This window comes from Glycine max, chromosome 13 (genome assembly GCF_000004515.6).
Source record: "Glycine max cultivar Williams 82 chromosome 13, Glycine_max_v4.0, whole genome shotgun sequence".
NCBI classification, from domain to species: Eukaryota; Viridiplantae; Streptophyta; class Magnoliopsida; order Fabales; family Fabaceae; genus Glycine; species Glycine max.
In genome coordinates, this window is record NC_038249.2 from 24,446,701 (window position 1) to 24,567,731 (window position 121,031).

The 121,031-nt window shown below is 31.4% G+C and overlaps 12 protein-coding genes and 1 non-coding gene across 17 annotated transcripts; 4 read left to right on the plus strand and 9 right to left on the minus strand.

Moving 5' to 3' along the window:
* Positions 1–16,720: 16,720 nt before the first annotated feature.
* LOC121173274 (uncharacterized) lies at positions 16,721–17,194 on the minus strand. Its single transcript, XM_041007930.1, has 2 exons — positions 17,075–17,194; positions 16,721–16,987 (listed from the first exon to the last, which is right to left on the minus strand). The coding sequence occupies exons 1-2, from the start codon at positions 17,192–17,194 to the stop codon at positions 16,721–16,723; spliced, it is 387 nt and encodes a 128-aa protein (XP_040863864.1).
* Positions 17,195–18,585: 1,391 nt separating this feature from the next.
* LOC100804375 (protein CNGC15a) lies at positions 18,586–27,071 on the minus strand. The gene is made up of 7 exons (XM_003541365.4): positions 26,962–27,071; positions 26,221–26,749; positions 25,212–25,424; positions 23,788–24,080; positions 20,948–21,059; positions 20,219–20,455; positions 18,586–19,648 (listed from the first exon to the last, which is right to left on the minus strand). The coding sequence occupies exons 1-7, from the start codon at positions 26,988–26,990 to the stop codon at positions 18,947–18,949; spliced, it is 2,115 nt and encodes a 704-aa protein (XP_003541413.1). The 5' UTR covers positions 26,991–27,071; the 3' UTR covers positions 18,586–18,946.
* A 3,923-nt stretch (positions 27,072–30,994) lies between these two features.
* On the minus strand, positions 30,995–34,157 carry LOC100527930 (uncharacterized). Of its 2 annotated transcripts, none has more exons than XM_014765526.3 (4): positions 34,012–34,157; positions 33,831–33,908; positions 33,415–33,501; positions 30,995–31,208 (listed from the first exon to the last, which is right to left on the minus strand). In XM_014765526.3, the coding sequence occupies exons 1-4, from the start codon at positions 34,012–34,014 to the stop codon at positions 31,137–31,139; spliced, it is 240 nt and encodes a 79-aa protein (XP_014621012.1). In that variant the 5' UTR covers positions 34,015–34,157; the 3' UTR covers positions 30,995–31,136. The 2 variants fall into 2 exon arrangements, with proteins under 2 accessions (XP_014621012.1, XP_003542520.1); XM_003542472.5 differs by having other exon boundaries at positions 33,406–33,501; positions 34,012–34,155.
* Positions 34,158–37,289: 3,132 nt separating this feature from the next.
* Positions 37,290–40,021, minus strand: LOC100792731 (probable xyloglucan endotransglucosylase/hydrolase protein 32). Its single transcript, XM_003542473.5, has 4 exons — positions 39,713–40,021; positions 39,514–39,614; positions 39,103–39,320; positions 37,290–38,306 (listed from the first exon to the last, which is right to left on the minus strand). Exons 1-4 carry the CDS (start codon positions 39,915–39,917, stop codon positions 37,940–37,942), a joined length of 891 nt encoding a protein of 296 aa, XP_003542521.1. The 5' UTR covers positions 39,918–40,021; the 3' UTR covers positions 37,290–37,939.
* Positions 40,022–47,513: 7,492 nt separating this feature from the next.
* On the plus strand, positions 47,514–50,106 carry LOC100804906 (pentatricopeptide repeat-containing protein At2g22410, mitochondrial). The gene has a single exon (XM_003541366.5). It carries the CDS (start codon positions 48,124–48,126, stop codon positions 50,032–50,034), a length of 1,911 nt encoding a protein of 636 aa, XP_003541414.2. The 5' UTR covers positions 47,514–48,123; the 3' UTR covers positions 50,035–50,106.
* A 1,319-nt stretch (positions 50,107–51,425) lies between these two features.
* On the plus strand, positions 51,426–53,308 carry LOC100793256 (transcription termination factor MTERF6, chloroplastic/mitochondrial). Its single transcript, XM_003542474.4, has 2 exons — positions 51,426–51,582; positions 51,846–53,308. Exon 2 carries the CDS (start codon positions 51,852–51,854, stop codon positions 52,857–52,859), a length of 1,008 nt encoding a protein of 335 aa, XP_003542522.1. The 5' UTR covers positions 51,426–51,582; positions 51,846–51,851; the 3' UTR covers positions 52,860–53,308.
* A 1,800-nt stretch (positions 53,309–55,108) lies between these two features.
* TRNAS-AGA (transfer RNA serine (anticodon AGA)) lies at positions 55,109–55,190 on the minus strand. The gene has a single exon. It is a non-coding gene; the product is annotated as a tRNA-Ser (tRNA).
* A 1,089-nt stretch (positions 55,191–56,279) lies between these two features.
* On the minus strand, positions 56,280–59,603 carry LOC100805448 (S-adenosylmethionine synthase 3). The gene is made up of 2 exons (XM_003541367.4): positions 59,290–59,603; positions 56,280–57,861 (listed from the first exon to the last, which is right to left on the minus strand). The coding sequence occupies exon 2, from the start codon at positions 57,859–57,861 to the stop codon at positions 56,689–56,691; it is 1,173 nt and encodes a 390-aa protein (XP_003541415.1). The 5' UTR covers positions 59,290–59,603; the 3' UTR covers positions 56,280–56,688.
* A 2,454-nt stretch (positions 59,604–62,057) lies between these two features.
* Positions 62,058–64,538, minus strand: LOC100793792 (uncharacterized). Its single transcript, XM_003542475.5, has 6 exons — positions 64,110–64,538; positions 63,617–63,714; positions 63,315–63,386; positions 63,109–63,233; positions 62,865–62,937; positions 62,058–62,316 (listed from the first exon to the last, which is right to left on the minus strand). Exons 1-6 carry the CDS (start codon positions 64,366–64,368, stop codon positions 62,212–62,214), a joined length of 732 nt encoding a protein of 243 aa, XP_003542523.1. The 5' UTR covers positions 64,369–64,538; the 3' UTR covers positions 62,058–62,211.
* Positions 64,539–65,460: 922 nt separating this feature from the next.
* Positions 65,461–72,135, minus strand: LOC100805984 (protein PTST homolog 3, chloroplastic). 3 transcript variants are annotated; one of them, XM_006594088.4, is made up of 13 exons: positions 71,874–72,135; positions 71,673–71,792; positions 70,932–71,089; positions 70,092–70,844; positions 69,318–69,420; positions 69,144–69,204; positions 69,001–69,051; positions 68,815–68,868; positions 67,582–67,701; positions 66,872–66,996; positions 66,607–66,658; positions 66,257–66,398; positions 65,461–65,868 (listed from the first exon to the last, which is right to left on the minus strand). In XM_006594088.4, the coding sequence occupies exons 1-12, from the start codon at positions 72,044–72,046 to the stop codon at positions 66,300–66,302; spliced, it is 1,869 nt and encodes a 622-aa protein (XP_006594151.1). In that variant the 5' UTR covers positions 72,047–72,135; the 3' UTR covers positions 65,461–65,868; positions 66,257–66,299. The 3 variants fall into 3 exon arrangements, with proteins under 3 accessions (XP_006594151.1, XP_006594150.1, XP_003541416.1); XM_006594087.4 differs by having other exon boundaries at positions 65,461–65,897; XM_003541368.5 differs by having other exon boundaries at positions 65,461–65,932.
* Positions 72,136–80,560: 8,425 nt separating this feature from the next.
* LOC100794828 (MYB/HD-like transcription factor) lies at positions 80,561–82,701 on the plus strand. The gene is made up of 3 exons (NM_001354921.1): positions 80,561–80,870; positions 81,251–81,380; positions 81,579–82,701. The coding sequence occupies exons 1-3, from the start codon at positions 80,735–80,737 to the stop codon at positions 82,228–82,230; spliced, it is 918 nt and encodes a 305-aa protein (NP_001341850.1). The 5' UTR covers positions 80,561–80,734; the 3' UTR covers positions 82,231–82,701.
* Positions 82,702–89,877: 7,176 nt separating this feature from the next.
* Positions 89,878–93,471, minus strand: LOC100795364 (uncharacterized). The gene is made up of 5 exons (XM_003542478.5): positions 92,956–93,471; positions 92,210–92,310; positions 91,419–91,535; positions 91,228–91,329; positions 89,878–90,241 (listed from the first exon to the last, which is right to left on the minus strand). Exons 1-5 carry the CDS (start codon positions 93,179–93,181, stop codon positions 90,071–90,073), a joined length of 717 nt encoding a protein of 238 aa, XP_003542526.1. The 5' UTR covers positions 93,182–93,471; the 3' UTR covers positions 89,878–90,070.
* A 16,037-nt stretch (positions 93,472–109,508) lies between these two features.
* LOC100806508 (ABC transporter B family member 1) lies at positions 109,509–116,839 on the plus strand. Of its 2 annotated transcripts, none has more exons than XM_014765528.3 (10): positions 109,509–110,314; positions 110,428–110,482; positions 110,598–110,701; positions 110,984–111,184; positions 111,410–111,669; positions 111,828–112,144; positions 112,259–112,482; positions 113,805–114,178; positions 114,260–114,974; positions 115,060–116,839. In XM_014765528.3, exons 1-10 carry the CDS (start codon positions 109,895–109,897, stop codon positions 116,341–116,343), a joined length of 3,954 nt encoding a protein of 1,317 aa, XP_014621014.1. In that variant the 5' UTR covers positions 109,509–109,894; the 3' UTR covers positions 116,344–116,839. The 2 variants fall into 2 exon arrangements, with proteins under 2 accessions (XP_014621014.1, XP_003541417.1); XM_003541369.5 differs by having other exon boundaries at positions 109,510–110,314; positions 110,598–110,773.
* The last annotated feature ends 4,192 nt before the right edge of the window (positions 116,840–121,031 follow it).

The window sequence follows — 121,031 nt, forward strand, 5'->3', positions numbered from 1 at the left end:
CATTTTTTATTCGGTAAAAAGCTTTTTTTTTTTTCTCTCCTTATCTCCTAGGTTCACAAGAAAACTTTATATATAGAGAGAGATACAAAGTGAGAGAGAACGTATTTAATAATGATAAAAAATTAATAACTATTTTTTAACATAAAAAATAATTTAATGATGATACAATGTAAAATAGTTTTATATGATCTAAATTTAAAAGTAATAAAATTTCACAAAAATTAAATGAATTGAATTTATTATTGTTTGGAAAAAGTTTTAAACAAAATCATGAAATTTTTTAATGAGTAAAATTTCATTTAAATAATTGAAAGATAAATTCCACTTGAAATTTTATACTTTTTAATAATTTGAAGCTTTTAATCTTAGTTTTAAAATTAAATAAATAAATATTTTACTATCCTAGCTTATGGTAATTACGTAATACCATTTATTTTTAACTTTCGAATATTTTATACAATATTATAAAAATATTTAAGTATAAGAGTTTAAATTACATGATATACTTTATCTTTCCCGCGAGATTCCTGTATGCATGGCGGGTTATTCACTAATTCATAATTCAAAAAAGTTGTAAAATAAAAATTCTGCACAAGGCACACATATGTAGGAATCTCGCCTGCAAAAGCTGCACCTCGCCTGCAAAGCCTGTTAGAACTCGTCAGTTTGACTGGCGATTTCCTATGCAGTATCAAATCGCCATTTCCGGTGGCGATTTTTTCAAGGCACAGCAAACTCGCCAGTTCCACTGACGGTTTACTTTATACCCCATGCATTTTACGTTTAAAAGAGCCTCATACAAAAAATACTTTCAAAACAACCCCATTTTAAAAAATTGTTTTGAAAAATATGGGAAAGGAAAAAATTTGCCCCTCAGATTCATCACAATAACTAATATCGGACCCATATAATATCGGTTAACTGGGAATTAACCCAATGCAGCTTTTGATTACACTTGCCAGCTACAGACATCGTACTCCTTCTCGTGGGATCTCAGTCCTTTTTATCATCATTAATTTACAAATGATTGCATTGGTAATCTGCTCAGTTCTCAGTTAACTTGCAGACATACAGACATATATACCACTTTGCTGCCACAAAAGTCACAGGTTTTATCAGGTAGGTAGACACAAGCACTCAATTATTAGTCTCGAGTTGTTTCAATCTCTTCATTCTCGACAGCAATTTGTTTACTATTTCCCACCGCGTTACATTAGTGATTTGCACCATATATAATTTGTATTTGTTTGGGTTTTACTAATTAAGTGCGTATTGGATTTTTATTTTGGTCAAAAGTTTTTGGAAGTGTTCAATCTACTTTGCTTTTTTTATTTCACCTTTCTCTTCTGTTCATTAATATTAATGTGGTTGAACCATAGTTTATAGAAATTCAATATTTGAGTAAATAAAATGAAATATCTTTAATATTTTATAAATAAAAATTGTTAACAAGCCACTTGTCATGTGATTTTTTAAAAATGTTACTGTACTAATGAGAATAAGTAATATATAATATAAATGTTTTTAACTGTTGTTTAATAACAAAATGTCATATATAATAAGTTTCTTGGCTTTTTAAGTATTTTTTTAATTCTTTTAAAGTTAGAAATATTTATAATATATAATCAGATTAACCTTCTCTTGAAGAATTTATTTTGAGTAAATAACACTTACCTCTCATCAGATTTTAAAAAATTTCATATGATTTTTTTTTTCTTTTTAAAACCTATACAAATTTCATATGCAGTTTAAGAAAATTACCCACATATTCCTCTATTTTCAAAATATATATAAATTTAATATTATTATTGCTGGTATGGAATTGGTTCATGTGATTTTGTGAATTGAATCATTGATGACTTGATTGGAATAATTTTATTTGATTTGTAAAATTCATAATTGTTCATTTGGCGTATGAGTTTGGTGGAATAGGGTTGATTCAATGGTTCAGTTGCTCACAGTGGTGTGCATTTAGTTAGTGCTGATCATTTAGCTTATAGGTTCATTGGTATGACAACTTGATTGGTTTTTTTTTTTTTTTTTTATCAAAATTGTGCAATACTTGAAGGAGGAAGATAAGTATAACTTTTGTTACTATCAAATGCTTGAACATCAATTAGGAAAATTTATGCAGATTTTTAAAAATAAGGGGAAACGTGTAATTTTCTTAAACTTTAAGAGAGATTTGTGTATGTTTTAAAAATACAGGAAAGATGTGTATAATTTTCTTATACCTAGGAGAAACATTTTGTAATTTCCTCAAAAATATATAAATGAATAAATACATATAAGGTTAATTTGATTCATTATCTTATTTTTTTGGTTTAGATTGATGTCATTAATTATTTAAAAAAAAACTTTTTTATTCAATTTTCTCCCCTTTTTCTTCACTTCATTTTTAACCAAAAAAAAATATTCTTAAATGATTAATGACGTCAATCTTAAATGGATGGAAGAACTAAACTGAACAAAAAAAGATAAATGACAAAAATAATTTTTTTAAAAGATATAATATTAAATTGAACCAAAAAATAAAATAAATGATCAAGTTAAACTTTTTAAAAGATAAAGAATGAAACTAAAAAAAAAAAAATAAAAGACCCAATTAATCATTTGACCTACATATAAATCTATTTTTATACTAATTAAAAAATTCCACTTCAAAAAACAATATTGTTTTACTCCATTATTTTTTTTCTTATCATAAAATTATTATTTATTTTTTTATGTGATAGACAATATAGTTATTTTTTAAGAAATTAAAACCGAAAATGAGAAAAGAGATAATTTTTCAACCTTTTCATGTCAATTTAGGGGAGGGGTGGGGGTTCTCCAGGAAAATAATTTTTTTCTTCTATTTTTCCTCTCAAAGAAACAATTAAAAAAAATAATGTTCCTATTCAATCTCTTTCTTTTATGTAAAAAAATATTAAAAAAAGATTTAATTCAAATGTTTTTTTCTCCCTTCCACTCTATTTCTATTCAATCAAACAATTTACATTTTCATCTCATTTCTCACTTTTTTTTTATTTCTCACCTACCTACTTTTTCTCTCTCTGTTTCTTGATCCCTTATCAAACACAAACTTAGAGTTTAGGCTTGGGAGTTGATTACGAGTGGAAAATATGTGGGTTTTTGACACAATTCCACTTCAATGGTGTTCTCCATAATTCAACTAAATTCAGATAAAAGCAAAGATCACAATTTTGAATAGAAGAGCTAGAGTTTAGGCAAAAGATAAAAATAATCAACAAACAAATAAATAAGGATTATGGATATTCGTTTATTAAAATGTCAAGACCATTAGTACGACTACGACCTCTCTTTTATCTTAATCCATGAGTTAACTGATAGATTTTTACATGTACTTAATCGAAACGCGGTTGTTTTGTTAGTTGTCAAATGTTTTGTAAATTATAATGATGCATACTCATGAGCATCGAATGAGACAGGAAGCACCAGCAGGTAAAAAGTTATTAATGCTCCGTCAGATTCAGATGCACTCATTGGTGTCTGTGACATTGCTGCTCTGGCCATCACATACATTATGTTATGTTTGTCCAATGATATGCTTACACGCATATTAACTTTCTTAGCTTCTGGGCTACTGACACATGGCCCTGCCTATGGGGATGGTAAAATCGTTTTATTTTGGTGCAATTCCAAGCTAAACAAACACACCGCAAACCTGTCCCAAAATGCAAATGCCTGATTTGCAAAATTGCTGCCACCAATTTGTTTTTGGTTGGATTGGATGTGTCTGTCTTTGTTACCCAACTCATCTTGTCTGCTCATGATTTTACTTTTTTCTTCTTTCTAATTTATTTATTATTCATTACTTGAAAGAATAATATAATACATAAGCTTTATCTTGCAGATATAATTTATATATTATATCTTGTCATTATATCTAATTATATCTAACTTAGGTATAACAGTTGAGTTTTTTCATATACTTTTTATAGGAAAAAAATCTAATTTTATCTTAGATTATGAGTTTAAATTTAATTAATCTTATAAAAATCAGTTTATAAGGTAAAAGTATATTTTACTTATATATTATCTTAATCTTATCTCTTATCAACATGGAACTTAATATTTACCAATAATCACTAATTTATTAAGGTTTTCTTGTTGTGAGATCTCAAAGTTAGAGTTGTCAAAAATTTCTTCTTCAAGAAATTCTTATATAAACACGCCCGCCTAATACGTCATGTTTATACACAACCGATTAAAAATTAACATGTCATTAAAATAAAATATAATAATTTTATTTTCTCTCTCCAATTCATCTTATTTCTCCGGATAAAAATATCATATTTTTCTCTCTCCCATTTTTTTTTTCATTTTCTCTATCTCACACCTTCATCTCTTTCTTCCTCTCTTAGTCTCTGTTTACAAATAAATGACAATTACCATTTTTCACCCTTTATGAAAGCCATGAACAACCTTATAAGCCACAACATTTTCCTTTTTTTTTTTTTGCCTCTAAACACCCAACACAAAACTTAGAAGTTAGAACTCTTATTCCCTCAAGCTGTCTCACCAAGACCAGATGTTCAAACTCATCTTGCCACTGACCTCGAGATGATCGTCGTGGCTACAGAAGGAAAAATATAATAATAATTGAACGTGTCTTGACCATTGAGCGGAGAAAAAGAATTTTGTGATAATTGAATAACTCTTGAAAGAATTTTGTGAGAGAGAAAAGTATGATAATTGGTTGTGCCTTGAACTTTCGAAACGAGTATTAACACATTGTCGTGGCTTTTGTTTCTCCAGCGTTTCGCTTTTGGATTGGAGTTTGAATTGAAAGCATGAGAGAGAGAAAGCCGAAGAAACAAGGTGAATTGGAAAGAAAAATAATAATAATAATAAATTATTATATTTTATTTTAATGACATGTATTTTTTAATTAGAGGTGCCTAAATATACGTTAGATTTATGTCTATGTAAGAATTTCTCCCCTCGTGTAATTGCATCTGTCCCATGATAGAGAACATTTAGGAGTAAAAGTCTTGATTGTGCCTAGTAATAAAAGTGATGGTCTTTGTTTAGTTCGGTCATTTGGAGCTTTTTGACCCTGTTCCTAACCAATAAACATGGCTTTTAAAACTGTAACTTTCAATAAAGTTTAAAAAGTAAACTAACTAGGAAAGTAATGTGGGATAAGTAAGGGTCAGTTTTCCCCCAAAAGTTCCTTTTGCTTTTATGTTCTCGCGCTCATTATCAAAGGGTAATTACTGAAGTTGTGCAAGTTGATTAAACTTTAAAAGGGGTTTCACATGTGGCTGTATGGGTAGATGAGGTTGTTATGATTATCAAGCTCTGTGTATATTCTACAACATCAACCGAAAGGATAATCCTTTTTTCCTTTTAAATCTCTCATTTTTTTTCTTTTTTGTTTTTCATTCTAATTCTCTTTTCTCTTGTTTTTTAGTTACTGCTTTAAATCGTGTCACTATAGCAGCTATTGAACTTTGGAAATGATTTGCATGCCTAGTTTGAAACAAAAGAATGCATTAGTCCCAAGTATGCTTAGTAGTAATCCATTTTAGGAATTAAATTTGTGACTACTTTGAAATAATATTTATGGTATTCACAAACTTATTAAATTTATGGTATAGTAATAAAATAAATATTATTTTACGGATTCCTACGGAATTTGTCACGTAGACTACAATCGAGTCTGATCATAAAAAAGATTCTCTTCCAGTAAAATAAGCCTACCCTCTTTGTAAGAGTCTATAAAAAATAACTTATTCTAAAACCATCAAAAATATTTTTGGTGATTTAAATATTATATATATATATATATATATATATATATATATATATATAATGTTATTCAAAGAAAATTAAATATTGATTACAAATGATAAAATGTCTAGCTTATTTCATATTGTCGTTTAATATTTTTAGAGTAATTTTTTTTTTTTACAATCAAACATTAAAAGACAAAGTAATAATTAAAGCGGTTTTGAAAACATGTTCAAGAAAGAATAGGGAACCACATTAGGAAAAAAATCTCCCAAAAAATAATGAATTATGAATATGCAACAAAATATAAGAGTGCAACAAAGCAATAACAAAATAGCATAAAACATACATCGGCATTCGAACGATATCCAACTTTAAAAAGCTTTGCATAAGCTCCTCAAAAGCTCCTCCTATTAGCTTACATATATATAAGCTCTTTTTTTTTTTTCACCTAAAAATATAAGCTCTTTTTTAAGAGCTTTTATATAAAGTGCATTTGTCCAACTTCTACTTTTATGGAGAGAAAAAAGGCAAAACTAAGTTGAACCAAACCTTGTGTTTTCTAGCACTCATCTTCAATATCAAGAGGGAAAGATATCTTCATATTCACATCTTTTGGGATAGAAGAGTGTTATTTAATACATGCTAAGAAATATATTTGGTCTCCTAACTTTTTCTTTTTTTTTTCTTTTCTAAATCAGTCCCTATATTTTAAAAGTTTAAAAATGATTTCCTAAAGAATTTTTTAGTAACACATTTGTCTTTCCATTAGTTTTAACCCAAACGACATTAAACTTGGGTCATTGGTGATTATAACTCCTCCGACTCCCATGACAGTGCAGTTTTTAACACCTGTTTTGCCTCGTGGTTCCACAATCATGGAAAGATTGTAATCGTCAACGAGGTTTATGTTGAAGAAATTCAGTTTATCAATAACATTCCGAATAAAATATGCCAACCTGACCAACAGGACAACGTTACCAATGTTGCATTCCACGATAGTGGAACCCTAGTTGACTCATGAGTGACACATATTTAATGTAATTTGAGTTAAAACAAACCAAAAGACAAACGTGCTACTAAGAAAATCTTTTAAGGGACCATTTTATAACTTTTAAAATATAAGGGATCAATTTAAAACCAAAAAATAAATTAGGAGATCAAATATATATTTTAGCCTTTAATCTATCACCTTAAGTTAAATAAACTAAATTATATATTTTAACCTAAAAGAGAGGAATAACATAATAGTTTCATCTCTTAAAGGATAATAGTGTAATTCGGTCTAATGTAAATGTTTAAAACCATGATCTAAATGATATGGAATTTTCAATTCAAAGTTAATTTTTGTAAAATAATTATTGAATGAAATTTATTAAATGATTTAAGAATGATTGACTCACATTTGTGTAAACCAAATTTTTATTTTATTTTATAACAATGTACATATTATGATTTTTTTTTTATATTTTCCAATTATAATTGCATAATATTTTAGTATCTTTTTTACTTCTTTTTGTATTTTTATAAATATTTTAATACAATTCTTATGACTCTATCATATTTAAGTATTTTAATAATATATTCATTGTTTCTAATTTTTTATGAATATTATAATTTTTAAAGTTTAATAATTTATTATAAAAGTCTAGTATTAGTATTTGTTTATTTTTGTATTATTTTAATATTATTTATGTTTCAAATTTTATTTTTAAAGTATATTAATAACATTATTTATGCTAAATCAAAAAGTAGAAGTATAATGGCGATCGTGTGTAAGGTGAAAAATAAGCTAGATCATTTGTCAAGAGCCTACAATCTAGCTTGTATATGTCTTGACCTACCTTCTTCATTAAAATGGCCGACCTCTTAAAAAATTTCTGTTTAGGTAAAAATGTAAAGCCTTAAACTTAAAAAAAAAATCTATTAATCGAACAGGCTATATGTGTAACATTATATATATATTATATATTATGTTATATCATATGCATATTATTCCTCCAAATAATGGCAAGACACTATCTCAAGTTTTGTCTCTTGTTTTTCTTTTACATGATCCAAATTGGGTGACTATGAAGAGATATATGTAAAAGATATTCTAACCTCTAAGTCATGATTTGAGTGTGAATAGAAAGTAAGACGGTAAAAATATACATGAATGAAGAATTATCATGTGGGAGTTTCCCCCTATTTATATAAATTGTTGTGGGCCTTAGATTGTAGGTCTGCTTCATGCTTGGATTACCATCTAGGTAATTCTTTCTAAATTGGGGTTATGTGGCTTAAACCTCCCTTTTTCTCTTAATCAAGGTATTTTGCTCTGGTACGAGTCTAGTCACTTGTTTGTGGAGTCGGTTGGGAGTAGCCTAAGACCAAATACATGTTTGATAAGGCTGATTATAAGGTTCTCGACCCACTTGAATACCTATATAATATACACATAATTATATTACAAATAATATTGTTGGAAAATGTGTAATTATTTATAGGCCTTTTTTGGTCTACACACCTATTTAATGAATCTATAAATCTTTTATAGATTTATAAGTTATTTTTTATAGAAAAGAAAAAAATGTTCATTTCTTTTCTTGTTTGTTTATGTAGAAAGTGAAAGAAGATAAACAAATATTCATTACGAAAAAAATATATGTAAAATTAAGGATATCTTAACCTTCTCATATACAACTAACTCTTTCTATCTTCGTTTCTTTCCAAGATGAAAGGATGGCATTTGATATGGTCCCACCTTTTTTTCTTTATTCCATTCTTTCACTTTTAAGACAATCCAAATTGTGGAAAGAAAAAAAAAGAATATTTTTTTTCGTCTATTGTCGTTTTGTCTATTTTCGTGCATTCCAAACTTATGCATAGTACAAGGTGAAATAGGTTTAAACAAGTTTATCAAAATTTTGTTGAATTGAAAATTTGAATAGAATTATTTATTTAAATTTACCGAATAAATACTTATGTTTTTTTACTCCGAATAAAAAATGATACGTAATATGAATAAAAATATTTGTTTTTTTTTTACTTCTATAACAATTATCACTTTTTCCTTTTCTTTTAATTTTGTAAAAGAAAAACTTTTTAATGTGTGATTGACGTAGATTTTTTTTCCTCTTTATATATTGGTGAATCAAGAGTATTTTTTAGTTTTGGCTTAGAGTCAAGATTAATCACTTGAGATACTAAGATTTATTTAAGCAGCGTTGGTTTCACTTAATAAATATTGTTTCATATGCACAACTTAGAGAATTCTTGATCATTTACTTAAAATTATCTATCAATCATATTACACAAAATTGTTTCTCATTATATTTTAACCTCACCAAAAAGATGAAAAGATTACAAAATATAATATTTTCTTTTCGTTTTCATTTATACCAAACAAACACTTTTTTTCATATCAACGGTTATATTTATATATTTTTTGATAAAATATATTTTTATCTCTGTAAAATGATTCGAAATTAGTGAAATGAAAATAGGACGACCATTTTTTAAAGAACTAGTTAAACGGAAATTTGAAAAATTTGAAAGGATAAATACATAATTACCATTCTTTTTTATTTTTATTTTTATTTATGGGCATTTTGTTAGCATGGTTCATGAAGGTATTCTTTACATCATTTTCCATGTCAGGACTTGCCTTATCCGATTGAAGACAATTTTGGGAACACATGGTTTTAGCTTTTCACTTGCTTCATCTTCAAAACTTATTCGACTAATTTGAGCTTGGTTGAAATTAAAACAATCATAGTCTTAGTAATATTTATGCCCCAGGTGATGACTCCTTTCTTATTTTGCTCTTCTTGTAGATTGGCTAAGAAGACCCTGATGATCTGATGCAGTATCAAATAAGAAACTTAAAGAGGTCTTTTCTATCTTTTCCGGAGAAGATTCTCAAATATATATAGGAGTGGTCGTTCCCCCCTCTGGGTTTAATGCTGAATTCGAGATTCTCATACTGTGGTTAATTATTGCACCCTGCTTGGCCGGCATCAATGTTGCACCACCATGAAAATCTTGGATCTCTTTTGTCCCTTGGAGAAATTTCAACTTGCACGCGCATTCAACTTACCTAACCTTAAAAAGTATGTTTAGTTTCAAGTTGTAAAATTATATTTGAAGTAAAAGATAATTTTGCCAATAGATTAGACTTTAGAGTCTTTATTTTTGTGCTTATTTTACTTTTTTCCGCTAAATTTATATTAGAACGTTATCATAACGTTTTTAATTGCAAATTAAACAAACACTAAGTAGTAGTAACACCGCAAGAACATCATTCATTGTGACAATATAAAGATTCCAATTTACAATTATTTGAATTTGAACACAAGATCAAAGCGAAATCCTTCTTGACACTCATGTTATATGCACTATGTATTAGTTTGTGTTTGGATAGCTTTCAAAATTATGAATGATGAGATAGATCAATCTTAATTTTATTAAATTTTTTATGTTTATATTATTTTTAAAATTATGATAGAATTAATTATGATTAAAAAATTATAATAAAATTAAAATAAGTAAAAATAACTTCTATTTCTATCAAAATTAATTTTATGATAATTAGTTTCATTTAAAATTATTTTTTTTCAAAATTAATCCAAACATGTGATTGTGATAATCAATTTAACAAAGGGTGGATGTGAATCATATAATATTGTTGATTATTGATGAAATGAAAAGTAGTGTATATATAGCATATGATGAATATGGCGATTATGTTCCCTAAGGACTATCACGAATCCCAAAAGTTTCCTGAAAAATATTTAGACAAAGATAAGGGGTGGGAAAGTTATTTGGCAAGGAGTGTTTGGCATTGTAGTAGTAGTAGTAGTAGAAGGGGGGTTGGTGGCTAGGGCAAGAGGCAAGAGAAGAAGACAAAAGGCTGCTACATGGGCATGGAGTGTTTTGACTTTGAGGTCCACTTAGCCCATGTCTATCTGTTCAGTATATGCCATTCCATTGGGAAGGGTAAGCATTAAACACACACACTACACTACACTACATTTGCCTTAGCCTCATCATGATCCATTCAATGTTGATACTACACGTGGCCTAATACTATGATACCCCTAGGCACCCCCTATCCCTGCCCACTATATTCTCATCAATTACAGCTGCTATGATATTATTCCTGTTTTTTTGCATGGAAGTCCAGACTACGACCATCTCTTTATTTGCATGGAAATTCATACCAAATGCTCTCCTTCGGTTCCATAACATTAATTGTAGTATTATTATTGGTTTAGAAAAGATGTGAATAAAAAATAGTAAAATAAATTACAAAAATCACTTAAATTACACATGTTTTTCTTACTTTTATTCATATAACTTCGGCTTCTTCTTTTCTAATATCGTTAACTAACGTTATGATTTTTCTTTTCAAACCCCAAAATGTCCCTCCCCTTTATTCCCAACACAAAGTTGCTGCCGTGGTGAACAAGCAAAGTGGGTCTGCCCCTCCCTCCGCCTCTGCTTTTTCCTCCGCAAGCGTCGTCGCTGTGATCTGTTATTAACGATAGGTCACATTTAATTCTTATGATTTTAGTATTCTAAAATTTTGATGTAGATTTATTCACTGTTGGACATGTACGAGGAATTATGATGGTCAGAAGGTGTTTGATAAAAGTTCTTTGAGTCAAATTGTTTCTTGTTTTTGATGATGAATTGTTTTGTCGTTCATCCTCAAATTGATTTGTTTTGTTGTCTAAGCATTATGGGTGCCTAAGCATGTTCAAATATACACAAAAATTTGCTTATGTGATCTGTTTAACTTTGATATTATGTTCTTTTGTTCATATTCTCTGCAAATAACAAATAAAAAAATTCCTTGAGATGTCTTGCAAAGAAGATGAGATGAGTGTGTTTTGGGGATAAACTTTTTTTTGTTTGTTTAAATCACATGCCACTCATGTGCTCATAAAACTAATTGAGTTAACATTGTTTGAAGGAGATGGGGTGCAACTGTAATGGAAATGCAAAAGTTGAGGATTTTGTATAGGGTGAAAAAAAAAAAATAGGGATGCAGGTGTAATTTAAACAAATTTTAGGAGAAGTTACCTTGATTCGCTCAAAATACTAAGATTAATTATTGATTGAGTACAAAGTGAGATCATTTTATAGATTATTATCTTCGTCTTTATATATTGATCATTTTCATTTTATTATTTTTTTATAAGATTTTATTTAAAAAAGTTTAGTACATTAATTATTTTTATCCTATAATATTCTTAATTAGTATTCTCACTTCAAATAATAATGATTCCTTGGTGAAAAAAATTAAGTAGAGAGAGAAATGAAAAATAATTTTGAAAGGATAATATAAATAATTGATAAATTTAATGTAATTAACTCTTTTCTTAAAAGATATAAATTAGTTGAAATTGCCTTATATATAGAAACAAATGTAGTATTTGATATAAAAAAGTCTTGGTATTAAATATTGGTATGGAGAATTTTACCTCCTATAACACTTTAAAAATATATATATCCCACTATCCATCAATAATAAATATATTTTAGGATCTTGTTAATTAGTGCACTAGTTAAAAAATTAAAATGAGAGAGTATTTATTGTAGAGATCATTAGAAAACATAAAAAAAAGTAATGAACAATGCAATTTTACTCATCACAATAAAAATATTTTTCCTTTGCATTCCTTAATAGTATTCTAAGAACATTAGTTAATATTTATCTACATTTTACTGTTTACCAACTTGTTTTTATGGCGAGTGTCTATTTTCAATGCAAGTATAATTGATCTTCTTAATTATGTCTATGAGTATTGTTGGAAAAAATAGCTTAAAATAGCTAAAAAAAGACTATTATTTTTTTAAAAAAATATAAAAATTAACTAAAAAATTACTCCCTTTGCCCCAAAAGAAGTGTCACATTAGAAAAAAATTATTTTAAAATAAGTGTTGCATTTGACTATTCAATGTAATATTAACCATTCTTTTCCACCAATACCTCTAATAAATGTCACCTTATTTTTTTAATCTAATATTAATATTATTTTTTCATTTATTTAATAAGGTTAGTTCTATAAAATTATTACTCCTTTCATTTATTTATTATTATTATTGTCTATAAAACAATATATGACTGACACTTATTTTTGAATTGAGGGAGTATTATATTAGTTTGGAACATAGAGAGTAATATAATTAATTAGAAAGATAAATAATATATAAGAAAGTTACATGTTACTTCCTCCGTTTTTGTTTATAAGACTCAAATTAAAAGTGATGTATGTTTCTTTTGTTAAGATTCAATCTATATTGTTTCTCATACTAATTTTTTTTAGATTAAAATACCCCTAACTTATTGTAGTGACAAACAATCAAGAGTCTTATTAACCGATTCTCTTAAGACATTGGTTAAAGAATTAAAAGAGAAAAATATTTATTTTGTAAATCATAAGAAAACACAAAAGATTATGGATAGTGCAATTTTTTGCCTCTCAAAAAAATATATTTTAGTTTTACCCACAATCAATTAGAAAAGAGATAATAGTCCATACCAAAAAAGAAGAGAGAAAACTATTAATAAGTGTTGAAAAGAATATATAAATTTAAGATAAAGTTATTGTTCTAAACTAAATTAATCACTTTTTAATGACCAAATAAGTAATTGAGTCTTAAAAATAACAAGCTGAAATATGTTAGAACCGTGAAATATCTTAAGACGCGATATAATATGGAATGATTAGAGTATAAAAAACTGAATTTGTTATGAAAGATAGGAGAAATCTCCTCGTGATGTCATTCAAGTTCAACCATTCAATTCCACAGATTCTTTGGTGTGACTCATGCGGAATGATCGGTGGAATTCCCTGTGTAATTTTGCAGCCACATTGGTCTATTTTGTCTTCATGTTAAAATTGATGGTGTTTAAATAACGAAAAGCAATAGAAAGTGAGTAGCAGATTAAGACAGTAAAAGGACATATATGCATGTATTCTAAAGTCTCTTTGTTTTTTTTTTTTAAAGATATTGCGATGACTTTAAGGGCAATTGCGTTCCCAATTCTTTTGTTTGTAATCTATTCTTCTTTGGAAAAGAGCAAAATTTAATGCCATCAATAGCTTCTCTTTTGAATGATATAGAACAATCACTTTTTTTTTTACTGTATCCGTTTTGTGAACTTAACACAATTACAATAAGAGAATTAAAAAGCAACTTTAAACTATGGAAAGTTTAGGTGGGGACAAATGCCTTTTCCCCCTATTCAACAAATTAATTAGAAAACGTGATTGTAAAAAGGATTCACTGATACATACTAGTAGATTGCATTTTCATCTTTTTGCTTTCATTTTAAATTTCCATATATGAAACTGCAAATTTTGAACCCTGGTCAACAAAATTAAGTGCTCCAATTCAAGGAACGATGATATGCAATCAATTGGGCAACATGTGCTTTGGATTGCTTTCTCAAGAGAACATTTGAACACATAGAATATTCCATGCACACTCACATTTTTGGATCGGACTATATATGACCCACGAAAACTAAGTTTAAGGCTACGGTTCCATATTCCATAACCAATTATATTGTGTCCTTCTCTTCTTTTATTTGTATTTTTCAATAACCATGCGACATTCGAAGTTTAGGACTAAATAACATCTTTTCTTAGAGCTTTGAACAATATATATATATATCATTAGGAGTTGCAATGGTTCTTTCAAAAGGAGGCATGTAGATTCATACAAGGCTAACCTGTGTGGGCAGAAGAAGTTGTAGACATTTGTTACAAAATAAATCAAATTAATAACTAATCACAACTAAAATCATTCGTGTGTTTTTGTAGGCAAACCACGCTGAAATTAACTATTTTATTCCGAGAACTATATTAGACAATAGGAAGTGAGTTATAATCATAAAGATTTATAATTTTGATTTTGCTTTTGATAATATCCAATAAGTTTGTTTTTAATTTGAATTTTCATAATTAAAATTATATAATTATTATATTTGATGAATTTTTATACATATTTAGATATGTATCTTATGGGAGAAGAACTTTATTATTTATAATAATTTTATCTGACTTGAATGAAATTGTCTTAGTAAAAAATATTTGTAGTATAAAAAAAATATGTATTTTTCACATATTGCATCTTATATATATTTTAGAATAATTGTATCGTTGTATAAGACATGTATCGTATTAAATATACAATTGTAGATCATATATCATTTATATTTTGATTTCGCCACATGAAAAAAAAAGGGTGTGAAGATCACGTATATATGCATGAGAAAAATATATCATTTCGGAGGAAAAGACAAAAAGCAAAGGGGTAATTAGCATTTAAACATGAAATGAAGCTGACATGGCTTCCTTGGAAACTATTTGTCACGTATTTTTGAAACAACCTGACGCATAGAACTGACACTCTCAGTCTGTTTTCCGGAACTTTCATTAATTTTTGTTTTCTCTAGCTTTCTTATATTAATATCAACACGTTTGATGTTTCTTGCAAATAATTTTTCTCTATTTCCAACTCTTAATTTAATCGCTTACTAATTGGCAAGCTTAATATAATACTACCAGGGCAGTACAATCGCGATGGTATCAATCATACTACATTAGTATTGATCGATAGAGATGCATGAGTTTTATTTTTAAAATGTTGAATGGATAAAGTCATTAAGGCAGGCATGCAAGCATTATGATATCAAAGCATGGCTTGACCATGCTAGACATAATAGTGAATGAATAATTTTGCTGCATCGATTGGCGAGAAGAAAGCTTAAACTTTGAGTTTTGGTTGTTTAGAATTTTTTCTTCTTCTTTTGTGTGTTTAATTTGGCTTGGCTTGCAAGACAAAATTCCAAGGGTATATGATGTTAGGAAGTTAGATAGGATGTACTTGTCTCTAACATGCACTCTCTAATCATTTACCTTTAATCTATTTATTCAAAACTTACGGCTGTGGCCACTTTGATATGCACAAATTTGCATGATAAGCACTCATAGGAACTCGGAATTAGGTATGCTTCAATTGAGTTAATATTTAAAGAAATAAGAATTGAATTTTCCCTCTATTGGGACACTTGTTAAAAGAAATGAAAATATTAAATAACAAATTTAAATTATTGATGTAGTCATTATTTTTTGTTTAGTACTATATACTTATTGTTTTTTCTTTAACTAGTACCTTTAAGCCTTCATTGACAAAATAAAAACTTTCCAGCTATAGCAATGAGTCAATGACATTAGTAAAATAGTTGAAAAGTATACTTAAAAAAAAAAGGAGTGGTGAACAGAAAAACAGCATGCCAAGTGGACTTGTTGACTGTTAAATGGGATATAAAGATGAAAAGGACTTTTGTTTTTATTTTTTTCTTTGAAAATATGTGTTTTATAACATGTTTGAGAATTACTTTATTTTCAAAGAAATTATAATCATTTTTTAAAAAAATTCTCTAGAGATGTTGACGAGAACTGACAAGATTATTTCTTCAAAAGAAACTGAACCAATAGTTTTTGATTTGGTAAATGAGATTGGAATATTCTGTGTCGTCCATTAAACGTTAAGTAATGTTGGTCAATAAATATGCTGATTTCCTTGAATTGGTGATTTCAGTGTTTGTGGCTTGTCGAACTTCTTGTCTCAATATTCTTTGGGACCCCCTTAACTCTTTCTGAAATTTTCATCATAGTGACATTTTTAGGAGCAAGTCACATGCTGTTGAATATGGCTAAACATTGGGCTTTTTACCCATGTACTACCCCTCTGCCACTTAAAATATGCCCAAGCACGAATAGAGAAGGGGATTATAAGAACTATTAAGAAATATCTCAGGAATGCTCCATGATCCTCTCATGTATATGATGATAAGTTATATTAAAAGTTTTCATTTTTTAATAAATACTAATTTTTTCTTATTTATTTAATTTATATAGAGAGATCAAATTTAAATATAACCTTGTCATGTTATAATTTAACATGAGATTGACAGCATCCATTTCCTTCTTAGGATATAGAGCAAATTAAATGGGCATCCACATTTTCTACTGTCAGTGCATGCTTTTACCAAATTATGTTTCTTAGGCCTATACTGCCCACTCCTTTCACAAACTATCAATAGAAATGAGGTTCTTCCTCGAACACCGGTATTGGTATCAGACCTCATTATAACAGCAACAAATCCAATGTCTTCAGCCAACGATCGAGCCCATTGTAAAACTTCATCACGGCTACCAAACAACTACAACACAATTCAAATCAGATTTGTCGTGAGTAAACATCTATGTAATATAATTACTGTACCAACAACAACAAATTGCACAAATACCTCAGAAGTATTAAAGGCATCAGAGCAATGAACTTTAACGCCACCATCTTCCTCATTTTCGACATTCATTTCAACTTCTTCAGACATGATACTATTATACATCCATTGGTCTTCATCCATCTTAATAAACCATTTAACAAATTCAATAACAACAAATTCAAATTCAATTCACACGAATATAACTGTGTACACAATAAATATTTTACAGGACTTTTTCATTAAAATGTCATATAAATCTAATATTACAAAAATTACTAAAAACATAAATAAACTAAATTATTAATAATTAATTTAACAATTAAAAACAAAAAGAATCCGTAAGTTTTTCGTGTACCTCTTCTTCTCCAGCAACGAAAACCGACCAAAATTCACCCTATACTCTTCACCAACGCACGTACACCATCGGAGAACAAATACACTCCCAAACGGCCCTTAACAGAAGCAACATACACTGACTTACAGAAAAAAAATGACGCTGCAGAAATAAAAAAATCCTACTATTATTTATAACCAAAAATACCATAAGGCATTTAGGAAATTTGCTGGGTACCCCAGCAAAAATGTTGGGTGCCCCAAGCAATTCCCAAACATGGATCATGCCACTAAGTTGGGCAACTACTATAATCTTGGGCCAGCCCCATTACACGATTAGATGTTGATATGCTCAAATTTCTTCGCCTGATATCATGTTTGTTAAAATTAATACATGATGTGAAAGACATGCAACTTATGTAGGAACTAATAATTAATAATTAAGGATTAATTTATAATTGGGTTAAATGAGAGAAATTTATAGAGATAACTGGTACTTGATGATAATGGTTATAAATGAGTTAATATCCATTAATGTGAAACAAGATTCTCTTCTTGACCGAAAGTGTTATCTCTAACCCCTAATTATCATGAACTTAGAGAGATAGAAAGAATAGTCAAAAGAAAGTAAAATTTTGTTTCTTTCCTCTTCTAAGAAATCAAAGTGCGTTGAAGAGAAGTCTTATTATGAGAAAGTTACACACTGTTTATTTATTATTTGTGAGAATTATATATTTCAAGATCCTATTGGTTTCATATAATTGTTAATCTAAGAAATCCTTAAGATTTACATTGTTCACAAAAAGCACTATTATGTGTTCAATCATTAGCAGCTAATGCAGTCCAAAACTCAAAATTATTTCACTAAACATAAACAAGTATAGACATAGCACTATAGCAGTGCAACAGTATGACATCTTTTCCACCCATAACAAGTAATTATTTTATCTCCATAAAGAATCTTCTATTCCATAAAATTGGAGGCTTATAGTATATCGAAGTAAAAGTTACAATCTTCATGTAACCTATTTAGCAAGGAGTAGTTATTTTAGGTTATATATTTTGATTTTTTTTAGCAAGCACTTGGGTCAAATGCATTGGAAAAAAAACCTTGACGTGAAAACTAACTCACCAGATTGTAAATATTCTTAGTTCGAACGGTCTTGTCTCAAATAATACTTGTCATACATAGACCAATATTCATAAACATATTTATTTATATAACAAAAAAGGCATATTACTCTTGTGAGAAGACAAAGAGTATTCCCAACTAAACTACAAAGAGAGCAGACTAGAATTATAGTCTGGAATCATGTACAAAGGAACCTGGTGCCACTTGAGTTAAGGACATTGTGGCAGCAGTCAAATCGTGTTATTCATACAAATTTTTTGCCTCATATCTACTTTATTTCTATCCTTTGTCCTAGTCTAAAAGATGAGGACTCCTTCACAGTTACAAAGTTTACTACAATTAACATGAACACCACATACTCATCTAATAGTCCTATCATACACACTGATTTGCATCCCCTCTCCAAATGAACCACTTTTTCAATGCTTTCAACTGTCATCATCATCAGTAAAGTCTGGTTCAAGGGGCTTCCTCAATGAACCAAGAATGTCTAGTTCAGGCCCATATCTCAAGCTCCTACCTTTCCTTGGGCTGGATGCTAGTTTTGCAGCATACATTGTGCCCTTTGGGGACTGCAGAGGTGCAGAGAAATGTTCACTGCCGGTTCCAAGAACAAAGGCCATCATCAGATTCTCCTTTTTCTTGAGCTCACTTGTCTCCTTTGTTCTCTTATACCTGAACCATGCTGCTTGTATGAAGCATGCAGCCCAAGTCCTCCACTGATGGGAGTGGAACCTAAAAGTGTGCCTTAGTTGTTTGCTGTGCAGCCTTCTGAATTGTGCAGCCACAAACTTCAAGTCCCCTGCAATGAGTGCAAAGGCTTCCACTTCAGTGATGGATTTCACCGTGCGAGTTGACGAAGGAAGGACAACCGTTGGACGAGGGTCCAAGGTCCATGGCAAGAGCTCTTCACCACAGAAGTCACCGGAGCCAAGTCTGCAGGTGTTGAAGAAACCTGTTCTGCCACCATTGGTGGTGCAAGAATCTAGGCGTCCTCGAACAATGAAAAGCATCTCATTCACAAGGTCACCTTCGCGAACCACACAAGCGCCTGGAGTGAAAAGAGAAGGTTTCAGCCTTTCACATATTGCATCTAGCATCCTTTCATCCATGTGATCAAATAGTGGTACCTGCCATGGGCCAATAAGTAGTTCATTCTTAGTTTCTTGTTTCCCAAGAAACATGTTAACAAGGTAAAACTCTTGTTGCCTTGAACCAACAATTGCTAAAACTTAAGTTATTAGATGAAGATACATGAATACTTTTTATGGTACATATCCATCGGGCCACTTCATGCAAGTGCCCTTTGGACTTGTAGCATGGATAATGTCCCACTAACATTGTGCTGAAATTCAACTTTTTATTAGATGAATAGGGGGCATGGGTCAAAATCTAGATCACTAAGCCATAGAAGCTTAGATATTATTTCATGAACCACCTATTTATAATTTTCATAATTCACGGAAGGAGGAAATTAGATGTAGCTTCTTAGTATGTTGTTCTTCAATCAGAATTAGAGTTTTACATTGTTAATTTGCATAATAAATGTTTGTATTAAAGATCAACATAGATTATCAAGGTAAAACTCCAATTCTGATTGGGGAACAATACTAACAGCATCTAAGAAATTACATCAAAGTTTTCTTCTTCACAAAACTGTGTCAATGAAAGCATGTGTAGAAAAGAAAACAAAGATTTACTTGTCGGACTAGATTGAGGCAAAGGTGGCGTTTGATGTCACGTCTTAGATCTATGGGAAGGTCTCTGAGAATAGTTTCCTCATCAACTCCCCTAGTAGCAACCCATCTGAATTGTTCATGACGTCGTACGTTTTGCTTCAGGTAACGGGGGAGCTGCCTGTGATGCATCCATCTTTCTGTATCTGTCCTTCGTATTCTCCATTCTTCTAGCCGTGTAGTGGTGGATTGCAGGTAGGTCTGTTAATTAGATAAGAACTTCAGTTATATGAAAATGATGAAAATACAAGATACGAGGATCAGAGTTATGATCTTATTTAGTTATCACCACATATTCATGGTGCATGCTTTATCCCCTACTTAAAGTGGGCTATCAAGCTTGGATCAAGGTCCTAGTTAGTACTTCAATAAGATTTTGGCAACAAAAAATCAACAATCTATGAAAAATTTAAACAAGATCATTATAAGCCGAATAGTTATTATATGGATGATCAATTCATTATAAATTATGACAATATGTACTACTCAGTGAACAGAAGGCCTGCCTTATAAGGTTCAGAAATTTTACATTAAACTCTAGATAATCCTTGTAAGACAAAAGGAAAATGCTATAAATAAACCTGATGTTTAAAGATTACTATCATACCAGCAGACAATGAGTTTACTTTTGCAAATAATTATCAAGTCCCGAGACTTGTAGCACATTAGAAGACTGGTAACAGCTAGACTTACTTGCATATTGCCTATAAGCAATGCAAAAAGCACCAATCCAAGAACTGCAATAATCATGGCAAAATTGATCTCCGCAACACGTGTACCTGTTAAGAGATTCTGTCCCACAGAGCTGCAAATTTGGCATAGTATTGGTTTGAATATCAAGATTCACAAACTCTAGTGTGGACTAAAAATAAGTTGAGGATTAAGAAGGAATGGAGTGTTAAGACGCAAAAAACATAATATTTTATTTAAACACATGAAGGTCTTGATTAAAGTAAACAAAACCAAAAAATAAAAAGAATTTTTCTGTTTAATTTTTTTTATAAAAAAATCAACTTATCATTCATTAAAATATGTTTTTTTAAAAGGCATTCACTAAAATATGGTTAAGTGAAGTTCTACAATAATTAATAGTATTTCTAATCTTCAATGAAGTGATGATTATGTTGAAGCTTGGAGTTAGTTAAAAATATCAATTCAGCCCTTGATAAGTTGTATCTAAAGTTAGTTAGTTTGTTGTTTATGTTATTTTTCAGTTAGAAGGACCAATCTGCAAGTTAGTTTTGTAGAACTAGTGCAGAGTCCCTATGTTGGCTGTATAAAAGGTGAAACAGTTGTCTCTATGGTCGGTGTGTGTGATCTTTCTGTTCAATTACATGATTAGATCTCTTATTCGCTCTTTTCCTCCTTTGTCTTCATCATTCAAGACTCAATTTTGGTTTCTAGTTTGAGGATGCTGTAAGCATCGGGTCTATTAGTGGTATCAAGAGCTTATGGTTCCAATAATCTTGGGAGAGTCTTGTTTGGTTCCTATGTGGGATCCTCAAAGCTTCATTGTTGTAGAGATGAATGGGAACGGGCTTCCAACGCATCTATCAATCCTTGATGAGAAGAACTATGATGCATGGTGCATTCAAATGAAAGTCATCTTTAGAATGCAGGATGCTCTTGAGTCTGTTATGATAGGACTTTAAGAATTGGAGAAAGATGCAGGGGAAGAACAAAAAATTATGTTCAGAGAATCCAAGAAAATGGATTGTAAGGCTCTCTTCCTTATTCACCAGTGTGTGGATCCTCAAAACTTTGCCAAGATTGCCTCAGCTACATCAACTAAGCAAGCTTGGGACATTCTTGCAAAGGTCTACGCTGGGTCAAATAGGTTGAAAAGAGTCAAGATGCAAACCTTGAAACGACAATTCGAGCTACTACAGATGAATGAGAAAGAAGGTATAGCTGAATACCTAAATTGTGTGCAGAGTCTGTCAAATCAGATGATGGCTTGTGGTGAAATCTTGAAGGATCAAGATCTTGTGGTAAAGGTTTTAAGAACCTTGAGTTCAAGATTTGATTATGTGGTCGCTGCAATAGAAGAATCTAAGGATTTTACAGAAATGAAATTGGATGAGCTTCAATGCTCTCTTAAAGCACACAAGAAAAGAATCAAAGAGAGGGAAATAGATAGGTCATCTGAACAGACCTTACTTACTCAGAGTGGAAGGAGATACAAAAATGGCTCAAGCAGTAGTAAAAGGAAGGTTAAACCAAAAAGCCATAAATCGAAAGGAACAAGAAAGGATGGCACTGAAGATTCAAGTGCTGATGAAACCAATCATGATGATAGTGGGTCACAAGTAAGGCAGAAGGGCTTTGAATATAGCGGTAAGAGTGGTAACTCCAGAAGAAAACATATTCAATGTTGGTATTGCAGAGAATGGGGTCATTTTGCAACTTAGTGCAAAGCCATGAAGACACAAAAGACAAGAGATGATCAAGCACAACTGGTTCAGGAGAGTGACTTAAAGGATGATCAAGTTCTTTTGATGGTGACAAATGATTCAGGCAAGGCTACCAACAATGAATGGTACCTAGATACAAGGCGCTCAAATCACATGACTGGGAGGAAAGACTGGCTGATTGATCTGGATGATTCTGTAAAAAAAAATGTCAGGTTTGCAGATAACAGCACAGTCAAGGCAGAATGTCTTGGGAGGGTGTTGATCCACAGAAAAAATGGTAAAAGGTCCTTGATCAATGAAGTCCTTTATGTACCTACCATGCACAACAACTTTTGAGTTTGGGACAGCTGCTCCAGAAGGGATACAAGACAACGCTTGAGGACCACTACATGAAGATTTTTTATCAAAAGGGTAGGATGATTATCAAGGCACCCGTATCAAGCAATAGGACCTTTAAGATTGAAATCCAGGTTCAGCAAGATCAAAAATGTCTCTCAATCATTGAAGACTCTAAAAGCTGGCTATGGCACAAGAGGTATGGTCACCTGAAATTTAAAAGGCTTCGAATGATGAGTAATAATAAAATTGTTACAGGAATGGCTAATATACAACAACCTAGTAAAGTGTGACAGCTGTTGTGAATCCAAACAACCAGGGAAGTCTTATAGTACTGAAATACCAACTAAGTCTTCAACATTTTTGAATTTGGTCTATATTGATGTGTGTGGCCCTTTTGAGAAAGTCTTTCTAGGGGGTAGCTCATATTTTGTGTCCTTTATAGATGATTACTCAAGAAAGGTATGGATCTACTTGCTGAACAGGAAGAGTGAAGTGTTTCTCACCTTCAAAATAAGTTGTACCTGTGTTGGCTATATAAAAGGTGAAACAGTTGTCTCTATGGTCGGTGTGTGTGATCTTTCTATTCAGTTACATGATTAGATCTCTTATTCACTCTCTTTCCCCTTTGTCTTCATCAATCAAGACTCAATTTTGGTTTCTAGTTTGAAGGTGCTGTAAGCATCGGGTCTATCAGATTATACTCTGAATTATGTTTATTGCCATGCAACTAAGTTGTTATTTGATAAATTATTCAATTTTTACATCAAAAAGTTAAGTTACCTTAGATTCCTTAGTCCCCACCATAGACAGTAGCAGTATTTGTTGAAGAATTGTGAAGCTGTAACTTCCAAATTGAGAGCATCAACAAAAATGCCAAATTGAAAGAAATCACTGTTCTGATCACATAGACGTGAGAGATTGCTTGATCTTAACCAAACAATCCTATCTGGGTCACCCATGCTTTGACAATCAAGATAACGATACTGGCAGTGTGGGTACTGCAGTGTACAAGCTTTCTTCCAACATTCATTTTGGCGTTCAATTGATAACAGGTACCAAGAGGATCCTAAAACCTTTTTTAAAATAGAGGGAAAGTTAATAACTGAATCAAAGCAACAAAAAAGATAAAATAAATGAAGAGAAAAAAGGTTATAGATTAATTATATAAAATGTTTTTCACAATCATGTATGATTAGGTTATTCACTTTTAAATAATTATTTTAAAGTAATTCAAACAATAATGTGTGATTGAATGACCTTATAAAACTGTTTTACATTTATATGCATTAAATTCATAAATGAAAAATACAAAAAAGATTGGAAAAACATATCATTCTAAAATGTAATTTTGGTGGTCGCTTGTCTTAATATTTGGTTTTCACTTAGTCAGTCAAGTTTTAAATGTTTTTATCTGATCAATAAAGTTTTAAAAGTTTCACTTTGATCTTTTAAAGTGATCATTTTAGCAATTTATCATATTAATTTGATCAACTTGATACTAATTATTAGACCAGAAGAGATGTCACACATCATATAAGTGTTTATCAACTTAACATGTTAATGTCAAAAATTGACGGAATGATATTTTAATCTAATATACACTTTAAGAGACTCCAAAATAAAAATCAAATAAGTAACCTAAATTATATTTTAGCCTCTTGATATATGTCGATTAAAAAAAATTAAATCAAACAGGAGGTTTTACAAGCTGCATATGTTGAAGATTGGAGAAGCTTTGAAATGTTGAATTCAAAGCTGCTCATAAAAAATTACTGCACCGCCTATGAAATCTGAATGGAGGCACCGTTTTCATTTTTTGCACCATCATTAGCATAGACTTTAAGAAGTACAGCTAGTGCCACCGACATTAGTTTATCTTAGACACCAAGTTTATGATGTTTTATTATTATAATCTACTTATAAAAGCACCTCCGTGTGCCACATTAGGAATATGAATGATCAATTAAGTAAATTATGAGTGAATGAAATTTAGTTTTATTTCTCTCTTCCTCCAGTGAGTGTGTGAGTTAGTGTGGTAAAAAATAAAAAGTTCTTCTCTCTCTTTTTATTTATTCCGCTGCGTGTGTTTGTGGGTTTAATTTATCCCACTGTTAACAATGTATAATATTCCAAATTTGAAAGGTATAGCACAAAGTTCATCATAAGTTCTTATGCACAGAATTACTTGGAGAAAAGTAACTTACATGACTAGCTAGCATATAAAGCATCAGATTGTATGCTGCCCCAGCCCATGCTTTTTCCATCATTACCCCATTTGCCTTGACGATTTCAGATGATAGAGGATAAATAAGATACAACCTCAAGAGGTACTGGAAAATGGAAACAAGGCGTAAAACATGCCTTGAAGCAATCATTTGAGACCCTTTTAGATATGGAATTACTGCCCAAATCAATACCTAACACGTATATGAATTACAAAAATTGTTATCCTACCGCAGAAGAAACAAAACAGGATGTACACAAGTGAGACACAATAGCATTTAGAGCTGTAACATCAATTTAGTTCAGCAAATGAACCTGAGAAATGCAGCCAATGGCACAACCAAGTAGATACTTTTAGTATATTAGTATATTTTTGTTTTATCATAGCACAAGTTGAGTGGGAGAAGTGAAAGTGTTTTATGAAAAAATATAACCTTAAGAAGCCTACAATTTGTCCAAATATGTTTTCACATCATTCAACCAAACAAATACTTTGTAGTCTTTATCCTTCTCTTTCAAGTTTCACCTATTTAGCAGAATGTGAGCAAAAGGCTGGTGTAAATGAACAATAAAAATGAAAGGAAAAACAATCACTGCATTAAGAAGTCTTCTTAGTCTCATTATCTACATTCAGAAGTATAAAATTGCAAATCAACTGTTAAGTAGACCCTGATTTCGCTGTATCAAATTGAGAAAAATTATCAAAATATAGGGGTAGCAATAATGCACGAGGTAATAATACTTTTATTGTGGTCAGTATTAATTTACACCTAGAGTTGACTAAGCCCATTTAGAACATTAAGATGTGCTAATAGTGTTCAATAGTTAAGCAATCCTATTGGATAATGCTAAAGCTTAAATTAGCTAAGTTTTGGAATTGTCATCAATTTTATAAGAATCAACTCATCTCCTTTGCTTCTTCACAAACAAATATTCGGAAATTTTCGGATCATAGAAGAAATGAATGCGAATTTTATGTCAGGAACATACCTGTGGAAGTGGTTGAGCAGCCATTACATCAAGCCAGAAATCTCTTCGCATGTACTTTGATGCAATTTTTGAAGAGTCTATGATAAGCTCTCCTCTACCAGAAACACGAGAGGAAGGAGCAATATAAGCAGTTTGAAACCGAAAATAAATCTGAATAATGTAAAATGCATCAATCAATGACCGGATTATGGTGAGGAACACTTCAAGACCAGTTGACATATCAATGCACTTGTCTTTCTTAGCCACTGGTAAGTAAAAGAATAGGGGATCCACAAATAACGAAAGCAAACAAGCTGCTAAGAAGATTTTGTTCCATGTATTTACTCTATGTCCCCTAGGATCCAATACCAAAATCTCTGCTGCATCATAATCCTCAGAAAAGACCCTTGAAAGTTCTCTTCCATCAGAGGACTTGCCTATTGCATCCTTCCCACCCTTCTGTTTATCGCTCACTTCATCAAAGGACACCATTGGCAAGTGACTTTCTTTGTTGTACATTAACTTATTTGTCTCAGCTTCATCTTGGAATCTGGATGCACATATACACAACTGAATTTCAACACCAAAACCAAATGAAAAAAAAAGGGTGATGAAAATAGCCAAGTCATACAAAATTTGAATCACATAAATTGGCACATGTCCTATAACATTACAAGTTAATGGATTCATTAGCATAAATTACACTAAATTCTAATTATGTACAAGTTTGCTACTCAATGTCAATGGGAAAAACTGGCAAACCTCACAGATTTTGATCTATCAGAAACCATAGTTTGCTAGTTCAACTTTTTAGCTTCTCTCTTCAAGCAGACGAAGAGAATATCTCTCTCTCTCTCTCTCTCTCTCTCTCTCTATATATATATATATATATATATATATATATATATATATATATATATATACATACATACATACACAGGCTATTAACCACAGGAAAAGATTTGATAACTACGTGCTTAACCACAAAATATTGTAGCTAGTTTTCAGTTCAATCTTTCCCAGAAATCATGTGACAGAAAAGTAGTCCTATATCGTACAGTAATCTTTTTGTTAGTTTTTTCATGAAAGTACAGGTAAAACCTGTGAATTTAACACTTGTAAAAGCTTGGGGAGGATTCAAAGTCGTCGCTCCTTGGACTTAATGGTCAACTTGACTTCATTTGTTCTGACATAAAAAGATGAAACTAATGAAGAAAGAATGTGAAATGAAATATATATGTGAGGTCCGTGTATGTAGAGCCACAAAAACTGCCTTCATCTACTTCGTCTGTTTTCATATCCATGCAAAATTTTAAGGTTCAGTTACGGGAAACGTATCAATGAAAAACATTACATTCAAGTTCAATTATGTGGATAAATAATAGAAGTAGAAAGATAAATACCATAAGCTAGAAAAAGGGGAGAGAAGAGAAGAAAAGAAATAGAGTAAGAGAAATTTAACCAGAAAATCCATGCTGTCAAGTCCCCCTTAAAAGCTACCTTGAATTCAGTATTTGACTTCTATACCATGAATTTTAATTCCAATCTCTTGATTTGTCCTAATCAGTGAACTAAACCGAAACATGGGTCATGGAACAGTCTCATTCTATTGTGAAACTACTTTGCTTAATTGTTCCCCCCACTTGAGTTACATGACTTAGACTGTAACCGTATCAGGTGTCAACAAAAGTAATCGGAAGATTACCTACTACACAAAATTCAGATAATGCCTTATTTGTTAATGAAGCATTCGAAAGCTTTCCAAATGAAACATGGATTTGTTTAATGGTTTTTATTCATGTCATGTGTGGAATAAAATCCTCCACTCAAAGGAGAGAATATATAGTGGCATCAAAGTTTACAATTGCATTGCATTGTAAGCATTTTTTTTTTCTCTCTTCTTTTTATGTCTCAAATTTTGATGACATTGAGAACCTTAACCAACATCACCAGAGACTGATCATTGATGATGTCAAGCTCAAAGCCAAGTCATACACCTTCCTCTCAACTGCATGCGTTGTCTGGGGACAGCTTTGCTTTAATATTTGGAACGTGTGTTGAATTATGCAAATATGGATATTATAGAGAAATAACATCAACACAATTTTCATAAAACGCAAGCTCTTACACTTTATTTTCATTCATTAATTTTTATTGAGTGAAGTTCACGTGCATCTCATTCTCACTCCGGGTCTCATTTTTTATTTAATATAGTCCCATATTCAAACTAGTGAGACTCATGTTAATCTCAAAATAGTATATTAGAAAATGGGTGTTAAAGTATGCTACTAGCACTATCATGATGATATAATTTGAAAATGATCCTTTTTTTTCTTTGAATGAAATTAATTTTATTGTGATTATTATTGTTATTTTTTTTCAATTAAAAAAATAACAATTTTTTTCTTAATCATGTTCCTCGTCTTTCGTTGACTGGACGTTTCTATTTTCCGCACACATTTATTATGTTTTTCCGAACCGTATTTTGCCATTTATTATTGTAAAAACTGCTAGAAAAGTTATTGAAGTTACCCTTAAATTAATTAAAAGGAATGATAACTGGTTAATGAGCCCCGTTATTTGACTTGATTTCTATCACAAATTCTCTGAAATTGATCATAACATTAGCTTGACTTTCAACTCGATCATTAACTACTTATGCAGCTGAGGAGTAGTTATAGGGCGAGGCAGAATAACCGTGACTCGGGAGTGAGACGAAATCAAGGGTGAATATAGAGATTAATGGACTCGGTGCATATTGCAATTGCAAAGGTGATAGCATTAAAGGCAAAGCTGGTTTGAATCAATAACAATCATATATTTCAACTGACCAAACCAAACATTCATACTGCAATGTGATGCAATAGCAGTTGCGGCTTTTAAAATAAATGCAAAAAAATAATCATTTTATTTGTTTACTAGTAGTGTATTTTTACTTTTGTTAACTGTTTATAAAATCCAATTAATTAAGATTAAGAAAAAATAATTAATTTAATTGATATTAATAAATTTGTCACAAATTTATATACTTTTTTAAAATATAATTATCGTTAATATTTTTCTCTTTTAAATACATCCCAATATAACTTCTCTCATATTTAATTAGAGGTGTGTTAGTCTAAAAATAATTAATGCATAAGAAAATATGGAGTAAGTTTTATAGAAAGGAAAAAACAACTTTTAAAAAGTTATATCTTATAAATAGAAACAAAGTAGTATTAGTATAACAACAGTGAGTTATACGATAAACTTAAATTAAAATAGTTAAAAATATGTAAAATAATATAAGTTTAAATTTAATAAAGAAAATATTATTTTAAAAATGTAATGAACCATTGTTCAAAAAAGATCCCATGTAACTTAGATTGTTACAAGATCAAACTAGTTATAAAAGAATTAACTCAAAAGGATAACAGTCGTAACTATAATCATGGCACTGGTAGCTTGCTATGTTTTGAATTTATATGGGAATTTATAGAAAGATGTTTATATGAACTAACCAACGGGATTTATAAAGAAAGGAAAAGAACATGACATACGAAGTTCAAATATCAATATAAAACTCAAATGAACAAGCTTCCCGACAATTGCATTTCAAGTTCAATAATACTATTGTGACCTTTGGGTTCAAGAAAAACACAAATCCATGTATCTGAAGGTTAATTAGAATAAGTTTATTTTTCTGGTTTTGGATACTATGCATTAGTCTTTTAAATGAGTTTATGACTACTTTCTTTTTTTGGATTATGAATATTTTGTTTACGAAGATATGCAATATTAAATAAACACTTGATGCTCCATTATATAAATCATTTATATGTGAAGCTCATGATTTTAATATCGTAATCCAGTTTCTTCATAGTTTAATTTTTAATTTCAGTGTGGTTAGGTTGAACACAGATCCGGATTCTCTGCACTCAATTTTTCTCGTACCCATTAGTAACTCAAAATTATGTACAAAAATCGGACAACTCGTACTGTGTATTGGTAGATTGAACTTTACGGAAGCTGCCTTATCAATTATAGGATCTTCCTCCAATTACTACAAATGTGTGAATACATAGAAAAGCAACTGCACCGAATCGATTTTCGTTGACATGGAGTTGATTTAAAGATAACAAGGGTTGCAAAATTCAACCCTATTATGCAACAATGTTCCAGTTTATGATTTTAATTTTATAGTTCTTTTTAAGGTAACCATGCTATTGGTGGCTCACCACTTTTATTGTAACTACATTTTTCCCATCTACAATCCTCAAATCCAAGGCATTAAGAGACCCCAGCTCAATTTCATTTAAGTCAACCACTTGTTGGTAATTTTATAATTTAACAAGAGAAAACACAGTAGATTTAATTAAAAAAATGGAAGTATTAATATATAATTAAAAAAAAGGTTTAAATTATAAAAACTTTAAAAATGAATAAAACTATAGAAATATACAAAATAATTCAACTAACAAGATTCACAAATCACTCTTAAATGCAATTTATTAGCATTTTTTTTAGATGTCCCTCCTTAGATTTGCCCCATATCAAATTGATAAAATAGTCGATTAAAGTCCAAGAAAAAAAGAAAGTGTATTTGAGTGTTCTTAGACATAATTTTAAATTATTTTAATTCAGTAAAATTACATTTTACAATAAGTTTAAAATAAAATGATTTATGTTTAAACTTTTTTATCTAAAAATTAAATTCGGAATAAAACTTATTACAAGATTCTTAATTTTATCCATAAACTATATTTTTTTTACTTTTCGTGAAATGTACACTTTTAAAAATAAAAGCAACTTCAAATTTAAACCAACCAAGCATCTTTTTTATTTTTTAATGGTCATGACAAGACAAGATATTTAATAAAAGTTAAAAACATACATCAACCATCAGATGTTATCATACATTTTACTCCCGTCAAACCTTATAGAATAGCTACCCCAGATTAATCCTGCTTGACATCTACACTTCCAGGCTTAACAGGATCTGCTGGAACAGGTTCAACATCTGCCTCAACCTGCAATAACATTGCCATTTTGTAAATTCAGTTCACATTTGAATTCATGGAAGATTCATACGTGAAATCATCAACACGATATTGTTAGCATTCACATACGTCAACACAAGCATTATAAACATGAATGATGCAAACGCTGACAAAAAACAGAATATATCATCATGTCATGTGGAACATCAACACTCAAGAAGGACAACTGAAGGGTCACTCCCTGGTAGTGGCTTGTCTAAAGGATCACTCGAAATTCATCTTTAAGAAAAACAAATAATTGACAGGCAGACAGATTCTTTCTCAATTGGGAGATGCATGTGATCATCGGTAGCACAAGTCCTTGTCAGCTAAACCAAACATCATACTGGACAACAGACATTTGAACAACGCTAAAATTGTTCCTGACAAAATACTGTCTTTGTAAATGACCAACCCCCAGCAATAATCTATCAAACAACATAGGATAAAAAGGTAGCAGAATAGGCATCACTTCTAACTCAAATTCTCATCAATTTCACCAATTATACTTCATCATCCATCAAATAAATTAAGTAGAATCAGTTATAATATAGTGAAAAATCAAAAGTTGAATATAAAACAACAAACTCCTTTTTTTTCATTCTAACTCATTAAAATATCCTCACAACAGGAGGCCTGGCCACAAAATCCTACAGGCTACAGATACATAGATACTCCAGGAATTCCACATTAATCACCCTATTCATTTGTTAGGATTAGGTTTTCCTCTTTTCTAACTCTTTAGACACAATGTTGAACTTCTTCCGATCTGATCCATCAATTAACAATTGGAACTGGCTCAGAATGATAAAGGCATCAACATGCAAATTTTGCAGAATTCAAGCTCTAAATCACATTGCTGGTGACAGCTTTTGGAACAAATCACCAAGAAAAAGAATATTTTTCCATTTCTTGTAAAAATAAACTTTAATGCTAGTGGGATCAGAATATTTGGAACCAGATCTCAGCATTATCTTATAGTGCAATAGCAAATTCCTATTGTGGAAATTGGTGCAAAATGATCATATATGCATCTGCAAGACTGCAGCTAAAAAAGCTAAAAGAGATGATCTTGATTGCAGAATACAAAAGATTGTCTCTCAAAAGCTATTCCACAATATTATGTCTCCAATGAAGACTTCTACAAAGAGCTAATAAAAGGATTAATAATTGTGTTCTGTTCGATACAGCCTGACACTCAAATACTGCTCCATAAGCCATATTTCTAGCATGGATCCACATATCTTGATTTAGAATTTTCCTATAGACATAAAATCTAAACTAACGAAAGCACCTTAAACTTGAAGTGCAATAAAATGACTATTCCAAATCATTTAGGAAGACATTAGTTGATCCAATGGATTTGTTATGTGCTTCTAGTTACTCTAATAACATCTCAAATCTCTGCACCTTCTCCTCCATGTCCTCACAAGGTTTAGCCATATCTTGACATCCACAATTCACCCAAAATATTCAGAAAGATCTACAAAGTGACACAGTTGTCAGCCATTGCAAAAGGCAGTGCTACAACAACATACTGTAAATAATCACAGGATGGCTGATGCCACTCCTGAAAGCAAGGTCATTAGTGGGGACAGCCTCCACTTCAAATGGAAGCTCCATGTCTCACATAGGCCATAGCTGACACCGGATTCACATTCCTCAATCCTGTAAAGTTGCAAAGTGCAGTCCAGTGTTGTTAAATAGCCGCCATGGCTGAATGATGTGGCAGATTTTTTGCCAACCGCCATAGGCAATTTGTGAAGGGAGGCTTACCATGGTGGCACCATAAGGCACAATGGCGTGTTTATATGGTGGAACTTTGGCCTTTTGCCATGTTCTGCCATCCATTGATAACACTGGTGTGGTCTCACTCACACACCGCCAACAACAAATTCACACCCCATTATCACATTGGTTATTTCCTACATACTAAAAGCAAATAATTGTCCATTATTGACCTGAATGAAATCACAGATTTATTATTCCACCCTACCAGAAAACAAAAGAAATTTCCTTCCAAACCACCAAATTGAGCACTAACAAAGTCTCTGCCATTCTTATCTGCTCGACCGAAGTTTTGTTAACTTCCACAATAAGGACTTTAAAAGTCACATACACCATGGTTGATAGTAGTACATAAAAATTAAACTTATATGTAAACAATTAAAATTAGGCATTCACTTACTTTACTAACCCTGTTGGTTGGAGGCTTGTATGGACATACAGGAGGAGCCCTCTCCGGTTTCCTGTACTCCCAACCAAAAACCCGATAGATTTTTCCCTGAAAACAGAATCACAGATCAACAATCACCGAAACATCTCTTACAACTATAAATTCTATTTTTTTTTTTTACTGATCATGGTATTGGTACGAAAATGTCCCAACTGAAGACAGTGACAAAATTTCATAGAAGACCATGAGCGCACGCAAGACATGTATTTCCCTCTCAACATGATCTATTCCACTCCCAAGGACCACCCTCAAAGGAATGGATTCTTGAACCACTTGGTTAAGGGATACAAGACACTACGTTATTGGTTTATGATTTCATTTATTATCATTATTAATTTGGGTAAAATAAATATAATATAATGGGGAATTGCGCTTACCATTATAAAATAGTATAGAAGAGGGAGGATGTTGACGATCGGAACCAGAAAAAGGGGCAGCAAACAAGCCAAGCAAACCTGTAATATCACATCATTCAATTTTTGTTTGAAAATTAAACGAAAACGAAGAATTGATAGCAGAAAAAGAACGAGAGAATTGTAGATAACAGTACTGCCATACCATTTTGGGATGAACGACTAGATTACGCGAAAACCGAGAACGATTGATTCAGCAGCGCTATTCACAACAGCGAGGTTAGCGAGACAATTTTGGTAATTTCCATACCATGCCAAAAATTAGATATAAGTATTGGAATTTAGACTGTTGGGCCCATTCATTATTTATAGCCTATGGACTGCAAGAGGGAAACCAAGAACAACTTGGGTATTCCGAAAATTGCTAATAACACTACCCACGTGAGTGCCTTTTAACATTATTCCGAAAATGCTCTTTTGACAAAACACAATTGAATCATAATTTCATTGTACAATTTTCACCCCTAAATAATACAATGAAATCATGATTGCACTGTGTAATTTTTTTCATCCCAAAAAAATAGACAACAAAATCATGATTCCGTTGTATTATTTTTTTCATCCCATATAACACAATGCAATCATGATTTCATTGTGCGATTTTTCCACCCCAAAAAATACACAATAGAAGCACGTTTTCATTGTGTTCTATGTTGAGAAACACAAAGGAATCATACTTTTATTGTGTATTTTTGTGTTGTTTTGTAAAAATAACACAACAAAAGTTAATTTCATTGTATTCCTCAACTCATAACACAATAAAAACATATTTCTATTTTGTAAAAAATTAAGAAAAAAAATAAAAAACACGCCACAACAGTTCGATAGAGAGATGATGGAGAAATGAAAGAGAGTTAAAGGGAAAAGGGATCAAGCATACAAGGAGGAGGGAGTTAGCATACAAGGAGGAGGGAGTTAGGCGGATGGGAAAGAAAAGGGGAAGGGGTGGGAAAACTACCTTAGAGACAGTTTTGTGTTTTTACCCCAAATTAAAAAGTGGTAGTACCAATAGTAAAATTGGTAGTGTCAATAATAGTGCCTACACAACTTTAAACACAATGAAATAATCAATGAATTCAGTTTACATGCACCCCTAAAAAAAAGAGTAAAAGATATTTTTAAACTTTATACTTTCATTGAATTTTGTTTTTAGTTCTAAATTTCATATTGTGTTATTTAATTTCTTAATTTTATAAAAACGTGGTTTTAGCCCCTAAGCTTACTCTTTATTATTATTATTATTATTATTATTATTATTATTATTTTGCATGTTCTTAAACTGTAGATTGTAAGGACAAGAAGAACTAAAAACACATCCTTTTATAGAGTTTTAGAGACTAAATTGAACAATATGAGGAACTAAAAATAAGATAAAGCAAAAGTATAGGATTAAAAATATATTTTTATAAAAAAATTATATGCACTTAATATGTAAAGAGATTTCACTAAAAAATATATAATTTTTTATATTATCATTAGAAATTATTGATTTTGTATGCATAAATGAATACATGCATACAAAAACCTGCTCAATCAATTATTTGTGTAGAATTTGAAATTCTGTAACACGTATCATCCTAAATACAAGAATGAAATATACAATATATATGATGTGTATATTATTAACCAGCAACTTAAGGATTATCTCTTGAATTTCTCAATCCAGATCTCCGCCCTACCAACCGAGCTAAGGTTAGGAGTTTAGCTTATTTAGTATTTGATCATTTTATGCTTATTGTTGTATCCGTTGCCTTTCCACATTCAACTATTTAATTCATTTCAAAACTTATCTAAAAAAGAAAAGAAATGTCTTAAGGGAATTAATAATAAGAATTAGCTTATCAATGTAATATATGGTTAATTATAATTGACAATTTAGATAATCTTATTAACTATTTTTTCAATCTTATTTTAGTTTCTGGAGATGTTTCAATTATGTCAATAATATAATAATTATTTTTATGAACAATGTCCTTTATATAGGAGTAAGAATTACTCCTTTTTCTTATATATTTTTATTGACATTTTTTATGTATGACAATATTTGGGGTATTGATATAGTTAATTTTTTAACCAATAGGAATTAAGATTTAATATCATATTGTTATTTTAAAATTTAATGATAATTAGAAAAAAGGAAAATTATTTTTTTTAAAATTGCTAACAAAAGATTAATTTAAATACAAAAGTAAGGGCATGTCAATTATCATAATAACCAGCAACACAATATGACATGCCCTTAAACAAAATAAGTTGCCATTTTAATGTTTGTAATAGCTAGCCATTTCATTTTGCCTTCTATAAATACTTCGTATATGATCTGCTTGCTAGGACCTATTTGATAAAGATAAATAGTGTACCTTATCTTCAACAGCCCATTATAAAGGTAAACAATATCAAGTTTTTTTTTTAATTTTTTATAAAAGTAAAAGTTTAGGTGAATTAGACTTAAGTGAATCATCATGTAAGAGCACCTCTCAAGGCTCAAATAATACTTACACAAATATTTATAGATTATTTACTAGCATGATACTCACATCGATAATGACGGATGAACAGGCACTGATTCTAGTCTCACCTCCACCCTCTCGGTATATATATATATATAGTTAATGTAAAATTAATATCATGTAAAATAATGATGATTGATGTTAGATAACAGAAAATTATGGGAAAAAATTAGTTGTATTTGTTGTAATTATCACAATACTTAATGTAAAATTATATAAAATCAATTATATGTTTATTGTTATTATGATAATTGTTAAGATTATTATCATTTAAAATAAAAAATTATTTTTATTTTATGTGTAACTATAAAGTTACATGTATTTAAAATTTTACAATGGATGAAAAATAAAATTCAACCTCTTTCTAATAGATTTTTGAATCTATACTTACACATTGGAAACGAGAATTGAACTCATATCATTCTTATAAAATTTAAGTTTATAGCTTATCTATTAGATTAACCTTTATTCACTAGTACAAGTTCTTAACTGAAGAGGAGAAAGTTACTCTTCCATAACTTTACGTTTATTAACAAAAAAATTGTTATAGAAACATATGAATTTTGTAATTAATTCTTTTTGTAATATGCAGAAATTATAAAGAATGATAAAAATAATTTGCTATACATTTATTGTCTAGTCATTAAGTTTGGAGTAAGTTCAGAGTGCCAATGATATGCTTGATAATTAGATTATGCACCAATCTGAAACTAGAGTACTATCGTTAATAGATTCAACTTTCATGCAAATCATGACAGACCCGTGAAGAGAATCTGCTGAAACGCTGAAGAAGTAGTTTCCTTGTAATAAATTAAAGGGACCCTGTGGACTTTCAGAACTACTGACATTTTAATTTCTCTGATTAAATGACATTGTTGTTAGTTTCAAACGACTCTAATACACAAGAACACACTTAACACAAAAAAGAAAATTATCATTTTCATCATTAAAAATGACAATAACATTATTATAAAATGAAGAGCGTGCTTATAATATTCGCACTCACCATGGCTCAATCCCTGTCGGCCTAATCTGTCTTCATTACACATTGATGTTATTATTTTCTCTTTCTTCCCTTTTCCTTGTTCTAACCCGAAAGAGAAATGTAACAAAGCAGAAAAATCCACACAATCTTACCAAATTTCTTCTGTCAAGGAGGACCCTTGGACTCTCAATCCGTACACTTGCATCAATGTTGTTGTCAAGGAAGGGCCCCATCTCATGTCATCCCCATATAAAAAAAAAAAAAATTAACTTTCTAAAAGATCACACAACATATGTAACAAATCACACAGAGTAGTGATTAGAGAGAGCTTGGTTCTTCTACACTCAAATTATGCAACATGATAAATCACTTATAGTTCCATATGGGTATAAAAAAATCATGCACCTTGTTACACCAAATCCGATCTGACTTTCAAATTTACTTTACCACATCAAACACATTAGAATTACTCGGATTTAGTGCAACAAAATACATAATTATTCTATTCATATGAACCGATATACCAAATATTGCACAACTTTATAGTAGAAGAATCAATTTATTCACTTTTGAAAGTGTTACCCCCAGCACTCAGGTGTTAGTTTGTGGTCTCTTTTGTGGTCTTGGCAATAGTTATAGACCATGTGGTATTTTTGCACCCATCTCATGGCCCAATATTGGCGTCTGGTCAAGCCACCGGAGCGATATGGCGAGGCTGAGACTGGGCGGCACCGACGAGAGGTATAGGCTGAGCAACCACCAGCCCTGAAGTTTGTGTACTTTGCAACAAAAGGTTGGTATCTGTAATCAGCCTTGTACTTCCCATCTTCTGTTGCCCATGATGAGGCATCCCATATTGAACCATAAAGCCACATTGGCCTCAGTGGAAATGTTTCAGCACTCTTCCTTGGGTATCTCCTTATGGGAATATCATCCACAAGGAATCTGATATATTAATTCATAATGTCAGTAAAAGCAGTCAATGTAAATCACTTTTAATGTGGCTGTGATTGTATAATGCCATGCACTTTGATTGGTTGACCGTGTGAGGGATAGAAATTAAACTCAATGTTAGTTATGAGGAAATAGTCCATGCCCTTATAATATAAAGGATTTTTACTCTGCCATCTAATACGGTCATATATTATAAATTTCTTGATTATTATAATATTTATTTTAAAAATCATATCAACTTTTAATAGGTTCACAAGTTCACAAACCATAGTGGATGAAAATTAATCTCTAATATTATAATGAAAGTGTGAAACTAATTTTATATCCGTGGCCAAAAAGTATATCACTAAATTAATGTCACTTTATTTGTTAGAGTGACCAGATTTTTACTTTACCCCACACTTCTAACAGTTCTGTTTTCATACTTTGTGTGCTGTTCAGGTGATCTTGATTTTATATGATTAACCCTGTCACCAAGTGCCTCTTTTCCTTTATCCTCAATTTCAGGAAAAACGGAATTCTTTCCTTTTCATCATCCAAAATATCACTCTCATTCAATTGTGCCTACACTGTGCTGCCTTTTGTAAGAGCTGGTCAAATCAATGACACAAGCATGGATCCCAAGTTTAATACTATTGATTCCCTTTTACCTCTCTTCTATCTGCTTCAGTGGAAAATGAAATGTTGCCTACCCTATCTTCTCTGCTTTTTCTCTAACTAGGACTAACAAATCTAGCCATTTCAAACACTACCACACAGATACATAGTAAAATGTACAGGGACTTACATTATTTCCTTAGGACTCCAAAGTATAGCATAGTGATGAAAGTTTTGGGTAGGATCAAACCAAAGGTGGAACTTCATTTCTCTGCCAATAATTGTTCCATCCCCACTCCCTCTTATATAAACATTGGTCTGTAAAGTATAAGGCTTTCCAAATGTTGTCCCAAGAAACTCAATGTCCACTTCATCATGGAAGCCCGGATGTGCCTCATTGTTAGAAAGCTGCCATTACTCAAATCATTAGTAAACTTAAACCAAACTTCAATCAATCAACTTATGTAAAAATCATTTGACCACATCTTACATAGAAAGCTGTTATTAACCAAATCATTAAGTGGACTTAAACTAAAAATCAATGTGTAAACTTCCATCAATCAACTTGTAATTTTGTACAAATCAATTGATTATAACTTACATAGAAAGCTGTTATAACTCCTGCAGTATAGCCAGGATGGAGCTTAATGGAAGCACCAAAGTACCCGGATCGAAATGGTCGATTTGACTTGAAGCCACTTCCTGTTAACAAAAGATGTGTCACACTTCAATAACAATGAAATAAAATACGTAGTAGATAATAATGCATTGAAAGTGAATTTAAACATCAAGACTCATACCTGAGGAGCTATCAAGCCATATTGTTAATGCATTTTGGTCTATGCTTTGGTGCTGAGGGCCCCAAAGATTTCTAAACCCTCTATAGAAGTTCACAGGCCTGAATTTGGAACTTGGCCTGTAACCAGGTGAAGGTGGCCAGTAGGCATTGCTTGAAGAGGCCATAAGCATAAAGAATAAAATAGCAAAGGGAGTTATCAAAGCCATGAAGAAAAAATGAGTAAGCTAAAGTGTAAGCAGGAAGCAGAATGATGCTGCTATTATAAATGCAGGGTGAGCGTGAAAGGGAGAGGGGACTGTTCAAAGAAAGGAGCATATGAAATAAGAGTATGGCAGTACAGTTTGATAAAAATAAGAAAATTTGTGGTCCCTCCATGAAGAATTAACGGTGAAACTGAGGAGAATTAAAGAGGAATTAGAAAACTAAGCATACCATTAATTAATTGTTGATCATTACAGACAAAATGGATGGTCTTTAATTGTTGGATTACATTCAATTTTTACACTTTGCAGGGCCACTTAAATTATGCCATTCTCTTTTTCCCAATGCTACTACTTTACTTCTTACTAATAATGTCAGATAACTTTTCTGGTGTGGTAGGAGAGCTTAGAAAAGCTGATGGCATGCAGAAGAGGGTAGATGGGGTGCCTTAAATGTTGTGTTTGCATGGCTCTCTAAATAAATAATTCTTAATACAATACAATGACGTTAATTACACACAATATTCCCTGCACTATTTTAATATCACTTCCTTTTTTAGTAATAACTAATAAAATAAGAAAAATACATGTCTCAATGCATACACTTTATCTTTATTTTTTGAATGAAAATACTAACTAGTCTCTTTAAGACATTAGTTAAATAGTTAAATAAAAAATTATTAAAATACATAAAATTACGTTGTTGTTCGTGATTACTTTTTTATTTTTTTATTTTTATAATAATTTTTTTAATTAACTAGTATTCTAACGACACTAGTTAATAAAACCCTTATTACAAATAGTAATATTTTGAAAATGAGGTGTGAAATTTGGTGCGCAACTAACACAACCCTTTCTGATAGATGTGTCAGAACTCTGAAAGCACTTGCTGGATTAACCCCATTTTTTGCATTTTTCACCATGCCACCCTCTTCATTGTGTCTGCTACTATTCAGTGAAGCATAACTGTAAGTGGGATTAAACAAATAAATGAATGCATAAATAATGAGTTAAAGTGAAAGAGGTGTGGGCCAGATTCTGATATAGTCAATTCTTATGAACCCCAAGTGAGTAATGATGCATTTTAACCTATGAAAATTTCATGAATGAGGTGGGTCAAAAACTATCCCTTAATGGTCCCCAAAGCTTGATATCAGGGGGCACACGGCCACACGCATAATTGATTGACTCGTAGAAATAACCCTCTGATGGATGATTCACAATCTTAAGACATATGATGAATAATTAAGAAAAGGAGTCCATAAAAATTGCAACCAATCACATTATATATTTGTACAACCATCAGATGTTTTACCAAAGATCAGTTTGTCAAAATCCATTTTTAAGGTTAAATATGAGTAGGCACAAGTTGCTGCATGGAAATTACTGCTCCAAAATTCTGTACTTATTTAGTTTATTTTTTGGTTGCAGCAAACTAAATGATTACTTGTTTTGTTTATTTTTTTTATTGACAAATGTTAATTTTTTAGTTTTTATTAGATATGTTAGTTAGAGGATTTGTACCTGTAATTTTTCTCTCTTTTTCTTCTCCCTTTATCATTTTCTAACCTTTTGACCAATCTTATATTTTCTCTTTAGTTGATTGATTCCTTGATATAGACAAATTCTTGAGTACAATCTTCTGAAGTGAATCATTTGAATAAGATGTTTATAATGTTATTCATTCTTTAGGTGATATGGGAATTAGGGAGATGAGGACCCGCATTCTTTAACACATTGAACTCATTAGATGAAGGTTAGACAATTTATATTTCATTTCAATAGATCATATTTAAACTATGTACTCGAGAATTAAACAGGTCAATCTTCATATAATGGTACCAATTCATTACAATATATATGCGTGACTGTAGTAAATCAGTTTCCGAACAATTATAGTAGACTGGTAAGTGCACTGAGTTTGACTTTCTCTCTAGAAAATGTGTGCTTACCATATTTGGCCACATTTAATGATACAAACTATCCAAATCAAATTATATAACCCCAAACAAGCAATTAAGTAGATTTTGTGAAAGATTGCGAGCAATTTTCGAGACTAAAAATACAAAAAAAAAAAAAAAACAGATAGGTTAGTGCCTACGTCAGATATTTGGTACGTGGACCCCTGACCAATGTCCCACAAATCCTACAAAATTTAGAGTCTTGGGTGCCAACTAGTACAAGAAATTAAGGCATGGTTTCCCATAAGCAAACCACAAAATCGCAAGACATAGATCTATAAGACTCGAAGCAACTACCAAGTTTCCGGCCACAACCACCGCTACAAGATGTTTAAAGATAATAACCACAAAAATAGAGTCTCAAAGAATTCATATACAATAATAAAACCTCAAATTATGCAAACAATAAATGTGACATGAAGAAAAAAAAATATATAAAATGATGGGGATTTTGTGTGCTCTGGATTTTCATGTACAACTTGCAAGAGCTTCTTTTCTTGACCTATAATGAAGACAAATTCACACGATTGGAAACACGCACTACTCTGTCGGTAACATGGAGGAAGTGAGAGATTAAGGGTGTATGATATGGGGATGGGAGTAGGGCCACACCTTGTCTTAGCCGACACAAATCACAAAACTCCTATCATATGACACTTGATTTCAACAATTTTGTTTTACGTTATTGTGAATAATATTGTGATTTCTTGGGAATTGAACGTGTTGTTCATAAAATGGAGATTATGATTATGATCCCATTTGTTATGCTGTATTTCCTATTTTTTACATCGGTTGATAACTTGTAATGAAAGATACACCCTGTTCTTTTTGTTGAAAATATACTCTAAATGGTTGATGTAACTTGTCTTTTGAGATTGCATTTTACTACCAGATTTGGATAAATTTATTCCACCGTCCCTTGACTTTGTCACCTCCAAAGATGGTGTAGTGATTGTGACTGTAGCATTTACGGATTAATTACCTCGCTATCTTCATGTAGTAGGGATTGGGAAAGGTTGTTTCGTGTGGGAGGGTGGCAATGGTAGCAATGGCAAAGCAAATAAAGATGGAATAATGTTCGTGTTATATGTTATTGGTAAGTTGTAAACAAGAAACGTAGCTTTACTTCCGAAAAAAAAATCATATTCGGTTGTTTAATACTATCAAACATGGTTATGTCTTTAAAATTAAGTTTGATTAAAGCAAAAAGCCAAAAATTAAGAACGTAACTTTTGCAATTTGTGAAGAATTTTATATTAAATTTTATTATAAAATTGGTTTTGAAATAAAATATTTTTAAACATAAATCATTTTACTTTAGTTTCAATTTTTATTCACACTAATTTTGTAAAATCAAGATAATCAATAATCAAGTTTATAAATATTCTGAGATATAATCTTAATAAACCAACATTTTTTTTAAAAAATTGATTAATTAAAATAACTAAAATTCAGTTCGCTTAAAAAATTAAGTTTAACAAACAATTGTATTTAAGTAAATAATAATAATAGTGTTACTGTTGTCATAATTTATTATAAAGTTTAATGGTTATGTACATATAATATAAAATATTTACATTCTAATTTAATTAAAAATTATTGTTAGTGTGACTTGTAAGGTAAATTATGTTTATCATAAAGTTTAATGTTTATGATAATATAAAATATTATCATTTAATTATAAATAATTATTGATATGACATTTAACATAATCATTTATAATGTATAGTATTTTTTTTTATCTCTATTACTAATACACCATTTCTTTAATAATACACTTTTTGTTGTTGAGTATAATTCACATATATTCTACTAAATAATATGATATTGTTTCTTATTTGATTAATAAATCTTATTTCTTATTTATCAAGTTCTACATAGATTTTATTCGAAAATATATTAAAAATAATATGTTTGCGTAAAAAAAGAATATGTTAAATATCATATCTCCAAATTTTCTTCCTATTTTCTATATATACCATTTAGTACTCGACTACTCTTAAAAGAGTCCACGTACTACCTTATTACTCTGGGTTTTAGTATTCATGGCCTTTGCATGTGTAATTGGCTGTCTGGGAAGGTTTTATAAAAAAAAAAACATTTGTATTATACAGACTATAATGCTTTCTTTTGAGGTTGCAGGACTCATTCATTGTAGATTCGGATTTGGTCTCTCTTGGACACACCTTGTGTTCCAACTGAGCTAATTAATAAAACTTAGCTTCTTTGCTGTAAAAAAAAAAAAAAAAAATTATTGCTTTCTTTTTAACGTAAATATAATAGCTTATCTCTCTGACATTGATAAAAACTTATGGAAAAGAAAAGGAATATTCATTTAGCAACTCACCTCAATAATTTATTGACTCTGTTAATTTGAAAGTTTTTTTTTTCTCTTTCCGTCCGTGAACCTATTACAAAGGTGTCACGTGGTTTCGTAGTGGCTGGAGTTTAGACTTATGGTGCTCTATATTATATAAAACAATAAATAATGCTTTTGACAGTATTTTTTAAGTAGGGCAATTATTTATGAAAGTGATAAAACACAAACATTTATTTTTCCAAGAAAAAAATCAACTTGTGTATGGATTGGATACTCTAGTCTTACGAAGAAATAGGACATTGTACTATTCACTACTTTCCAAGCTGTTATATTATTTGTTTATACAATAACACATACGACAATTTGTATGCTCCACTTTCTATTCATAAATGAAAAATAATAATTTTATAAAATTAATCTAATTATTATTAATTTATTAATTTATTTATTTTTTATCATTAATATTGTAAGAGATATAAATAAAAAAATAATTAATATTATATTAATAATTTAAAATGATATTTATTTTAAAATTTATTTTTCCTTTTTATACAATGATTATTATGAGACAAAGAAAATAATATGATTTTTTCTCTTTATCTCTCTTTATTATATCATTAATTCATTTCATTTTTTCTCTTTATCGTAAATTTTTTTATACAAACAAAATTTCTCATATTTTTATTTTTTTCTAATCATTATAATTAAGGTCTTTGATTAATTTTATAACTTTTAATAAATTTTAACCAATTAGAGAGTGGGTTAAAAATTATCTTTCTAACATTTTTCTAATTGCATTTATCGATTTTGATTATTTAAAAATGATTTTACAAAAAATAGAAAATAATTTTGTTTATGATGTTTTTCTAAAAATATAAAATAAATTCGGTAATTTTTTTAAAAAAATTAAGATAATTTGTAAATTTTGAAACTAAAATAAAAAGCACAATTTTTTTTATGAAGTTTACGTATGCTAAGAATTAGGAATTAAATTGTGGTCAATGACCAAATTGATACTCGAAACAATTGGCCTGAAAGATCAAAATTACCCACTTAATCCACGATTAGTCAAATGTTGTAATAATTTAGTATGATTGTCAACTTTTCACCATTAACATTAACGCCAATTCTATGTGGCCAAAACACAACCGTTTTGCTCATCCACGTGGCAAGCTAACTTGCCAAATTCAAAACAATGTGTTGGACTAAATTGTTAGAAAATCATTTCCCCTTTAAAAAATTCAACTTTGGACTAAATTGTGAACAAATTTAACAATGTGCTTCAAACTAAATTGCCAACAAACTTTTTTCCATCTTCTTTCCCAAATTTGAAACAGCTAGGCAACAATAATGGATGAAACCATAAATGCGATAGATATTTAACATGGGTTGGTGTTTCAATTTAAGTATTGGTTAGTCCAGTATATGTGTAACAACTCGATCGAATCACATCGAAATGAGAGGGATTCAAAGGCTGTACAACTATGAGACTATACAACTGAGGATAACTTAAAGGAATTAATTGATATTACCAATACTAACAAATATATTTATTTTTCGGTAGCCCATCACTTAAGAACTTCATAGTTAAGCGTGCTTAGCTTGGAGTAGTTATGGAATGAGTGACCTTCTAGAAAGTTTCTCGGAAAACATGTGAGTGAGGACAAAACACGCTGAAAAGTCTTGTGTTGGTTTGTGGGGTCAGCATCGGAAAGGGTTACTTATAGAGGGTTCTGACTAATAAGGATGTTGAGTGAAGTGTCACCGCGTGAAGTGTCGTAGTGTGAGAACCACCAAGAATTCGAAAATTAGGGATGTTACAAATGGTAGCAAAGCAAACATCTCTCCCAGTACAGTGGTGTGGTTCAAGGACGAACCAGGTGGAAGCTGGTGGGCATATAACACCTCGATCGAATCACACCAAAAATGAGAGTGATCTATGGAGATATGAGACTGTATAACTAAGGATGACTTAAAGAAATTAATTGGTACTGCCTATATCAACAAGATGCATCTACTTTTCGGTAATTCATCACTTAAAAACTTTATAGTTAAACATATTTGGCGTGGAGTAGTTATGGGATGAATGACCTTCTCGAAAGTTTTTCGAAAAACGTTTGAGTAAGGATAAAATACGCTAAAAAGTCTTTTGTTGGTTTGTAGGGTTAGTCATTGATCTGAAAGCAAACAAAACTTATTTTCAAGGTCTTGAAAAGTGTTACCTACAGAGAATTTTAATCGGTGGAAGATTCTGACCAATAAAGATGTTGAGTAAAATATATAAGGTGAAGTAAGATAATATGAGAGCTGTGAAGAAGTTGAAAATAAAAAATGTTATGAAGTGATGGTTTTGTAGGGACAAAAGGAGATGGGAGTGTTGCCCTTTGTTTTCTAGTTGAAGAAGACTCGAAAAGATAGTGTTTTAGCTTTGTGGGATTCACCTCTTTAAGTTACCTACATTGTTTTCTCATGTTTCAGCATTAGACCAAGCATCAAAGAAACTCCCTTAAGAAAAAGAACATTCTTTTCACAATCCACCTCCAACCCACTTCAATTCTTTCTCAAAACACCATAACCAGTACCTTAAGAGGTGAATCCCGCAAGGCCAACCAAGGGTTTGTACCGAAAACAAGAACTTCAAGATCAAACTAAAAGAATAAAAGCAAACCCCAAAAAAACCTTTCCCTTCTCCCAAACTTCCACCTTGATGTTTATTGTTTTGTTCTATGATGCAATGGAGGAGATCTGTTGTGCCTGAAAAATTTTGCAGTTTGCCTTTAATTGACAAAATGGTCCCTCATTCACACTTAATGCCAAAATGATCCCTCATTTTCTATAGTTAATGTCAAAATGGTCCACGACGTGATTAAAGGAAATGAAATAATTAGTTGCAGAATAAATTCATATTTTGGTACCTGAACCAAACATTAACAACCAGAACATCTTAAAAAAAACCATATGTATTTAAGATTAAAGAGAAATGGTCACGTACTGTTTAAAAGGGTTTGTGGCACTCTGATGTGGTAGATTCTTTCAGCTCTAGGATTAGGGAATTTATGAGATTTTGAGCATAAGTTGTTACTTTTGGGTGAATCTATTGGATTATATATTTCATGTTCTTCAAGAATTCGTTTTGTAATTACTGGGTGGATCCAATGTTTCACCACATCTCAAAACGAAGGAAAACACACCATTGTCAGTGTTCATGGTATTGATTGATGCAACTTGTAAAGAAAGTGGAGTTGGTCAGGCAATGAAGCTGTTCAATGAGATGAGGAGAAAAGGATGCAAACCTGATGTGGTTTCATCCATTGCTAGCTGTTTCAGATTTGGGGAAGGAAATGGAAAAAAAAGCTTTGCTGAAAATTTAGTCTGGAGTGCATTTTTCCTTCGTTTTTAAAGGGGAAATGATTTGCTGAAAATTTAGTCCAACCCAGCGCTATGGATTTGGCCCGTTAGCGTGCCACATGGAAGAGCGAAACTGTTCATTGAGGCCACGTAGGATTGGCGTTAACATAAATTGATAGAGTGACTAAATTGGAATAAAAATAAGATAAACGGACTAAATAATTTTTTTAAAAAATAAAGAATTTGAAAAAAAAACAAATTAAATTTTTTTAAAAATAAAAATTTAAATTGAATAAAAAAATAAAATAAAGAATCAAATAAGTTATTTATTTATCCGGGAAAAAAATAGTTCGAAGCAATTAAAAATAGGAAAAATATTATGCAATTCCTTACCCCATGTTGGGCATCGAAACAATGAAACCAAAACTTGGACCAATCCGTGTTTGTGTTGGTTGAGCGCACTTTGCACCATTTTCCTGCAACTAATATTGATCTGTTTCGGTAACAAAGTCACGAACTTGCAGTTATGGTTAGACGAAAATGCATGCATGCATATTATTAGCACCATTAGAAAGAGCAAGGAATGAATGGTTTGAAAACACTGTTATCATCATGCAGAACCATTCACCAAGCGCTTCAAATCCACGCCCAAATGGTGGTCACAGGGCGCCACCACGACCCATTCCTCATGACACCACTCATCTCTTTCTTCGCCGCCGCCAACAGCAACGCTCTTCACCACTCCCATCTTCTCTTCACCCAAATCCCAAACCCTGATCTCTTCCTCTTCAACCTCATCATCAGAGCCTTCTCTCTCTCCCAAACCCCCCACAACGCTCTCTCTCTATATAAAAAAATGCTATCTTCTTCCCCACCCATATTCCCTGACACCTTCACCTTTCCCTTCCTCCTCAAGTCCTGCGCCAAGCTTTCGCTTCCCAGACTCGGCCTTCAGGTCCATACCCACGTTTTCAAAAGTGGGTTTGAGTCCAATGTTTTTGTTGTCAACGCGCTTTTGCAGGTGTACTTTGTTTTCGGGGATGCCCGTAATGCCTGCAGGGTGTTTGATGAAAGTCCTGTGAGGGATTCTGTTTCGTATAACACGGTGATTAATGGGCTTGTGCGTGCGGGTCGCGCTGGTTGTTCTATGAGGATTTTTGCGGAGATGAGAGGGGGTTTTGTTGAGCCTGATGAGTATACCTTCGTTGCGTTGTTGTCGGCTTGTTCTTTGTTGGAGGATCGTGGGATTGGGAGGGTGGTGCATGGGTTGGTGTATAGGAAATTGGGTTGTTTTGGCGAGAATGAGTTGTTGGTGAATGCGCTTGTTGATATGTACGCGAAATGTGGGTGTTTGGAGGTGGCCGAGAGAGTTGTGAGAAATGGGAATGGGAAGAGTGGTGTTGCGGCTTGGACTTCTTTGGTGAGTGCATATGCTTTGCGTGGGGAGGTTGAGGTTGCAAGAAGGTTGTTTGATCAAATGGGGGAGAGAGATGTGGTTTCTTGGACGGCTATGATCAGTGGCTACTGCCATGCCGGGTGTTTTCAGGAAGCACTGGAACTGTTTGTGGAGTTGGAGGATTTGGGGATGGAACCGGACGAGGTTGTGGTGGTTGCTGCTCTTTCGGCATGCGCACGGCTTGGTGCCCTTGAGTTGGGAAGAAGGATCCACCACAAGTATGATCGTGATAGTTGGCAGTGTGGTCACAACAGGGGATTCACTTGTGCTGTTGTGGATATGTATGCCAAGTGTGGAAGCATAGAGGCTGCTTTGGATGTGTTCCTCAAAACAAGCGATGATATGAAAACTACTTTTCTCTATAACTCCATTATGTCTGGCCTTGCTCATCATGGCCGTGGTGAACATGCCATGGCTTTGTTTGAAGAAATGAGGTTGGTGGGTTTAGAGCCAGATGAGGTCACATATGTAGCACTTTTATGTGCCTGTGGGCATAGTGGTCTGGTTGATCATGGCAAGAGGCTGTTTGAGTCCATGTTGAGTGAGTATGGTGTTAATCCTCAGATGGAGCACTATGGCTGTATGGTTGATCTTCTTGGTAGGGCTGGTCATTTGAATGAAGCATATCTTTTGATTCAGAATATGCCGTTCAAGGCCAATGCTGTGATATGGAGAGCATTGTTGAGTGCTTGCAAAGTAGATGGAGATGTGGAATTGGCTAGACTTGCCAGTCAAGAGCTTCTTGCAATGGAGAATGATCATGGGGCCCGTTATGTGATGCTATCTAATATGTTAACTCTCATGGATAAGCATGATGAAGCTGCAAGTGTGAGAAGGGCAATTGATAATGTTGGCATCCAGAAGCCACCTGGTTGGAGCCATGTGGAAATGAATGGAACTCTTCACAAATTTCTGGCTGGTGATAAATCTCACCCGGAGGCCAAAGCAACTGAGTTCATGCTCAGGGACATTGATATGGGACTGAAATCTATTGGGCATAGTATTAGTGTATCAAAAATGGTGTTTGATGTAGATTAAGAACGTTTTTAGGTAAAGAGTTTAATTAATTCTTTATTTAATAAATTTATCAAATGAGAGCTTATTAATTAATTCTTTATCATAAGCTTAATTGTGAAATAAGTTTTATAAAAAGTTCATTTTGACAAGTTCCTGATAAGCTTGATAATAAGTTAAATAAACTTATTCAAACGTCAAATGTCACCACCTTCAAATCCCTAATAAGTCTTGAACAATTTTTTCTAAACGTCCTGATTTGAAAGATTAGGGTTGAAAGCTCCTCGGATCACCTAGACCACAATCAGTTTTTAATGTATTGACTAAATCAAGCTCTCATCAACCTATGACAAACTAACAAAGGGAAGATCATGACAAGGAACTACTTATGATCTTTGATGATTAATCCAAAATAAAATAGATATTGATAAGAACTTTTATATAGTAACTTTGAAGTTTTTTTTTTTAAGGAAAGTAACTTCGAAGCTTATTTCTTAAAAATATGCAATTTTTTATCTTTTCTATTTTGTGACACGTTTCATGAATTATGAGCTTTTCTTTTACACAAATGAATTATGAGCTTCTATTAAGTTGATGATTTTCTTCTTCTTTAATCAATTATCTAATCAAACGAGACTTATAATTTTCTTAATCATTTTAATTAATATTTTTAAAATAAAAATTAAAAGTTAAAACAATGTTTAAGGAAACATTATAAGCTATTGTAACAAGATTTAATTATAGTAAAATTGACGTTTTGTTTAAGCCTTAGAAGCCGTTATGAGCCACAGTGCTACTATCCTATGAAGTACCGATACTGATACGGACACCAGACACGGACATGCGGACACCTGTAATGTCTAAAATATAGAATATAGTACGGATGTCGTGTCGGTGCCGGACACTGATACGGACGCGTGTCGGACACCGAAGACGGCAAGGGACTGGAGTGTCCGTGCTTAATAGCTACTATCAGCCACAATGCTGTAAGAAATAAGAAATGTCAAAGCAAAGTGTAAAGATTATAAGAAAAGATTTGAGTTTAATCTCACAAAATGCATTATCACAAAGAAAGAAAAATAGTTATAAGTGTAACTAGGCTACACAGAAAAATTAATCTTATAGTCAACTTAAAAGACGAAAATTTGTGAAAATACTTGTGATCTCAAAGAAAAGTCAAAAAGTTTAGTTAAGGTGATTAAAAAAAAGTGTGGAAGTGGGTGAAGTTGAAGCAATACTTCTTCTCCATCTCCTCCCCTGAAGTCACTTGTTCTTTAGGGAAAGTGAAAGTTCTTAAACAGTGGAAGAACTACGGAAATTAAGTCAAGAAACTACAACACGTGTCAAAATCTGGAGCATTGTATTAATCCAACGGTCCAAAAGTCAGCAAAGGAAGGGTAACATTACACACCTTATCTTTCATTCAATCACAACAACAGAAGGCACACTCACTCACTCACTCACCGGGTCATTTTATTTTATTTTATTTTCTCAATTTTGTTCAACAATCTCAGAGCGCTCTTCTGCTCCCAACGCATATGCATACTGCACAATCACCACCACCACCCTTCGGTAACACTTCCTAACATCCATTTCCCACATATGTTCAAAACTGTTTATTTACCATTATGTTTTGTCCCTCGCAAAATTGTTACTTGTTAGTGTTGAACTGTTAATCAAAGGTTTTGCATATCTATTTGTAATTTGTATTGAACAAAACCTGTTATTTTTAACCTTTCAATTGCACTAAGCTTCATGTTGTTATTCTTCTAGTTCTCTTGGGTGTTTGCATATGTAAAGCTCATTTTTTTATCCTTAAAATTTATGGTTTTTAGAGTAATATGGAGATCACGAGCAGCCATAGCAGCGGCAGCATGATGTGGTTTTTCAAAGATAAGGGCTTTGATGACAACAGTGTGCAAGGAATGTTCCGAAAGTGCCGGCGCCTCGAGGGTGTGCATCAGGAAAGAGCAAGTGAGAATTGGGACTATTTGAGAAGCATTGGCATTGAGGAAAGGAAACTGCCCTCAATTGTTTCGAAATGCCCCAAAATTCTTGCACTAGATCTTTATGGGAAGATTGTGCCCACTGTTGAGTGTCTCAGGACATTAGGAACAAAACCTAATGAGGTTGCTTCTGCCATAGCAAAGTTCCCTCACATACTCTCAAACAGTGTGGAAGAGAAGCTTTGTCCCCTTTTGGCATTCTTTCAGACTCTAGGTATCCCTGAAAAGCAAATTGGGAAAATGATACTGCTCAACCCTAGGCTTATTAGTTACAGCATTGAAACAAAGCTGACGGAAATTGTGAACTTCCTTGTGAACCTTGGTCTCAGTAAGGATGGAATGATCGGAAAAGTTATAGTCAGGGACCCGTATATTATGGGTTATAGTGTCGATAAGAGGCTTCGCCCTACTTCAGATTTTCTGAAGTCAATAGGGCTGAGTGAGGCAGATCTTCAAGCGGTGGCTGTGAACTTCCCAGGAATCTTGAGTAGAGATGTGAACAAGCTTTTGGTACCCAATTATGCGTATCTAAAGAAACGTGGATTTGAAGAGAGACAGATAGTTGCTTTGGTGGTTGGTTTTCCTCCTATTCTGATCAAGAGCATTCAGAATTCGTTAGAACCGAGGATCAAGTTTTTAGTAGATGTAATGGGGAGACAAGTTGATGAAGTCATTGATTATCCTTGCTTCTTTCGGCATGGCCTGAAGAGAAGAATAGAGCCACGATACAAACTTCTAAAGGAGAGGAGTTTAAATTGTAGCTTGAGTGAAATGTTGGATTGTAATAGGAAGAAGTTCTTCATGAAGTTTGGCTTGTTAGAAGGCCATGCCTTGAGTAACTAGATCTCATCTCTTTTTTTTGTTATTGATTTTCATAATTAGTTAAATAGTTTATTAATATTGCTGTCCTCTGATGTTGGAGTCAGTAACTTCCAAGGATTTTTGTTATTCCATGTATGTCTGATCTTTTGTTCAAATTCATAATGTTGTCATCTGTTGTAACTAAGATGATAGGTTATCCTTTGGATCTATGATAGAGATATGTTTGCCTGGAATCTGTACCAACGGTTGCCCTGCCATCATATGAAGCCGAGTCACCAGATGAAGCAGCTTTTGTCATAGCTGCAAGGGAGCATATCATTGCATGAATTGAATTATGAAATTGAAAAAAAGGTTGACAGGTTGGCTAGCTAGCTCCTTTTACCATGTTTTTGTTGTAGTTATACATATCTGCCCTATTTATTGATGCACTCCAAAATTCTCACCTTAGATGTGAGATTATCTAATTTTTATTTAATAGAGTTTCAGCTTCTATTGCCAACAAAGTTTGGTCTGGCTTCTCACTAAAACAAAATTACAATAGGAATTTCAAAGTTATGATTTACTTTTCCTTTCACATCTTTTATTGTAATTTCATGGATGATATAAATTATTGTTATGAGGAAATTTTCCTTTTGTAGAATAATCTGTTAAGGGAAAGATATTCAGAAAGTGTCTTTGTTCTTAAATCTGGTTTTAGGATGAAAAATTGAGGGAAAGAAAATTATTTGCTTAAAGCCTTTCACTTTGTCAAGAATTAATACCTTAAGAAAGAGAAGCAAAAAAATGTTAAAAAAATTACCAGCTATAAGAAAATCATCTTTCACTCTCAATAAGAGAAAATTCAACTTGAAACTTGATAAATTATTTGGTTCATATACCGCAATTGAGTGGTATATTTCTAGTTTGTTTTCTTTGTCTTTATTTCTGATTAATTCTGTCAATAGGTTTGAACCTGATTGATATCTTTGGTCCATAGTGAGAGAAAGTGATTTAAAATTCTTTGAACAGAACAAGTCTTTATATATCGACTTCTCAGTAGGATGTAACTAACTACACTAAACTTGGTAGAAAACATGATTCAACTGGTATTGACATTGGTTAGCTCTCTAACACAAATGTCACTATTAATTATGGTTGTTGACATTCTCATTCAAATCCAATGACCAAGCAAGTACTAAAGTGAATGGGAGAATTGATGCATTTTCTACTTGTTATTACTCCCACTTGGAGTACGAAGTGATGAGGTCAAACACACAAGACCTGCATCACATGTATCTATTCCCCTGTTGTTACTCTCTCCGAGTCATAACATTATTATACTTGAATGTTGAAGTTTCTTTTACAAATAACCAACCTTGCACTTTGTTGCTCGTAGTCTTCAACCAGGAACAACAGTACCATTCATGGAAAGTCTGCCTAACACTTGAAATTCAAATTCATCAATGTTTATACTTGTATTTGAGTAAAAATACTATGTATATTTCACACTCATACGAAGACGCGAATGCATTGCCAACATTTTAGTTAAATAGACTATCTTTTTAATGAGTTTTTTTTATTATTTATTTTTATTACAAACTAGTAAAATAAAAATGCTATTTAATACTATAATTATAATATACCTTTATTCAAATAGTTACTAAAAACTATATTTTTTAATGAAATATATTTTTCATAATAATTGAGGTTACATGATAAATTTTCAAATAAATAAAAAATGATATAAATATGAGTAATATTAAAAATTTATAATTTAATTGATATATAATGTTAATTAGCCTAAAAATTTTTACACTATCAATCAATTATAATTTAAGATATGGTGACTTTTAAGGTAATTAGGATTTAGACTCTTTTTTTAAAGATGTGACATTTTTTTTATTGATTGGCAATATAAATTTTTTTACACCGTTAACTACATGTAAGTTAAATTCAAATTTGTATAAGTATTCACAAATTCTATTTGATTGGTTTTTAAAATTCAATTGAATCAAGTTGGATATTTGTTAAGTGCATGTTTAGTTTCACATTCAATTTTTCAAAATCACGTTATAATACCAATTAACATAATTTTACAACCAACTTATTTTTATACGTGCCACATTCGGTTCTGAAATGAGCTAATTTTATGTGGCAAATTTGAAATGAGTTATTATAAAAAAAAAAAAAAAACAAGTTATTTAAATCTAAATAACTTATTTTTATAATAAAAAAATCTAAACATACATACATTATGAATTTTGCCAATACTCATACTAAAAGTTAAAATACGTGAGCGGCAGGATTCGAACCTGCGCGGGCAGAGCCCACATGATTTCTAGTCATGCCCGATAACCACTCCGGCACGCCCACTTTTTATCTGTTTAAGATAGCACTATTTTTAATCACATCTTTTTTATGTTACGAAAATTAGGTAAATCAAAATGCAACAGAGCTACAATAACACGTTAAAAGTATATCGCATGGCAATATATCCACCCAGACTAACAACAACCTACAATTTCAATTATGCATGCAGCTGTTCCTGATTGGCTTAAAAAGAATGTCTTGTTCAAAGTGGTGTATTCTCCCGATGTACACTAGTTTTTGTAACTGTGCATGTTGTCGTACTTATTAGGGTCATAGAAATTGAAGATTCAGTTTAAAAAGATTGCAAGTTTTGTACTAAGAAAGATTGATCGAGTTGATAAGGAAAAAACTCTATCTCAAAAGAATGTATATTAGATTCTTGTTATCGATATAAAAATTTTATTGGTGAATAATTTATAAGTATTCTACCAGTGTTATTTGAGTCTTAAGATATGTTTGAGCCTTGATGAGTCTTGAAACTCAATTCACCTGAATTTTTTCATTTAAAAAAATTGCAAATTCTGTATAAAGTGGTGTATTCTCCCATGGCCTTTTGCAAAAGCCAGCTGCCATTGTGCTTCATATTTCAGATTATACGCTGTTTTGCTAGTATACTTACATTTTTCTATGTACTGGCCAAGAGAATTCATGAAATACGAAATTAACTTAGAAAGGGATTTAAGATTAACCTCTGTAAATGCTAGCAACAGAGCTGAGCTAAAAAAAAATAGAGCTGAGCTCGTAAAGCAAGAAGATATTGATGGATTTCTTGTAGGTGGTGCTTCATTAAAAGTACGCGATTTATTCAAAATTTACTTGACCAGTGTGCTTTATTCCTATAGTTTGTAAAATGAACTCGGATACTATCAGTTTAGGATTATATTATCTTAAGCTATGAGTAAGGGAACACCACGTCACCACCTATGCTGGCTAATGGGCAATCTTGTCTTGTTTCACTTGAGCCGAATATTATGCTTGCAAATTCTCTCTGTATCTGACATTTTTAACCATCCAACAATTTCTATGAATGTCTGATTAAAAACCTAACCATTGCACCCAGTAGAAATTAAAAAACAATTTCTGAAGTCATTGCGATGGCGAAACATATATAATTAAACAGTGTCAAAAGAAAGAATCAAACAAATGGCATTCTAAGTTTACCCCAACCACGCAAGATTGGTTGCAAAATAATCAAATATCAGAAAGGCGAGGGATAAAAAAAGGTGAACAACAAAGAAAATTTCAAGAGAAAAGGCAAAAACCAAAAGAGGTAGCTAGCCAGCTAATGCTGCTTGCATGCTCCTATTGTGCAAACGCCTCCACTTAGGACACAGCACATTTCCGCTCCCATTCCTCATCCAAGCCGAGAAACACAATCTTAAATGAAGTATGTACTCACCGAAGCTCCTTTATTATTATTTTCCTAACCCAAAATCAGAAAGATGGTTACCAATTACGATGATAACCACCTTAAGAAACAACACCAATGCCAATGAATCAGTCAAGCACTGGGCTTGAGTATCTTCACTGTCTCCCATGTGAAATCAGGATCATCTCTTCCAAAATGGCCATAAGCAGCAGTCTTCTGGTACCTGAAGTTTCCCCCTCTCATGAGGTCAAGATTGATGGAAATCATTCCAGGCCTGAAGTCAAAATGCTCCTTAATCAAAGCCAGAATATCACTGTCTGGAATCTTCCCAGTTTTGTAGGTATCCACAAACACAGACAGTGGATCAGGCACCCCAATTGCATAGGAAACCTGCACAATGCAACGGCGCGCGAGCCCTGAAGCCACCACACTCTTTGCTGCTTGCCTAACAATGTATGCACCACTCCTATCAACCTTGGTAGGATCCTTGCCAGAGAAGGCACCTCCACCATGAGCACCCCACCCACCATAGGTATCAATGATGATCTTCCTCCCAGTGAGTCCTGCATCTCCATGAGGTCCTCCAATCACAAACCTACCAGAAGGGTTGAGGTGGAAGATGGTATTGTCATCAAGGTACTCAGCTGGGATCACAGGCTTTATCACATGTTCTTTCAAATCTTTCGCAATTTGATCATTTGTCACAGTTTCATCATGTTGGGTTGAGATGAGGACTGTGTGCACACGGATAGGGACCATTGCCCCACCATCATTCCTGTACTCAACAGTCACTTGGGTTTTGCCATCAGGCCTCAACCAAGGACATGTCTTGTTCTTTCTCACTTCAGTGAGCTTGGCACCAAGCTTGGTAGCAAGCACATGAGTGAGTGGCATTAGTTCGGGTGTTTCGTCTGTGGCATAACCAAACATGTGGCCTTGGTCACCGGCTCCGATTTCCTCGGGCTTCTTGGTCAAGTGGCCGTGAACTCCCTGTGCAATGTCAGGGCTCTGTTGCTCAATGTTGACAAGAACATTGCACTTGTCAGCATCGAGACCAACATCAGCAGACACAAACCCAATACCTCTGCAAGTGTCGCGGACTATTTTCTCGTAGTTCACCTTGGCCTTGGTTGTGATCTCCCCAAAGACCATGACCATGTTGGTTTTTGTACAGGTCTCGCAGGCAACCTTGCTCTCTGGGTCTTGCTCCAAGCAAGCATCGAGGATGGCATCAGAAACCTGGTCACAGATCTTGTCGGGGTGGCCCTCGTTTACAGATTCTGAGGTGAAGAGGAAGGTTTCCATCTTTGCCGTTCAAAGTTAGAAAAAAAGCGTGGATCATATGTACATGTTAATTGACTTATATATAGAAGCAATTGAGTTGAAATTGTAAAGGCAACTTCTAGTGCATACATATCTACGAAATGATCAAAGTTCCTAAAACGTCCTGCAAGGAGGACGGCTCTACCACCAAGGAAAGAAAATAATTCACACTTCAAATATATACTGCTAAACCGCTTTATAATCATGCATAATTAACAGAATGATTCAGAAGTCCTTTAGTTGCTTTTAAAATATTCATCGTTACATGATACTATCAATAAAGTCTTTAAATAACCTACATTTATAAGTAAAAATAATTATAACTATGCTATTTTTAGATTAAAGGTTGAAAATTACTTTTACACATTCCAATATATGATAGCGAATTCTAATACACAAAATGGAAGAAAAAAAAATCAATCTTTTAAAAAGTACTTTTAATCTTTTCTAATTAAAATCCAAACATGTACCGATAATGTAAAGTTTTCCAATGATAATGATAATTTATACATGATAATGATAATTTATAATTTGATGATAACTTAAAAATCTTTTAAAATTATTTATTTTTAATATTAAAATAATTGTTTAGTCTAGGGATGTAGAAAAATTAGTTATAAAAAAATTGAATCGAACTGGTTTCAAACTGTTTTAATTGGTTCAATTTTATATTCAAATAATTGAACTGATTTAAAAATCGGTTCAAAATTAAATTGATTTTTAACCTGTTTTAAAATGATTCTAAGAGTTTAATCAATTTTAATTTAGTTTTTCAATTATTTTTTTTGAACTAGTTCGAGAAAAAAATCAATTCAATTTAAGTTCGATTATAATCCAATTCACTAAAAATCAGTTTTTTTGCATACTCCTTGTTTAGTGTGTTATGTAAGCTAATTATTTGTGATTATATGATAATGTTAAATCTAATAATAGTGTTTTCATAATACCAAAACTTGTCATTGGCTTTTATGTGAATTCTGTACAGTATTGTTGATTGCTAACAAAACTTAGCATTGATCTAGATTCGAATCTAATAGTAGAAAAAGGCGTGGGATCTTGTTTCTTAAATTCGTCGTGTTCGTGAATAGAGATCAAATCTTGTAATATTCATTTCAATATCTCAAACAGAAACGGCATTGTCACTTATTCAAACGTGACCTACAATCGCAATTCACCAATAAAAAAGCCAATCGAGGCGAGCGTCCGATCCAGTAAGGAATCAAACGCGGCACAGAGCATGTTCATATTCGCAACTTCAATTTTGCATGGAATGAAATAACAAGAAACAGGAAAATTTATACGGTTATCACAGAAATGAAATCAAATGGTAGATCGTAAATGCAAATTAAAATGGCAAAAGAGAAGAAACAGGCATATGCATTGTGAAATGGGAGAGGGATACGAACGTACCGTGTGTGTGTATTTTGGAGTTGGAATGAGAAGGAGAAGATGCGAAATTGAAGAGGAAGAGATGAGATGAATAGTGTTATGTGTACATATATTGCCAGTGAGATAGAGAGATTACGTAGCGGAAGACTCGTTCCATCTCCCCCCTCTCTCTCTCCTTCTCTCTTATTTTCTGTCTATTTTCTTATTTTTCTTTTCATTTACTACCATGTTTTAGTTTTACACTATTTTTTTCATGTTTGTAAAAAAAGAAACACTATTTTTCTTTTCAATTGTGCAACAATTGTTTATATATGACACATAGCTTTAATTTCTTGGGTCACTCTAGAGAATCTTCAAATATAAAAATAAAAAAAGTGCAACATACTAACCCTTGTCCAATATTTGAATTGATAAAAAAAATTAAAATAAAGGGAAGTAAAATTAATGTTACTAAGTTACATTGCTTCGATTGTTTAAAATAAAATTTGATAAAATGTATTCTTACATTCCATTCTTGTTGCACTACGAGACAATTTTAACTTCGATTCTTGCATAATGTTTACAAATAATTTTTTTATGTGGAAATAAACGTTCTTTCTTCGAATCTCATAAAAGTCAAGTTAGTTAAATGATTGTCTTGTCTCTTTAAAATAAGTTAAACTAACTTAGTTTAACGTGTCTCGCACGTTATTAAATTTATATGAAAAAAATTTAATATTTTATTAATTATTTGGTTTAAATTTTAATAAATATATGTGAGTAGATATATCAATAAATATCTACATATATTTTTATATACACATGCTTCAAATCATTGTTAAATCATTGTTATTATTGAGATTGTTGCCTTAGATAAGATTTCTTTCACTTGAGTGATTTCTACCTCTTTCGACTTTCTTTTAAAAAAGTTAAATTTGTTTTTTTATTTTTATTTTTTCATTTGCATGCTTGATATGGGATAGTAAAAATTGAGATAAGTTGTTTAATTATAATAGAATTCCATGTCTTGTTAATTAAATAATTTATTATGATTTGCATGTATGCTTTCATATTTTACACTTATAGTTGATTGCATAATTTGAACATTTTAAATATATCACAATTAATAAATAAAATATTTTATTTATTATTTTGATCACATGATAATTAATTATTGTAATTATAAAAATTATTTCAGAGAAACTAATAAATTAATTAAGGTCTGATATAAAATAAAAATTCATATGATTTGATGATTTAGTTAAACTAAATATATACTCATGATAATTTTCTGAATTATTTATACAATACTGGCAAATTTACTATAGATAATTTTTTTGTCGGAAAGTAAATAAAACTGAAAAAAAATCAAAAGTAGAATGATAAAAAAATTTGTTTGATTCAAATATTCTCATGATAATTTGTTTACTAAATAAATTTTGAAACCAGATATACTTAATAAATCAATTAATTAGCAACCAAACATTATTAACACAAGCATGTCTAACTAAGACAATCAAATATTCAATATATCAACCAAATTTTAATAAAATATAATTAGAATGAAAATTAGTATTTAATGGTATATTTATATTTGGTATTAATATTTTATTCTAACAACACACATTCAAATAATTTTTATTATATATTACTATACAAATAACTATTTTTGAAACTTAAAATTTTCAATTAAACCAAATTTATTTTTGTGTGTGTGTGTGTGGTTTGGAAACATGTTGAGTTAAATGTAACGTCAATTCAATCTAGATTTTATGCATCGGAACACAACCTTTTTGGTATGAATGGATATCAAAACACTTTAAAAATCCAGACTCGTGACAATGGAACATATTTTAAAATTAACGATAATAATGCTCATAGATAATACTACAAAAAATAAATCCTACCCAGAATGTAGCACACTAATACTGATATGGTCTCGCCAGTTCAAAGAATGTAACCAGTGATGCGGTGGACCAAGTTATTACTATGTACGAGCAGTATTGCCAGGTAACATTTAAGTTCGAAGATCTTTGTGAAGAACCACTACCTGCATTTGCAAATTGCGTAGAAAATTATTGGGATCAAAGTGTTGGAACGGGTAATCAAAGTTTGAAGATCTTTGATGCGAGTGGAACACATTCTCAATTGTGATGTTTCATATTTGCCTTGCTAGCTGCCAATAACCATACTATATACGACAGATAGTAATAGCCAGCATAAATTACAACAGAGGAACAACAACAAATTAGGGTACACGCTTCGCCATTTGTGTCATGTATAAAGTACTTTATTTTATCTTCTATTCCTTCACATTTTATAGACCTATTTCTTAGTTTACATTCTCCTTTTTTTTATTTATCAAATTTGCCATCTACTTTTTCTGTTAATTTCAGTATCATTCAATTTTTTATTTCATTACTAAATTGGTGGTTGTGTATAAATGGTGACTAATTATTTATCATGAATTTCTATAATGTTAGTTTTTTTTAAAAATATTTATATCTACAGTATAGATTATTTAACTTGTATTATAATATTCGAGACTCATAACTATTATGCTCATAGTATTACTATTTGATCACTTAGTAGTTAGTAACTATCAAATATCCTTTTTTATTTTATCAGCACACAAATAATAGTTCAAAATTTGCAATTGGAACCACACACCGATCAGTAATTCTACAATTAGTTGACTAAAATCTCAAGTTGTAACTCCCGTTCCCATTGGCCATCGTGAGATTTGAGGTAGCTTGTAGCAAGATTATACTCATTTTTTCCCATAATAGTGTGTGGATAAGTAACCAATCTGAACTACTTTTAAAAACAAAATGATAGAGGAGAACATAACATCATGGTAATCAGAGTTGAGAATTGGAGCTAAGAACCAGTGCAGGAAAGAATGTACACCATGACTAAAATACAATAACCTCAACATAACAAGAGTTCAAATGGAAGCTGTAATTAGTAACTGAAGCCTAGTTGAAGTCCAAGGGCAAAATGAACAAGAAAAAGTGTCATGATACCACTACCCAGGATACCATGAACATTCCTTAGTCCAGGATTTCCCTGCATATCATTCAAGTAACCAAGAGAGTAAGGACAAACAAATGGAGAATGCAAAGTTTCTAATTCCATTTATGAATTACTTTGGTTTACTTGCTTCATGACATATTTCATAACAAGACTGTGACTGAGTACTTAATTTTAATTTCATGAATAAACCACCAATTTTATGCCCAAAGTATTACCTTTCTCTAAGTGATCTCTAAAGTAATAAAACTATTTAAGTAATCCCAAAAATATAGAATATCCATTACTTCAATCCAAAAGTCAATGTATTTTAGTAAAGATCAAAGATCAATTTGAAGGATTTTTTTAATATTCAGGAGACTACTTAATATGGTTTCTTACATTTCTAAAAAGTACGTTATTTTTTTATTTTTACTTCAGAGACCACTTAATTGTCCAAGGATGAAATGGGATCAATTGATGTACTCTATTTTCATTTTATAAACTCATTTAAAATTCATAAACAAATTTCAGTGTTTATTGTGGCATAAATGTGTGTGAGGGAAATGGATACACTGGTGAAAGAAAAGAGGAAAGGAAATTACCTCAAAGAGTGTAGGCAGTATAGTTTGTATTGTCAACAAAGCAAGACCAATGACTCCTGTAACAGCGTGAGGACTGCGTGCAAACAACAGAACACAAAAACAGCCACATGATTTTTTAATTTTTTACAATTGAAATTTGAAAATGAATAAACAAGACTAATAATAAAAAAGTTAAGATCGGGTTCGATCCTGATACAAAAACATTATAAATAAAAAAATAACAATAATAAGTTAAGTGAATTACCTCTCAAAAATGGGTTTATCCGAAGTGAGTAGAGCTGTAATTCCACCAGTAGCTCCAAGAGCAAAGAAGAAAAACATACCAGCTAAAAGCTTGGGATGCAAATCCTTGGCCTTAGCCTTTTCCTCCTGCAAAAAATTAAAATCAAAATCTATAATACCAACCTAACTAAGTAGTGAAATTAATGGTAAAGGGATTAAACAGCATACCAGATTATCAGAATAACGAATGCGAAAACCCAGATAGGTACCGTAGCCACCCATGGCAAAGAGCACAACGGCCTGAAAGGGTCAAAAGAGCAATTCATTCATTTGACAAGTCCTTTCTTTCTTTGTTTCTATAATGGATTTGGTTACTAAGTGTGCGTTGGTTTGCAGAGAAAGAGACCAATCAACGGTAACGGTAAAGATGATGTGAGACCCACTTTTTTACATTCTACTTTAATTCAAAACCTTCGTTTTCATCTCAATTCACTTTCTTTCCGCTCTACTGAACGGACATTGTTACTTACCATGTTGCCAGGGTGGCCCCAATGGACGAGCCAGTCTGGGAGATTCCACGACTTGACGAGCTCAACGAAAGGCCCAAACACAGATGTTACCGCTTCACCTGTTAAGTGTTAAAAATGGCAACCATTGATTGTTCTAAATATTAGAATTTTTTATTCATAAAGATCGTGCTGAAGACAATTATATTAGTATTTTTCATCTCCCATCTAAAGAATTAGATTAGAAAGGTACTGAGGGGTTGAAAAGAATCATGAAGTCACCAATGATGTTTTTAAATGATTATCCGCTTTGTCTACAATATTAAGTCACCAATTACGCTTTTAAAGGATTATTTGCTGTGTCTACAACATTCCTTAACAGATTCTAAGGACATATATAAAAAATCACCTCCAGATCTATCCGCATAAACAATAAATATTGACTAATAACTAAGGAAAAATTCCAACACATATAATAATAAGAAGAAGAAGAAGAAAAGTGTTTGAAAGTGCATACTTCCGGGTAAGAGAGCAGCGGCGCAGAGCAATGGGAATGGAGAGAAAGAGTGTAAGATGATTTGGGTGTTCTGTGTTGATTTCACTAGTTCCAGTTCCAGGGGTGAGTCTTGTTTTGGTGCGAGGCAGCACTTGGGTGTTGTGGTTGTTATAGTGAAGGAGTGGCGGGACTGGAACAGTGCTGAGGAGGGAGAAGACAGAGAAAGAGGACGGAGACCCACGCCGAGAGAAGAAGCAATTGCTGCCATTGCCATTGCCATTTTGTTAATGCGGCAAAACAGAACCAAAGAAAAGACAAAAAAAGCGCTGCAACTGTGCTCTGGAAGTGTGAGTGGAGTCACAGAATGATGAAAAGAAAAAGAAAAAAAAAGGATATAGAGAGGGAGAGTGGAAAGGTGAGGAAACAGACACGCCTATCACTCTATCACCCTCTCCACGTGGCCTCCACACGCTTCTTTCTTTCTTCTCTTTCCTTTCCTGGGCCTATCATCTCCATGGGCTTTGCAACATTCACCCGTTTACAATGGATTTATCTTTTCTTATATAACGTCTTAATATTTTTTTGTGAATTCACTTCACAAAAATCATGAAAATATATCATTTCGAAGGGATAATATAAAAACAACTTGAAAAGAGATAGCAAAAAAGTCAAATCCGTTTACAATGGGGTCTGCACTTTCGGAATTACTTCCTTGCACTATTCATATTATTTTCAATTACCTTTACAATGACATGAGATTGTTACATTGATGCTATTACAATAAAAAGAAGTAATTTTTCTTTCTTTTATGCAAGTTTTGAAAAACGAATCGCTCATTAACTCGATCGATGTACTATGTCATTAATTGAATCAAAGAATTGATAGTTAACCCGTATAAACCAATGTAAATTACAAAAAATTATAATAAATGCATAAATATTATTTTTCGCATCTATATACTAGTTGAGTGCAATAGGTTAGTGGTTAACCATTGTGTAGTTGAGTGCAATAGCTCGGACCGAGTTTCATACGTTAAATCCGACCTGAAGTCAATTATGTCACAAACGAGTCAAATGCATATTTGGTCCAAAGTTAAATATATATGTAGACGAGACTAGTCAATTATGATCTCGGAAGCCTTCATTGACCTTTTTGTAGCTAATAATGTTTGCATTTCCCTTGTCATCAATAAGAGTTCACCTTGTCCCTAATTCATTGTAAAACACTAAAACTCCTAATTGAAGTTGGTGTCCAACTTATGAAATGACTGTCAAAGAACAAAGTTCAGAACAAAAATTAAACAAATACGGCTATCCCTCCATAACTCTTTTCTGATAATAACTTCGCTTGAATTTCTCGCTTCTTTCGTGCCAAACATGAAAACGCAGTCATCAAATATCACTCGTTGAATTTACAAAGCTCGGCAAAACGAACTTTTATCCTGGTTCTAACCACCAAAAGAATAACAGAAACAAGAAATGAGGAATACAAAAACGAAGGAGGCTACATTTCTCCCGATTGATACAATGATAGCATGGTCTGAAGCTACAACCTCTTACGGACTACCCAAATCCCCCTGCACTGTCCCACCCTAAATTCCTAATTTCTAATTAACTCTTGCACAGTCCTAGATAATGTCATGGTCTCTAATTTCAGACCCAAATGTACTTGGACCAAAAAAAAAGACCCAAATGTACAAACAGGACGGTAGCAAAAGAATCTCATTTAGATTCTGCTCATTCTTGCATGCTTGCTTGCGTCTCCCCTCCTTTCCATATTGCTGTCAAACGTGGTGATTTTATTAGAAATCTGCAGTAAACCATTTTCTTCAATTTTTATGTACCCTACAGTAGTTCATAATAATATTAGGGCACTCAAATACAAATCAAACACAACTTGAGTATCAAACAAATTTTAAGAAGTTATCAAGAGAATGCTGAAATTAACTTTAAGCGCAAGTAAGACCTGAAAAGGGGTGAATTAATGATTAAGAACAAGGCAATAACTAAATATCGAAATGCAACAACTATCTAATCTTAGAATGTTGCACATCAACGATTTCCAATTATCACTTGAAACCTGTAGTTTGATTCTGTCACTTTCAGTGTATCTCTGGCAACATTAAAATTGATGATTAAAAACAGTCAGGAAGAAAACCATCATCTTACCATTTTATATACATCTAGCAATAGTGACCTGAACCAGAATGCATCATCTATCTACTCTTAGAATGTTGTTACATATGTGACCCCTTGTTACTGACTCCCGTTGAGGATCTGTTATCCATTTGCCATCAACGACAAATTTTATCTACAAGAAACAAATATAGTTATTAAATCATCTTGAAGTATTTATGCTTTACAAGTCAAAAGGTTAATAGAAACAAACAAGTAATAAACTATCCAACCTATTCCAACTGCTACACTACGAAACAAAAAATATAAATCCCATAATTAGAGAGAGAACCAGAAAACTAGAAAATTAATGACCGAAGGGGTATCGTTGAAGATGCACACACCTCATATACACCAGGATAAAGCCACAGCATTGTTGACCAACATCTGGAACTCCTGGATATTATTACATTGAACAACATATATCAAGATTATGATTAAGACAGGTTAACTTTCCTAATACTAATACGACATTATTATGTTGTTATTTTATCAAAGGACACAAAATGTTTATCAATAAACAATAAGTAATCAACAAGAACAGAATGATGACTTATGAATACATAATCAGTTAACAGTAACTAGTTGAACATGTTCAATCTATATAACCTTGATCCATCAAGGTCTATAGCACTTGTTGACTGTTGAAGATCCATTTCTATTCGGTGATGCCAACCATTGAAGCTACCAGCCACCTCCACAACATCACCATCACCACAGAACTCAATCTGAACCTGGAATATAATAAGGGCAAACAGAACTCTCAGCATATATGTACATTTTAATAAATAAATAAATAAAAAATCTATTTTTCATCTTTTTGGATAGAAAAGTTATGATTTCACATATTGATTACCAAACACACCATATACAGGAACAAATAGAACCAACATCTCTTCCATGTGAAAAAACACACTCCTGTCACCATGCATTCATTGAAGCTAACGACCAACATGGTGTTTGAAGTTTTTTCTTTCAGATGAAACTCAGTTTAGTAAATGGCACCAGCTTTGATTTTTTGCAAAAGTAAAACACAACTCTCTAAAGGAAGGGATCAAGTGCGCTTATGGTGCATTCATCAAGACTTGTTTCACAATAATAAGTTTAGGGAATGTTGATTTTTTTTTTTTTTTTGAGGTAGGGAATGTTGAATGTTTCTAATCCAATGTATGAATAATTTTAAACAATTACTCTTCAATTTCATAAACAATATTCCTATCTGAAACTGCTTAAAATTTACAAAAAAACAAAAAAAAAACACTAGGCCAAGAACGAATACATTACTGGATTAAAAGTCCACAAGAACACAGATGCAATACCTCCTTGAGTCCTGAAAGACTTTCTTCAGCAACATGTAACTCTGCATCTTTTTCAGATATAAGTTTTCTGGCTTTGCTGATTTCTGCCTCTGCCTTGGTTTGCAAGACAGACAAAGCAAGCTGAAAGCAATAATAATATGCAACTGAGTTGTATGGATTATGGAATAAGTCTCATACATTGAAGAGAGGGATGAGAGAAAGGCTACACATTCAGTTGCTTCTAGTATGCAATTACCATGTTTTGTTAACACTTCCACACTAACAAAAATATGCTGAATTTTGTCAGATTTGGGACACAAATTCGGATTGAACTACACTTAACTTTGAAGCCATTAAACTATAATAGTTTAATGTGATAGTATATTATTTCCTGATATTAAGACCAGACAGCAAGCTTTAAACAATATCAAAAAACCACCTGCAATTTCTTACAATTGAAGTGTCAAAAAATTGAGAGTCTAGGATCATTTAGAAGATCAAGCATTTTCCCATTCTGTTTCAAGTTTTAATTGCAAGAACCTTTCACACATGTTTTGACTTTAGATGATCATCATCCCTAAAAATGAGTTGCAATTAACATAAATTTCAGGAGATTCAATTGCTTTCATAACAGAAGAAAGGTTAAAGAACCTTTACAAAGTTATCTCGTGAAGGAGAACATCATATATAATTATATACAGATTAAGCAAACAGGACTTCATGGCATCATAGAATTTATTTTTGACACTTTTTCTCTCAACTGAAATAGAGTAAAATCAAATAGGAAGAGTGGGAGACATCCAAAGAGGTAATTCCTAAAAAAGAGAAAATGAACTGTACAAAACAAGTTACAGTCATATATCTTCTCCCTGATACATTTGATGTCACCTCTCAATCTTTTTGTCTCTCTCTATCACGCATTCAGCCATTCATGCACTCATATTCCTGTCTTTCTATCATCTTTACTCTTCGGTCCATCATAATGAATTTAAAAATGTTTTTTTACCTGGTGAATTAAAGGTGCCAAAGCCCAGAGAAATGTCACTTTGATGCTAACAATTAACATGGCTGAGCCCAGAAAATATATACAGGAATTGAGAATGGATTGGGTCAAACTCAACCATAAAAGCTAAAAGCTAGTTCAACAAAGGACAATTGCCCAAATAACAAGTACTTTGGCACCTAGCCAATGTAGGATCTTAGCAATATACACACACATCTTGTAGTGCCAGTTTTCAGATATTTCTCATATACCTTTTCTTTCTCAATCTGTTCCTTCAGCCGAGACAGTTCCAACTCCTTCTGATACTAAACAAAACAAAATTTGCAAATGCAAGAGGAAAAAGCATGATAAAGGTTATATTCATAAATATTTTAAACAAAAAATTAGTTAGCTTTAGCAAAATCTAAACCACAAAAGAAACTTCAAATAATTACTACCAGCATGAACTTGAGATGATTTATCTCACTTTCATTTTGCACTTTTGGAGCCTGGATAGTGAGAATAAGTAAAAAGCAAATAATTAAGGTCACAAGAAGCTGTCAATTGAGATAGAATTTCAGGATATTTACACAAAAATGACCTCAGTATCCAAGTCCTTGTTGAAATCAGTAGTTAGATCCTCATGTGGCAAGTGATCATCCCTATATATGATTTGAATGCAGAAAAAAAGGGGGGTTCAGTTCAAATGAAAACATCAATGAACTTCCCAAAGTCACAGTTGGTTACTAGCATCCATATAATACAAAATACTGACCAAAGAGACTGATCCAAATCCAATGCTCCGGATGGAACAACTTGGTTGGATGTCAATGAGTTCCCATGAGCCATGACATTATTATCTTCAGGAAGATGGGTACCTGGTGGCATATACACAACAAGTTTTTACTCAATATACTCTTTGCTTTCCTGAGGACCATCCCCATTTGAAATGCAAGAGACATGATCTAAGAATCAAACAATTAGGGGCATTATCGAAAAGGAACAAAAGAAAGTGTTCATCAGAAGGGCTTTGACTAAAGCATAGGCACTTGTTGCCAAAGTTTCTTCTAATAATTTTTGAAGTGAAGGCAATGTAGCCCAACATGAAAGTGAAAATTTGAGCTGAGGCAATGTAGATCATCTATTTTTTTGGTCATTGTCTTCTCTTTACTCAATATGTTGAAACTCAAATCAAAAGCTACTGTTGTCAAAGGCATAGCTGTAGCCATTCATGATGATAGTTAGAATATATGAAAATATTTTCTCATATCTTAGAATGTCTTAGATTATTTTATCAGATTAGTTTTCCTATTTCTTCATTATCTCTTAGGACGGGTTAACCATATTTCATTATCTTACAATGATTAGCATAAATATGGGTTAGTGCTCTATGTTTTGTGAATATATCAAATACATCAATAGTTCAATAAATTGTAACACATCTTAGTTAATATCAATTTCGGGTTTCATTTTCTTTCATCTCTCTTCCTCCCTCTATATTTAAAACCCCATAATTTCAAAACAATACAACACTACACATTACAATTACCTTCAACTGGATCCAAATCTCCATTCTGAATAAAATTTGCAACCTTTTCCCTCAAAGACAAGTTGGCCAAAGTGTCAAGATTTGTAGAACTGCTGTCAGCTGAATGAACAATTGAATTAAGTCTGTTGTCATCAGATAAATTTTCCCTAACAGAAACTTCAGAGGTTGTGGCAACATCCTCAGCAATATCATCTTTGCTGTCATCTAGACCTTCTAATGCACCCAAGTCCTTTTGCTCCAAAGGTAAACCAACTAATGGTTCCAAATGACTAAACTCTTTGTCTTCAGTGTCAATATTGGAATCATTGAATGAAGTGTTGGAATGGCTTTCCGTCAATGACAAGGTTATCTCTCCATCCATTTTGCCTACTAAACTATCCTCAGACTCAGAATTTCCAGAAGACACTGTCTGAATAGGTAATTCACCAGAAATTTCTGTAGGCATGATGGAACTTTGGCTACCGAAGTTGGGATGAAGACCTTCCCTTGAACTATCATAATCATTATCAACAATAATCAATTCAGTTGGGTAGAAATTCCCCTCCGTTACATCGTTGAGCACTTCAGCATGATCTTCTACTTTACTAAGTCCATCCTCTACAAACAAATTAGCTGAGGCTTCTTCAGCGATGTTAGTACCTTCACCTAAACTTGAACTAGAGTCAACATACAAACTACCAGAACTACTTCCTAGAAGAAACTCTGTCGAAGATTTGACATCATTGACCAAACAGTCCACTGTCTCATTCTGACCTTTAAATTGCATTATATTATGTCATCAGTGATTATTACGAGCAACACAAAATAAGTATCTATTCATAAAGAAGAAATTTAAATGACCTGTTAAAGGATCTTCAAAACCATTTGCCGCATCCAACCTCTCATCTAAGCTAGTTTCAGCACTTAAAATATCAACGTCAGCATTCAATGAGCTTCTTGTGAGAAGCTCCTGAATTTGTTTATGCCCTCTCCTTCTGACAATGTTTGCCAAGTCATTCCTATAAGCAGAGAAACGAGTCAAAAATAAAAAGGCTATAATAAAAATAAACATAACCCCCTCCAACTACAGATAAAAATAAAATAAGAAAGGGGAAACCCTCATTTTAATCCTTGAATTTGTGAAGCATTGTCACAATAGTCCTAAAATTAGAAAAATTTCAAATAAATCCCAGAAATTGATATTTCTTTCATTTTAGTCCCTGAAATGTACAACTTATTTTTCAATATAATCGCTAATTTTATTTTATTTTTATGAAAATATAATCGCTAAAACTTACTATCCTTATAGTCCCTAATCAAGCTATCGATAAGGACTAATGTGACTAACGAATTTCAATTTCAAGGATTTATTTGACATTTTTTCTAATTCCAAGGACTACTGTTACATTGCAGTATACATGCAGGAAAAATTCATAGCATTTCAGCTAAATAAAAAAATCATATTACATCAAATTTCATGATATTGGGAAATTTAGAAGGAAAGAATTAAGCGATTGATTATTGACAATGAATTATGTTTATCCATAAGAGAGAGAATGGTTCGTAAAGAAAACGCCGAATTTGGAGGGAAAGTGAAAGGACCATCCGTGGAGCAGAAGCTCTTTGGTGGAGGGAATGTGGTCCTCCGGGAGGCCAACCGAATCGAGGAATTGGCGGATATCATTGCAGATCTCGGAGTCGCTCTTGAGCCTTCGACTTTTCCTGAATCGCGAAATGGCTGAATTAGGAAACATAGAAATTCAGTCAAATCAAGGAGAGAGAGAAAAAGTTGAGAGGGAAAACCTTGTTCTGGTTCTTGTGGTGGAGGTGGTGGTGGTGGTTTGAGAAGCCCGTACGCGGAGAAGAGAGATTTGGAAAGAGGCAGAAGGTTGAAGAAGGTGCGTTGGGGAGAGCTTGCACTGGCGACAGGGAAAGATGGTGCAGCTCGGGAAGTAGCACACCCACACACTGCCCATTTACACTTCCTTCCAGAGTAACTCTATGCCTCACCCTCACATCAACAACACATGACACTCCTTTCTTTCTTTTTTAGTACTTCATCCCTCACATAATAACAATTCTCTTATTATGTTGTTCATGTGTAATAATCTTAATTAGGATTTTTTTCTCTGTAACCATTTAGGATATTAATTTTTTAATTTGACGCTTTGTCACACTTAGAGTTTTTATTTTCTTTCCAAAAATGTAATTTAGATTTTTTTTCCCCACAAATTCATACAAGCGTTGTTAATTGAACTACACATTAGGGGGATTTAGTAAAAGGATTTTTTTCATGCATGCAGAATCATGTTTCTTAATAATAATTAAACTCTATTTGATTGGTCATTGGAAATATTTAAATGTTTTTTTGAGAATCAAAGAATTATATGATATATTTAATATTTAACTTTTCGTGAAAATTTGTTTAAAAAATATTCCTAAAAAACTTCTTGTTAATTTTTTAAGATAAATACCAAACATGAAAAATTAAACTCTTAAGATTTTTAGGAAATTAAAAGTTTCTTTCCCACCAAATGTCTCCCACTATAATCTTATGTTGTTTTATGCATATCAATATAAATTAATAAATAGATGGAAAAAATAATTTTATAAAATTAATCTTATTATTATTAATTTATTTTATAGTTTTTTTAAAAAAATATTAATCACGTAATAGATATAAGTAAAAAAAAAGTAATTAGGGTCATATTAAAAATTTAAATTCACAATTATTTTAGAACGTATTTTTTAATGTGATAATAGGATGATTGTTCTGGGATGGGGAGTAAACTATTAACTAGCGCTTCATAATGCTTCATCATTTGATCCTTGAAAGGTGATGATTTCGCGTTCAATCAGGACCGTCAGCTTCTTTCTCAATGTGAGATGCGTGTCACCTGCTTTTTAATCTATTGATTGAACGTGTGTCTCATGTTAAATTTATTTTAAAATATTTTATATTTTTATCAGAAAAAATAAATACTAATTTTTTTTAGAAATATTTATTTTGATTTAAATTAAACCAAATATCTTTGTCTGCCCATAAAGAATCCCTGTGATTTATACTTAAATTAAGATTGTATTGTTAAAATATTTTTTATAAATTAGTATTAGTTAATAATTATTATACTATCTTTTAGTATCATTGGTCGACAATTTGAGATAATATAATTATTATATTTATATTAGGAATATTTTGAATGAAATTAAGACAAGATTGATCCAGATGGGTTGAGTAATCAATCATTTAATAAATAGATCATATAGATCATTTGATAGATTTCTGCTTATATGTTAAAAGTTGTATTTATATGTGTTGTTTTATAATTGTTAATTGTGTGAACCCCATTATTTTGATTCCTTTATTCCTATTCATGAAATTAAAATTAATGGCTCTAATATCTAATATGTGCTAGAACAATTCCCAGTGCCCTTTCTTTTTCTTTGAATTTCGTTGAACAAAGAATGTTGATATTTTATGTATGAAATTTGAAATTGTTTGGGATATTTTGTTCGTTGTAGTAATTGGAATAACACATCAAAATTTTGCATAATTTTGTGAACAAATTTTAGAAAATTAAAAGATTTTATTTTCTCGTGAAATTTATAGAGCTCGAAACTTTTGAATCCAATTACTCTCATATGCATAATCTTTTTCCAAAATTGATTGAGGGCTTTTTGTAGAACAATGGATTTCAATAAAACCTATCGAAGAACACAAATTCTTGTTCACTAATTTGAGAGAATTTTGCGGAAAAAAAATAGTTCTAGGATTGTCCGCAAAAATGTGTTTCAATTTTTCTTCGACTTCTCTTCCATTTGTAAATGATTTATAAAATTGATTGAGAGTGTGTTTGGAGATAGAATTTTAATTGAGGAAAGTAATTTATTAGAGAATTTGAATTTCTGTAATTTAGAATTCATTGTTTGGATGTTTTTTATGAAGAATTTAAAATTTTGGAATTTTAAAACAGAATTTTAAACCACTAAAAATCTAGAATTTCAATTTCCTTTTAAAATGTGAGAAATTGAAATTCTCTTCTTAACACACCAATGATATTTTTTCTTTTTTCATTCATTTTTTTCATCCTCATAATTTTAATTTTCTTTATCCAAATACAAAATTTTAAAAATAAAAGAATTTCAATTGAAGTATTTGAAATTCTTAAAATTTAAAATTTCGCAGAATTTTTAATTTCTACATCCAAACACACTCTGAAAGAATTTGTAGTTCGAAGGATTTCAAACAAAAATCATGCTTAAACATAGATTATCTTTCAAAATCAAAAAAGTAATTGTAAAATTATGATTTGTGAATCTGTTGTGCTAAACATGACGTGTTCTTCTATGTCTCCCTCTTCTCTCATCGATTTGAAAAGTTGATTGTGTGCTTTTCTTCCTCGGCTTAAGGCAAACAAAACACATCCTTACTTTTTTACTTTCATTGCCAAAACAAGGAGATCGAGTTGGATCTCTTTCGCGGGTCAAAACAACTCGTTTCAAGTATTTTCAAGCAAGGAACATGAATTTCACTTGCCTACTCACGAGTCCAATGCGTGGGCCCATATTTCAAGCCCATCTTTTGTTTCATTTGGTTGCATATATTATGTATTTAATATTTTGAGATTGTTGGTGTTTTTATCTAGAACTTATGGGCATTAGAAAATAATCATTTGATTAATCTGAAACTTAATTTGAGATTTTGAATATCGTACTTTTAGATTTTTGGACCTCAACTTTTGTGTGACAATTTCCTATTATTTTAGTAATTTTCTAGTATAGGATACCCTCTCTAGCATTGCATCACTTTTAAGAAATTAATTAGAGATCATTTTATTATTATATGGTATGCATGATAATAAAAAAATTATCATTCTCTTTTGTGCATAATTTTTCTCCCTTAATTTGCACTACTATAATTCGCATATCATGGGTATAGTGATATGAATTTGTGTTAGTTATACAATTAAGCATGGTATAAATTACCAATTTTGTGATAAGCCTAATTTTCTCTTAATTTACATAATTGTAGTCTCACCTAGTGTGGGTACATTTATGTAAATTTTGTGTTGATTCGATCACATTAATAGTAATTATATCCTATCGGTATATTGTTGTTAGTGTGATTTATTGTTTCACAATGTACTTTCCTTTGCTTATGTTAATTTCTCGCTACCCTATTAGTATTAGGATCTTGGTAATATGAGTTACGGTACATTATATTGTTGTCTCTCATTTGCTTATGGACTCTTTTTTTATTGAACTTTCCTTTGAAATCATTTGCTTATGGAATAACCATATAATGTTTTACATAGGTAGTTCCTCTTAAGTTGTGGGAGAGCGAAGCCCCTTCCAAGGTGTTGGTTATTGCATGGAGATTGCTCTTTGATAGACTCCGAACATGTGATCAATTATTTGAGCAAAGTGTCCATATTCACAATTTGGAGAATTCTTGCTAGTTTTGTAAAACACAAAAGGAAACAGTCCTCCACCTTTTTTTGGATTGCCCGAAAACATCGAGCATTTGGTATGGTATTTTTAATTGGATGGGGATACATATGGTTATTCCCCAATCAATTTTACAACTATACGATCAATTTAGGTTATTTGTTAGAGGAAGGAGAAATCGTAGATGGAAACATTCGATGTGGCATGCATCATGCTAGTGTTTGTGGAATGTTAAGAACAACAGTATTTCTGGGTTGTCAATTTGAAGGATCTCATATCCTAGAAAAAATTAAAAATATTTCTTGGCAATGGTTTTTGTACAAAAGAAAGAAAAAAAAAACTCTCTGATTTTCTTTTTCACTTGGTGTAACAACCCTTTGCTTTATCTTAATACATAGTAAAAGTATTGGGCTCTTAGTACATAATACCTAACATCTCACTTATGAGTTAGGTATTTTTTTATGTAACTATACAGATGATAGTTACATAGAAGTCTTCCTAACATAGTGGAAAATTAGGATCTATTTTGCATTAAAAAATATACAACAATAATAAATAGAGAAAAATAGGTTTGTGTACCTAGGTGTGCAATCTTGAAGCAACAATTTTTTTTTTCAATAGTGTGAAAATTCTACATGTTTAACACTGAGACCACCAATCTCTATTATTAACTCTTTGACGAGTAGAACTCTAAAGAACAAACCTTCTTTCTACTTTTTAGGTCTAAAACTAGACTTGAATTTTTATAGTTTGTGTCTAATACACTTTGCTACCAGGTAGATGTTTTTATCTATAATATTAAAGAATATATGGATTTGGGTCTTTTTCAAGAAAGAGATATTTTATTTAAAATAATTTCATATCTCTTTATCTTTATATTTAAAAATAAAAACTATCTCATATCTTTTTATTTTAAAAAGCTTCTTGATATAAGGTAAAAATAATTCCCAAACAATCACACGCCTAATTACGATAACTAATCAAATGATTTGATCTTGATATATAGCAATAGAATTTTATTCTTATTTTATGAACAAATTCCACATTTATAAAATAATACTCTTTGTTTATATTAATTATATTCTTGGTACTAGCAAAGAATATAATAATATTTATTCAATTAAATTAAATTCTCTAATTTATTTATCAAATAAATCATTTTCTTTTACAAAGATTGGAACACTCGGTTGTGTTTGATCACATAGGTTCAATACTAAATCGGTAGTAAATTAATCATGATTAATTTACTAATCAAAGTAGACGGCTAACAACCCTTAACATGCAGGTAGATAGCATAAAGTAACATTTTTACCTTCAAAAACCAATAGAAGAATAATGCAACATTTCATTCGATCATTTACAACTCAAAGTTAACTCTAGAGCATAGTATTATTGTCAAAATTTAATAAGTTAATACATTATATTTAATCAATGAATGACTTAAGAAACTTTTTTCTTCTTTCAGTCAATTGGCATGACCAAGATCTTAATTCTATCATAAAACTCAAACTCATTACCTAGAGTTAATGGATTTCTTATTGATTAATCATTAATTCTACAAGTATTTGATGATATCTAATATAACAAATAACTTGTTAATTACTATGATAATCTCAGGTTAAAGGAAACTATTATATTTCTTCCAAATAACTTTCTATTGATTATTAACTATTAGGAATTCTTAATTAATTCAGTTCAATGATGACATTCACATATACATCACTTGTATAGACACTTTAATAAATGAGATCTATTAATTTTTATCCAATAAAAATCATTACATATATATTGATCTATCCAAATTATTGATGTCTTATTCACAATATTCATACGATAAAAAACAATTTAGACTAAAATTATAAATGACTTGTTTCTCATTATCATAATATCTATCATGATAACAAGTCTCTAATTTTAATCAAGGACTTGTCAAATTAACAATTTAGTAAAAAAAACAAATATGTAATAAAACAAAGAATAATTCTTTATTAAAATTGTTAACACGATGGATTGGATCGGATCTTAGACATACACATTTATCCCCGACAGCAAGTGTACTGCTTGTACTAATCTACTTTCTTTTTATATATAAAATTACACCTTTGCCTTTAAAAAAAATGTTGAGTAATGTTTAGTTTTCCTCCCTAATTTTATCAAAACTTTGAATGAGACATAAAATTTTCCTTAGGCACTCTTTGTTGGAGTTGGTCACAATTTTTTTTTTCTTTGTTATTACTTGGATAAAAGATTATCTATTATCTATTTTAAATTTTAAATTAAATAAGTGTATGTAGTGAATTGTATATTATTTTGTCATTTGTCTACATCAAATAAATCTAACATTAACACAATTTAATATTTTGATATACATTGCATTTTTTTATTACTACATTGTTAAAATCTAGACCCATTTATTATTTTCTTAAGTTGTGACAAATATGTGTCAAGTATATTTTCTCTAATCATGTCTTGGTCAAAGAAATTTTATAAGTGAACTTTCAGGTGAAAGAGACGATGAAGGTTATAAAGAAAATACGTGAACGTTTTAGAATATTCTTATATCAAGAAGAGAATTTCAATTTCTCACATTTTAGGAGGAAATTGAAATTCCACATTTTTAATTGTTTAAAATTCAGTTTTAAAATTTCAAAAATTTAAATTCTTCATAAAAAGCATTCAAATAATGAATTTTAGATTACAGAAATTTAAATTTTCTATTAAATTACTTTCCTAAGTTAAAATTTTCTATTCAAACGCACTTTGAGCTATTATAAAGAAAAGATTATGGGGCATAAAAGAGGAAAGAGTTTCTTAAGGGTTTGGAGGGCGGGAAGGAGTGTAGAGGAGTTGTTGCAATGGAGTTGCAGAGGTGGCGGCGGCAACAATTTGGTGAAGGGAGTGTCAGATTTAGGTCTAAAGTTTGATAGTCTTTTTGTTTTGTTTTTCTTTCTTTTTACCATTGTGTTCTTGGGGTTGAATTCTCATATTTTCTTGTTTATTTTGCTAGATCTGTTTGTTTTGTTATTGTATTATTTAAATCGTTTATAGATCTGTAATAACCTAAGCATATATATATATATATATATATAAAATAGAACGTAAGAAAAAGGAGCATGTTGATCATATAGAAAGTAAAGGGTAACAATCATTTTTGTTTATTATGGATAAGGACACCATCGCTAACATAATAATCTATATAAGAAATGATGACATGAATAAAAAAGAAATGGTTCAAATACCATTTACTAATATAACAGAAACCATTGTAAAAATACTTTTATGAGAGGGTTTTGTTGAAAACGTAGCTTGCAATAATGATGAGTTTTGCTAGTTGGTAGTGTCTTCGCGGTGGAGGTGGTACCATTGGAGGCACCACGGGATGATCCATTGAGTGCGGTGGTGGAAGTGCCATCGGGGGTGCATAATAGAGAGAAGCGACGACGAGGGTTAGAGAAGGTGAGATATGTGAGAGTGTGGATCATATATGGGTCAATCTACCATAAGCCTTGTGCACGGTGGTCCACCTTAGACGTGGTCTTTATCTATTGCAGCAAAAATATCTGTATCTCGAAAAGTTTCCTTAAATCCAAAGTAAAAAAAATTATAAGTGATACTTTATTATTATTATTATATGAATAAAAATACCAATATTTGGTCTGAGTCATTGAGTGTGTATGAGTGAAGGTTGAAAGCCGAAAAAATAATGGCCCAGTTACAGAAAGTTCTAGCCCGTGTGGCCCAAGTGTATTCATTGAGCATTTGAGTTGCAGAAGTTCCTCGAGGTCGAGGTGCATTTTCCCTCTCTGGCTCAAGTGGATACACCCGATATACGTGGCATCAGCCTTCATGACTAACCCTTCGATAAAAGACGATATGAATACGTATCTTCCTGATACTTCTATATAAGTCACTTTTAGTCATCATAACATATCTACTAGTTTATTAATCATTAATTTTTATTAATAAATTTAATTAATCATCTTTAGTTATTTTTAATAACATTTTCTTTATTTATAAGATATGAATTCAAATTAATTTTACTTAAAAAGAATAAAACTCAATACCAATCCGACCAACCATCCAGTTTAGTGATAATTCATTTAGAATATCTTATATTTTATTTTAATATTTTAGAAGATAGAATAGAATTTAAAATACTTCTAATGTTGACTTTGGAATTTTATCTAATTTGTTTATTTAATCTTTTAAAATCACAATATTGATAGTAAATATTCAAAATTAATTGTCAATTATGTCAACTGTGTTAAAATTAATTTGTTAGTAGAAACGATTGAAACTTATTATCTCTCTCCTCCTTTTCTCTTAACTCCTAAGCTAACCTTATATAACTTCATATGGAAAAAATATCTTACAAGTTAATTTGTATTAAAGCAAACTCAAATATAATACATGCTTTTTTTTGGTTATATGTTATTGGTACGAACTATTTAATAGTTTTGTTGATGATTAATCAATATAATACATATTTATCTACTAGAAGAATAAAAATTCATATTTTAAAATAAGAGGAGAAGAAAATATAAGTTAAGTATATTTTAAGAGAGAAAAATGCAATTTAGTTTTATTTTTATTATACAAATCAGAGGACGATTTTAAGTTTTATATAGTTTGTTTAGACTTATTGTATTATATGCACTCTTAAAACATGTATTTGATTAGGTTTATAACTTATAAGCATGGCTAATATATAACTCTTTTGTAAGTTTTATTTTTAATTTAATTCAATAAAATAGACGATAAATTTTATTAAGCCAACGCTTGATTAAACATATGATTATATGATTTGAGTCGGAAGCACCACGAGTCTGGTATAAGGTAATGAGAACAAAGAGCACATAATTGGACTTCCAAGTTGACATTTGTTTTCGAAGACTTGGCCGACTCCTTGAAAAAATGTGTAGCAAACTAGCAATACATAATTGTTTTCTTAGAATTATTATTCTATATACAATTCGGGAAGCAGACTTTCTATACTTTATATACAAATTGTGAATGCAGTGACCAATTTAAACTTTGCAAGAGGGACCTATAATATAGTAGTGATGGAAACTTCTGTTATTCAATTATGAGTTTAGTAGTGAAAATTTTGATCTATAAAGGCTGTTCCCTCGTTGACTTAAGCTAATATAAATTTCTTCAAGTGAAGAAAGAGCCTTATTCAAGTGTGTGTGAGGAAATAAAAAAAAAAAGAAGAGATGGGAAGAGCTCCTTGTTGTGACAAGGCCAATGTAAAGAAAGGGCCATGGAGTCCTGAAGAAGATGAAAAGCTAAGAGAGTACATAGAGAAAAATGGAACTGGAGGGAACTGGATTGCTCTCCCACAAAAAGCTGGTAACTTTTTCTTTCTACCCTTTTTCTCAAGTTGATTGTTTTAGTCTTTGAACTGTGAAGTTATGAAGAAATGAAGCATAAGGTTTTAAAACGGTCAGCGACTGCGATTTCGGCCAAACATTAAGATTTTTGGTGTGTTCACAAGATCACAACTGCAAACTGCAATTGTAGTTCGTATCAGTCACATTTGTCCACAGTTTCAAGTAGTGATATCATCGAACGCAATGAAATCGCAGCTGTGATTGCAATTTAAAACCTTTAATTACTCTTTTTAAGCTAATGAGAGTAATTATAATATGTTGACATGCAGGGCTCTTACCTGTTAAGCTTTTTCTTCTATCTTGTGTTCCTGATGGCTTCTGTTAATTTGTCTCAAACAGGTTTGAAAAGATGTGGGAAGAGTTGTAGACTCAGATGGCTTAATTATCTCAGACCAAACCTTAAGCATGGGGAGTTTTCTGAAGATGAAGACAGAATAATCTGCACTCTCTATGCTAGCATTGGAAGCAGGTATTCTTCATTTCACTTAATTTCCACTGTTTTCTCTAACCAATATACTTTAGATACTAAATGATGAAAGATCATGTATCTAAGAATTTGTTTTCACATCTTGGGAATTAAATTGTCAAAGTAGATATGATATTTGATACATGTACTTTTAGATCTGCTACATGTTTCTTATTTGGGAACTCATTGTGACAAGTGTAGGTGGTCAATAATAGCATCTCAGTTGCCAGGAAGGACAGACAATGATATCAAGAACTATTGGAACACCAAGCTCAAGAAAAAAATGATGGGAATGAACCCTTCAGCACTGAAGAAACCACACCAAGTTAACCTTTCACCCATGCTTCAAAACTCAACACCATCATCATCTTTCAAAAACAACCACAACTCTTATTTCCAGCCCCATTTGCCCTTCACAGGCTCTGAGTCCATTTCATATTCAAGTCTTCCGAGTGACAATTATTCCACTTTTGAGAGCCTTCAGAATTACCAAGTTAGTAGTGTCTTTATGGAAACAAGTTGCAGCTCTTCTTCAGATGGAAGCTGCAACAACAATCAGATCAATCATGTCAAGGAAGCAGAACTTGGATATGTTGGTGATGGAACTTTTGGTGACCAGATAATAGGTCGTCTAAGTTACCTCAATAGTGGGGTGGAAGATCAAGATACCCTAAAGTTGGTGCCCTCCAATGCTGGTAGGGTTAGTGGGGTGACAGATGAAGAAACTAGATTATGGGGAGAAAGTCCATTAGAGTATGGTCTAGAAGAAATTAAACAGCTAATAAGCAATAGTAGTTGCAACAACTTTATGCTTGATGACAGCAAGACTGGGGAAATGGTCATGTACTACTGATGCTGATGCTGACTTGTTAAAATCAAGAACATTTGAAGGGCATGGGTTGAAGTTAGAACAGTTTCAGATTTGATTTGGTGGACTTGGAGTGTTGTGGGGGGAAAGGTAGTGTTTTAATTGGTCCACTTACTTTTTTTACAGTACATGTTGGAAGTTTCAGTTGTATTGTATCATTTACTTGGTGCAGGTATTATTAACCCCACCATAATAACATAACCATGGTGGATGTGTCCAAAAACAAATGAATCAGAAAGGAAATGAGGAAGCCTTGTAAAGTAGAGCACCTCTGAATCCTTCTTCCACCAGGTTTAGAAAGAGGATTGCAGCAGCAATCCACTACTATTATTTAAATACTTTATTATGTAACAGTTTTGCTTCCAATCATGCACCTAAAAGCACCTTTAATTTTGCTTAACGATTATGGTTTTATTATTGTTTCCCCAATGTAGATCGTACACGTATCTATTTCCTCCATACAAATTTTATTTCACTTAGTTAATTTGTCAAACTATAATTGTTGAGTTATTTGTTAGTTAATGTCATGCAATTTGAGTGATTTACATGTGATTTTATATTTTTGTACAATAAATTAAAAGACTAATAACACTTATCATATATGATTGTTGTTAATCTAAGAAAATTTTGTATATAGAAAAAATGGAATACAAATTATTCTGATAAATAAATTATTTTTCCACAAATAAACGTAAAAAGATGATTAGTTTTAAATTGAAATCTCATTTTTATCATTGTACTTTAATTTTATTTTTTGTTTTTCCAAATTATATTTTAACTTTTGTTTAACTTTTATACATGAACAAAAAAAATTAAAATTTTCAAATTAAGGTTAAACCAAAATTTAAATGATGATTAGTTTTAAATTGAAAGGGTCTCTGGATAATATGTGGTCTCATCAAAAGAAGAAATTTACATACAACTCAATAATTTTTTTTCAACTCAATTTATCAAATAATTGGATGCACCATTCCGCTATTGTCGATATAAAAGACAGAATAAAAATTGTGCACCTTCGTTTTCCATTATTGTTTATTGAGATATATTTTATATTAAAAAAATAAGTTCAATATGAAATGCTTCGTATGAGCAGTGTAGGAAGAAGCACATACATGCAACACAAAAGAAAGGGAAGCAGAAAGCATTCAAGATGATTGCAAATAATTTTAAATTTACATTATTAAAGAATTTTATTGATATGATATTTTTTTCATAAAGTAATTAAGTTTATAACATTGTATAGAATTTACAAATGAATTAATGTTTTGTCTCAATCTTTGATATAATATATTTAAAAAAAAAGTGAATTTTGATTATAAATAAAACTATATATTACCATCAAGCGCATGGGTCAACTACTATAAAATTGTTCCTGCTTAATCAAAGATTCAAGTTTAAGTCCAGGGTATACAATTGTGCTAATTAATACATGAAAGAAGAATTTATCACCTATAGTAATTCTATAAGGTTTGATCAAAATTGTCTTTATAGGAAGATACATATATATGGTCTAAAAAAAATTCATTGTGATATTAATGAGTCGAGTATGATTTTCTTTCATGAAAGAAAATCAAATAAAGCTCAATTTTAGTGTTGAATTTGTGAGACCCTATCGCAATAGTCTCTGAAATTAAAAAAAATATTAAATAAATTATTGGAATTTGTTAGTCACATTAATCCTTGTTGCTAGTTTTGTTCGGAATTATTTTTAATTTCATGAATATATTTGATATTTTTTCTAATTTCAGTGGCTATTATGATAATGTCTTATAAATTTAAGGACTAAAATGAGTGTTAATAACATATTCTTTATAATATATATATATATATATATATATATATATATATATATATATATATATATATATTAAAATTCATTAAAAGTTATAAAATAAAGAAATAAATTCTTAAATGAAAAGTTTGACCTACCAAATCATGTAATTTTTAATAAATCTTGATCAATAGTATATTGAAAAGTGTATTGGTAACATTTTTTCAGCAAGTAAAATTGGGTTTACTAATAAAAAAATTCATTCAACGGTTATTAAATGAGGCGAGTCCTTATCTAAATCTTTTTTAGTAGTCCTATCTAAATCAAATCTTTTGGATTGGTTTTTGAAATTAATTTATAACTGGCCCTGCAAAACAATATAATAAGAAAATCACTGGGTCGTAGCCATGCAAAACTTGCTTATAAAATGATCAATGATGGAAGAATTCAAAATTAAACTAATTCAGACAAAACAAAAGGGTCAAGTAAAGTAATCTATAGTAGACTAATTGGAAAAGGAAAAAGATTGGATTGATTTTAAATTTAAATGCAAAACTAATCTAATTTATATCAAATTGCAATCTAATATATTAAAAATCACATATACTTCAGAATTTTTATATTATTTGTATTTATTTAAGATTTTTTCCATTATATGTCAAGCTATTTTTTCTATTGATTGTGATATATATTGTAAAATTGACATAATTGAAACTATCGTTGATTAACTGACTTAAAATTACTTTAATTTAATAAAGTCTCATGTTTAATTTTTGAATAAGTAACTGTATTTTTAAAAGAATTTTCCTATTTATATAAATCTAATTCGTGCATGATTATCTCTCTCTCATAAAAGTATAATTTATATAAAAAAAATTGACATAATTAAAGCATGACCATTATAGAATTTCGAATTAAGACATATTTACGAGGAAATTAAAACATGCTCTTTGTCTTGACAGAACTTCTCAACTTCATAATAATTAAGTTAGGTTGCAAGTATGCAGCATAATCCTTTGTTTGATATATTCCTCAATTATTTACGGTTAGATTATCAGTTTAAGACACACACATTATCCTCATTTAAATATTTTTAAAAGACCCTCGGGTTAGGAAACGCAAACAATATAGTCCATAAATATTTAATTGAAAGTGAGACAATAATAAACAAATCCAACGAGGAGGACAAAGATATAAAAGATAGTATTTAATTAAAGCATGCATTACGTGATGCATCTAAGAAAGAATCATTATATGGTAGATTAGCCAAGAGGCTCCAGAAATATATGACCATAAGATAATGGTGCCTTGATTAAGTCATTGGTTGGTGGCTTCTATATACTCATTTGTTTAGAATAAAATATACTATTATCTATTAGTTTAATTTTCCAAGGAAATAACTGATGGAAAAGTTGAAGCCAAAAACATGCATTGACCTCTTTACCATTTTGTTTGCATTCCCACGAGATTAGACCAACAACATTTGCCAGCAACTTGTATCATATATAATAGACATGAAAAATACAGCCAAATGCCGTAAGTCTCTTAACTCATAAAGGTGAAACGTGTTCATTATTCTACAAACAAATAATGCAAGTGAATGCACAAATGTCAAAAAAACACTGTTTACTCCCTAGAAAATCCCGTTTGACTGAGATCTTTTATGAAATTAGTTTTAACAGTTTCAGCTCTCTTAAAAAATATATAATAATTATTATCATCTTCCTTATTACAATTATATTTATTCTCATAATTATTTTCATCATTATCATTTTTATTATTATCAACATTATAATTATTATTGTCATTCTCACTACCATAATCATTATTATTATTACAATCACTTCACATACTTCAATTACAATTATCTTATTATCGTTTCACTATTATCAAAGTCAATTATTTCTATTACCACCATGATGATCTCATCATCATTGTTTTGATCATCAAAACACTATTTTTACTATACTTCTCTCTCTTATTATCATAATCTTTTCTTTTTGTTATAAATCACAAAAAATAATTTGTTTAAGTCAAATCTGATTCTATTATGATTAACGAAATTCTTATTTCAATTATTTAATATAATTATATATTCAAGATTAATAGTTAAATTAAAATAATTTCACATCCGTTATATTCACACTTTATAAAACTTAAATTAATAATAAAAAATAAAAACCACAAAAATTTGAAACTAATAAACTTTATAAAACTAAAAGATAATTTTACTTTTCAAATAGGGCCTATAGTCAAAGGAGATAGCATTTTCTTTTGCCGACAGAATGAAAGGCGAGAAGAAGGACAACAATGCTACGGCCTGCATGAGCATAAAGAGATATAAAAATAAACAATGAATAATGTTTTATGAAACACTAAATATGTCCAGCATTTGTTAAATGTAAGAATTTTTTTTAAGTGCATGATCCATCAGATGTAAATCCAATTGTCAAGATCAGAGGTAGAGGCAGCACCTTTGCAGAGGATCCAAATACAAATCACATAAGGATAACCATGATAACTATAAGGCGTCCAAAAGGTAAGTCATGAAAGTCTTTTATGTGATTATTTGAGCCATTCCCCCCTCCCCTGTTTTTTAGATTAAACAAATAATTGTAAGAAAATTAATTTTAAAATTCAATGACAAATAAATTTTAAATACAATTTAAATAATTGATATTTTTGAATAAAAACTAAATTACAGAAATAATTTTGTCCGAAAGCTAATTCATGAAATTGTTGATATCAACTTGACCAAGTATTAGAATAAATTTCATCTTGAGTGCCTGAGTGGATTATAATTGAAAATAAGATTTAAAGATAAAAACCTAGACAGTACATTAATAGTGAAGAATTGAGATTATAAAGTTATCATCGTAATGACCGGTAGAAGTTATTAGGAATACTTACCAAAAGTTACTTGTTTGCCTATAAATATTACTGATATCATTTTGTGTAATGTAATAAAATTAAAAATTCATCCGTTAACACTATAAATGAAGTTTGTATCAAGTTCCTTAGAAATGTGTCACTGATATTTTCCATAAAATATTGTAAAGATAATATTACATGTTAGTACGTAATAAATATCACTATAAGGATTTAGGTTTACTATTTTTTTAGTTCATAACATTTTTTATTTCTGTTTTTATTTTTAATCTAAATTTTGACATGTTAATTTTTTTTCCATCATTTTTAATTTTTGTCATCAAGTAATATCATTAATTAATTATGTAACAACCACATTAGCAACCCAATGATTTACAACATCATCAAGAAATTTGACAAAATAATCACATGTAATGTTTTGAATAAATTATTTTATTAATTCTTAATTAGCTAGTATGATATAATCAATTGTTCTGAATAGATAATAAATTAAAAATATAAATTTATCTAAACAAATTCACATAATTATCACGTCAAATTTTTTGATGATAAGACAAGTCATTAGACTGTAATATATCGTTGTTACATCACAAGTCAATGAAGATATAAGTTTGATTCAATAATTGAATAAATAATGAAGAAAAAAAAAAGAAGAGAGATGTCGTGAATTTAAATCCTTTCAACTAATTTTTTTTAAAAATTAATAAACTAATATTTCTTGGTAACAAAATCATCCCTTAACATTATCACGTGAATATAGAAACTAAAATGGGTAACAAAGGAAAAAGAAAAAATTGAAGGACTTTGATCAAAGAAATAGTAAATCCTATGAATTTAATTACAGTACTTTACTACTTTAGTCCTCGTATAATGTTATAACACTAGTCACTAAAACTAAGAAAATTCCATACAAAGTATTTGAAAGTATAAATTGTACTAGGACCAAAATATGTGATTTAAGTAATAATAGATCAAAATTACACTAAGTAATCGGGTTTTAGAACTTAAGTAAAAATACTAAAAATTTCATAAATATATTTTTTAAAAATAATTTTAAAGACTGATGTGACAATCCATTATACCTTCAGGACCAAGACAGTGCTTTACTTGATTTATTCATTAAGAAACCACCGGCCATATGGAAAGTCAAACTTGAATCCTATTGTGGCATTATCAAAATTGAAAAATCAGTTAGGCACGGCCCGTCAGACCTTAAAAAAAAGTCCCATCCAAACACTCTTGCCAATGAAGGTTATCTCAATGGGTAATAACGAATGCTATCGAGAAAAATGTTTATGTACGATTTGCATAAATAAATAGTTTACTTGCTTGCTGGGGTAGATTTTTTTTGAGAAAATAATTACTGTCATTTGCGAATCTTTTAAGAGTATATTTTAAGATTTTTTTTTTTTTAAAAGAACTGAACTAAGTATGGTACTTCATAACAATACTATATTTGGTTTTTTACTTGAAAATTTAAAACTGTAATTTATACAGTATAAAATATTACAAGAAATATTTTTTTTCAAGCTTTTCATGCATAAGTCATAAACATATCAATATAAGTTGGCTATAGTCTTAAAATAGACAAAATCCTCTCCCTGAAGACCTACACCGTCTTTTACATTACAAAATGTGACAGAATTAATTTTTGAAATGTAGGTAGAAATTTAATTAATCAACTTAATTTGATTCGAATAGACAATCATTAATTCTAATTATAATAGAATGATGAAAGGTTAATGCGGATCAATATTGGTTTTATAATCTTCAATATGTAAAAGAGTTTTATTTTCTTATTTGAATTTCCTCTTCTCTACTTGTGGACCCCTCATCAAGTTATAATATCGCTAATGATGTTTACACACAATTAACCTTTCATGAACATGACATATACGTCCTTATCCATAATTTTATATTGGTTAGATCATTTCAATATTTTGATTAATAAAATAATGACCCTAATTCATATATATATATATATATATATATATGACCCAAAATTACTAACCATATAAAGATGAATGAAGTAAATCTTATATCTCTCAACAAAATCTTTTACATATGCACAATTTCTATAAGAAAGTCGTTTTCTTGCATGCAAATCTTCTGTAATAATTAAAGGCCAACGGAGTTTATGGGTTGAATAAAAGAGGCGAAAATGAACCCTCCTAAGCAATAGTATAATCACATTCTAGCAGTTGCTTCCTGCTCCTCCAATGTTCCTGCACCACTTTTAAGCTTCTGGAATATAAAATTACATTCTGAAAAGATTTATTTGAAATGTAAAAAATTACCTTAGGGAAAGACCTTTTTGGAATGGAACTTTACATTCCAAAATAGGTGCAAGCAGTGGGAAAAGAATCTGTTTGTCTACGGTCCATTAAGTCTATCTGAAAAATTTAATCTAATTTATCCTATTGTTAAAAAAAAAAGACTCATGAATTAGATTGGATTAAAGGATAACAACACATCTTGTCTTATTTTCAAATTCAATAGACCACTTAATTAACACTTTATAAATTATTAGTATTTTGGTTGGTTCAAATAATGGATTTAGTCAAACTTAACTCAAGCTGATTTAAAAATAAGTTTGGGAATGGATGGAAATTTTTTGAAGTGATCATAAAAAGTATTGATAGATGGATTAGATGATTTTTATTAAATGAATCATAGACAGATTGATTTTTTGTACTGTAACTTTAATGAATCATAAATAGATTAATGGATTATTTTAAAACTATTTATTATAATTAAAAAAATTATTCAATTCATCCATTTGACAGGCCTAACAGAAGAAAGAAAACGAAAATCTCACATTATTAAGAGAAGAATTAAAGCGCTTCTCTCCTTTCCAACAGCTTAAGCATTTAGTTCTATAATTCCATTTGAATTGGTTGTTGATTGCCATGGTTTTCGTACTCTTCAAACCCATTGGACTTTTCACTTATGGGAAAATTCCAAGTTCAATGTTGAGAATGCAAGAACTAACTGTTCATTGTGCCTCAATGAACGGACAATTGGATACAGTCATGACATTAGTTTATTGTACAAGTATAGAGATACAATGACATTAATTTTTTTATGTGCATATACAGAGAGATACAATTTTATGTACAGAGTGCAGAAAGAATGGTTAGGGGAGGGGAGACCTAAAATATGTATTTACAGAAAGTCCCATTGCCAATAAACCTTCTCTACAATCCCTCCACCACTTTTAACAGCCAGGTGAAGCGTCTCAGAAGCTGGAGGAACCCCCCATAACAATGGCACTGCAACAGTCATGGTTAGCTTTTCATGTAAATCACCTTTGCTTGCCTTCTCCGCGGCAATGATCTGACATATAAGATTGGTTCTAGTATTCAGAAAATTTGGGTCGACACATGATATTAGAAGAAAAAATCTGGATAATGTGACACATCAATGGGAAAGTTTCCAAGTAAATGTTTCCACGTCTATGCATTTCAGATCACCATACATGACCCCTCAATAGGTGGTATCAACCAACCTAACTAACTTCTGGCATTTTCCAGGCATGAATTACCCATAAAAATTCTAGTTACCCATTAATATCTAAGTAAATAGAACCAAGGGAAAATGGGCAGAACACAATTTTCAATGACAAGCCCCAAGTCTAAATCCTGTTAATGATTGTTATTGGTAGGAGAATGGTCTTCCAATTCAAGATTCTATATTTGTGTAATTTATTCTTTCACTTCAACAAGATGCTAAGGATTGAAAGTTGATCTGAAAAGAATTGGTATATTTAAAGACAAAATATGCTAGGTAGAAATTTGTCAGAAAACAGAAAAGGACAATAAGTATGCAGAGCCGTTGGCTAGCTTGTGTATATGAGCAAAAATGTATTAATGTGGCACTGCAAAGATCTAGGGTGCATTTGAGTAAACAACTTAATTAAGCTATTATTCAGTAAGTCCTTATCACCCAAGTTAGTCATAATTTTGTCCATAAAAAATATTAAAATAAGTTGGAAAGAATTTATTTTGATTAGTTTACTAAGAAGGTTACTGAGTTAAGTTAAAAAGTGTAAGCTATTTTTGTAGGCTCAAATAACTAAGTTCAAAAGCTCTACCAAATACCTCCATAGAGGTAAATCAAATGGTGCAGACCAGTGAGGGTTTTTTATCCTTAATTTTAGTATAGCATTATTCTTTAGAGATTATCCTCTGACAAAGCAGTTTCATAAGCAGAACATCTCATGAAATTTTAACATTGGCTTTTGCAATTTTGACTAAACTTTCTTCAACATATAGTAAGAACCAGAGCACAATAGCTTTATTGAAAGAAAAAGTATAGCCTACCTCCCCACCGTGCTCTAAAACAGTGTCTTCCACCACATCACTAAGCATCTCAATTGAACGGCAGAAACCAAAAATACAAAGTCTCCTGCCCATATCAAGTCCCTAGAAAGAGGGCAATTCATATTTATGAGATGGCAAATGATAAGTAATACTCTCATGTAGGAGGTTTAGTTAAAAGACTGAGTACTTACATTAGTAGCAGCAATATCAAAGAGTGCACCCAGACAAAGGCCTTGATTGGGATTCATGTAATTACTCTCCTGAAACCGTTGAAATTTTTTAGCAGTTTTGGATTTCCCGTGCTTCTTCTGTAAAGCATAACAATATGATTAGCCAATCCCAGAAAAAATCACATCAGACATTAAAATGGATTATAAACCAGAGGAAGCATGGATCAAAGATAAAAAGGATACAAAAAGTGCACGGTGTATTTGCTGTCTTGGGCTTAAAAGCCGATTCTATGATGCCAAGTATTCCACATGAGAGACCAAGATACTTTTTAACATGAGGAGTAAAAGGGCAAAGAGTCTAAGTCTGTTACAATATGCAACATACCACAAGTAGCATGCACCAAATGAAAACCTTATAATCATGATAAGAAGCATGTTAGAGTTTCACTTTCACCTACAGCAGTTTAAACTTTTAAGGTTAGTTGATTTCTTGACATGGTATCAAAGCCCCTTCAATAATAAGGTCCTCCCCCTCTTCTAATGGAACTAAATTGTCAACATAAGTTTTGGGTGGACAGGTGCTTTGTTTGTTTAAACTCCAAAGAGCTTTTGTGTGAAATTTGAAAAGACGAGTTATAGTTATCACTTATCAATAAAAATCACTGTTGAACCTTCTTCAAATAAATCAACATTTTGGAGCCAAATACACATGAACTAAACATAACCGGCAGAACATTTAAATTCCATCTACATTTTAAATGTTAACTTGTAAACTGAAAGCAATATGAAAAAAATTCATGATAAAATCATACATCTGAAGAGCTGACACGGCGAGGAACCATGGAGCCTCCAATCTGGATCAATCCATCAGCAGTGAACAACGTAATTCTCTCCTCAGGAATCCATTGAATTTCTGAGAAGTCACAAACATAAAGGGAAGCAACTCAGAATATAAACAAGTGAAAACACGATGGATTAAATAATTTCCGAGCCTTGACATGAATCAAGTCCAAATTTGCCTTAAAATCATCTCAACTAACGATCAAATAAGAAAGAATAAGCTTCAAATCATAAAAGTATCTAATCCACACTCTCAAAAAAATCCTAATCTAAACAACAAGAAAGGCAACGGTTTATTACTTTAAATAATACGTGTGTGTTAGGACGAGCATTTGCAACAATTAATTTTGAATGAAACTGATTTTGGTTACAAAATTGTTTCAATGTTTTATCCTAAAAAAAGTTAGTAGCAAAATTCAATATAGAAATTTTAATCCAACTCAAAAGCTCTCAAAATTGCCTCAACCTGGAAGCAAACACGCGAACATTTTCCTAAAATCACGTTAACTAGTATTTCAACATAATTTGTGGATCATTTAACGTGAACCCAAACACGCAAGTCTATTTGAACACAATAAACACAGAAACAATCCCAATCGCGATGGTTAAACTCGAAGCATTGAAAAGGAACTCCAATTTTTTTTAATTCCACGTGGTGCACAACCAGAAGCGTTGGAAAATCGGAAAAAAAAAAGAAGAAGAAAAAGGAAGAGCGTACCGTTGTTGTCGGAATCGGACCAAGGGAAAAAACCGAAAGAATCGTCGCCGGAGAAGTTGCCGGAGGGGGAGGCTTTGGGAGCGAAATGGAGAAGACACGTGTGAGAACTAGAAGGAGGAGGGAAATGGAAGGAGCTGTTGTTGAAGAAGGTCTTGGAAGGAGAACGGGACGGAGCGAAAGAGAATCTGAATGTGGAGAAGCATAGTGCAGCAGAGGTTTCCGCCATTGTAACGGAACAGAACAGAACGGAACGGAACGGAGTTAGTTAACCACAACACGCTACGTGAGCGACTTTTTTTTTTTTATTATCAAAATCGGTTTTGATTATTCATTCATTCATTGAACTACTCACCGCGCGTTCGTTCGGACACCCTCCCTCTTTGTCGCGCATTTGCTAGCGCTGAGGATTCTTTATTTATTTATTATTGCTTAGAGTGTGGTGCTTTTTTTTTTTTTTTTTTTTTCTGGCTGAGAACTTCACATGGATATCCCACACACGTTCCTATTTTTATTATTTTTTTTATAAAAAGAGATCAAATGAGACAAAAGACTTCCATTAAAATTGATTCTAAAACCAGTCTTAGTTACCAGACCTCCTCGGTTTTCCTCAGGAGTCAACATAATAGTAAACTTCAAAATTGGGTGAATTGAAGTAGATAAATAAAAGACATGTAAAAAAAGTAATAAATATAATAAATAATTGAAATGCTTTTAAATTTTTTTGACAAGATTAAGTTATTGCTAAAAAATTGAAAATTATTTTTCCCTCGTCACTTTAATTTTTTTTTTTTGCCACCTTGAATCATGGGATTCAGTGCCATTGCGCCTCCCTACTCTCTATTTGGATCCTGCTCCTAATACCTGTAAACTATATGAGGGACAAATTTAATCATTTAATCCTGATCGATTATGAAAAATTCACTATATTACATGTTGTCATAGTTAACCATCATGTGATTCTCGTAAGTATAAACTTAAATATGAATCTTGTGTCTACTCCACAATTTACAATATACCATCACAAATGTAATTCGCAACAAAAAAACATACTGCTATATCATATATAACATGGTAAAGATAAACTTTTTTAATGTTATAAAGCAATAATAAGTGTGAATCATATTAGTAATATAATGCCTAATATTTCAATGCCATATACCCTAAAAAATGTGAAATACTACTACTTTGTGGTCAATATTCTAACTAATAGTGAGCCATAATAAAAACATTTATATTGTTACCGTCTCAAACAGACGGCTAAACGATCAGGTGGAATTTTTTTTCTAACTTAATAAATAAGGATAAAATTTAAGTTAATACTAAAAAAAGTCATAAATATCTTATGACTTCTCAAAACAAAAACAAAATCGTAAACTTTTTTATGATTTTTTTTCTACTAAAGTCATAAAAAAAATTTATAGCATCTATTTTTTTAAAAATATAACTTTGAAGTATTTTAATTTTTTATATTTTTATTCTAAAAGTGGTAAATAATTTTTTTAATTAATTATTAATGAATTTAGTTTGTTTTCATTTTTAGTTTTATTTAATATTTTTTATATTTTTATATATTATTTTATTTAATATTTTCTATCACAATCATGGGTGATTGGACCGTTCAGAATCATGGGCTTTAAATAATTATAAGGATAGTAATTTGGTGATCCATTGTCCCTAAACTTTTGAAACTTGGATCGTTTAAGTGTTAGAATTAACTCCTGACCCCAAAAGAAACGTTTTAGAATTAATTACAATATTTAAAATAAAATGTCATATATAAAATAATTCTTGAATTTTTTTCATTAAAATAAATTTTATTAAAAATTATATATACCAAAATTCAAGTTTTTCTTTTAATTAAATGGAAGACTCATCATTAAAATGAACTTAAGCCCACTAGAAAGAAAGAGGAGATGAATAGTTTGAATTCACCCAAAAAAAAAATGATAAAAAGCTTACCTCATGTCATATATATATATATATATATATATATATATATATATATATATATATATATATATGTCAACTGAGCTATATCCAACGATAGTAAACTTTTGTACCAAAAATAAAAAGACACTAAATTCAATAGCCAATTCCTTTATTTGAAAGATTCCAACCATGGGACTTAACTTATTTCCTCCGCTTCATATACAAACGCCTTAGACAAAAAGGAAAAAGAGCACAAATTCTATGCGTTAAGGTGGTGGTGGTGGCTTCATGGTCTATGAGCTGGTTTCATGAACCAAAAGGAAATAATATTCCATCATGCAAGACAGATTGAGAGGAAAAAAAAAAAAAAAAAAGGGAATTGTACGTTCTGATGTGTAGTGAGGCGAATAATTATGATCCCCAAAACAAAAAAGGCTGGTGCAATGTCGGAGAACCATATATGCATTGAAAGCAAAAGTGATAGAGAAGGCACATATAACATGCTCTTTGCAATTCTGACTTGCGTTTGGAAGCACCCTCTTCTTTAGCAAGCACGCTATCATTCCCTAACAATATGCTGATCATGAACTCTCTCACCATTATGTTGCATTCAGGATTTTTTTTTATCCACCACATGTATCTTTCAAGAAATACAGTGCTTGAGTTAGATAGAATCATTATGATGATTGGATGATAAAATTCTCCCTCTAAGTATTTAATGCAGGTGTATATCAGAATTTGAACTCAAAATTACTTATTAAGTTGAAATAGCCTATGTCAGTTGATTACATTCAACAACATGTATATATGAACACCTGTGCATGGCAGAATAAGAACACCAAAATAACAACATACGAGAACATACAGATATGTCTTGGTAGCCATCTGGGAAAAATGCTGAATAACCCTTGTCTTTTAGCTGGCTATCTCTTTGTTTACGCTGCCTGTCCAATACATGCATGTAGACAAGACCACAAGCTTCTACATTTGTTTCCCCTTTTTCTTTCTTTTTGGTCCTTTTTTCTCTCCATTGCTTCGGCAAGTTCAGGAATATATATCATCATATCTTCTCAGTCAGCCTATAGAGACACATTAAGAAGCTATGTTGTAACTCTAGACTTCTATGCATGACTGCATGTTAATTTGTAAAGTACATATATTGGTATGAGATGAAAAAAAGTGAAAATGTCTTTCTTTTATATCCAAGTCTCCATTTGCATTATTTGTCTAACAGTGTGTTTGAAACAACTTCATAATGAAAAAAATCAATTTAACTTTTCATGCTTGAGTCAAAGCAACAAATAATTGTTTATGTTTTTTCATAGTATTACCATAATTTTGTTGACGTAAAATTGATTTTGTGTTATCTAAACGTAATATAAAAATGATATAATAATTAATTTTTGTTAAGAATTGAATTTATATACTATTTAAATAATTTAACCTTAACTTTAATATATTAATTCAATGTGTCTAATCACTTGATTCGTTTATAAATTTAGTCCTTTCTATCGAAAAAATAGAAATTTTGGGCCCGGAAGATTTTGTTCATGAAGCAATGATTTTGAATCTTATGATCATATAATTTAATTGCAGTATTTTCTCTTAAGCTTGATTAATTCAAGTTTTGGGCTGTCAACGAATTGTGCTTAAGTGAAATCCTTTTCTTTGTCATAGCCCGCCGTATCAGAGATATCTGTAGTGCTTACCCACCCATAATCACGGGTGTCCATTAACCTAGAGGATCAACCCTTTGAGTTAATTATATTTTTTAATTTTACAAAATATAATTAATTTTATTTTTTTAATTTAAGAAAAATACATTAGTTAAAAAAATGAAAACAAAAAGGGTCAGAATTCAGGCTTTGAACACCCAAATTCTTACATGTAATATATAAAAGTTTTAGAGGGGTGGTGTGAATTCGGGTATGGGGATCTGAATTCACACCCCGCACAATAAATGTTGCTAGTTGGGTAAACTATTTCCAAATGTGGCTATATGGAAAATTTTATTTTGTATTTTTTCTAAATAGGTAAAAACATTTACATATCCAATACTACTATCATTTATGCCTTCTGCGCGCAAAACCAACTACATATTCTTTTCTTCTTTTGATAGCCCTCCTTTTATGGGTAACAAGACCCGTGAAATCATATTCCTTTGTCTAGTGTGATTCGTGCATTTTATGCCTCGGAAACATTTTATTGGCTACCTGTAGGTATCTTGTTTATACTTAGGAAAAAGGTGATTAAGGTAAAGAACTAAAGATTAACATAGGATTTGCACAAGTAAAAAAGATTACGGAAATATCATGCTAAAAAAAAGAACTAAATTAAAATAAAAGCATCTGCATATGCATATGTACATGCAACTGAATCGCACAATAACTTTGTTTCAGGCACCCAGCTGAGCAACCTGATCCACTTTGAGAAGTGGGCTCCATGTAGTGATCCCGCAATCAAATTTAGTTAGTTTGCGTGTGATTCTTTAATAAAAATAAAATTAAAATAAGTACTAGCACAACATTTACTCAATCAACCTATAGATCATAGGTAGCACAACTGTTTTATGAGTCAATTTAATTTTTGAATGGAATTGAAGTAAACAACTATTTTAAGTGATTATTTGATTATTAACTGTGAAAGATTGGTCACTAATCTCTATAGTTTATAAGTTTTGCAAAGGAAAAAGCCTCCACAGACAGAAAAATACAGCAAAACTGCATTAAGCCAAAAGAAATAAGTAGAACAAAGAAAATATAGAAAGTGGAATTCAAGTTAATTAAGAATTTAAAAGGAGGAAAGTGAACATAGAGAAAAGAACAAACGAAATAGTGAAACGGACAAAAAGGGAATGGGCCCTTAAGCGTGCTATGGAAGATGCAAAGTAATAATATAGAGGTTCACACATGCATGCATACAAGTGCTAGCATGAACACCTGAATGCCAAAACCAACTGCCACTATTTTTGTTTTTTTAATTAGGCCATGAAACCATATGCCCCAATGGAGCAAATATTTATTCATCATTAAAATGCACAACACCAGCACCGTTTTTGTCATGTAAGTCACTAAAGGTCAAACATGCAATAACCCCCCATTGCATGGTTATCACTCCACCACAATTTTTGGATTAACACACAAGAACCTTTCCATGGGCTTTAATTTCCCTACCTTTGGTCAACTTCAAATTATTTTGTCTCACTGTTGCTGGACTTCTGGTATCTGTATATCAACAAGCTATGTCAAACGTTATACTGCACACCACCAAGTGTAGATCTTAGAAGTGATTCGCGTTGGAGTTTTGAACATATAGTTATGTTAAATACTTGAAAAGAGAATTTTATACGTTCATATTAATTTTATCTGTTAAAATAATGCATGAAATCTCTAGAAAAAAAAAACATTATATGAAACTGATTTTATTATAACATTTCCATTCCCTTCACTTTTAGAATCTCCTTATTCCCCTCCCTGAAGTACTAATTCCTAAACCAAGAAAAGCACCACTAAAGCATTGCCCTTTCTTTGCTTCCAAACACATTTAGTAATATTTCACAGAGGATCCGAGGACTATCAAAATTAGATTAACTGTGAAGATCATTATTTGCAAGATAATCCCCGCCCCTCCTTTCACGCCATTTTTCATCATGAGAGTGTAATCATGCTATAAACATATTTTATTAGAATTAGATACTGCAATTTTATCCAGGATTTTGTAGCTTATAAACTAGGTTTGAGAATATTAAGGCAGTTTGGTTCAGCTTTTTTCTTAAAAGAATCACTTCTTTCTTTAAAAAATAATCATTTTTTTATATAGTTTTCTATGCGTCTGTTTCAGTTTTTCAAACTAGTCAGAAGTTAAAAAAAATAATCTAAAATCTGATTAAAAGTAGAAGCTATATATTTTGAATAGCTTTTTATAAAATCAGTTGTTTCTTTTTTCTAAAAAAAAAATTGTTTTATGATTGTAAACAAACATAATTTAACTTTTTATTTTTTAAAATTATTTAAAAAATAATTATTAAAACTGACCCTAAATCATTGAGTTGGCATCTTAAACATCAATTTAAATCCTATTTATTTTGAAATTTATCAATGAAAGTTAATTAATGGCATATTTTCCTTGTCTAATGAACTTATTGATCACAGTATAGTTGTCAACTTGTCACTGTCAAACAGTACTTTTCCAAAAGGAAGTAACTCAGACCTATATAAATAAATTATTAAAAATAAGGAAGTGGAAACAGATGTCCATATTATTTATCAGCACTTTCCTTTCAATCTTAGAGCAAATATCCACTAGCGTGTTGTTAAGATTAAACAGATCATGTGCATACAATCCAATATTAAACAATTTAAACACTCAATTAAAATGAAACAACTGTACTTAACAGGGCTTAAGATGCCTAAACCATGTGGCTTCAACATTACATTATCTCTTAAATTTAGCTTGTGAAAAGCAAATAGGAAGATATATAGTGGACACCACACCACTTAATAAGTGAGGAAATATAATTAAATATCTTCTTTGGGATTTTAAAAAATATATTTCAATCTGTGTGAGGTTTGCTGCCTTTAAGGATACCTGTTATTTAAAAGGAAGGCCTCTCTTTGATTCTTCTCAGTAGGACTCCACTAGAGTATCTGAAAATACAAATCAAAAGCCTAATCATAAGGAAGTGGACAATTAATATTTTCAATGGAAACAACTGCGGGAGGACAGAACAATTTTATGTACTATTACATTAATTAGTACATATATACTCTTATCATAATTAACCTCGCTGGAAAATGTATTGCTACACCCACTAATTAAAGGGAATTGCTGAGCTAATTAACTATCTAAGAATGATTCGTACTTTGACACGAAGCACATGCACATCCTGACAAATGGAAGAAAATGAAATGGTAATAATGTGAAGAATTTCTTTTCTTACTATGTTTGCTTTGGTTTATATGTGGCAGATATCTAGGATCTGGCCAAACAAAGAAGCTTCGATATATATATATATATAGGTTAAAAAAATCAAATTCTGTGTACACTACACTTTACATTACCCGTTTCTGTGAGCCATTGGTGGTTTATATCTCGAGGCAGCTCACCACAAGCTGGAATTATCCTTTACTTGCTTGATTCAATTAATTGCTTCTTCATAGTGATGATAAAATGAATTTGCATTATGTACCCAAAAAACTGAATTTGCACTACATTATTCTTCAATCTTATATAGGATCATTATATATGTTGGTTAAAATATAATAATAATGTAATTTTGATTAATCATGATAAGAAAATAAGACAAACATGGAAAAGAAAAATATAAAGTTGTGCAATATAATTAAAATATAAAAAGATGATCGTGTTAGCATAAAAGTACTCACAGCGCATAAATTCAACACATCATTCTAATTAAGTAACATCATTCCATCTCATTTTATGTTTAAAAGTACAAATAGAAGTATGTACGAGTAATCACAACAAAGAGTTAAAGACAAGAGAATTGCATGATTAGCATCACTAAATTAAGTACCACTTTTGAGAGAGAAGTATTTGAGTGGATATTTGTTGTATTTGATATTTGTGTTAACTGACCTTTAATCCTATACCCCTATTAGCACGAGAATGGAAAACCCATTATGGACATCACCAATCAGAAACAAACAACCATGATAATTTGCTCCTCTCTTTTTGACTTCTCAATGTCATTATTTCTTTATACCCCAAAATTGGCTGATTATAAGCGAAAAAAAAGAAGAAGCGAATATGAACATTTATTTGACTATTGTCACCCATTAATTTATTCTCCTTTCATTGAATGTTCGACATATCCGGTTTATGATAGCAGTCTCGATTTTTTTTTAAATAGTCATTTTTGTCTTTTAATATGTAATTCATTGATAAATATGTCTTTAAAAGATGAAAATATAAAATTTAGTTGCTAAAAGTGTGAGAAGTGCGATAAATATATCTGATCGTTAAATTTTATCTGTCACCGTTAATAAAATAGTTTACGTAGCACAAAAGGATAAATTTGTCATTGAAATGATTGTTAACGTGGATTGTCAGCATAGAGACATATTTGTCATAATGACTTTTCGTCTTTTCACTCGGCTGACAAATGCGTCCCTGAAAAATGAAAATGCAAAATTTAGTCTTCAAAAATATAAAAAGTGTGACAAATATATTCTAAAATTAATAATAGATTGTGACTAATTATTATTATTATTATATGTTTGTAATTTACTGCTGCTATTCATTTAGCACTTATGTAATATATTTTTTAAATTGTCTTTTAATATATATATATATATATATATATATATATATATATATATATATATATATATATATTATTTTGATTTCCTTGTCAAACCTTAATCTTTTTTGTTAAAAAAAAACTTTATCTTATATCTTATAATTTTATTAAAATAAAATTCTAATAAAATTCTTACTTTTAATCTTTAAAATTATTTCATATCCCAATTTCAACTTAAGTATCCTTACATTTAGATTAAAAATAATATGTTGAGAGTTTTGAGTAAAAAAAAACACAACCAGCTGCAGGACCAAATTTATTTATTTTAAAAAAATTAATCAACTATTTTTTTTTAAAAAGTCTCACAAATTTTAAAGTAGATAAAGCTAAAGTGGAATTATAAGTATTTTTCCTTAATCAATAAAATGTATATATACCTCAAATATGAAATAATTCCTTGGATAAACCTTATGTGTTTCCACTCAAAACAACATTTATTATACATAACATGAATAAAATGAAAACAGTTACTAACAGATAAAAATCCAAATAAATTTAAATAAAAAATACATTAATGTTCAAACTAATACAGAGGTTAACTTAAAAAAACTAATATAGAGATTTATTCTTTGCCTTTGGAACATAGAGTTGTATCTCTCGCTAATTTAAGGGTTACAGCGATAACATTTTATTTGGCGTAATGTGGTAGAGTACATAATAAAGATTAATAATTAATTGTAGAAACAAAAAATTTCAACAAATACAAGGCTTTCATTTTTTTAAATGGTAACTCAACTTTTTTATATCATAAAACTAAAGAAATTTATTTTATTTTGAAAAATAAGTAGTTATATTGATTAATTAAAAAATTAATTAACAATTTGATAGATGGATAAATAGATAGATAATCAAAGTATAAGAGTTCAAATCTTAAGTTGTATTTTACTATTTTTTAAATCCATTTTTTTCTAACTTCTCTCCTATACAATTCATTATTGACGTCCGAATATATTTGTTGCAGTTTTTATACCTTCACGGACTAAGGGTGTGTTTGGTTTTTATTTTCATTTTTTGTTTTCATTTTCTAAAAACTATTTTTATTTTCAAAAGATTAGAATTCTAAAAATATGTTTGGTTTGACTTCTTATTTTCTGCTTTCAAAAAATAAAAAACACTGAAAATGCGTTTTCAAAAGGAAATGTATTTTTAGATTTTCTTAAAATTACATTTCTTGCTACTACGTTTTCATTTTACCCAAAATGAGGTTCCAGGTTTCACAGAAAACACTGAAAATGAGATTTTATTGTTTCCCATTTTTGGTTCGTTTGGAAAAATATTTTTACTGAAAATAAAAACAGAAATTCAATCAAACACATATTTATCACCCTTTTATATTTTCAGTGAAAATGAAAACAAAAAATAACCAAACCAAACGCCCCCTAAATTTTGCATTTTCATTTTTTTGGGACGCATTTATCAGCAGAGTGAGAAGACGAAAAGTCAAAAAATATTACGACAAATATGTTCATATGTTGGCAATCCACGTAAACAATCATTTCAGTGATAAATTTGTCCCTTCGTGTCACGTGAACTATTTTATTAAAATGATCATGTATATTTGTCGCAATTTTTACATGGATTAAATTTTATATTTTCATCTTTTAGGGACACATTTATCAAGATAAAAATGACTATTTAACTTTTTTTTTTTTTAATATCAGTATCAAGTGATTGAATAAATTATACTTCCAATCAGTTAGAAATAACTCTAATCAATTAGAATTAACTCTAATTTATTACTATAGATAAAAAAAAAAGACTCTAAATTAAACGTGTTTTTAAAAGCAATTATTATAAATATAGTAATTTTCAATTATTTATCAATCTATAATTAAATGATAATATAATACTAAATCTTTACACTGCAAATATATTTCAATTAAATTATATCATGAAAGGATTTAAAGCCGTATTCCTCTAAAAAAAAAAAAAGATTCAAAGCCACATTTTACTTTCTTCGTTATGTGATGCTAAGCTATATCTAATCTTTCATTGCAACTTATATATTTTACCCTTGCTTTCAAGTGCTCTACAAATCCAAGGTCGGGGATTTTCATTCTATCTATTAGTGGGCCAAATCATGCAATAATAATTAATTGAAAGTTGTTGGGTGTTATGATATTACCTGCAAGCAAATGTTACACGAAACCTATTCTCATTTATGGTCAAAGTCACTCTCATTGCTAAAAGGATTAGCACTTCAGCGGGAATATTGGATACAGAATGAGCTATTAGTCATTAATTAGGAGTATGTTTAAAAAATAAGCAATCGAAAAATAAAAATTATATTTAATTAGACTGACACTTTTATATTGATTACCTTGTTAGATTAATATAATGGTCGGGTTTGAATCTCAACTTTTTCTTTTCTGGCAGAGGGAGGATTAGTAATCACTACTCAGCACTCTTTCAGTCTTTTCTAAATATATAACCAATAAAATGTTTGCTGAGTAAGTGTGTTTAGCCAGAGTAAATCAAAATGAAGCAAAAAAAAAAAAAAAAATCAAAATGAAGCAACCTTTATATGCCTTAAATTGCTAGATCTCACAGGTCTGCGTTAAATTGCATCGATTTTGAGATGAGAAATTATTTAATTTTATTATTTTGGTTTTATTTTTTGTCATCTAATTCATTTAATTTAAATTCAAATTTAATCTGATCTAATATAATTTATTTTAGTTTGTGTTGAATTGATTTTCGGTTTTTGAAAAAGTGACTATAAATATTAAAATAAATTATAAAAAACGCCAATTATTTCAACGTCAAACATCACATATCATATTTAATTTATAATATAGTTCAAAGTGTACATTCAAATTGTAAGTTTTTTGTTATGAACAAATTGTAAGTTAAAGAGTATGTAATTAGTATACCTTAGTTGACAATACTACTTATTTTTTTTTGGAGAGAATCTCGATTTGATTTCTAATGCAAAATAAAAAATCTTAATTATAATGGTTATTAAAAATTATAAACTAAAGATAATTTTACAATTTCTTAAAATATAAATACATAATAGATAACAAATTCTTAATTCCTATAAGTTCATCAATACATATGTAACTAATTATAGAATAATCTTACATGTAAAACAGAGTTTAATTCGGATTGAATGTTTTTTAAACATGTGATCTCAAATTCAATTCATTCAAATGAAAACAATATCATTTTTTTAAAATTTCTAGTTACTAGATGTTTGATCAAAGCAATATGTATTTGATTTTCTTTAAAAACTTAAATATAATTTTGGTACTCAAATTTGAGTCATTATTATTTTTTCCCCTTAAATTTTAATTTTCTTTTTTAGTCTCTCGAATTCTAAAAATACTTTTGTAGTCTCCCTCCTAGTAAAAAACAATTACCTCAAATTGTACATCCGAACTGCAAAAAAATCAATCATGAAAATTAAAAAGATCATTTTTCAAAATTAAGAAACTAAAATTTAAATTTTAGGTTAAAAAAAACTAGTTTGACCCATCAAGTCTTACCACCAAGGAGTCTAACTCATTTAGTTGAGCATGAAACATAAATTATTGTAAATCACATAGTAATTAGTACTTATTCTCAATTTCTTTATTTATATAAAAAATGTTAAATGTCAATAAAATGCATTAAAGAAACTCCAATAAAATAAAATGTTCAATAGAACGGAAGAGGTGACAAAGTCAACCCGCAAAATCAGTCTATCCCCTAGCTATTGAACAAATTAAATGTATACAATCACAAGAATGCTTACACAAATTCAGGAGATACAAGTTTGTTTGTGAGTGTGTTTTAAGGAAATACATTTTTAAATTAAAAACATATACACAAAATATACACAAATAATTTAAATAAAATGTAAAAATATAAATCAAAACATATATTTAAAATTATAAAATTACGCATAATAATAATATAAAAGATTCAATCACTTTTAGGGGAAAACTTAATTAGTTAATTTAATAGATGGGTTAATAAATAATATGGGTGAACAAAGTGAGATAAAATAAATGATAGTGTGAAGAACAAAAGAAATGAAAGAGAATAGAAAAAGAGTAAAAAAAAATAAGTCCATTTAGTTTAGATTAAAAAGAGTGTAAAAAAATGAAATATTTGAATTAAAGTTATTAGGTGGATAAGACAAGAAAAAACAAAAATTAAGCATTAAGAATTTCTCTTTTAGCCCCATCTAAAAATATATATTTTTTAAACGAAATCATTTTAAATGAATAGGCATATTATGCATGTGGAAAGTAGTTTTTTTTAATAGAAGGCATAGGCATAACAGATTACGGGCTTGCCTTTGCAAAACAACTAATTTTGTTTGACATGCAAAATCGATTAAATGCTCCAACTGACAGATGCGAGGGATCGTTTAAAGGAGGAACTGTTTTGAAATGAAAATATACTCGTGGATTCTACTGGGTATTTCACAAGCTTTCACCTCATTTTTTGCGATGAAAGTACAGTCAGTGGACTCTACCTAATTTTTAAAACTTTCATATGCAATTTAGCTCAAACAAACAACATTAATTAAAAATCCACTTTCACTTACTTTTATTTTCCTTTCATTTTCATTCCTCAACTTTCAATTGAAGCAAACACGTAACAATATAACAGTCAAGAGTGACTTTCTCTGTTTGAATTTACCATATTACTACAGGGGTTATACATTTTCCATTTCCCTATATGTGTGGCTTACCTATCATATGTAGGTTTTTTTTTTTTTACCAAAATAGTATATTTTTCAAATTAATTACCAAAATGGGTAATGTTACGTGTGACAAAATTTGTTGTTCAAGCAGATAGATGTTCAGTTTTTGATGAGGATCATTTGTAATCAAATGAAACAGTTTGTTCCATTAATCTGATACGGATCAAACTATTGAGAGTTTTTTGTTAGGCTTATGTTGTTACGTCTTAGTGATTTGGATCTATAAATAGAGATCATGGGATGTTTATGTAAGTGTAATTAACTATTATTAGTGGGAAAGGGATTAGGATTGTCATGAGAAACATAAACATAAAAGAGGAAAAAATGAGTTCATAGGGAAGAGAAAGAAACATAGTGTGAGGCTTGGATTGTTGCGGAGAGTTCTTATTGAATTAAAGGAGGCAAAACAAAGGAGTTCTCTGTTGTATCTGATTGATTTTGTTTCATAATGGAGTTGCTCCTTCCCGTGAGTGTAGGTCATATTGGTTGAACCACGAAATTGCGTTCTATTATAGTTTTGCGCTTTTGAATTTTATGTTTTCTTGCTTGAATTGTATGTTATGAGTTTATTGGTTTTAGTTTAGTTTTGGACTTTCTTGGTAGTTTTTGTTTCTTTCTTCTTATTGGTATTAGAACCAATAGATAAATTGTCTCTTGAAAGACAATTTCATATATAAAGAAATCAGGCTTCAAAAATGATTTCTCTTTTCTATTTTTATTTTATTTTTAAATTGTGAATAATCATCACAAATTACTTCTTTTGACCGTCACAAAAATGAACAATTTGCTTATTTTATATCTAACGAATTAATTTATAGTTATTTATAAGTAATTTGTGATAATTTTTAGTTGTCATAATTTAAAAAATAAAAATATACAAAAAAGATAAATCATCTTTTAAGACACAATTTATTTATATCTAAAATCGTCTTTTAAAAGATGATTTATTTAATTTCGTAATTTTTTTAAAAATCCATCATATGCACGCAATGGGCAATTCCCATATTAAGAAGAGTATACAGTCTGTAGTGGTTGTGTGTCATATCAATATCACGTCCACGTTATTTGTGATCGTATGGGTCTCAGACGATTTCTTCTCCCACAAAATATTTTCTATTCTACTAACCTGCTGTTATTCTAACTTCCTATTCCTAAGTCCTAACTTTGATTTCAGGCGTCTCTAATTTTTGTTTGATTTGGAGAAAAATAGATGATAAAAAATGCAAGATAATTTTATAAATAGTTTAGTGTAAAAAAATTGAAAGAAGAAAATATTTTTTTATTTTTTCATAACAAAGATGTTTTTTTTTTACTTATTATCAAATGAGTCATGATATATAAATTATCTTCATTTTAAATACCTAATTAATATCTCTTTTATTTTTTATTTTTTTCTATCACATCATAAATTCTACATATCTATATATTTTTCTCCTTTTTTTTTTAAGTGTTGGATAACAAATAGGATAATCATCAAACATTTTCTTTATAATAAACTAGGGAAAAACATACACCCCATGCCTAAAGATAATAGATGGTAATACGTGGTTTTATAAAGGTAATTATAAGAATAAAATAATAATATATGAATGTAATTATAAAAATAAAATAGATATAACAATGTGTACATTAAAATATTGTATTTTCTTTTTTATATATATATATATATAGTTATACATCAAGAGTGGAATGTACTTATAACAACAACAAAAAAATGCATTGCCACTTTCAAATTCTAAGGATAAATTCATTTATTTTGGAGTCCAACTCCTTCTTGAGATGGACATATGCCCTAGGGTGGAGGGCACCGAACAGAGAACAGATCCTCAAAGCCAAGTCTATACGGCAAACGTGGAATCGGAGAAAGAAATCCAACTCTTAACTTTTTTTTCCTCTGTAATCTTAGTTGTATTACTATTTTTTTAAATTGGATTTTCCATTAATTTTTCTCTAATCGTAAGTATCTTTTCCTAAATATTTTCTCGAAAGCTGCTTTATTTAGTTATCCTAGTACATTGATCTAATTATTGACATGATGCTACTGACTTCAATTCTTCTTTAATTCAACTTTAAGGAATTTAAGTATTTAACAGTGTCGAAGTCTCAGATCTCATGTTATTTTTTAGCCTAATTAAAGCCAAAGCGTGATGTAATGTAATACACGATGCTTAATTTTTGAAGCTTAATTATGATTAATTTTTTTAACATTTTTAATTCCACTCTGACTTTAGATAGTTATCTCCCTTAAACAAATAATTTAATTTACCGTCATTTTCAATAAAGAATCAATTTTCGGAGGAATCCCCAGATAAGTCGACGATTGCCTGACAATTTTGTTGAATCGTATACTTTATTTGAAGAAATTAAAAAAAGGACTGTTTTACAAGGTTTTAGTGATGCTGAAGTTTCAGATATGCTAATTGCAGTGAATGACAGTTCAGATTTTAAACCACATTTTAGCAGGTGAAATCAATTTTTTAATACGTTTTCATCATTGCTTCTCAGTTCTCACTATACAGAATTTTTATTTTTAATTTTTTGTTACAAGTATACAGGATTATAAAACAACTTGATTTATTATTAAATATTGTGTTTGATATTTTAATATAACTGTGCTTTAATTTGCTAATTTTGCAAAAACACTTTAAACAGAATAAAAAAAATTAATCTTAATTACTTTAAAAGTTTTACTTAGTTTCTTGACTTTAATAATAGTTACTTGGAAAATCTTAGTTAAAATCACTTCTCTTGAAGTATAAAATCTTGACCTGCATTACATGATAATTACTTTTCTTGCTTTAAAATAAAATTAGAGCTTTATGAAGAATGTAACTTTTTTAAATAAATAAATCATGCTAAATAGTAAAATTTATCTTAAAAGTGAGACATGGATAAATTAGATGTTAAAAAAATAAAAATGAAAATTTAGAAAATGAAAATTTTAAATTTAGTCATAAAAAAATACGATAAATTAATCTTATAGATAATTTAATGACAAATTAATACTTAAACTTTATAACTTAACATTGATCATAAAAAAATCTAATTTAATATCAAATTGATTTTTAAATATTATAATTTAATAATAAAATAGTCTCACAAATTAAATAATAAGACTAATTTATTATATTTTTTATACATTCAAAATATAAATTTATATTTTTTATTTTTTAAAAATCAATTTATCATTCTATCACATCCTCAAAAATAAATTTGACTATTAATTCGTATATAATATAAAATATTTAAACACAATTTATACTACTTAGAGTGTGATCAACTCATAATTTGTTCCTGTTTAAACAATACTCTTAACTCTGAATCATCTTGTTTGCATAACGAGAGTTTCACCTTCATAATAATTAATCAAATCAAACCCAAACAACATTACTTCCTAGTTCCTAGAGATGCTACATGTCTTCTATATCAAAAACACTGTTCATAAGTTTTGTTCAAAGGAATACATTCCCAAATAGAATTTCTGGATTAGGACAAGCAAATTGAGTGGAAGACCGTAAGCAATGGAAATCTACAATCATCACTTATTTAAAAACCAAACAGTTAAAAAATAGTCTTTCTTACCCTGGTTTGAATATGTTCCCAGTCAAAAACCCATCTTCAAGTTTTCACACAGTGTTTTTTGTCGGGCGGAAAACTCTCTCTGTCTCTCTCACTTTCCGAGTTTTCTTTTCTTTACAGAAGAAGCAAACTGAACATTAACCCACTGAAACACCACCTTTTCCCACTCTTACAAGATAAGACTAACACACAACACTGCTACTACAACACCAACAACGTTAAATTCAACAACACACCATTCCTATTCCCCCCCCCCCCATCACAAATAACAAGAAGAATGAAGAATAACAAGAGAGAGAGAGTTACAATTCAGAATGAGCTCAATAAAAGCCAGGTAGAAGAATAGAGTGACATAATAATAATAAAAAGAAAGAAGGGTCATAAAGCTAAGGAATTATAGTTTTTGAGTTTTTGCAATGGCACAGAATTCCGAGGAGATAAAGACAGTTGAGCAGTGGAGATGGTCTGAAATGCAAGGCCTTGAGCTTATGTCTTCTTCTGCTCCTGTTTCTAACTCACATGAATCCAACCCAACATTGGAAGAAGAAAGGGTAATGGAGGAGGCTTCTTCGGTGGAAAAGAAAGAGGGTGTTCCTAATGGTACTCGTGATGGTGGTGGGGAGAAGAAGAAGGGTGAGACTGTTGCTTCTGTTTGGTTTGGTGAGCTTTTCAGATTTGCCGATGGGTTGGATTACATTCTAATGGCAATTGGAACTGTTGGAGCATTTGTACATGGCTGTTCGTTGCCACTTTTTCTTCGGTTCTTTGCTGATCTTGTGAATTCCTTTGGTTCCAATGCGAATGACTTGGACAAGATGACTCAGGAAGTGGTGAAGGTAATGATATTATTATTATTATTATACCAAACTCGAAGCATAGTTCAGAGTTTGATGGTTTTGGTGGTTCTGAGAATTGGAATTGTTTGTGGTTTTGTGTTTGCACTTTGCAGTATGCGTTTTATTTCTTGGTGGTGGGGGCTGCTATATGGGCATCCTCGTGGGCAGGTGAGTTTCACTCTAAATTTCAAAAATTTATTCTAAATTTGGAATTTTGTTTCTTGGAATTTTTAGAGGGTGGTGTGAATGTGGAAAGAAGTTAATCTGGTTTTCGTTGTTGCAGAGATTTCGTGCTGGATGTGGACAGGTGAACGGCAATCAACGAGGATGAGGATCAGGTATCTTGAGGCAGCGTTGGACCAGGACATTCAATTCTTTGACACCGAGGTTAGGACATCTGATGTTGTTTTTGCCATCAACACTGATGCTGTTATGGTACAAGATGCCATTAGCGAGAAGGTGAAGCTCAAAAACATGAGCCTTTGTTGTTTTTTTGCATTATGTAGTCTCATTTAAGAGACTAACCTCTCCCAACAGTCAATCGAGTCGAGTCTTTGATCACATGCTTGAGAGACGTGTTTATCCGTCAGCCATACCACGCCAAGTTGGTATGACTACTTGTTAGTGTTTAATATGGTTAGTTACTGATTCTGGTTGCTTTGTGTTCAGTTGGGTAATTTCATTCACTACATGGCTACATTTGTTTCTGGATTTGTTGTGGGTTTCACTGCGGTTTGGCAATTGGCACTGGTTACCCTAGCTGTGGTCCCTATAATAGCAGTGATCGGAGGCATTCACACCACCACCTTGGCCAAACTATCTAGTAAAAGCCAGGAAGCTCTTTCTCAAGCTGGTAACATTGTGGAACAGGTAAGACCAAGGAACCCCTTTCCTTTTTTATTTTTTTTAATCGGCAAATCTTAGTTTGTTAGAAACATCAGTTGGGGGGATTTGAATCTGCGACCTTTGCTCCCTTCTCTTCCCAATCACTAGGTCAACCTTATATCGCGAGGACCCCTTTCCTTTGTGATCATTGTGTTGGTCTGTGCTTTTTGCATCTGGGGGGTGCTGATATTGGGCTGAATTTGCCTGCAGACTGTTGTTCAAATTCGAGTGGTGTTGGCGTTTGTTGGGGAGACTAGAGCACTACAGGGCTATTCATCTGCGTTGAGAATTGCACAGAAGATTGGGTACAGGATTGGATTTGCAAAGGGAATGGGATTGGGGGCCACTTACTTTGTTGTTTTCTGTTGCTATGCTCTTCTGCTTTGGTATGGAGGCTACTTGGTTAGGCACCACTACACCAATGGAGGACTTGCCATTACCACCATGTTTTCTGTTATGATTGGTGGATTGTGAGTACTGTTTTCTCTGAATTTTCATGTTTTAGCAAACCTTAGTGGTTAAACTGATTAGCCTTAGTAATTTAGAATTTCATCCATACAGGGCTTAAGGCCCAGAAGCTGACCTCATCTAGTGGGTTAAGACTTTTTGTTTTTGTTCATTATTGTAGGGCTTTAGGCCAGTCTGCACCCAGCATGGCTGCATTTACAAAGGCAAGAGTTGCTGCTGCAAAGATTTTTCGTGTGATTGATCACAAGCCGGGTATAGACAGAAAGAGTGAATCAGGTTTGGAGTTAGAGAGTGTTACAGGACTAGTAGAGCTGAGAAATGTGGACTTTTCCTACCCCTCAAGGCCAGAGTTTATGATCCTTCACAATTTCTCCTTGAATGTGCCTGCTGGCAAGACCATTGCTTTGGTTGGAAGCAGTGGATCAGGTAAAAGCACAGTTGTGTCCCTCATTGAGAGATTCTATGATCCTTCTTCAGGTAAAACTGTGAACTCATTCAGATGTCTTTGAAAATCAACTTGTGGTAGTTACTAGTTAGTCATGATCTGATTCTGACCATGTGATTTTTGTTACTAACTTCAATATTGTGCAGGACAAGTATTGCTAGATGGTCATGATGTTAAGTCATTGAAGCCTAGATGGTTGAGACAGCAAATAGGATTAGTGAGTCAAGAGCCTGCTTTATTTGCTACCACAATTCGAGAAAACATACTCTTGGGTAGGCCTGATGCAAACCAGGTTGAGATTGAAGAAGCTGCAAGAGTGGCTAATGCTCATTCCTTCATCATCAAACTTCCCGAAGGTTATGAAACTCAGGTTAGCCAACTAAGACTAATGTTGCTTTGTGAAATTGGTCCAGTGAAAAATGCATACTTGTTACTTGTGATGGTGGCTGATCATCAACCATCCTAATGGTCCTGTAAAATCAATCACATCATTCACATCAAGCATGCCTGGTTTCCATCATTGCAATTTGCAAGCCACTTTGTATTAAATAATATAATATTATATAGGTTAAATGGAAAAATTGGAAAGCAGAAATATAGAGATGTGTCACATAATTATTACAGTAGGTAACTAACTTTTCATAGAAAGAGGATAATGTCTTCAGAATTTATGACAGTTACGCTACGTACAAGAGAGGAGCAAAGCCTTATCATAGTAAAGTGCGAACCCCAAGTATACGGATCTTAACTTCAGCATAAATAAATGTTTAAATTGAAATATATGCTAGTAAACAAGAAAAAATGGTAAGTAGAAATACTGAAATAGACACGATGCCTTGATCAAAAGAGAAAAATGAAATAGACACGATGTATCACGTAATTATTATAGTAGGTAACTACACATTTATTTAGAAAGAGGATAATGTCTCTAGACTTTATTGCAGTTGTTTAAGGTACAAGAGTATAGCTTATCATAGTAAAATGTGAAACCCCCAAGTATACGGATCTTGACCAGGTTTCTTGTTTAGTTGGACAATTTGGGGGTCTATAATTGCAATCTCTATTATTTTAGTTAGGACAGATTTATTTGGTCAACAAGCCAACCCCATTATTTTTTAATGGGGTTTTTAAAAGTCAAAGCCAGAAAGTGTTTGGTCATACAATGCATTTTAAAAAGATCCAGAAGGTAACATGGTTAGGTCAACAATGCATGTGCGGGAATACAGAGGAATTGGATATCAATTATTACTTTTTAATTAAAAGAGAATAACTACCAAACCTGGAGATGCACAGAACATGAAAACAAAAAATGAAGATTGACATTATACTCATTGTATAAAACAGATAAATACTTTGTGTTGACGTTACCTTTTCATATGCTATAGAAAAATCTTGCATTATCTACTATTCAATGTGATGCTCTCTAATTTGTTATTGAATTACTTTTAACCAGAATTTCAATTTATTCTCTTATCTCAATAATTTTTTTACATCCCCGTGCGGTAGTAAAACTTACAGAAGGAACCATATAATAATATGATAAATTTATATATTACAGACAGAAACTGCTGATAGATTTAAAAGAAAATCTAGTACTGGAATGACATCTCCCTTATTGTAAGGCTCTCAGAAAATAACAGTAGTTGAACTAGTAGTAAAAGGTAAAAATATGCAATTTATTTGAAATTACAGGTGGGGGAGAGAGGGCTGCAACTTTCAGGAGGACAAAAGCAGAGAATAGCAATTGCAAGAGCAATGCTGAAAAACCCTGCAATTCTTCTCCTAGACGAGGCAACAAGTGCATTGGACTCAGAATCAGAAAAGCTGGTTCAGGATGCCCTTGATCGGTTCATGATTGGTAGAACAACTCTTGTAATTGCTCATCGACTCTCCACAATTTGCAAAGCTGACCTTGTGGCTGTGCTTCAGCAAGGAAGTGTTACTGAAATTGGAACTCATGATGAGCTCTTTGCCAAAGGTGAAAATGGAGTCTATGCCAAGCTTATCCGGATGCAGGAGATGGCACATGAAACTTCTATGAATAATGCCAGAAAGAGTAGTGCAAGGTTTCACCAATATTGAACATTGGCATTCTTTTAAATACTCATATATTATATGTTTTAAGATGAGGTCGTGTTCATTTGCAGGCCTTCAAGTGCCAGAAACTCTGTAAGCTCACCTATAATTGCACGGAATTCTTCTTATGGTCGATCACCGTACCCACGCAGATTATCTGACTTCTCTACATCTGATTTTAGCTTGTCTCTTGATGCATCTCATCCAAATCACAGGCTTGAAAAGCTTGCCTTCAAAGATCAAGCTAGTTCATTCTGGCGACTTGCAAAAATGAACTCTCCTGAATGGCTTTATGCCTTAATTGGTTCTGTAGGATCTGTTGTTTGTGGATCCCTTAGTGCATTTTTTGCTTATGTCCTTAGTGCTGTCCTCAGTGTCTATTACAATCCAAATCACAGACACATGATCCAAGAAATTGAAAAGTACTGCTACTTGTTGATTGGACTATCATCAGCTGCACTCCTCTTCAACACATTGCAGCACTCCTTCTGGGATATTGTTGGTGAAAATCTTACAAAACGAGTAAGGGAGAAAATGCTGACTGCTGTGCTTAAAAATGAAATGGCATGGTTTGATCAGGAGGAAAATGAGAGTGCTAGGATTGCAGCAAGGCTATCTCTTGATGCCAACAATGTCAGATCAGCCATTGGAGACAGGATTTCAGTAATTGTGCAGAACACTGCACTTATGCTAGTTGCCTGCACTGCAGGGTTTGTATTGCAATGGCGGCTTGCGCTTGTACTAGTAGCTGTCTTCCCTGTTGTTGTTGCAGCCACAGTTTTGCAGGTTTGCTTTCTCACATTTCTTTCTAGCATGCTTAGTAATCCAATTTTTTATTAGCTACTTATTTTTTCCACTAAATTTTGAACAGAAAATGTTCATGACTGGTTTCTCTGGTGACCTGGAAGCTGCTCATGCCAAGGCCACGCAACTAGCAGGAGAGGCTATAGCCAATGTAAGGACAGTTGCTGCTTTCAATTCAGAAAAGAAAATTGTTGGCCTTTTCACTTCCAACCTTGAAACTCCACTGCGGCGCTGCTTTTGGAAGGGACAAATTTCTGGAAGTGGATATGGGATAGCTCAATTTGCACTCTATGCTTCCTATGCACTTGGTCTTTGGTATGCTTCTTGGCTTGTGAAGCATGGTATATCTGATTTCTCTAACACAATCCGAGTTTTTATGGTACTCATGGTCTCAGCTAATGGTGCTGCTGAAACTTTAACCCTGGCTCCTGACTTCATCAAGGGTGGTCACGCCATGAGATCAGCCTTTGATCTCCTTGACCGAAGAACTGAGATTGAACCAGATGATCCAGATGCTACCCCTGTCCCTGATAGCCTTCGTGGTGAAGTAGAGCTTAAGCATGTTGATTTCTCTTATCCAACTAGACCAGATATGTCAGTTTTTCGCAACCTTAGTCTTCGTGCTAGGGCAGGTAAAACTCTTGCTCTAGTAGGGCCTAGTGGCTGTGGTAAGAGCTCAGTCATTGCACTTATACAAAGGTTCTATGATCCAACATCTGGCCAGGTCATGATTGATGGAAAGGACATAAGGAAATACAATCTCAAGTCTCTTAGAAGGCACATTGCTGTGGTACCTCAGGAGCCATGCCTATTTGCTACTACTATTTATGAGAACATCGCTTATGGACATGACTCAGCTTCTGACGCTGAGATCATAGAGGCTGCAACTCTTGCCAATGCACACAAGTTCATATCTTCTCTGCCTGATGGATACAAGACATTTGTTGGTGAGAGGGGAGTTCAACTATCAGGAGGACAAAAGCAAAGAATAGCAATTGCTAGAGCTTTTGTGAGAAAAGCAGAACTTATGCTTCTTGATGAGGCAACAAGTGCACTTGATGCTGAATCTGAGAGGTCTGTTCAGGAGGCATTAGAACGCGCCTGCTCGGGAAAAACTACTATCATTGTTGCACACAGGCTATCCACTATTAGAAATGCTAATCTCATTGCAGTGATTGATGATGGGAAAGTGGCAGAGCAAGGCTCCCATTCACAGTTGTTAAAAAATCACCCTGATGGGATCTATGCACGCATGATTCAATTACAAAAGTTCACAAATAACCAAGTCATTGGGATGGCCTCAGGTTCAAGTTCTTCTGCAAGGGCACAAGATGATGAAAGAGAAGGCTAACAGCTAGCTATTCAAAAGATAAAAGGAGTATATGCCATATACTGAATATAATTGTTGGCATTTTTGTTTTGATCACCATAGTATAGTTTGTGTATCTTCCCTCATCTCCTCTCATCTAAGAATGTATCTTCTTGTCTTCATGAATCTTACTAAGGAAGAATTATTACAGCAATGAGATTGAAACAGATAAATAGATGTCCCATCTTTATGAACTTGCAAGGCCTCCATTTTGCATCTTTGTTCCCTTTGCTCTAAAGCATCTGCAACTGCAATGAACACTGTCATTAGGCCGTCAAGGATAGATCAATGTCTGTAGTTAGGCTCAAACATCATCTTCAAAAGGGTTCGAATTATTGAAGAATACTATCAATAAAATTGAAGTTCTGTACAAAAGATACTTTTAGATGATGCAAAGGACTTAATTTCAATATATATGTAGTGATAAGTACCTCGTATAATTATAAATTATGTTATGAAGTGTTAACTTTTTAAGTAATAGTTATTGTTAAAGGTATTTCAACTAGAGAGAATATGTTAGTACTGGAGTAGAAAAAAACTGAATGCTATTGTGATATTAGTACAACTAATATATGTTGTGGCAAATATAAACTGTATCTTGGTAAGAAGCTTCTAACTTCTAAAGCTATGTTTCAGAATCCATTTGAAATGCTACAATCAGACAAAATTGAAACTGAATTGAATAAAAAAAATATACAGGGGTTAGTCTGAAAATAAATGATATAGTTCTGATAGTATAATTGGTATATGGCCTATTGCTTAATGAATCTGTCATTAATAGTTCCGTTAGTAGTCAGTATGTTACAGATGCCAAGTTAGTGTGTTTGGTACTTAGGTTAACTGTTAGAATGGGGTAAATGGACATTCAACATCAATGACACAAGATTTTCCTTCTCCGTTTACTATCATGGAAAATATGAATGTGGAAGTTATAAAGTGGGTGACTAATTAATAAGTTTGTTTGGGCAATAAACATTAATGTCTAGTACAATGTACATTTCTCTACGTGAATTTAGAAATTTTCACATTAAACCAACAATGACTACAACTAGATGTTGGGTGAGGCAGTGAAATTCTATTAATTTTGTCACTTTCCTACACTAATGAGGGTGGTGGCCGTGAATTAAGATCATGGAGCTGACATTTTTGCCCCTAGAGACTCTTTCATACATGTTGCAATCAAATACTTATCCTATCATGGTAGTTATAACTCTTCTGGTCCTAAGATCTCAACAGGGTGCATGTGCATATCAGCTTGTGGCTTGTAGGGAGCGAGCATTATTGACTTCAAAATCATATGATTGCGTGCATGATTTGAAGGTATATAACAACTGGAAATCGGACAAGGATCTAATGTGGGACGAGTTTGTGGACAAGCATGGAACATGAAGGAAGGAGAAGATGATGAGAAAATGACACAAGAAAAATTAAGGACTGTGCTTTGCTGCTGCTTAAGTAGGTGCTATCCGTTATATATGGGGACCAAGCAGGAGAAAAAGAATGATTCACAATTGAATAGTGGCAAAGGAGGTTCACAAAAGTCTCTTTCCATACCCACCATGCCTTGATGGATGGGAGCAAAGAAAATACTTGCTGTTGTGTGAAGAAACAAAAGGAGCATGATTGTTATTAGAGATTGCATTAATTTGAATGTTTTAACCGATCTTGGACCAACATTTGTAGAACTTCAATGCAAAATGTAATAGAAGTGGCTTGTATACAAACCCTTCTCATCTATTAAGAACTAGAAAATATTATTAATGGAAACACCACAATCTATAATACACTGCTTGCCACAAAAAAGTAGAAAATTTTGAAGTCAAGCAAGATAGTAAATTTGGTAATAATTAATAAATATTAGGGGTGTTCACGGGTTAGATTTACATGTAATCCAATTATGATTTTTTTTAAGTGGTTGTTTTTCTCTGTTTTGATTTTGTTTATGTTTACGCATACTAATATTATAATTTATTTCCATCTAAAATAAAAATATTGTATTGGCATTGAAATCATTAATTCTATTAGTCAAATATTTTCACAACTTGATCTCTTTTAAGTTCATTTAGTCATTATATACTTACAAAGCTTTAAACAAAAACAAATTATTATTCTAAGAAAATTTATTTTGTAAAAAAATTCAAACCCAATCAATCTAACCCTTTTAAGGTTGGGTTGGTTTGGTAAAAAAAATGCACAAACCTGATTTGACCTGTAAAATTTTGATCGAGTTAGGTAATTAGTTTAACCAAATTCGACCCGTGAATGTAACGCCCTCCGTTACAATAACAATCCATAATAAAAACATACTAAAGAGAGTATTAAAATCTCAAAATCATTATAGTCCAAAAGTACCTCATGTATAATAAATAAAATCAAATAAAGAGTCTTTACACAAATAAAATATTATCCCCAAGATATGGGCATCTAAGCTAAACAAAAACTAAAATGTAACGTAAGTAGTCGTATTTGACATTTTATTCTGAAATACTAACCAAGTTAAAGTAAATGTAACGAAGAAAATTACGCCTTCAAGTTTCCTCGATTTCACTAATTTTTTTCTCGTACTCTGGAAACAACACTTATAATGAAATGATAATCTCAATGAAAAAAACAAGTTCTAAAGAGGAGTTCGCAAATAATATTATTTTTAGTCGACACGATAATCTAGAAAATCAACCATGATATCTGCAATGAATTTTAAAAAAGATATTATATATATACTCTAGTAAAAATTCAAATTGGAAACAATCATATTCTATTCATATAACATAAAAAATATTTAAATAAACATCAATATCTCAATGCATGCAAATAAACATCACAAGCACCACTCAATGATCCTCAAAATCACTAGACTCAACTCTTTGGTTTTTGGAACCATAGATTCTTCAAAGTGTCTATGAGCTCATATTCATGCAATGGTGTCTCACTGCCTTACCCATTATAAATGAAAATATCTAGAATCTCTTCTTCATTCTAGATGAAAATATTTATTATAAATGTCATTCTCATCTCAAATAGAAGTATCTATCATATATATTATTTCTCATCCTATATATATATATATATATATATATATATATATATATATATATATATATATATATATATATATATATTCAATCATCATTCAAATGCAAGACACAGGGAAGAAATATCATAAGGTAAAATCAATTTAGGAGATTCCTCTTATCCTAGGTAGACCCTTTATGTTAATTGTCAACTGCGTGGTAGATATGGGGAATGGTAATCTGGAAATGAGTGTTGACGACCAAAAGGTAACCTTCAACCTTTTCGAAGCAATAAAATATCCAGGGGAAGATAGGAGGTGCTTCAAGGTGGAGTAGATCGATAAAGAAGACATCGGTGCTCTCCAAACCACATAAACTTCACTGGAGAAAGCTTTGATCAATGTTGTGGATTGTCTAACCAGTGAAGAGGACAAGGATCTAAGGGCTTGCTTGGAAGACTTAGATCGTGAAGAAAACAAGACCAAGCTTGTGGTGATCAAAAGTGAGCTAACAACAGAGGAAGAGAACAGGTTGGTAGAGGTCCTAAAGAGACATAGGGAAGCAATTGGGTGGCACATTGTTGGGGAGATTCGAGGGGTACACCTGTGGACCACGAGACATCACATAAGGTATCTCCCCCTCAAGTGTGTGTCTCTTCCACATGGTAGTCTCCCCCTTGAGCGGAAGTCTTTATCTGTTGGGTTACTTCACCTCACACTTGCAACCCAACAACACATATCATATCTAAAAGGAATCAGCTCTGCCTACTGCATGCACAAGATAATGATGGAATAAGACTATAGACCAGTCAGACAGTCCCAGAGAAGGCTCAACCCATCAATGAAGGAAGAAGTGAGGAAAAAGGTGCTCAAGCTTCTAAAGGCTAGGCTTATCTACCCCATTTTCGATAGTGCTTGGGTAAGTCTAGTCCAGGTGGTACCAAAGAAAGGGGGCATGATAGTCATTCGGAATGAAAAGAATGACCTAATACCAACAAGGACTGTCACTGGCTGGAGAATGTGCATCGATTACCACAAACTCAACGAAGCCACAAGGAAAAATAATTTTCCTTTGCCTTTCATGGACCAAATGTTGGAGAGGCTTGCGGGACATACTTATTACTGCTTCTTGGATGGATTCTGGATACAATCAAATTGCGGTAGACCCCAAGGATCAGGAAAAGATGGCCTTCAGTGCCCTTTTGGTGTCTTTGCCTACAGATGAATGTCATTTGGGTTATGTTATGCGCTTACCACATTTCAGAGGTGCATGTTGGCCATTTTTGCAGATATGGTGGAGAAAATTATTGAGGTATTCATGGGCGACTTCTCGATATTTGAGCCCTCATTTGAATTCTACTTGAAGAACTTGGAGATGGTGCTATAAAGATGTGTGGAAACAAACCTAGTTCTGAACTGGGGGAAATGTCATTTCATGGTTCGAGAAGGCATAGTCTTGAGCCACAAAATTTCGGCCCGAGGGATTGAGGAAGATTGGGCCAAGATTGATGTCATTGAGAAGTTGCCACCACCATTAAATGTTAAAAGCATCAAGAGCTTCCTAGGACATGCAGGGTTCTACAGGAGATTCATCAAAGATTTCTCCAAAATCACAAGATCGTTGAGCAATCTGTTGAACAAAGATAGCATTTTCAAATTT

Bases quoted from the DNA above. Each gene is read 5' to 3' on its own strand.
- LOC121173274 (XM_041007930.1), bottom strand. From the start codon at position 17,194: ATGGATGAAGACCAATGGATGTATAATAGTATCATGTCTGAAGAAGTT. The intron at 16,988-17,074 runs GTATTTGTGCAA...ATTGTGTTGTAG, and splicing joins ATGCCTTTAATACTTCTGAG to TTGTTTGGTAGCCGTGATGA.
- LOC100804375 (XM_003541365.4), bottom strand. From the start codon at position 26,990: ATGGTTTCTGATAGATCAAAATCTGTGAG. The intron at 21,060-23,787 runs GTAACTTAACTT...CCAAATTTGCAG, and splicing joins TGGGGACTAAGGAATCTAAG to CTCTGTGGGACAGAATCTCT. The intron at 19,649-20,218 runs GTAAATCTTTGT...GGCCCATGGCAG, and splicing joins GCCTCAATCTAGTCCGACAA to GTACCACTATTTGATCACAT.
- LOC100527930 (XM_003542472.5), bottom strand. The intron at 33,502-33,830 runs GTAAGCGCAATT...TTCTGTTTTCAG, and splicing joins TTCTATACTATTTTATAATG to GGAAAAATCTATCGGGTTTT. The intron at 31,209-33,405 runs GTAAGTGAATGC...ATGTTATTGCAG, and splicing joins CAACCAACAGGGTTAGTAAA to GTTGAGGCAGATGTTGAACC.
- LOC100792731 (XM_003542473.5), bottom strand. From the start codon at position 39,917: ATGGCTTTGATAACTCCCTTTGCTATTTTATTCTTTATGCTTATGGCC. The intron at 39,615-39,712 runs GTATGAGTCTTG...TTTTGTTAACAG, and splicing joins ATGGCTTGATAGCTCCTCAG to GAAGTGGCTTCAAGTCAAAT. The intron at 38,307-39,102 runs GTAAGTCCCTGT...TTAATATATCAG, and splicing joins TGGAGTCCTAAGGAAATAAT to ATTCCTTGTGGATGATATTC.
- LOC100804906 (XM_003541366.5), top strand. From the start codon at position 48,124: ATGAATGGTTTGAAAACACTGTTATCATCATGCAGAACCATTCACCAA.
- LOC100793256 (XM_003542474.4), top strand. From the start codon at position 51,852: ATGGAGATCACGAGCAGCCATAGCAGCGGCAGCATGATGTGGTTTTTC.
- LOC100805448 (XM_003541367.4), bottom strand. From the start codon at position 57,861: ATGGAAACCTTCCTCTTCACCTCAGAATCTGTAAACGAGGGCCACCCC.
- LOC100793792 (XM_003542475.5), bottom strand. From the start codon at position 64,368: ATGGCAATGGCAATGGCAGCAATTGCTTCTTCTCTCGGCGTGGGTCTC. The intron at 63,715-64,109 runs GTATGCACTTTC...AACACTTAACAG, and splicing joins CGCTGCTCTCTTACCCGGAA to GTGAAGCGGTAACATCTGTG. The intron at 62,317-62,864 runs GTAATTTCCTTT...AATGATATGCAG, and splicing joins TACTGCCTACACTCTTTGAG to GGAAATCCTGGACTAAGGAA.
- LOC100805984 (XM_006594088.4), bottom strand. From the start codon at position 72,046: ATGGGCAGTGTGTGGGTGTGCTACTTCCCGAGCTGCACCATCTTTCCC. The intron at 66,997-67,581 runs GTATTGCATCTG...ATTATATTCCAG, and splicing joins GTCTTTCAGGACTCAAGGAG to GTTCAGATTGAGTTCTGTGG. The intron at 66,659-66,871 runs GTTATATAGATT...AATAATATCCAG, and splicing joins ATAGACCTTGATGGATCAAG to GAGTTCCAGATGTTGGTCAA.
- LOC100794828 (NM_001354921.1), top strand. From the start codon at position 80,735: ATGGGAAGAGCTCCTTGTTGTGACAAGGCCAATGTAAAGAAAGGGCCA. The intron at 80,871-81,250 runs GTAACTTTTTCT...TGTCTCAAACAG, and splicing joins TGCTCTCCCACAAAAAGCTG to GTTTGAAAAGATGTGGGAAG. The intron at 81,381-81,578 runs GTATTCTTCATT...TGACAAGTGTAG, and splicing joins TATGCTAGCATTGGAAGCAG to GTGGTCAATAATAGCATCTC.
- LOC100795364 (XM_003542478.5), bottom strand. From the start codon at position 93,181: ATGGCGGAAACCTCTGCTGCACTATGCTTCTCCACATTCAGATTCTCT. The intron at 92,311-92,955 runs GTACGCTCTTCC...GTGACTTCTCAG, and splicing joins GTCCGATTCCGACAACAACG to AAATTCAATGGATTCCTGAG. The intron at 91,330-91,418 runs GTAAGTACTCAG...CCCTCTTTCTAG, and splicing joins TTGATATTGCTGCTACTAAT to GGACTTGATATGGGCAGGAG.
- LOC100806508 (XM_003541369.5), top strand. From the start codon at position 109,895: ATGGCACAGAATTCCGAGGAGATAAAGACAGTTGAGCAGTGGAGATGG. The intron at 111,185-111,409 runs GTAAGACCAAGG...ATTTGCCTGCAG, and splicing joins CTGGTAACATTGTGGAACAG to ACTGTTGTTCAAATTCGAGT. The intron at 112,145-112,258 runs GTAAAACTGTGA...AATATTGTGCAG, and splicing joins ATTCTATGATCCTTCTTCAG to GACAAGTATTGCTAGATGGT.